The sequence below is a fragment of the Pan paniscus genome, chromosome 5 (genome assembly GCF_029289425.2).
Source record: "Pan paniscus chromosome 5, NHGRI_mPanPan1-v2.0_pri, whole genome shotgun sequence".
Lineage (NCBI taxonomy): Eukaryota > Metazoa > Chordata > Mammalia > Primates > Hominidae > Pan > Pan paniscus.
In genome coordinates, this window is record NC_073254.2 from 167,472,712 (window position 1) to 167,616,890 (window position 144,179).

At 39.2% G+C, this 144,179-nt stretch overlaps 1 protein-coding gene across 1 annotated transcript; it reads left to right on the forward strand.

Moving 5' to 3' along the window:
- The first annotated feature begins 52,352 nt into the window (after nucleotides 1-52,352).
- SAMD5 (sterile alpha motif domain containing 5) lies at nucleotides 52,353-113,732 on the forward strand. Its single transcript, XM_034963056.3, has 2 exons — nucleotides 52,353-53,111; nucleotides 108,111-113,732. The coding sequence occupies exons 1-2, from the start codon at nucleotides 52,653-52,655 to the stop codon at nucleotides 108,171-108,173; spliced, it is 522 nt and encodes a 173-aa protein (XP_034818947.1). The 5' UTR covers nucleotides 52,353-52,652; the 3' UTR covers nucleotides 108,174-113,732.
- The last annotated feature ends 30,447 nt before the right edge of the window (nucleotides 113,733-144,179 follow it).

The following is a 144,179-nucleotide window of genomic DNA, read 5'->3' on the forward strand; positions in this document are numbered from 1 at the left end:
GTACCCTTCAATTGCACAGTGGCAACTTTTTTAAAGCAGGGAAACACTTTATTTCCAATATAAAACCCTACATACGATGCACCACAGATGAAACAAATATGAATGAGGTTTCTCTGGTAAAGTGGGGAGTGGAAGATCCCAGCATTCTTCTAACCCCCCTAATCCTGCACAGAGCTGGAGAAGTGGCTCCAATCTTAAACACAAGCAAGCAAACAAACAAATAAAATGCAGAGAATCCTAACCCAGATGAACAGATTATTTTATTAAGGTTTGGAGCTATATCTTGTGGATGGCAGCAAGTACTCTGTTGTGTCTTTGCTACACTGGCCCTGCTGATTCTTGCTGTGTGCTTGGAATCTGAATGCTACCAAGAGTTGGCTGTAGGTTCTTAGGAAGGTCTAAACCATTATCAGGTTGCTTAGGGGCAGTGTTGAAGGCTGATGTTTCAGGAACCAGAGATCTTCTTGAAAGAGTCATAAAGGGACAGAGACCAGGAGTAAAAAGACCACAGTTGGGATAAGGAAAATTCAGCACCTGAATTGATCACATCAGGCAGAGTAAACTCACAATTCCAATTTGGCCTATCACTAAAGTGAGCTATAATTTATTGCACAATTGAGGATGCTTTAGAGATTGAAAGGAGTTTAATTACTAATTATGCCAGGACACAGTGTAGCTTGTGGATTCCTGTCCGTTATCACCCCCTACTCCAAGCACACCCTCCTGCACGCCCACATATCCCATTCATGACTCTGCTGATTTTTTCCCTTGGTCTGAACAACTTTGTATCCTCTTACATCAATATTGAAATTGGGCCCTGTACTGCTAAAATGTTCATATCTTCTTATAGGTAACACTATGGTGAGTTGTCAAGACTTTCTAAATGAATCACAGACCAAAAGGCTTTCTCTTAGCAACGAAAATGCTGATCAGACAATGCATTCAATGATAGCTATAAAATGCTTCATAGAATGAAGACACTCTGAGGTCAAATGGAAATTTTGTTCTGCAGAATAAACCCTTGGAAATCTCTGCACTGAGATTCAGACTTTTTGAGAAAGGTGACTGGGATGTTGGCCCATCTATTAAACTCATACAATTATACCCAAGCTTCTTTGGCTCAGTGGTCTCTGAAATGCATGGCTTTGTTGATTGCTTTTCAGAAACTTTTGACACTTATTTAGTTATATAATAAGTGTGATTTCTTTTTAAACTTTTTGTATTGCTTCCAAGAAACACTTTCAATTCTTTTTCCCAATGAGCAACAAAAGCCCATCTCTTGAGAGCTCTCATTTTACCTTCTCTATTATTTGCTGCCTAAAATCTCAGATTTAGGTGGAGCAAAACCACCATCAGTTTGTAGGATTTATAATTTCAAGTTTCAGTGCTCTTTTTGCTATCATTATAAGAAAATATAATTATTTTATCTAAGGTAAATTGAAAATGATTTCATACAAGTAATTATTCCCTCATTTTAATAAACCTTACATTTCACAATGGATTTTTGCATGTGTCAATTTACTTAATTTTTATAACAAACCCATGATATGGGTTGCTATTATGCCATCTTAAGGCTGAAAAAAAACAAAGGTCAGATAGTTTGAGCAGCTTTCCCCAGATCACACAGTCTGGAAATGTCCGAGCTGAACTTGAACACAGTGGACTTGGATCCATTCCATTTCTCAAGACATCACCATTCACTCCTCACTCTTCCTCTCATGATAAATTACAACACCTGAATTCTGAATGAGCCCATCTACTTTGACTCACACGTGGAAATATCTTCTAATCTCTGAATTGTACTCAAACTACAACCCGTTATCTTCTCCCCAGTTCCTTCTGTCTCTTCTTTCCTTTGAATTATATAATTTTTTCTTGCACCCTCATGGCTATTTCTGCTTTCCATCCCATCTTCACAGTTATAAAAGGGAGTTGCCTCTGGATCTCATCAAATAGAGCATTGGACTTATTTTAAGAAGTTTCAGCCTAGAATGCACATTTCCTAGTTTTGGGAAGCACTTATGGAAAATTAAACAATCTCAGAAAATCTGTTTAAAGAGAAAACTCTTTGTTCTTTCTTCTGTCTAACCCCTTCCTCTAAAACTCCTTTTCTAAAGAAATCTAACAGACTCAAAATTCCTTGCATAAAGGTTTGTTTGATTATTTTTCTCCAAAATAAAGGACACAGTATAGTGATATAGTGATCTTCAGCCATCTACATTAATGCAGCCAATTTATAGTACTATTAACCTTGATGTCTTAGTGTTAGCAAAGCTTAACCTACATTAATGTAGCCAATTTGTATTATTAACCTACATTAATGAAACCAATTTATGGTATTGTTGACTTTGATATCTTAGCGATTTCAAACAGATGACCTGCATCAGAATTGCCTGGAGTGTTTGCTTAAAGTGCAATTCTTGGGCTCAATTCAAGATTTACCAAATCCAAGTATCAAGGAGAGGAGCTATAAAATCTGCAATTTAAAGAAAGGTGATTCTCAGGTCAAAGTCTGAGAAACGCTGTCTAGGAAGCCAAGGCCACCAGAGTACACAGTGCTACCACCACAGAGTTCTCCCAGAGCTTGGAATTCATGGTACTTTCATGAGTTTAATGGACGGTCCAACATCCCAGTCACCTTCCCAGTCCATTAAACTCATTATGACTCGAGGGACCTCAGTGGGATTATAGTTCAAATCCAATATGCAAATGAGAAAACTGAAGCCCAGGGAACATAAGAAATTAGGGAAAATTTCTTTCTAATATTATTCACAGTACCAAACAAAACAATTTCTGTGAGGCATAGGCACTCCTCCAAGGAGGACTGACCCCATGTCTCTTATTATTATTCATAACTTATATCTTTACAAGTGCTGAGTTTAGATGCAGTGATTAGTTGACATAATTTTATATCTCCTAGATACTTACTCAAACATTTGTTAACACTGATTAATTTGATTTAGCAATTGTCCTTCCAAATATGAAGTCTGTCTTATGTGTCCCATGGATTAAAGATTCCTGGCATCTAATGTGACCTTGGAGAACAGTGATTTAGTACAGAATAACTGGTTGTCAGGCAGTGTCTTACAGATCTCAAATCTCAATTTTCAGTTCTCAAATTTTCAGTTTCAGAAATGGCTTAATTCATTGACCCAAAAGTCATCGGGCAAGCACATTGACAAAGACAGTGGTAAAGTGGAAACATAGTAGATAATTTGCAATGAAAAAACAAAATAGTCAATAATTCCCAATATTTATGTCATCAGTATAGCACATAATCATCTCTGGAGAGAAAATGACTTCATTAAATTAAGTTGGGAAGTCAGCCTAGTGATTACACATCTGAAAATGAAAAAGATTTCTTCTTTGGATATTTCCTTGCCAGGGAGTGTCTGGCTGTTTTGAATGGATATTTGTGTTTGTAATCCAGGACAGGGTTTTCTAATATTTGATGGGATTGCTGGGTTGTATAATAGTATTTTCAATTTTGTAAAAACCTGTTGTTATGGGCTGAATGTTTTTTTGATGGTTAATTTATGTGTCAACTTGACTGTGGTCTGTGTCTCTGGAGAATTCTGACTAATAAAATTTGCATCTCCCCAAGAGTCATGTGTTGAAGTCTGATCCTTCATGTGTTGGTATTTGGAGGTGGGGCCTTTGGGAGGTGATTAGGTTATGAGGGCGAAGCTTTTGTAAATGGAATTAGTGCTGTTATAAGAAGAGATGCAAGAGAGCTTGCTTCCTTTCTCTCTCTGTTCTGCACAACATGAGGATACAAGAGAAGACAGCTATCTGCAAATCAGGAAGCAGGACCTAAGGAGACAGTGAATCTACCAGGACCTTCATCATGGACCTCTCTCACCACTCCCCTCTCACCACTCCTATTCAACATAGTATTGGAAGTTCTGGACAGGGCAATCAGGCAAGAGAAAGAAATAAAGGGTATTCACATAGGAAGCCAAATTGTCTCTGTTTGACATGATTGTATATTTAGGAAACCCTATCATCTCAGCCCAAAATCTCCTTAAGCTGATAAGCAACTTCAGCAAAGTCTCAGGATACAAAATCAATGTGCAAAAATCACAACCATTCCTATATACCAATAATAGACAAACAGAGAGCCACATCATGAGTGAACTCCCACTCAGAATTGCTACAAAGAGAATAAAATACCTAGAAATGCAACTTACACAGGATGTTAAGGACCTCTTCAAGGAGAACTACAAACTACTGCTCAAGGAAATCCGAGAGGACATAAACAAATGGAAAAACATTTCATGCTCATGGATAGGAAGACTCAATATCATGAAAGTGGCAATACTGCCCAAAGTAATTTATAGATTCAATGCTATCCCCATCAAGCTACCATTGACTTTCTTTTCAGAATTAGAAAAAACTATTTTACATTTCATATGGAACCCCCCCCCGCAAAAAAGAGCCTGTATAGCCAAGAAAATCCTAAGCAAAAACAACAAAGATGGAGGCATCACGCTACCTGACTTCAAACTATACTACAAGGCTACAGTAACCAAAACAGCATGGTACTGGTACAAAAACAGATATATAGACCAATGGAACAGAACAAAGGCCTCAGAAATAATGTCACACATCTACAACAATCTGATCTTTGACAAACCTGACAAAAACAAGCAAAGTGGGAAGGATTCCCTATTTAATAAATGGTGTTGGGAAAACTGGCTAGCCATATGCAAAAAACTGAAACTGGACCTCTTCCTTACACCTTATACAAAAATTAACGCAAGATGGATTAAAGACTTAAATGTAAAGCCTAAAACCATAAAAATCCTAGAAGAAAACCTAGGCAATACCATTCAGGTCATAGGCATGGGCAAAGACTTCATGACTAAACACCAAAACCAATGGTAACAAAAGCCAAAACTGACAAATGAGATCTAATTAAACTAAAGAGCTTCTGCATTGCAAAAGAAACTATCATAAGAGTGAACAGGCAACCTATAGAATAGGAGAAAATTTTTGCAACCTATCCATCTGACAGAGGGCTAATACCCAGAATCTACAAAGAACTTAAACATATTTACAAGAAAAAAACAGATAACCCCATCAAAAAGTGGGTGAAGAACATGAACAGACACTTCCAAAGGAAGAAATTTATGTGGCCAACAAACATATGAAAAAATGCTCATCATCACTGGTCATTAGAGAAATGCAAATCAAAACCACAATGAGATACCACCTCACACCAGTTAGAATGGCAATCTTTAAAAAGTCAGGAAACAACAGATGCTGACGAGGCTGTGGAGAAATAGGAACGCTTTTACATTGTTGGTGGGAGCGTAAATTAGTTCAACCATTGTGGAAGACAGTGTGGCGATTCCTCAAGGATCTACAACCAGAAATACCACTTGACCCAGCAATTCCATTACTGGGTATATACCCAAAGGATTATAAATCATTCAACTATAAAGACGCATGCACACCTATGTTTACTGTGGGACTATTCACAATAGCAAAGACTTGGAACCAACCCAAATGCCCATCAAAGATAGACTGGATAAAGAAAATGTGGCACATATAGAACATGGAATACTATGTAGCAAAAAAAAAAAAAAAAAAGGACGAGTTCATGTCCTTTGCAGGGATGTGGATGAAGCTGGAAACCATCATTCTTAACAAACTAACACAAGGACAGAAAACAAAACGCCACATGTTCTCACTCATAAGTGGGAGTTGAACAATGAGAACACATGGGCACAGGGAGGGGAACATCACACACTGTGCCTGTTGGGGGGTGGGGGCCTAGGGGAGGGAGAGCATTAGGAGAAATACCTAATGTAGGTGTGGGTTGATGGGTGCAGTAAACCACCACGGCACATGCATACTTATGTAACAAACCTGCATGTTCTGCACATTTATCCCAGAACTGAAAGCATAGTTAAAAAAAAAAAGAGAAGGGTTTCATGTACACTTCTTGGGATAATTTGTGTTGACAATCATATCTTCTGCAAACAGGGACACTGTTATTTCTCCCTTTCTATCAGTATTTTAGCTAGCTAGCTAGCTAGCTGTCTCTGTCTCTCATTTCCTGATTTCAAAAGTTACCACAAAGTTACAATGACAGTGTGGCATAAAGATAGACATGGAAATTCATGGTCTAGAATTGAGCATCTAAAAAAATCCTAACATTTATGGTCTATTGATTTTTCACAAGCATGTCAATTTTTGACAAGGATAGCCATCTATCCATCTATCTATCCATTCATCCATCCGTCTATCTATCTATCACTTTGCATTATTGCACTAGCTAAGACTTTCTGTACTACGGTCAATAGGAATGATAAGGGTGAATGAACATCCTTGCCTTGTTCCTGATCTTGGTTATTTTCTTTTTTAATTTTAAAATTTCAGCTTGGTTCTTTTTTTTATATCTTCTATTTTTTTAAATATGTTTCCAGAATGTTCACAATTACTAGTTGAAGAAAGTGGCAGGTGCTCATTCCATCTTTCCTAGAACAAAAATCCTCCATTGATTTTTTTAAACAGCTCTATTGATATATAATTTGCATACCATAAAATTCACCCATTTAAGGTATACAACTAAATGGCTTTTAATATATTCAAAAAGTTATGCAACCACCACCAACATGAATTGTAAGACATTTTCATCACCCCTAGAAGAAATTCCATAGTCATAAGCGGTCATCTCCCATTTCTCCTAACCTGTATATCCCAGCCCTAGTCAACTATTAATCTACTTTCTGTTTCTACAGATTTGCCTGTCTGCACATTTCATGTAAGTTGAAACTACAGTATAGTCTTTTGTAACTAGCTTCTTTCAGTTATCATAATATCTTCAAGGATCCTATGTTATTGCATATATCTGTACTTCATCCTTTTATTGCTGAATAATATTCTACTGTGTGGATATTCCACATTGCATTTTTTTTTTTTTTTTTTTTGAGATGGAGTCTTGCTCTGTCACCAGGCTGGAGTGCAGTGGTGCGATCTTGGCTCACTGCAACTTCTGCCTCCCGGGTTCAGGTGAGTCTCCTGACTCAGCCTCCTGAGAAGCTGGGACTACAGGGGTGTGCCACCACACCTAGCTAATTTTTGTATTTTTTAATACAGACGGGGTTTCACCATGTTGGCCAGGATGATCTCCATCTCTTGACCTCATGATCCGCCTGCCTCGGCCTCCCAAAGTGCTGAGATTACAAGTGTGAGCCACCGCACCTGGCCTCCACATTGCATTTATCCATTCATCACTTAATGGATGTTTAGATTGTTTTCACATTTTGATTATTATAAATAGTACTCCTATAAACATTCCTGTATCAGTTTTTGTTTGAATATATGTTTTGATATATATATACCTACAAGTGGAATTGCTGGTCATGTAATGTAGTAACTCTACATTAACATTTTAAGAAACTGCCAAACTTTTTTTTCAAAACAGTTGCATCATTTTGCAATGTCACCAGCACTGTATAAGTGTTCCAATTTCTCCACATTCCTGCCAACGGTTGTTATTATCTGTCTTTTCATTATAACCATCCTATCAGTTGTATATCATGATCATTTCTGTCATTTCAATTGTTCTGATGGTTAATGTTGTTTGTTGAGCATCTTTCCAGGTAATTATTGTGTATTCATATATCTTGTTTGGAGAATAGTCTATTCAAATATCATGCCTTTTAAAAAACTGGATTATTTGTCCTTTTATTGTTGAATTTTAAGTGTTCTTTATACATTCTAGATACTAGTCTTTTATCAGAAAATGATTCACAAATTTTTTTCCATTCTGTTGTCTTTTTTACTTTTGTGATGTGTCCTTTGAAGTACTTGTTTTTTTTTAATTTTGATGAAATCCAACTTATCTATTTTTAATTGGTTGTTTTTATGTTTAGTGTCATATTTAAGAAACTGTTAGCTAAACCAAGGTAAAGAAAAGTTTGTGTCTATGTTTTATGTTAAGACTTCTATAGTTTTCTATAGAAGTCTTCTATACCTCTTCTTCTCTGAGGTATTTGATTGATTTTGACTTAATTTTTGTGTACAGTGTAAAGCAGGGGTTCAATTTCATTCCTTTGCATGTGACTATGCAGTTGTTCCAGTACCATTTGTTGAAAAGATCATTCTTTCTCCCTGTTGAATGGTCTTGGCATCCTTGTCAAAAATCAATAGACCATAAATGTGAGGGTTTTTTTTTTTTTTTTGATGCTCAATTCTAGACCATGAATCGCCATGTCTATCTTTATGCCACACTTCACTGTAACTTTGTAGTAACTTTTGAAATCAGGAAATGAGAGTCTTCCAACATTGTTCCTTTTCTTTGCTTTCTGTCTCTTTTTTTCTTCTTTCTTTTCTCCCTTCCTTCCTCTCCCTATTCTTTGAATTTACATATGAATTTTATAATCGTCTTAACAATTTCTGCAAGAAGTCATCTGGAATTCTGATAAAGACTATGTTGAATCTGGATATTAATTTGGGGAATATTGTCATCTTAGCAACACTAAGTCTTCTGATTCACAGACATGTGATGTCTTTCCAGTTAATTAGGTCTTCCTTAATTTCCTTAAGCAATGTTTTACAATTTTCAGAATACAGATTTTTGTACTTTTATTACATTTATTTCTAAGCACTTTATTATTTTTATGCTATTGTAAATAGGAATTTTTTGTAATTTCATTTTTGCACTGTTCATTCCATCAATTAAATTTTAACTTCAATTATTGTATTTTTTTTATTACATAAAGTCCTGTTAGTATTTTTTTCCATACTGGCTTAGTTGTTCATGCTTTAATACTTTTTCTTAGTATGAAACATGGTCAGATCACAAACCTAAATGTGAAACACAAAACTATAAAACTCCTAGAAGATAGCATAAAGTATAAATGACCTTGGATTTGGCAGTGACTCTTTAGATACAGCACTGAAGGCACAATGTATGAAAGAGAGATTGATAAGCTGGACTTCATTGAAATTAAATTTTCTGCTCTGCAAAACACACTGTTAAGAGAAAAAAGACAAGCCACAGAAAGGGAGAAAATATTTTTAAAACACATATCTGATAAGACTATTATCCAAAATATACAAAGAACATTTAAAACTGAACAATAAGAAAGCAAACAATGCAACTAAAAAATTGGCCAAAGACTTTAACAGATACCTTACTGGAGAATATGTACAGCTGACAAATAAGCATATGAAAAGATGATCCACATCATATATCATCAGGGAAATGCAAATTAAAACAACAAAAGATACGGGTACACATCTATTGAAATGGCCAAAATCTAGAACACTGAAGGCACTAAATGCTTACAAGGACATGCAGCAACATTGCTGGTGAGAATGCAAAATGGTACAGCCACTTTAGAAAACAGTTTGGAAGTTTCTTACAAAACTAAAACATACTCTTACTGTAGAATCTAGCCATTGTACTCATCGGTATTTACCCAAAGGAGCTAAAAACTTATGCCCACACAAAGTTTATAGCAGTTTTACTCACAATTGCCAAAACTTGGAAGCCACCAAGATGTCCTTCAGTAGGTAAATGATAAGAAAACTGTAGAACATCTAGACAATGGAATATTATTCAGTGCTAAAAAGAAATGAGCTATCAAACTATGAAAAGACATTGAGGAAACCTAAATGCATATCACTAAGTGAAAGAAGCCAATAAGAAAAGGCTACATACTGTGTTATTCCAACCATATGGCCTTCTGGAAAAGGCAAAACAATGGAGACAGTAAAAAGATCAGTGGTTGCCAAGAGTTAGTGGGGAGGGAGAGATGAAGAGGAGGAGTAAAGAGGATCTTTGAGGGCAATGAAGATACTCTGTATGATATTATAATGGTGGACACATGTAGTTATACATTTGTTTAAACCCATAGAATGTACAACACCAAGGATGAATCCTAATGTAAACTATAGACTGGATGATAGTGATGCGTCGATGTAGGTTCATCAATTGTAACAAATGCACAATTCTGGTGGTAGTTGGGTGTTGATAGTGAGGGAGGCTGTGCATGTGTGGGTGCAGGAGTATACAGGAAATCTCTGTATCTTCTGTTCAATTTTGCTGTGAACCTAAAACTGCTCTAAAAATACATTCTATTATTTAAAAAAAAAGACAGCAGATTCAGACTCGTAGGCACAGAATTTATTCAGTATCTGATCATTTTAGTATCTGAAGTCTTCACAGGTATATTTTTCTTGTGTTTTCTTTTTACATATCATAGAGGCATAACCTCAAAAGGGTGAGGCTCAGCTTTTGTTTGGTTTCTTGGAACTTTAATTGCAGGTCTGACGTGAAGCTTATTTGAAGGTGTTCAGAGAGTATGTGGCTTTGCTTCTGCCAGATCCTTGGAAATGCTGCCAAGCCATGGTCACTTGGAGCTAAATTTGTAGGTGAAGATTTACCACAGTGGAAGTGCATGCATTCCTGTTCCAAAGCCCGCTGAGTGCCAGTTTCTTCAAAGGAATCTTCCAGGAAAACCTGTGTTTTTGGGAAAACCCAAGTGTGTTTCCTTCTGCTATTTGAAGCTGCAGGAGCAAATCTGAATGTTCGCCTGACACTCAGAGCCAAATTTGACTAAAGGTGAATTTATTAACTCTCTTTCTACTTCACCCTATCGCTGAGGTTATCATCTTTACAGTTGCTGCTTTATGTGGCGGTCAGTTGCCCCAAACCCCACCCAGCTCAGGCTCCAGATTTTGCATGTGGCTCCTTAAGTTCTAGGACTGGAGATCCCAGGGATTGGCAAATACCATGAACAAACACAACTCCAGCATTTATATGCAACTTTCCATTTGTACTTATCATTTGTGCCCTTCTTATTATTTGTATTTTTCTGCCAGCTCAACCATGCATTGTAAAATACTTTAACACTTTTTACAGCAATTTTCCTTTCTTCTGGACATTTAGTCTACAAGGTGGCCTGCAATGGAACCTAATTAATATCTCTTCAATTTCACTCCAATTGAAGTTAAAAAGTATTGAATTTGATCCTGGTTCTAGCAGTACGACCTTTGGTAAGTCTTTAATTCCCTCTGTGTCTTAGTAACTTCATCTGTGAAAAATGAGGAAGTTAGACCAAATGACCTCTATGGACGTTTCCGGCAATAAATATCCACGACTCTTAGGTGCAATAAGTTTTAATTGGATGGGATCTTTGATTGTTATTAATCGCATTCAGAGAGTTATATCAGTAAGGATGAGATAGTTCTACTCAAACGTATAGCTTTTCTCTGACCTGAGTGACTCATTCATTTTCTCTCAGCTAGTGGGAGTTCTTACACTGGGGCCTGTACATCTGATTAATGACTACTGTAACTCCATTTTCAAATATTATAAAAGTAAAACAAAATATACCAAAGTAAAAGGTTTTTTTTTCTTCTCATGGATTTTAATAGTACCCAGAAGAGGTAAAATAACAATATATGTCCTTGAAAATAATTCATAACTACTTTTTTCTTTTTAAGATATAGTTTAGGTTTCCTTAAAAGAGTTGTTAGTCATAGAAATTCTAAAATTTCTGATAACATTCCAGGATAACTATATTTTCAGCAGATTCAACACTTTCAAAGCCCTTCAGAAAACAACCCATAAATTGGTAGCAGGCATTGAAAAAGGAAAAACCCTCTGGCAGCAAATGCTCTGTTGACTGCTGAGAACCCATGAATCATAAAGAACAATATAACCCAAGTGTGTTTCCTTCTGCTATTTGAAGCTGCAGGAGCAAGTCTGTGGCCTTGAAGTAATGAAATGCACTGAGACGGTACAAAAATACATTATTCAGTTGCTTGCTATATAATGTGATTTAAATTGTTTTTCATTCCATTATCCTCGGCTCTTGGGCACTTAAGTTGAGGCAGATTTATGAGTATTTCATAATTAACAAGTGTTCCTCTCTGACAAAGGAAGTAGCCTAATTTGGGAGGAGGATGGGGGTCTTTCTGCTCTCTCTCCCTGCTGAGCTTCTCCTTCAACACCTTTACTTCCCACCAGTCCATGACTCCATTAACTTTAAAAGCAAATTAGAATCTAGCCTCTCTAACTGTTCTCACTTCACTCAAATCAAAAGGCACTTAATTAGTTTGCTTCTAGGATATATTACCGCAATAACAGGATCTAATATAAACAGTATGTAATGATAGGGTCTAAGACTATGTGGGTTCAACAAACGATTTTGAACCTGAATTATGGTCAATGTTCAAAGGACATTTGGGACAAAGTCTATGACTGTATCCAACGCTCGTAACATTTTCATCAGTCTGTAAAACCTTAAAGACCCATTTTGCCATATTTGGTTAATAAGGATTTGACAAAAGTAAAAGTTTGATAGTTTATTTTTCTAAGGTGGTTTTAGTAGAACCTATTTATTCTCAACAAATATGAGGAGCTCTGGGAGGAAAGTGGCTTATCTGCTTTTCTAACCTGCCTCCAACATGCCTGGCACTGCAGACTTGAGACACACAGGAGTAAGGCTGATGTTCTCTAGTCCTACACCTTGTGGTCACTTGGGGGAAAGCCCAGGGCTTAAACTCCTTAAATTCCATCCCTCTTCGCCTAGATTTAGAAAGCATGATATATGTGTGTTTTCCTGGATGGTTTAGTGATACAGAAACCAAGAAAAGAAGTATTTCCAGAGGAAGGAGTGGTTAATTCCGTTCTGCTGAGAGAACAGAGAGGAGCCCTTTGGATTGGACAACACAGAAATCATTGGTAACCTTTCAAGAGAGTGGAGAGAAAAGGTGTTTGACTGGGAGAAGTTAAGGAGAGAGGAAAAAATGGGGACTAGATTAAAAATTTCAAGAGTTCTACTAAAAGAATAACAGGAAATAGTTTTGTACCCAGAGCAGGCCATAGAGTCCAGGAAGTATTTAAGAAAGGAAATGTTAGAGAAGTTCGTATGCAGATGAGAATAATTCAGTTGAGACAGAGAAACTGATACAGGAAAGAGAAGGTAAAATTGCAGAAGCAGAGTCTTGTAGACAATGGAGGAATGGACTGCTGTCGCTCTGGTGGAGAGGTTGGTGGAGTTCCGGACATGAATGCTTCTCTCACTACAATGGAAGGGGAGGCAAGTGGCCGGGCACGGGGGCTCACACCTGTAATCCCAGCACTTTGGGAGGCCAAGAAGGGCAGATCACGAGGTCAGGAGTTCGAGACCAGCCTGACCAACATGGTGAAACCCTATCTCTACTAAAAATACAAAAATTCTCCAGGCATGGTGGCACACCTGTAATCCCAGCTACTCAGGAGTCTGAGGCAGGAGAATCGCTTGAACCTGGGAGGCAGAGGTTGCAGTGAGCCAAGATCAAGAAGGGGAGGCAGGTAGCTTGGCAAATTTTGGTAGATGGGGAGGGTCTTAGCTAATTGTATCTATTTTTGCAAGGAACTAAGGGAAGCAAGGTGGATACCTACATTATTTCTGAGCCTTAGTACTTGAGGCTTATAAGATAAAAAAGCAAATTCTACTAAAGATGAGTACAGTGAAACAACAGTATAAACTAGAAGGATTTTAATTATTAAATAATATCTTACTAAAATAGAAGGGAACCATTTGCATATGCAAATGATTGGGAGAATCAAAGAAATGAAGGAATTTGCATTACAAATAGTAAGATAAATAGGGTTTTGGGTTTAATACTTCAGCATGGTCAATCAAGGTTAACCCATTCCAGAAAGTTTGGGAAACCATTTGAAGAAAAATACAAAAATGCTACTGAAAGTGACCAAAAGAAAAAGTAAGATACACTCTATACTCTATTCCTGAAGTAGAAGACTGATTTTAGGCTATTGTATTCAAAAATATTACATTATAAAAGGAACTTAACAAAATGATTGTAAAATGTACTGGGAAGAATACATAGGCTTGGTTAAAATTTTTTATTTAAGACAGATTCTAAACAGATTAAAAGATAATAAAAATTAAGTTTGTATGGTATTGGCACAAGAACAGATAAGCTAATGAACAGAGCAGAAAACAGTGTAGCAGCAGACCCCAAATTAGAAAATGTTGGCATCACAAACTAGTGGAGAAAGAAGGATCGTCAAATAGATAAGCTAATAAAATAGCTAGTTATTATTTTTTAAACTCTATTCTCACCTAACAATATACTATAACCAAATTTAAGATGAATTAAAGGGTTAAGTAGAAAAAATCAAATGATATAAAAGCTAAAGAGGTTCTTTACCTAGTTAGCTCCTCTTTGACTGGGAAATGACTTCTTAAAGCAAAAATAGAGAATAAATGATTTGACTACATAAAATGTTAAATTTTTGTTTCAAAAAAACTATAGGTAAAATTAAAAGACAAACTGGGTACAATATCATAAATAACACACTCTGTAAAACAAATTTTAAAAGTACCAGTTGGTAAAAATAGACCAAGTATATGAACAAATAGTTTACCAAGAACTGGCCAGGTGCGGTGGCTCATGCCCGTAATCCCAGCACTTTGGGAGGCCAAGGTGGGTGGATCACGAGGTCAGGAGATCCAGACCATCCTGACTAACACGGTGAAACCCCATCTCTACTAAAAATACAAAAAACAAATTAGCCGGGCGTGGTGGCGGGCGCCTGTAGTCCCAGCTACTCGGGAGGCTGAGGCAGGAGAATGGCGTGAACCCAGGAGGTGGAGCTTGCAGTGAGCTGAGATAGTGCCACTGCACTCCAGCCTGGGGGACAGAGTGAGACTCGTCTCAAAAAAAAAAAAAAAAAAATAGTTTACCAAGAACAAATGCAAATTATTACTAAACATTTTGAAAAGTGTAACTTGTCTAGTAATCAAAGAGATAAAGGTATAAACAATATTGGTATGTTAATTTTGGTTGTTGAAAAAATTTTTAAATTACTTATATTGCCTAGAACTGAGTAAGACATATGCACCTTTGGTGGTGGGAAAACTGGTAGAATCTTTATGGAAAGTAATTTTAGCAATAGGTATCAGACACTCTAATGGTGTAATTCCTTTTTTAGGAACTGAACCTAAGAAAATAATCAGAAATGTGAACAAAGGAGAACGTATAAAGATATTAATTATATGTCTATACTAGTGGAAGAAAATTTACATGTTATATGTAGATATAAAAGTGGGAAGAAAATGTACCAAAATGTTAACAGTGTTTATCCATGGTTGATGAGATTATAAATAAGTCCTATTTTCTTCTTTGTCATTTAGTATCTAGATTTTCAACAAAAGTATGTATTTCTTTTAACATAAGTTTAAACTTTCTCTTAGCACCACTTTTGCTATATTTCAGAAGTTTTGATAAGTTGTGTCACTATTATTATTCATTTCAAATAATTTTTAAATTTCCACCTTGATTTCATTGTTGACCCCAAACTCATTCAAGAGCAGATCATTTAATTTCCATGTATTTGTATAGTTTTGAGTATTCCTTTTGGAATTGACTTCCAGTTTTATTTCACTGTGATCTGAGAAGACACTTGATATGACTTTGATTTTTTAAATTTATTGAGACTTGTTTTGTGGCCTATCACATCATTTATCTTGGAGAATGCTTTATGTGCCGATGAGAATAGTGTATATTCTGTGGTTGTTAGGAAGAATGTTCTGTAAATATCTGTTAAGTCCATTTGTTCTAGGGTATACTTTAAGTCCACTGTTTCTTTGTTGACGTTCTGTCTTGATGATCTGTCTAGCACTGTCAGCGGAATACTGAAGTCCCTCACTATTATTGTGTTGCCGCCTATCTTGTTTCTTAGGTCTAGTAGTAATTGCTTTATAAATTTGGGAGCTCCAGTGTTAGGTGCATATAAATTTAGGATTGTAATATCTTCCTGGTGGACTGATCCTTTTATCATTACATAATGTCCTTCTTTGTCTTTTTTAAACTGTTGTTGCTTTAAAATCTGTTTTGTCTGATATAAGGATAGCTACTCTTGCTTGCTTTTGGTTTCTATTTGCATGGAGTATCCTTTATTTTATTTACTTATTTATTTTTTTGAGATGGAGTTTCACTCTTGCCTCCCAGGCTGGAGTGCAATGGCACGGTCTCAGCTCCCTGCAGCCTTCGCCTCCTGGGTTCAAATGATTCTCCTGCCTCAGCCTCCCAAGTAGCTGGGATTACAGGCACCTGCCACCACAACCAGGTAACTTTTGTATTTTTAGTAGGAATGGGATTTCACCATGTTCTCCAGGCTGGTCTCGAACTCCTGACCTCAGGTGATCCACCCACCTCAGCCTCCCAAAGTGCTGGGATTATAGGTGTGAGCCATCATGCCCGGCCCTGCATGGAATGTATATTTTCACCCCTTTACCTTAAGTTTATGTGATTTCTTATGTGTTAGATGAGTCTCTTGAAGACAGATAATATTTGGTTGGTATTTTTGTTTGTTTGTTTGTTTGTTTTTGTCCATTCTGCCATTCTGTATCTTTTAAGTGGAGCATTTAGGCCATTTACAGTCAATGTTAATATTGAGATGTAAGGTACTGTTCTATTCATCATGTTAGTTGTTGTCTAGATACTTTGTTTTTTTCATTGTGTTATCGTTTTATAGGCCCTGTGAAATTTATGCTTTAAGGAGGTTCTATTTTGGTGTATATCAAGGTTTTGTTTCAAAATTTAGAATTCCTTTTAGCATTTCTTGTAGTGGCAATTTCTTCAGCATTTGTTTGTCTGGAAAAGACTCTTACCTCTCCTTCATTTATGAAGCTTAGTTTTGATTGATAAAAAATTCTTGGCTGACAATTATTATGTTTAAGGAGGCTAAAGATGGGGCCCCAGTCTCTTCTGGCTTGTAAGGTTTCTGCTGAGAAATATGCTGTACACCAACAAAGACTAAGCTGAGAATCAATAAAAGACTCAGTCCCTTTTACAAGAGCTTCAAAAAATAAAACAAAATAAAATACTTAGGAATATACTTAACCAAGGAGGTGAAAGATCTCTACAAGGAAAACTACCAAACACTGCTGAAAGAAATCATAGATTACACAAACAAATGGAAATACATCCCACGCTCATGGATGGGTAGAATCAATATTGCAAAAATGACCATACTGCCCAAGCAAATCTACAGATTCAATGCAATTCCCATCAAAATAACTTTATCATTCTCCACAGAACTAGAAAAAACAATCCTAAAACTTATATGGAACCAAAAAGCCACCTTCATAGCCAAAGCAATACTAAGCAAAAATTAACAAATCTGAAGGCATCACATTACCTGACTTCAAATTATACTACAAGGCTATCATTATCAAAACAGCATGGTACTGGTATAAAAATAGGCATGTAGACCAATGGATCAGAATAGACAACCCAGAAGTAAAGCCAAATACTTACAACCAAATGATCTTTGACAAGCATACAAAAACATAAAGTATAGAAAGGACCCCCTATTCAATAAATGATGCTGGGAAAACTGGCAAGCTACATGTAGAAGAATGAAACTGGATGCTTATCTCTCACCTTGTATAAAAATCAACTCAAGATGGATGAAAGACTTAAATCTAAAACCTGAAACCATAAAAATTCTAGAAGATAACATCAGAAAAACTCTTTTAGACATTGACTTAGGCAAAGAATTCATGATGAAGACCCTAAAAGCAAAGGCAACAAAACAAAAAGTAAATAAATGGGACCTAATTAAACTAAAAAGCTTCTGCACAGCAAAAGAGATAATCAGCAGAATAAACAGAAAAACCACAGATTGGGAGGAAATATTCACAAACTATGCAGCCCACAGAGGACTAATATACAGAATATACAAGGAACTCAAATCAGTGAGAAAAAAAGAAAACAAAACAAATAATCCTATTACAAAGTGGACAAAGGACATGAATAGACAATTCTCAAAAGAGAATATACAAACAGCTGGCAAACATATGAAAACATGTTCAACATCACTAATTATCAGGGAAATAAAAATTAAAACCACAATGAGATACCATCTTACTCCTGCAAAATGGTCATAATCAAAAAGTCAAAAAATAATAGACGCTGGTGTGAATGGGATGAAAAGGGAAAACTTTTACACTCCTGGTGGGAATGTAAACTAATACAACCACTATGGGAAACTATGTAGAGAGTCCTTGAAGAACAAAAAGTAGAACTACCGTGTGATTCAGTAATCCCACTACTGGGTATCTACTCAAAGGGAAAGAAGTCATATGAAAAAGACACATGCGCACACATGTTTATAGCAGGACAATTCACAATTGCAAAATTATTAAACCAACCTAAATGCTCATCAACCAATGAGCAGATGAAGAAAATATGGTATATATACACCATGGAATACTACTCAGCCATAGAAAGGAATGAAATAATGTCTTTTGCAGCAATTTGAATGGAGCTGGAGGCCATTATTCTAAGTGAAGTAATTCAGGAATGGAAAACCAAGTATCATATGTTCTCACTTATAAGTGAAAGCTAAGCTAAGAAAATCCAAAGGCATAAGAATGCTATAATGGACACTGGGGACTCAAGCAGGAAGGAGGGTGAGGGAGTGAGGGATAAAAGACTACCTATTGGGTACAGTGTACACTGCTTGGGTTATGAGTGCACCAAAATCTCAGAAATCACTGCTAAAAAGCTTATCAATGTAACCAAAAACCACCTGTACCCCCCAAACTATTGAAATTTTAAAAAAGCAAGTTTAAGAAAAGTATTTTCTTTTTAAGCAGGTGAATGTATCAAAAGCTTCATCAAACATGTGCAGATATTATTCCTCATGATAATTATCTCCTAAATATAGTTTGATAAGGAAAAAGAATTCTCATTCATGGATGAAAGTGCAGTATAGTCAGAAAAGACATATGTCTATAAGAGTTTTGACTTTCTATATTCACCATTTTAAGCAAGAATGTTTATTCCAAAACCTAGTTTATAATTTTGAAGATTAAAAAATAAAATTATAGGCCATTTTTTTTAAAAGAGAATAGCTTGCCTTGTTACTGAACCTGCAAGCATTGCATATGAATATACAACTCAATCAACTGATTTATGTATATTCACAAAAATTACATTAGGTGTATAAATTATGATAAAATGAAAAGCCTTGTGGTAAACTAAAAATGTGTGAACCAAATGTTTAAGAAATATTAAATGTAATAATTCTACCATCTTACAGGTTGTCCCTCTTAAAACTTATAACTAGAATCTATCAAGGTGGTGACAAAATAAATGCCTAGAATACAAAAGTGTAATTTATCCTTGGAGATAATTAATTTATTGTACACTGTGCTTTGAAAAATTTGAAATAAGCTCAGTCTTTCTTTCACATTTATCTCATAAACTCATTTATATTATAAATGGTCTTGCAAACAACACAGTGGTTTTATATTTAATTTAATTTTCATTATTATCTTCTAGAACAACTTTTTTCCCTGAAATACTAAAGAAGAAATATATTATATTGGCTATGTAACTTACTCCAACAGCAGGATCTGCTACTTTATTTTTATAAGATATTTATTTTCTTGTATTTTTAAAAATGCATGAGACATTCAATTCATTAATGAAATACTTTCCACATCATCAAATCACTGGCTTTGTTTCTGAAATTCTGATTATATCCAAATTCATAACATGGGTCTATTATTTTTTTGAGCATTGACCTCTAGTGTGATAACAGAAAACCAGGCCAAAATCTTTATAATGTAAAAAATACATTAGGCCATATTTTATGAGACTACTATAAGGAAATAACATACTAGATTGTGGCATTATTAAGACTGCTTAACAATCTACCACACAGAGGGGCTCATTTAACTTTAAGCTCCTTCCTGCCTTTAATAATAATGGCAATCATTTTTTGAGTGCTTAGGAAGTTCTTCAGCTCAAAAGAACTCTCTTTTCACAGTGGATCCACAGAAATGCAGACAGCACATGAGAAGCCATTTATCTCTGCTCTTACTATCATTGTTTCTGTTACATCTCTGGTTTTTACTTTATTTTGACACTTCTTTTCATTTTGACACTGACCATTGGTTTCCTTCCTGTATCTCGACTTCTTCCCTTTGCTTAAAATTATTATAGAAGCCCTCCTGTTTGCAAGGTTTTGTGCTATCTCTTTTACTGCTTTTGCACTGCTTTTTAAAAATCAGTTTATTTCAGACACTTTAATAATTTTTGATCAAGGATCAATTAGTATGTGAACCTAATGCAGTGAAAAGGGCATATAATTTAGAGCTGTCGGACGTGGAGTTGGTAATCCTTTGTCACTTAATATTTACATGGCTATTAAGGACTCACAGCCTCTGTGAGCTTTAATTCCCACATCTTTAAAGGGATAAAAATGCTTCTTTCAAAGAGTCAATGAGGCTCACAAAGATAAAGTTCTCAAAAGTGCTTTGTACAGTGAAATACTAACACTATTGTTATTTTAAGACGGAATGTTTCTTTGTCTTCCCTTCCTCCTACTGTCTCTGAGGCTTTCCACATCTATAATTGAATCTGCTATTTTGTCTTTGTTAATATTCTGAGTTTATGCTAAAACCCAGATCCAACCACGCTCTGGAGCCCACACATTAGTACCTCATTCTATTCCAGTTTATCTGTGGGGTACAGGTACAGTTCTAGGCAGAGAAGCATGCAACATGGCACACTGAATTCTGAACAATGAAGCGACGGAGATAAATTAGAAAAGTGTTACAAAGAGCTAGTAAGAAAAAGACCAATTCTCATTTTATTGCAAAGTTCTTTGAAGCTGCTATAATCACACTGTTGTAAATCCGTAAACACGTTAGACACCACATGTATCAAAATAAATTAATTTAGAGGAATAGACCAAGAGAGCCAGATAACTTAAATAGAGGCCTTTTAAAACCATAATAAATAAGTGTCTTTGACTTCTGCTTATGTTTGGGTTTCCAAATAATTGGAGTAATGTTGCTCATTATGTACTTAATGAAAGTATTTTCTTTAATAAGAATTTGCGGAAATTGTACAAACTCTTTCACACTAGTCTGTTAGGTCTAGACATGCCTTGTGGATTTCTCCACCAAACATGTCTCTCCTGATCTATTTAAGAACATCTACATGGCTAATCACCCCTCATTCACTCAAAAAATATTCATTGAACACTTACCACGTGCTAGTGTTCTAGGCCGTGAGTATATAGCAATACACAAAACAGTCACTTTCCTCCCACCCGGAAGAAATCTCTGCTGTCATTGAACCTAGATTAAATATTATGTTAGATGATAGTAAGTTCCAGTAAGAAAAATAGAAGCCAAGAAGGGGCAAAGTGTGTGAGGTGGTGGGGCTAGGGATTTTGTTTATTTATTTGTTTGTTTGGTAATTTAATTAGGGTGGCGAGGGAAAGCCCTTTTAAGAAAAGACTTGAAGAAGGACGTGAAGGAGTGGGCGCTGCAGATACCTGGGGGAAGAACATTCCAGGCAGTGGAAGCAGCAAGAGTAAAGGTTCTGAGGAGGCAGCATGTGTGCATTTGAGGAGTAGCAGTGAGACAAGTGTCCCTGTGTGGAATAAGGACGTGAGAAGGTTGGTGGAGCTAGATGTGGTAGCATCTTTTATGGCTTTGCAGAACTTTGTGAGACCATTGGCTTCTACTCTGAAAGAAAAGCAAAAATGGTGGGCATTGAGCAGAAGATAGACATGGCCTGACTTCCATCTTAAGAGGATCACCGTGGCTGCTGGATGGGAACATATGATACGGTAGGAAGGGCAGAAGCAAGGAGACCAATGAAGAGCTACTGTCACCATCTTGGCAGGAGATGATGAAAGGTCGGGCCAGAACAGTGATTCTGAGGTCACCTAAAAGTGTTAAAAACTATGCATAAGGTACTATAATGACAATCATCCAAAGGAGTGGTAGTTGAGCAAGCAGTTCAGAAAGTCTTTATGTAATAAGGTAGGAGGAGGAACAGGAATCCTCAGAGCAAACCAAACCTAGCTTCAAAGTTGTGGGAGACGTAGGCCTCTGCTGTACTTAGGAAGAGGAACCAAGAAGCTGTTCTCTTCTCTTGAGGCAGCAAGGCAAGGATGTGTGCTTTCACCCATTATGTTCAACCTTATACTAGATGGCCTACCCAGAGCAATAAAACCAGAAGAAATGAAATAATTTGCAAAACAAGTAAAGCTTCATTTATTCTCAGGTAACATGATTGTCTATGTAAACATTCTAGGAAACCTGCAAACAAACAAACAAAAATCCCTACTCAAACTAAGAAGTGAGTTTAGCAAGGTCACAGGATACCAGGTCAATGCGAAAAAATCAATTGTATTTCTTTGTAAGGCCAATAAATTATCAGAAGTTGGAATTTTTTAAAACAATGTTTACAATAGCTAAATATGAAATACTTAGGAATAAACTTTTACTAAAGTTTACAGAAACTGTACATTGAAGACTACATTTATTGAAAAGATTATTCTTTCTCCATTAAAATGTCATGATATTTTTGTTGAAAATCAATTGGTCATATACATGTGGGTTCATTTCTGAACTATCTATTCTGTCCCATTGAGCTATATGTCTATATCTAGGCCAATACTAAACTTTTTTTTATTACTGTTGCTATATGGAAAGTCTTGAAATCAGATATACTTCTGGTTTATTCTTCTTTTTCTAAGTTGTTATGGCTATTCTAAATTTTTTGCAATTTATGTACATGTTAGAATGAGCTTGTCAGTCTCTACATATAATAATAACAATCGTAATAAAGCCTGGATCTATAGATCAAATTGGTGAAAATTGAATTTTAACATATTGAGGTTTTCAATCTATGAGAACCAGGAGCTATACTGTTTAAAGGCAGGAAAATGATGTCCCAGCTCACGCGGAGTGTGTTCTATTTAGGCCCTCAACAGATTGGATCATGCCCACATTAGTGAGGTGTATATTCTTTACTCAGTTTATTGATGTAAATGCTAATTTCTCCCGGAAACACCCTCACAGACACACCAGAAATAATATTTTCCCAGCTATCTGGGCATCCCTTAGCCCAGTCCAGTTGATGTATAAAATTAACCATCACAGCTGGGCATGATGGCTCATGCCTATAATCTCAGCACTTTGGGAGGCCGAGGTGGGTGGATCACCTGAGGTCAAGAGTTCAAGACCAGCCTGGGCAACATGGTGAAACGCTGTCTCTATTAAAAATACAAAAATTAGCCAGGCATGGTGGTGCATGCCTGTAATCCCAGCTGCTTAGGAGGCTGAAGCATGGGAATCACTTGAACCCTGGAGGCGGAGGTCGCAGTGAGCTGAGATCGCGCCATTGCACTCCAGCCTGGGTGACAGAGCAAGACTCCATCTCAAAAAAAAAAAAAAAAAAAAAGTAACCATCACGAGACACAAAAAGTGTGAACCCCAAGGGAAAAACATTGATAAATTAAACAAAATTTAACAATTTTGTCCTAAAAAAAACTATGTAAAGAAAGTGAAAAGACAAGCCACATACAGAGAAAAATTATTTGTGAAGTATAAATATCTGATAAAAATCATGTATCCAGATTTTCTAAGAACTTTTGTTACCTCATATTAAAACAACTTGATAAAATAAAATGAGAAAAAATTTGACACTTCACCAAAAAAGATATAAGCACAGGAAAGTATGGTCAATATCATTAATCACGACAGAAATGCAACTACACATCCAGTTGAAATTAAATACATTCAATGAAAGTTAAAAGGGCTGACAATGGTGAGTGCTGTGGACGATGTGTAGCAAATCAAACTCTCCCACATCACTGGTCGGAATGCAAAGTCATTCAGTCACTTCGGAAAACATTTTGACAGTTTCTTATTCTTATCATATGACTCAGCAATTTCACTCCTAGGTTTTTGCCTGAGATAAATGAAAGCATAGCATCAATTCACAGAAAGATTAGTGCTCAAATGTTCATAGCAGCAGCATTCATAAAAGCCAAGAACTAGAAAGAACATCAATTTTTTCCTTTGGGGTTGACACAAATGTCCATCAGCTGTTACATGGATAAACAGTGGCCTATTCTTCTTTTTTTTTAAATTATACTTTAAGTTCTGGGGTACACGTGCAGGTTTTTTATATAGGTATACATGTGCCATGGTGGTTTGCTGCACCAATCAACCCGTCGTCTACATTAGGTATTTCTCCTAATGCTGTCCCTCCCCCAGCCCCCAACCCCATGACAGGCCCCGGTGTGTAATGTTCCCCTCCCTGTGTCCATGTGTTCTTATTGTTCAACTCCCACCTATGAGTGAGAACATGTGGTGTTTGGTTTTCTGTTCTTGTGTTAGTTTGCCGAGAATGATGGTTTCCAGCTTCATCCACGTCCCTGCAAAGGACATGAATTCATCCTTTTTTTATGGTTCCATAGTATTCCATGGTGTATATGTGCCACATTTTCTTTATCCAGTCCATCATTGATGGGCGTTTGGGTTGGCTCCAAGTCTTTGCTATTGTGAGTAGTGCCGCAATAAACATACGTGTGCATGTGTCTTTATAGTCAAGTGATTTATAATCCTTTGGGTATATACCTAGTAATGGGATTGCTGGGTCAAATGGTATTTCTAGTTCTAGATCCTTGAGGAATTGCCACACTGTCTTCCACAATGGTTGAACTAATTTACACTCCCACCAACAGTGTAAAAGCCTTGCTATTTCTCCACATCCTCTCCAGCATCTGTTGTCTCCTGACTTTTTAATGATCGCCATTCTAAGTGGCATGAGATGATATCTCATTGTGGTTTTGGTTTGCATTTCTCTAATGACCAGTGATGAGCATTTTTTCATGTTTGTTGGCTGCATAAATGTCTTCATTTGAGAAGGGTCTGTTCATATTTTTCACTCACTTTTTGATAGGGTTGTTTGATTTTTTCTTGTAAATTTGTTTAAGTTATTTGTAGATTCTGGATATTAGCCCTTTGTCAGATGGATAGATTGCAAAAATTTTCTCCCATTCTGTAGGTTGCTTGTTCACTCTGATGGTAGTTTCTTTTGCTGTGCAGAAGCTCTTTAGTTTAATTAGATCCCATGTGTCAATTTTGGCTTTTGTTGCCATTGCTTTTGGTGTTTTAGTCATGAAGTCCTTGCCCATGCCTATGTCCTGAATAGTATTGCCTAGGTTTTCTTCTAGGATTTTTATGGTTTTAGGTCTTACGTTTAAGTCTTTAATCCATCTTGAGTTAATTTTTGTGTAAGGTATAAGGAAAGGATCCAGTTTCAGCTTTCTGCATATGGTTATCCAGTTTTCCCAACACCATTTATTAAATAGGAAATCCTTTCCCCATTTCTTGGTTTTGTCAGAGTTGTTAAAGATCAGACTGTTGTAGGTGTGTGGCATTATTTCTGAGGCCTCTGTTCTGTTCCCTTGGTCTATATATCTGTTTTTGCACCAGTACCATGCTGTTTTGGTTACTGTAGCCTTGTAGTATAGTTTGAAGTCAGGTAGTGTGATGCCTCCAGCTTTGTTCTTTTTGCTTAGGATTGTCTTGGCTATGTGGGCTCTTTTTTGGTTCCACAGGAAATTTAAAGTAGTTTTTTTCAATTCTCTGAAGAAAGTCAATGGTGGTTTGATGGGGATGGCATTGAATCTATAAATTACTTTGGGCAGTGTGAACTGTGGCCTATTCTTACACTAGAATACCACTCAATCTAAGGGTACTAATTACAGATTCACACAACAAAAAGGATGAATCTTACATTCATTTTGCTACACAAAATGTAGCAAATCTTAAATACATTTTGCTACACAAAAAAAGCCAGACACTAAAGACCACATATTTTGTGATTCCATTTATATGAAATTCTAGAAATGGCAGAATCATGTTAGGGAAGCACAACAGTTGTTGCCTGGGGCTAGGGTATGAGTGGGAATTGACAACAAAGGGGAAAGATGAACTTTTTGGGGTGACGGGAATGTTATGTCTTAATCGTGGTACTAGTTACAGGATTATGTATGTATGACAAAATTCATAGAACTATACAATGCAAATGGGTGAGTTTCATTGGATGTAAATTATACCTAAATATACCTTTTTAATATTTAAACATAAAGGAAGTCCTATAAATGTATTTATTTATTTATTTATTTTATTATACTTTAAGTTCTAAGGTACATGTGCACAACATGCAGGGTTGTTACATGTATACACATGTACACATACAACATGTATACACATACAACATGTGCCATGTTGGTGTGCTGCACCCATTAACTCGTCATTTACATTAGGTGTATCTCCTAATGCTATCCCTTCCCCCTCCCCCACCCCACTACAGGCCCAGGTGTGTGATGTTCCCCATCCTGTGTCCAAGTGTTCTCACTGTTCAATTCCCACCTATGAGTGAGAATATGCAGTGTTTGGTTTTCTATCCTTTTGATAGTTTGCTCAGAATGATGGTTTCCAGCTTCATCCATGTCCCTACAAAGGACATGAACTCATCCTTTTTTATGGCTGCATAGTATTCCATGGTGTATATGTGCCACATTTTCTTAATCCAGTCTATCACTGATGGACATTTGGGTTGGTTCCAAGTCTTTGCTATTGTGAATAGTGCCGCAATAAACATACGTGTACACGTGTCTTTATAGCAGCATGATTTATAATCCTTTGGGTATATGCCCAGTAGTGGGATTGCTGGGTCAAATGGTATTTCTAGTTCTAGATCCTTGAGGAATCGCCACACTGTCTTCCACAATGGTTGAACTAGTTTACAGTCCCACCAACAGTGTAAAAGCATTCCTATTTCTCCACATCCTCTCCAGCACCTGTTGTTTCCTGACTTTTTAATGATTGCCATTCTAACTGGTGTGAGATGGTATCTCATTGTGGTTTTGATTTGCATTCTTCTGATGTCCAGTGATGATGAGCATTTTTTCATGTGTCTGTTGGCTGCATACATGTCTTCTTTTGAGAAGTGTCTGTTCATATCCTTCGCCTACTTTTTGATGGGGTTGTTTGATTTTTTCTTGTAAATTTGTTTAAGTTCTTTGTAGATTCTGGATATTAGCCCTTTGTCAGAAGGGTAGATTGGAAAAATTTTCTCCCATTCTGTAGGTTGCATGTTCACTCTGATGGTAGTTTCTTTTGCTGTGCAGAAGCTCTTTAGTTTAATTAGATCCCATTTGTCAAGTTTGGCTTTTGTTGCCATGGCTTTTGGTGTTTTAGACATGAAGTCCTTGCCCATGGCTATGGCCTGAATGGTATTGCCTAGGTTTTCTTCTAGGGTTTTTATGGTTTTAGGTCTGACATTTAAGTCTTTAATCCATCTTGAATTAATTTTTGTATAAGGTGTAAGGAAGGGATCCAGTTTCAGCTTTCTACATATGGCTAGCCAGTTTTCCCAGCACCATTTATTAAATAGGGAATCCTTTCCTCATTTCTTGTTTTTGTCAGGTTTGTCAAAGATCAGACTGTTGTAGGTGTGTGGTATTATTTCTAAGGGCTCTGTTCTGTTCCATTGGTCCATATATCTGTTTTTGTACCAGTACCATGCTGTTTTGGTTACTGTAGCCTTGTAGTATAGTTTGAAGTCAGGTAGTGTGATGCCTCCAGCTTTGTTGTTTTTGCTTAGGATTGTCTTGGCAATGCGGGCTCTTTTTTGGTTCCATATGAACTTTAAAGTAGTTTTTTCCAATTCTGTGAAGAAAGTCATTGGTAGCTTGATGGGGATGGCATTGAATCTATAAATTACCTTGGGCAGTATGGCCATTTTCACGATATTGATTCTTCCTATCCATGAGCATGGAATGTTCTTCCATTTGTTTGTGTCCTCTTTTATTTCATTGAGCAGTGGTTTGTAATTCTCCTTGAAGAGGTCCTTCACATCACTTGTAAGTTTGATTCCTAGGTAATCAATGTATTTTTAAAAGATGGCAACAACTGCATAAAAAGATACCACTTACCACAATAACTGAGCCTATCTTTCCTTTCCACCACACCAATACTAAAAGAAGAAACTTAGATTGGATTAAACGTTTAATTAATTTTTCTTTTATTCATTGAACAATTATTTGTAACAGACTTTATTGAAAATTAATTGCTAACCAAGAAGGCAAGCCAGGACTTTGAGTCTGGGGCTTTTTTCTCAAGCAACCATAACAAAATATCCCACACTGGCTGATTTACACAATAAAAATATATTTTTCACAGTTCTGAAAGATGGGAAGTCCAAGACCAAGAGACTGGTAAGTTAGAATTCATTGCAAGGCCTCCTCTCTTGGTTTGTGGATGGCTGCCATCTTGCTTTGTGCTCATGTGACCTTTCCTTTATGCATAATGGAAAGAGTAAGAGGGGTCTCTGGTGTCTCTTCTTATAAGGACACTAACCCTATTGGATCAGGGCCCTACCATCATGACTGCATTTAATCTTAACTATATACTTAAAGGCCTGATGTCAAATACAGCCACACTGGGGGTTTGGGCTTCAACATATAAATTTTGGGGAGGAAACAAACATTCAGTCCATAACAGATGGGATATGGCAAAGGAAATGGGGGTAGAGGAGGGATGGGAAGATGACTGTCTAATGGCAGATTCTACCAGTGGAGAAGACTTGCAACGCTTTGGAATGCAATGAAGAGGTGGAGAACCCCACTCAGAGGACTTTTTGTATTTAGCTGGGGCCTATGTACACTGAGACTGAGCTTGGCATTAGAGATGTCACCAGCAGAGACCCCACAAGGGACTGAACAAAGAAATGCAGCCAGGGAAGTCTAGGTGTGGTGGCTCATGCCTGTAATCCCAGCACATTGGGAGGCTGCGGTGGGCAGATAACCTGAGGTCAAGAGTTCAAGACCAGCCTGGCCAACATGGTGAAACCCCATCTCAACTAAAAATACAAAAATTAGCCGGGCATGATGGCAAGTGCCTGTAATCCCAGTGACGAGGGAGGCTGAGGTGGAAGAATCACTTGAACCTGGGAGGCAGAGGTTGCAGTGAGCCAAGATCGCGCCATTGCACTCCAGCAGCCTGGGTGACAAAGTGAGACTCTGTCTCAAAAAAAAAAAAAGTAAAGAAAAGAAAGAAAAAGAAATGCAGCCAGGGCAAACCGAAGCCTTTAGTCCTTCTTTTGTCTTTTTCCAATTTCCTGGTGTACAGAGCCTCTGGGTTCTTCTACTATGACCATGACAAAGTTGGAGGGGGTGGGCAATCTTGAAATAGATTTTATCCTTCCTGCCACCTCCAGATCATAAGGGTGGCCCAATTTTAGAAAAGCAAAGAAATAAATGTTTCACTCTTTTGAAATTTGTGGAGCAATTCCTAACTGTTGTATGTTTACAAATACCTACTATAACCCTGGGACTGCTAGATAAAGAATAAAAAAGAATGATACATACCCTTGTTCGCAAGTAGTAGGGCATACAGACACATAAATAGATAATATACAGTTTAATAAGTGCAATGATAGACAGGGGTACATGGCATTATGGGACTACAGGATAAAGGGGCCTTCCCTGTTGTGGCTAGTCTGAAAAAGCAGGAGGGACCCCCACCCAAATTTTGGATCAGATGTCAAGATTGATGATGCCACACACACCCCAAGAGGGAATGGGAAGCTTTATTACTTGCATGACACAGGTCTCTGGTGAGAGCAAGGCAGCCCCCTCTAGCAGGGCCAAAATGGCTTGACGAGGCAAGGAAGGAAGACTGGCTCTGGGTTTTTATTGTGGTTAGGCGCTGAGTGTGAATCTCCCACTAGATCCTAAGGAGGGGGAACTCGGGCTTTCATATGAGCTTGGCTAGTTGTGACACACAAGGGGAAAGGAATGGGTGAGGCATCAAACCGTCAGCAGTCAATCATCAAAACTGGAGCCAGACTCTCTGTTATGGTCTGTAATCCCTTTCAGAGGAGTAGGGTGTGATTAGGAAGCTTTCCTGGAGAAAATTATGCCAGAGTAACATGAATCTTAAGAAAAGAATATTTCTTGCTTTATTATTGTTTATATTTGCTTACAGACCCATGGTAATTGCAAAAAATTAAAAATACAGCTAAATATAACACAGAAATTAAAATTCACTCATGGCCTCACCATCCTAAGGCAATCACTGTTAATATTTTTCTTCCTTCCTGTCTGGATAATTAGGAAAAAAAAATGAATATGGCCAGGCACGGTGGCTCACGCATGTAATCCGAGCACTTTGGGAGGTCGAGGTGGGTGGATCACTTGAGGTCAGAAGTTTGAGACCACCCTGGCCAACATGGTGAAACCCCGTCTCTACTAAAAATACAAAAATTACCTAGGTGTGGTGGTGGGTGCCTGTAATCTCAGTTACTCAGGAGGCTGAGGCGGGAGAATCACTTGAACCTGGGAGACGGAGGTTGCAGTGAGCCGAGATCACGCCACTGAACTCCAGCCTGGGCAACAGAGTGAGGCTCTGTTTCAAATTTAAAAAAAGAAAAAAAGAAAAAAAAAAGGAAAGAAAAAAATTATTTTAAAAATGATAAATTTTTTTCTGGTGTACATTTTAGTAACTTTAGTTACTTTATCTCTTTGTCCATGAAATCTTGCTACAATCATTCTTTTTAAAGTTTTTATATAGAAAAGTTAACATTCCTATTCAATTTTCCCTTTCATCACTGGTGATGCTTTAAGCCTATTCTGTTTTTTTAAAAACAGAACTGAAACTACTATGCTTTGTAAAATCTTGCAAATCTGTATTTCTTTGTTAGAGAAGTGTTATTTTTACCACATCTATTTTCATTTTGCTGTCAAGAAACTGCTGGAATTCCAACTTGACCTGGTTCAGTGCGTCTGTAGAGCTAAGAATCACCAAGGGAGCAATGGTTCCTACCTCACTCTGCAAAGAATACAATGTACATTTGGAAATCCACATCCTTTTCCCACTTCTATGTTTCAGGTGCTTAAAGAACTTGTTAAATTCAGAAAGAATCACAAACTTTCCTGTCTAAAAATTTTCAAGGCGGTTTGACAATGATGCTTTAAAGACTGATAGAGTGGGATTTATTTATCCCTATAACTCTCACCTTCTCAAAACTCCTTACTGGTATATTTCAAATGACTTTTTATTACCACCAGTCAGGAGAAAAGAAGAAAAGGAATTATCTGTCCTGTCTTTCCTGTTTCCTAGTCTTCCTTGCTCATATCTGGTTCATTGTACTCTATATGGTAAATATCAACTCACATAGTTCCACTATAAAATGAATGAAGTTAGGTCTATCATAAGGGAAAGGTAGTCACTGCTGTGGGTGTTGCAAAGAAAGCCTCCAATGTCCAAGGACCTTGAAAGACCTTGGTTCTCAAGGTGGTCCCCAGTAAATCCCCTCCTGGCTCATCAAAACAGGGCCGACTTTGGATCATGGAATCATGTGAACATATTTCCACTGCATTTGCATCAGAGACACTTGAGTGAAATAATCAATACAAATGTATCCAGATGGACATTTATTTTTAAAGGGGGAAATGCATTTTGGACCCTTTACTTTGTGGAATCATCAGCTTGAGTATGTTCAGATCTTTGTGCAGAACACAAAGCCTGAACTATTTACTATCTGGTCTTTTGCAGAAAAAGGTTGACAATCCCTGCCCCAATTGCTCATGTTCACATAGAGAATTGTTTATTTATGCCACAATTTATTAAAAGTTGATAGTGGATATGGCACTGTAAGCACTTGAATTAATTAAAAAGTAAATCGTTGCTAGTTACTGATATAAAATAATGTGGTTATGCCCATTATCCATTACCAAAGTGTCTGGGAATTGGGGATATCCTGCAGGGACAGACATTGGAATCATGCACACACACACACACACATACACACACACACACAAATCAGAACAAATGACTTTGAAAGAAGTCACATGGGCTGGGCGCGGTGGCTCACACCTGTAATCCCAGCACTTTGGGAGGCTGAGGCGGGTGAATCACCTGAGGTCGGGAGTTCGAGACCAGCCTGGCCAACATGGTGAAACCCCGTCTCTACTAAAAGTATGAAAAATTAGCCGGGTGTGGTAGCTGGCACCTGTACTCTCAGCTGCTGGGGGGCTGAGGCAGGAGAATCACTTGAACCCAGGAGGCGGAGGTTGCAGTGAGCCGAGATCGCACCACTGCACCCCAGCCTGGGAAACAAGAGCAAAACTCCATCTCAAAAAAAAAGAAAGAAAGAAGGCCTGTGGCCTGTTGTATAATGTTTTCTTAAGACCTCATTTGTTTCTACAACTTAACTATATTGTGAAAAACATAGGTAGAAAACTTATATACCATTGGGTCAATACACAAGTAAGTTTCATCTTCACCAACAGATGTTAACTTGGGTTGCTGCTGTGTATACAAGCTATAAAAGTCTAGTTTGTGTCTTAAGAAGCTTAATAAGTATAATATTCATCAACATTTATGGAGCTTTTACCATGGGCCAGACTCCATTCTGAGTACTTTCCCTGGATTATCTAATTAGTTCTGTGGGCAGCCTGTGAACCGGGTACCATAAGCACCATTTCAAAGAGGAAATCCTGTAGCTCACGGAGGTCCAATAACTTGCCCAGGGCCACGTGACTATATGGATTTAGTCAGGATACTAAACCAGGCAGTGTCACTAAAAGTTCAGATACCTCACCATTCTCTTGGCCATCTCCCCAAAGATTCCAGCCCTGTGTAGTAGGTGCTCCGACAGGGGGATCCATTGTAAAACTCTCTAGGGAGAGTGGGGTTACCAGAGAGACCTTCCCAGAACAGGACTTGAGGGTTGTGGTGGGAGGATACATTTTACCCCTCCAAGTTCTCAGCCACAGCCTAAGACACAGGCTTAGCTTGATCTGATCTCTTAACAAATCCTCTTCAAGTTGGAGGATAAATTAAGACCATCGCAGCCTCCACCTCTCCATTTCTTCTGTCGTATGCCCATATTAGAGATGCTACGTTTAAGTTTCTCTTTCTCTACCCTCAGTTCCTTATCGGTGCCTTCTATTCTGAGTGACAAAAGAATGTGTTCTTCCCATCATGCAGTCTAACTACTGGATGCTACCCCATGCTGCACAAACCCCATGTCTTTACCTATCCACCCTCCCGTGAACAGCAGGTTGCCTCTGAGGCCCCATCATCACAAGTAACATTGCAATGAATATCCTTATAGACCTTTGCAAGAACATATTTGGGATATATATACATACACACACACATACACATACATATACACATGCTGGAGTGGAACTGTTGAATCTTTAAATGCGTCTTTACTTCACCTCCCAGCAATACATGAAGTCTATCTATCTGTCTGTCTGTCTGTCTAGCTAGCTAGCTAGCTAGCTGTCATCTATCTAACCTACCTACCTACCTATCATCTATCTATATAGTATACTTGGCATTATACTTGGCATTTTATTATACCTGGCAAGGTAATAGCTGGCATTTTCCAGCATATTCTTCACATAGTCATGGCAGCATCTAAAACCACAAGTCACATAGATCATCTCTACATACAAGATGAAGGCCAAGCTGCTTGGCATGCAACTGGCTAGGAAACCACAGCCCTTCATTCTCATAACCAGCCAAGCATGTGTTCATTGTGTTATCATTAGGGTTTAGTATTTGTGCTTCCCATTGTACAGCAAGTTACTCACTTTTTATAGCAAGAGGGCCTCTCACAGTGCACTCACTACATGGTTGTTGACTCTACTAAAGAGAGAACAGGCCCGATGTGGTGGCTTATACCTGTAATCTTAGCACTTTGGGAGGCCAAGACAGGAGGATCACTTGAGGCCAGGAGTTGGAGACCAGCTGGGGCAACATGCTGAAACCCCATCTCTACAAAAAATACAAAAATTAGCCAGGTGTGGTGGCACATGCCTGTGGTCCCAGCTACTTGGGAGGCTGAGGTGGGAGGATCACCTGAGCCTGGGGAGGTTGAGGCTACAGTGAGCCGAGATCAAGCCACTGCTCTCCAGCCTGGGCAACAGAGTGAGACCCTGCCTCAAAAAAAAAAAAAAAGAAAAGAAAATGAACAGAGGGTTGAAGAATCAGTTTGGGAAGTAAGATGATTATATTTTGGGCAAATGGAATTAAATTATCAATTTAATTGATAGTGAGAGAGTCATGTATATTTTATATTTTTTCTTACGGAAACCTAAAACCTTGGATTTAAAAGCGGAAGAGATAGTGTAGGGACTAAGTTTCAGCTGCAGCTTTTGAGTTGTTACTAGCAAATCAGTGAATTGCATGGGGAGGAAGCAAATTGAGAGCACTACGGAAAAGAAGTTGATTTAGCAGTAAGTGAAGAAGGGTCCTCTTCTGAAGTGGGGCTGGAAGAGGAGGCTCAGAAAAGTCTAGCTGCAAGAGGGAAACCCGTGGATGGTCACCAAGGCCAAAGGGAGGGTGGATAACAGAAAGGATCAGTGTCCTAGACTGCAAGATGTTAGGGTCAGACAAAACCAAGCAGAGGCTGCCGGGTCTGAAAATTTATATTTTATCAGTGTCTTCAACAGAGGCTTTTAGTTTGCATTGCTAGTAGGAAATGCACAACCTCTGTTTTTCTTTTGTCTGTAGAAAATATTTCATTCATCCTTTTTGTCTTAATTGATTGTAGGAAATGTGACATGCCTATATGAAGAAGAAATTCTGAATGTAATATATTCAGAAAAAAATGGAATCTTACTGAAATATAGTCAGGTTAAAATATTTTGCTTATAGATTACTCTATACTGTGCAAGTCTTTTACAAAAAAAATTAGCTAATTCCCTTAGTTCATCATATCACATAAGAGTTCCTTTGAAAGTATAGGAGGTATGTGTATGTTTTTAAAGGAGCTGTGTGTATTTTAAAGAAAGGCACAATCCTGTATCTTTCTACCACACACTAACATTGACACCATTTGCTTCAAAGAAACCTGCCCTTACCTAGCAATTCCATAAGGAACTGCAAGATATGTGCACGTTAAGTTCTTTCAAGGTTATATAATGTATTGTTGTAGTCTTATTTATCATCTGGTATCTTCCTCAGCAAATTTCCATTTTCATGTGGACCTTAAGTTTTTTGTCAAAAAAAATTTAAACCTTTTCTCTATTAATCTCGTGGAACTTCTTGGAGAACATAGCTTTTTTCAAAGATCTTAAATTTCTACCTCTTCAGAAAAAGTCTACTTTATAGGTTTTATATTTTATAAATCTTTCATGGTGATTTTTATAAGTTATTCCCACTTTCCTTTTACCAATCAAAAGCACAATCTTTCAGAATTTTCTGGAAAGAAAAAAATTGCCTTAAGTCATTTCCCATTATTTCCAGGAGTAGAATTAAATTAATGCAATAAAACTTAAAGAGGAAAATCATCCTTTCATATAGCTTTTGTGCTCATTTCTTTTATTTCTTTTGTACCTGAAATTTATGTCTCTCTGTGCCTACAGTCAGTGACTTGTAAATCGTCTTTGCCCATCTACACCATTGATCTCAGACCCTGGAAAAAGATTTCTTGAGGCCTGTGATTTCCTTTCCTAAAGCATTTTCAGGGTGGTAGGTTATATCAAGGTGATTTTGATTAGAATGTAAGTTGGGTTCTCTGGAATTCCATTAAGTATAGTCAACTCTTCTTCATCTCTCTAATATCAGGACAGGTACTTCTTTCACTAGTGCAGTAACTGGTGCTCATAACTCCAAGGTGCCAGGGGTCTTCAGAATCATCAAGAAGGTTGCCAGTATGCTTTAAGTAGGTACTTTATCATACTAAACCTTTAAAACTTAAAGAAGTTTATGATCCTTAGCTGGGCACGGTGGCTCACCGCTGTAACCCCAGCACTTTAGGAAACTGAGGTGGGTGGATCACTTGAGGTCAGGAGTTCAAGACCAGCCTGGACAACATGGTGAAACCTCATCTCTACTAAAAATGCAAAAATTAGCTGGGCGTGGTGGCACGCACCTGTAGTCCCAGCTACTTGGGAGGCTGAGGCAGGAGAATCACTTGAACCTGGGAAGCAGTGGTTGCAGTGAGCTGAGATCACGCCACTGTACTCCAGCCTGGGTGACAGAGTGAGACTATGTCTCAAGGAAAAAAAAAAAGTTATGATCCTGTATTATGAAGTTTTTATTCATCATATTATTTGGTGAACTAGATAACTCTTCCTTTGCTCTCTGCTGAATAACAGAAAGACTGTTCTACTTCTAAGCTGGTTTGTGTGACTGTTCCAGTTTTTCATTTCCTATGTGAAAATCCTCTCTTGCATTTTACTGTGTGTTTTCTTCCAAATCCAGGTTTGGTTAGAGTAAACCCTCCACTAGCTCTGCACCTGCACCTGAGCATCTTAATGTAACTGAAGGAGAACACACAATCCTGCTGACTGGTCTCACTGGAGCTAATGACCATCAGCCTCAAGTGTGACCCTGGGATTCCTGGCACCCCTGCTCCATTTATCTAGCCCTTCACCCTCCTTGGGATGACTATTTCTGCACCATCTCCAGCTCCCTTGCCCTCCTGCTCTCTCAGCAGATGACCTTGCCTGTGGTCACCAATCAAAACAGAACTTCCACATCCTCCCGTCAACAAATCTACAAACTCACTTTGCATCTGTACTCACAGACTCTACCTTCCCAGCTGTTACAAATGCATGGACCATCTGGGCTCCTACCCAAGGCCAGGTCCTCCTCTCATGCCTTGGATTCCATCCCCTCCCGGCCACCTAAAGACTTTGTTCCTGCACCACCAGCTTCTTCCTCTCTCCTCTATTGTTCCTTTCTGCAGATCCACCTGGGATAATTTTGTTTGTTTGTTTTTGTTTTTTACACAGAACAAGAAATTGTATTATCTCCAATGCTGGTGCATAACAAATAAGCGTAATTAGAGGAGGAGACAGAGGAAACTTCAGATACCGAGGTAATTTCTGGGCAGGTTTAAAAACCTTGAAAAGTTGATAGAATAACTGTTCATAAGGTATTTTTAGATATAAGGCTTTTTACTTGATAACTTTTATTAACAGTTCTTACAATATGAAGTCAACTAAAGCCTTTCACCTGTCAAGTTAAAACAGCAAGCAAAACAAAATTTCTCTAGTATATAACAGCGTTAGAAATGGTTTGTTATCTTTGTACATTCACACACATTTAATGTCTAGATCTGAAACTTTTTAATCAAGGATGTCTTAGTTTTTGACTTTTACAAATGGTCATGACAATGGATTTTCTTGATTTATAGTTCACAGTGGCTTTATAAATGATCAAGATATATGTACAAATGAAATTTCAGGTGCTCTTGGAAACACATCTTAAGATATATAGCACACATGATACACATTTGAGTTTACTCATCCTTTTGGGATAATGAAGAATACTCCATTTATCTTACACTGAAAATTTAGCCTTTGATAACTATGGCTTGAATAGATCATCTCCCACCATTAGAAGAGACTCTTCCTTTGCTGCTAACCCTTCTCCAGCCCTTGCCCCATTTCTCATATCCCTCGCAGTATGACTCCTTAGAGCAATTGCTCATACTACCACTTCCACTTCCTCCTGATTCTCTCGAGCCTGCTCCAGCTGAAACTGCTCCCGACAAAGTCAGAAACTGACCTCTGTGGTGTCCAATTTAAAGTCAATTTCAGTTCTCGCCTCTCAGGAACCATCAGCAGCATTGGACACAGTGGCCCATTCCCTTTTTGAAACAGCTTTATTCACAGATTCTAGATCTCAACCTCACTGGCTGCTCTTTTTCCTTCCCTCCCCTCCTTCTGCTCCTCAGAGTCCCTTTTAGGTTCTGCATGTTGGAGTGCCCTAAGTTTTAGTCTTGTCCTTGTTCAATCTAGTCTGTCCTGTGACTTTCAATACCAACTATATGCTGAAATGGCCCAAGTTTACATCTCTGCGACCTGTCTCCCCTAGCTACAGACTCATCTGGACAGCTCCATTTGAGGGTTTGTGTTGGAAAGAAATGGCTTGTTCCTCCCCACCCCTACTCCCAAAATCACTCATCTTCTATCTTCTCTATCTTAGGATGTGGCAATCCATTCACTCACTTGCTCATGCCAAGAATTTAGAAGTCAACTTTGGTTTCTCTCTTTTTCTCAGTCTGCTTTCAGCGCATATCACAGTGTATCATAAATTCTGTTTGCTTCTTACTAACTGTACCACTATCATCATGCCTGAGTCCAAGTCACTCTCATCTCTTGCCTGGCCTATGAAGCAGCTTCCTAAGTGGCCTCGCTGATTCTGCTCTCTGTCCCTGTGGTCTCTATTCCATGGGGCAGCCAGAGTAGTCCTGTTAAATCATGAATCAGCTCATATTGTTCCCCTGCTCAAAACCCTCCGGTGGCTCCCAACACATGTGGAACAAGCTCCAGCACCCTTACAGTGATTTGGCCCTGTCTCCCCAGTACTGATTGCTGCCACTCTCACTTTGCTCCAGCACATAGGCCTTCTTGCTGCTCCCGAAACACACCCTCCTGGGTGCGGCCTCAGTACCCTTGTGTTTGCGGTTCCTTCTATCCAGAACACTCCTTCCTCCAGGTACTTCATGACATGTTTTATTCCTTTCTCCACTTTATTTTTTTTTTCATCTTTTTTATCTTCACCTGAAATGATATATTTATTTAAGCTCCATGAGGAGAGAAACGTTGTCTCTCTTGGGTACTGCTGCATCTCTATGCTGAGAGAAGTGCTTGAAATAATAATAGATGCTCAGTAGATATTAAGTAACAAGACAATCAATGGTATAAGGTATTTTCCAAATTTTAAATTCTGATTCTACCCCTTTGGTACACTGGATATTGGCCATATTCTTTTATATAGAGCTCTTGTATTTGTTTGCTTGGGCTGCGTATCAGACCATTCTCACGCTGCTAATAAAGACATACCTGAGACCATGTAATTTATGAAGGAAAGAGGTTTATTTGACTCACAGTTTCGCAAGGCTGGGGAGGCCTCAGAAAACTTGCAATCATTGTAGAAGGGGAAGCAAGCACATCCTTATTTCCATGGTGGCAGGAGAGAGAAGAGTAAAAACTGAGTGAAGGGGGAAACCCCTTATAAAACCATTAGATCTTGTGAGAACTCACTCTCTTTCTTGAGAACAGCATAGGCGAAACTGCCCCCATGATTCAATCACCTCCCGCTGGGTCCCTCCCATGACACATGGGGATTATGGGAACTACAATTCAAGATGAGATTTGGGTGGAGACACAGCCAAACCATATCAGGCTGATATTACAAAAAACTATGTTTTGTTTTGTTTTGTTTTGTTTTTGTGGCAGCGACTTGTTGGCTTAAACAACAGAAATGTATTTTTCACAGTTCTGGAGACTGGGAAGTCAAAGATCAAGGTGCCAACAAGAGCCTAGGGAGAGTCTTCCTCCTGGCTTGCAGATGGCTGACTTCTTGCTGTGTCCTCACATGGTGGAGGTCAGGGGGATAGACAGGGAGAGAGAGAGAACTCGAACAAGTGCACTCTCTGGTCTCCTTATAGTAGTAGTAATCCCACTACACACCTAAACCTAATGACCTCCCAAAGGCCCTGCCTCATAGTATATCACACAGGGGGTTAGGGCTTCAACATACGAATTTTGGGGGGCACACACACATTCAGTCCATAACAGCTCCTTTTGTAGTTCTAGTTCCAGGCCTCCTCAATGCTGACCTACACATGACATCTCTGATCTTTGTTATCATCAATTTCACTCCCTGAGAGAGGGTACATTTTCTGTTTTAACTACAATAGACTATCTTGTGCCTATCTACAGGATTACAGATCATCCCATAGGGCAATGTGGAGTTTTCATAACCTGTATATTTGTTTAACATATTATGGAAATTTGCCAACACATAAACTAGTAAAGAGAGTAGGATAATGAACCCAATGCAATATCACTCAGCTTCAACAATGAACCCACGGCTAATCTGACTTTATGTATTATGTTATCACTTACTCCCTTCTGGGATGATTTTGCATCAAACCCCAAGCATTATATGACTTCATCTGTAAAAGTTTCATCTTTAATGTATAAGGAATCTCTACATTTATCAAAAAAGGAAAATGTACATAACTACAAAACCATGATCACAGCTAAACATTCACAACTATTTTTTAAATATTAACAAATTTCTGGTCAGTATACACATTATTTGCTTTTTTTATAATAATTTTTAACAATGTTTGTTTGAATCAGGTTCCAGAAAAGTTTCACATTTTAAAAATTGGCTGATCTGCCTTTTATGTCTCTTGTGGAATTCTCTCTCCCTCTCTCAGTTCCTCTCTTTCTCTTCTGTACCCATTTTTTTTTTTTTTTTAAGAAACCAGGTCATTCTTTTCTTCACAGTCTCCTTCACTCTGGATTTTGCTGATTTCATCTCCCATGTGTTCATCCGTTGTATTTCCTATAAATTGGTAGTTACATTCGCAGCTTTGATCAGATTCAGGCTCAGTATAACTTCTGGCAAGACTACTTCATAGGTGGTGTTGTCTACTTTCAGAAGAAAGTAATAATAATGCCTGAATTTCTCTATTTTTTGATGCTATCAGCCATTGATGATATTACTTAGATCAGCAGTTATCAAACTTTTTCTTATGAGCATATTACATTCTTAAAAATTACTGAGTGTCCTGCAGAGCTCTTTTTAAATGTGGGTTTTATCTATTCATATTTATTATATTAGGAATTAAAGATAAAGGAGCTTTAAAATATTTATTAATTTAAACTAAAAACAAGCCCTATTAAGGTGACAGAAATATTTTTATTGAAAATAATTATTTTCAAAAATAAAAAATGTTTAACAAGAGGGACACGGTTTTAGATTTTTTACATCTTTTTACTTTCTGTCTATTTAATAGTAGACATTTGTATTCTTTCTGCTTCTCCATTCAATCTGTTGCAATCTGTTGCTTTAGTTGAAGTATCTAAAGAACTTCAACCTCACAAAGATGTATATTTGAAAGTGTCAAAATTATTTTAGCACTTTTTCGGTTAATTGTACATATTTTTCTTTACCAAAACTTGAGAAATGGTAATTTATTAAAGGTTAGTTGCAGTGTATAATCTGAAACCATGTCAACAAACTTTCATTCTGTTACATTAAAATCCCTTGGTTTATCTTAGTCTTTTAATAGATATCTTACCCTTGCCTTATTTTGTGATATTAGTTGGAAAATATTGAGTCACTAATATATGTGATCTTACAAATGTGGAAAAATTTCATTATTCAATGTCAAAGAAACACCACATGCATTAGTAACTATCAATGTTATTAGATAGAAAAGCCTGTCAATATTGGGAAGCTGTCCAAATAATGCTGGCAAATGGAAGTTTTCCAAAATTCAAATTTTTAATTTAAAGCTTGAATCTTATCTTGAGCAGTAAGTACTGTCAGTTTACTTGAAGTGTCAGATTTATTCTACTCATTTTCAAAAACTTATCTGCCAGATCCAAATCTGTATAACCGTAATTTTTCTGTTGGTCACTTCTTAAAGTGAAAATCACGTACCATGAAAAATGTGGCTAGTTTAGCTGGCAACTCAAACAATCACATGAGTGGTTTTCAAGGAGATGACCAGCATGGGTCAGAATGCAGCACAAGTGCCGCATGTGTTTTTCACATTTTATTACATGGATTTTTTTTAAGTACTCAAATTTCAAGATTCAATACAAGTAATAATTTTTACTGCTCCATGAAGGAAATTCTTACATTAAACTGGCCTTTCCTCCTGCAGCATGTGGTGGTAGAGAATATAACTGCCAGTAGCACAGTTGATGCCACCGCCTTGATTTGTGATGAGGCACCAGCTTTTTTGTCCACCATTGCTTTTGTATCACCAGTATAAATGTGAACTAAGGGAAAAAGGCCAATAATGTTTTAGCATTGCCATGAAAATAATATTGAACTTGTGATTTCCCTAAAAGGGTCCTAGGGATGTTCAGCAGCCCATACCCAGAAATCTGCTGGTTCAGATACTTTATTTTATTAGAAGTTGCATTAGTGATACTGTAATTTACTTAGCTGGAATATGTGTATAAAGAAACCCCTCCTCCTGAATGATTTTGTTTCCTCAGGTACAGATCACATAGAAAAAACATAAAAAGTGTTTGATACACTCCCTATATGTGCCAGTTTTCAGAATAAGGAAGTGGTTCTCTAACATTCTTTAAAGGTTACCAATTAAGGTTTTATTACAATATTAGATGAGCTTATGAGTTTAAACATATATGATGGGTTTCAACTCAATTCAGTTATCATCCTTATTGGTGATGCTCAAATTATTCCATCTTTGCCTGATGAGAACTTATTCAGGTTGGCCACTGATTTTTTTTTTTTTGGCAAAGATCTTTTTTTTTTATCAAAGATCTTAATCATCTTTGATAAATTCCTTGCTTTCTGATATGAAAAAAACTTCCAGATCCATTTTGTTCATTTACTGCTGTTGCTGACAAACAGGATTTTAAACCTAGAATCAGGCATTTCTTCAAGGAGCCCTAGTTCCTTTTACTGGGAAACAGTATTCGATAATAAATTTGGATGCTAGAGATCTCATTACAATTGGGTCAACCATTGCTCTAAATCTTTTCATAGAGCTAAAAATTATGGGTTTTTTAAAAAGAGAAAAATACATTATGAGCTCATACTGATATTTCAAATTAAAATTTAGGATTATAGACTATTTAAACTCATTGATCTTACAACTGTATCTCCTTTCAATTATGCCAAAAATCTTGGATCTCTACAACACTAACAAGGATTCATTTTTTTATACTGTATTATACACATAACAATCTCAGTATAATTCTCATACTCCTGCCAACACATTACTGAAAATAGTTTATGATTTATTGCTGTTCTTTTTTCCACAGGGTAACTGTATTAGTCCATTTTCACACTGCTATGAATATACTACCTGAGACTGGATAATTTACAAACAAAGGAGGTTTAATTGATTCACAGTTCTGCATGGCTCAGGAGGCCTCAGGAAACTTACAGTCATGGCAGAAGGGGAAGCAGGCACCTTCTTCACATGGCCACAGGAGAGCAAATGAGAGGGGGGAAGCACTAGACACTTATCAAACAACCAAATCTTGTGAGAACTCACTCACCATCAGGAGAACAGCATGGGGGAAACCGTCCATATAATCCAATCACCTCCCACCACATCCCTCCCTCAACACCTGCAAATTACAATTTGGATTACAATTCAAGATGAGATTTGGATGGGGACAAAGAGCCAATCCATATCAGTAACTCAATCAGGCGTGTACAATCAAATTATTATTTTTAAAAGTCTCTTGGAATAGCTCCTCTCAGTTTGGTCATGCTACTCTAAGACAGAGGTTCATTTGTTTTATTTTACTTCTAATTTTGCGAGGTTGCTTTTTAAAATTTCACTTTGTTTTATGATTATGTAAAGCGTTTCCATGGCTCCACAGTCAAATCCACAAAATATATATTCAAAGAAGTCTAGGTCCTGTCCCCAACCCTCTACTCTATTCCGCCCACCCCTTTTTAGGTAATCATTTCTTAAGTGTTTATTCTTCCATTGTTTTATTTTAATTATATAGTCCTACCTCCTCCTTAAATAAAGAGTAGCATGCTATATATACTTTTCTCCATCTTGCTTTTTCCCCCCAAACCTTGAAGAATGCAGAGGCTATAAGTGCCAACCTTCACGCGGTCAAAAATCCAAGTAAAACTTTTTAGTCTGCAGAAGTGTAACTACTAACAGCCTACTGTTGCCTGGAAGCCTTACTGACAACATAAATAGTAGATTAACACATATTTTATAGGTTATATGTATTATATACTATATTCTTACAATAGCAAGCTGGAGAAAAACTTATTAAGAAAATCATAAGGAAGAGAAAATGCACTTACTATTTCTTAAATGGAAGTGAATTGTCATAAAGGTCTTAACCTTTGTCATCTTCATGTTGATTAGTCTGAAAAAGAGGGTTGGTCTTGCTGTTTCAGGGGTGGCAGAGGTGGAAAAAAGTCCTTGTATAAGCAGACTGGCGCAGTACAAACTGGTGTTGTTCAAGAGTCAACTGTAGTGATATATCCTGGAAATCACCGCATTCTAGTGTATAGAAATAGTCTTCAATTCTTTCAACAGTTGCCAAGTACTTTATTATGTTGATGTACTGTGGTGTATTCCATCAGTCCTTTATTGATGGATATTTGGGTTGGTTCCAGTCTTTAGCTGTTACAGAGTGCTGTGATGAATAGTCTTGTGCATACGATTATCTTATTTTTAAAATTTTTGCTAGTGTATCTTTGGGATAGAGTCCCAAAAGTAGAATTGCTAAATCCAAGGGAAAATGCATATGAAATGTGCTGGATATTGACAAATCCCACTCCAAAGGCATTGTGCTGAGTATTCAGTTATTTTTTTCTCGTTTCTATACTTTCCATTTTCTCCTCTGTTCTGTGAAAGGACCGTATGTGCAAAATGACCTCCAAACACTACAGGAGTCAAGCAAGCAAAGAGCAAGGCAAATATAATAAATCCAGTTTATCAGTCTGGGGTGTTTTACTGGGGGAGCTTACAGATAGAAGCATGGTCTTGGGCAGCTGCAAGATAGGTAGATCTCTACAATGTTACTCCCCAGACCCAAGGCTTCTATACCGTAGGGGAAGGGCATATGTACACCAGCAAGATAATTAAAGGCACCTTCCAGAACAGACAAGAATGCTATGTGCATAAGAGCTATAATTTGTGCAATAACATCAAGGTTGGCTTGTTCTTTCACTAGGGACAGTACATAAAGTGGAAACCAGGAGGAATTCACGGGACTGGGATTAATCAGACGTTAACATGGCAGATCAGCATCAAAGATGGAGTTACTTTTGTCTCCACACCCTCCACTTTGAGAAGTGCAGGGCCAGGACTCTGCACATATTTCTGCTTTACTAGCTGGCTCCCTATAGAGTTTTTCCAAAAGCACGCAAAATGTAGACTGAACAGCAGGAAAAAGAATGACCAGGAGACTGGCTGCTTTCTGCTTTGTTTCCTCTTCCTGCCAGCATCACCCAAGCCACAGTTTTTCACCCAGTAGGGGTAGGTTACAGTTTCCAATTTTCTACATTCCTAGAACCTTCTCAGTATCCACACCAGCCAGTCAGCAGCCCAGCTCAGAAGTCTGAGCCTCTGCTCTGTGGGGGCCCCCGGGGCTCCTGTATGTCCAGATGGTTTCCCTTCCTTGGAGGTCTGGGCCCAGCCTCATGGGGTTCTTTCTCCTAACCAAGCAGAAAGCACTCCCTTTTCAGAATTCTGGGTCCCAGCTCAGAAGGGCTCCTCTTCCAAGTTTCTGTATTCTAATAATCCCAACCTTCTTCCTTTGTTTCCCCAACCTTTAAGGATAATTAATAATCCATTGCTTTCGATGGCAAAAACTTCAATGACTTTTGCACCAACATAACACTTCCTAAAGTTACCACATCTGGGATACTTCAGAGTTTACTTTGTCTTTCAGACTCTTCAATACCTGATTAACAATTCTGTTTCTATTAAATTAAATCATATGAGTGCTATTTGGCTAACAGAGGGATTGTACCATTTTATCTTTATTTTTACCCATAATTTATGAGAATGCTTGTTCTCTCAACCTTGCCTGCTAAACCTTATGCTTTGTGCTAATCTAATAGGTAGGAATAGTCTTTCAGTGTAGTTTGAGTGTGCATTTTTCTTTTCTTCCTTTTATTTTTTGAGATAGGGTCTTGCTCTGTCACCCAGGCTGGAGTGCAGCGGAGTGATCATAGCTCACTGCAAGCTCAAATTCCTGGGCTCAAGCGATCTCCTGCCTCAGCCTCCCCAGTAGTTGGGACTACAGGCATGCACCACCACGCTTGCCATTTTTTTTTTCCAATATAAATGAGGTCTTGCTATGTTGCTCAGGTTGGTCTTGAACTCCTGGCCTCAAGTGATCCTCCCACCTTGGCGTCCTAAACTGCATTTTTCTTACTTTGAGTCTACTTGAGAATCATTTCAAATGAGGGTCTATTTGTTTGCTTGTCTATTTTTTTCTGAGAACTCTCTGACCCATCTTTCCATAGCCCTGCTGGCCTGTTATTTTCTCTATTTTTAATGCTTTTTCTGTATTAGCTATACCAATCTATGGTTACCATATAAATTCTAAATATTTTCCCACAAGGACAAGCTGTTGTCTATTTACTTTGCTAACAGAGGTTTTTGTTCCCATGCAAAGGTTTATCATATTTATATGATCAAAAGTATCAAGGTTTTTCCCCATTGCTTCAAGAAGTTGAATCAAAATTAGGAAAGTTCTCTCCACTCGGATTATAGAGGAATAAACCCATGTTACCTTTTAATTAAGTATATTGTTTCATCTTAATCTTTACATTTCTGAAACGTGGAATTTATCCTATTGTAAAGCATAAAGAAAATGTCATCTATGTTACTTTTCTGGGCAGGTCCCTGAAGACCCTCTCTGCTTGCTTATGACCCCAGCAAGTCCTCTAAGGCCACAGCATGCTGGCTGAGAGCATACTGCCCCAAGCCACGGCCCTGGCCCAAGCTGTGGGCATCTGGGCTCACTAAGACAAGACAGTTGAACAGCTCCAAGAAAGGGTCTGAAATTTGGCTTTTGTGAAACTGTTAAGCACAAAAGTTTTGAAGGAATATTCAAAACATCTCCTACTTTCAGGTTGTCAGGATTATTTCTAGGAACTGAGCTTTTCTGATGTAGGCATCTGATGCCTCACCTACGTCTTATATTTGCACATTTATAAATAGGGTCTAAGAGACGATGTATATATATATAGCCTCCAAGGTCAGAGATAGTTTCAAAACTGGGATGCACTCCACACTGCCTTGCTCCAAAGCTGCAAAAAGGCAAGATTTCGGGCGTTACTAAGAGCTCTAATTATGCTGGGTTCTTATAATTTAAGAATTCAAGAGTTATAAAGCATAAATTCCAATAGCAAGTTTAAACCAGACAAGAAGCACTGAAAACTTTAAAACAAATACATAAAATTACATTGCCTAAAGAGAGAAAACCAACCACCTCTCAGTCATCAGTAGCCATGCAGGTCTCAGGAAGCAGGCTCTATGGGATCGCTTGTCCTAACTCCAGAATGGGAAGAAACTGTCAGATGGGAAAAATGTTGTTTAGTCAATTTGCATTGGTCATAAATTGAATGATTTCATTGTTGTGATTATATACATGACTTGCACTTGTCTGAAATAGCATTGACCAATATAATTTCACTTGTATGGGGTTACATAACCTAACATTTAGGTGCTAAATTATAATAGCTTTGCTGATTTAGAATGATAAAATAAAGGTACTCCTAAGAGCTGCCCATTGTTATCTAACAAAATACTGCACCTATCATTTTTACCTCAGAAGACGCTAGATTAACCTTTTCCTTCTCTTCTGGAGTACATTTTAAAACATAGAACTTTTGGGGATTACCAAAGATGAGAGAATAAAATTTTTGAAAAATGGTTCATATTTTATTTTCTGTCACAAACATAGTCTGTAGCTTGGCTCTCTTTTTGTTAGTGACCTCTAAGTGAATGACTTCTTGAACATGCATTTCCTCCCCTTTGTTCCTTCTTTAAAGAAAGAAAGGCCTGTTATAACAGCAATGAATAATCTAATGGGACCCTGCTGGCACTCCCCACTGCTCCTTGTCTTTCCTTCTTTCATATGTGTGTTGTCACACACAAGTCTAATGTATACAGCTCAGACATATTAAGAGACACCCCCACCCTGCCTGCCCCCAATTAAGTTGCCAACCCAGCACCTCACTCCCAGCCACCGAAGAAGAGATTGCCTGTTACATCACTCAAGCCCATTATTCTCTTTTCTCCCTATGGCATCCACTCCTTCTAGATGCTTTTTAGCTCATGGTTTAAGCAGAGGCAAGACATATTTTGCATTTTAAGATTAATATTATATATCTTTGACTTTTACAAGGCTAGACACCCTGGGGACTGACATTTAATAGATGTTAATGGAATTTAATTTTTACATGCACTAGGTGTGAGCATTTATCTTCTAAAATAGTCTGAAACCTTAGACGGCACCAAGAAAATTCCATAACAAATTATTTTTCACTCTATATCCTTAAATCAAGTTACTGAGCAAAGTAGAAAAGCTGTTTTCTGATATTTAGAATTTAAAACCTGAATATAATTATCATTAATTAATTACATGGAAAGGATCAACAGGCATTTTGCCATAGTGATTACCATTGCAAAACAGTTCTAAAATGGTGCCTAAAAAGAAACTTTCTCCATAACCTATTTTCCCATTGATTTTCATTAGGCAAGACATCCCCTCTGCAAAAGTAAGTGTGGCCCCAAACATATTAAATAATAATCAGCATGATCAATATTTTGAAAATTTTTATATAAAAAAACTCTAACAAAGCAATAATAAAAGTAACACAAAATTAGAGGTAGTTGACCATGTTTTCTGAGTAAATTGTGTGTTCTAAGGCTGTGACTAGGAGCAGAGTAGCCACTTGCATTTTCAAAGTACACTTTTGTCTGGATTTCAAATACAGCTTAATTTTGAATTTTGGCTAATATGATCACAGAATTTGGATAATATTACAGATAGAAGAAAACACTGCTTTGTATCTTTGTAATCTTTACAATTCATGAACTAACATATTTGAAAAAGCTGTCAATTTATTCTCTACATATTTAAAATGCTGAAGTCCCTCCCATTCCAATTAATGAAGGAAAACCCTTCTTTTTTTGCTTCAGTGCCTGGCACTGAAGTACCTACTTAATAAACATTTGATGAGTAAATGAATGATTTTGACAGTAGCCAAGGGCTTGCAGCAAAAATGAGGTAATGCAGTACATTGCAAAGAGCAATGTGAGGGAGCAGATCTGGGTTCTTGTCCCAGTTCTGTCATGAACTAGCTGTGTAACTTTAGGTAAGGAACTTGACCTCTCTGGGCCTTGGCTTCCTCCATGCAAATCTGGATGCTGGGTATGATCGCCAATGACCTCTAGTTCTAAAAGACTACAGTTCTAAATCTTAAAATTAGCCAATCATTCTTGCCAGTGTCACTTTGAACTTTAGCCATTAGTCTCCACAGAGATAGACACATTTTAGCGTAGTAGCCTCTAGAATGAAATCTATTAAAAGGTTCAATATGCTAATGCAAGCAGTGGAAAGATACAAGCCTCAATGGTTCACCCAAAGAGGACTCGAGTAAGTGTAGAAGTGTACAAGAGAAATAGAAGGGAAACCTGGAAAAAAAAGTCTCTATAGCTCAGACTAGTGAAGTCTCCAGATAGCAGGTTTCCTGAGAGGTCAAAAGTGAGTAGGTTTTATTTATGACTGATTAACAAGTGATGAATTTATAAAGGGCTTCCCTTCCAAAGAGAGCACCAGGATGCTTTATTTCCTAATTGGAGAGTGCTTTGCACATAAATAAAGGAGGATCGCTGCTGCCTGTCAGGGAAGCACTTTGATAGGGCAAGCATGTTCTCGTCTGTGTCCTGATTTACTGTGTGACCTTGGGCAAGTCATTCATCTTCCCCCAACCAGTATCCCTAATCGTAAAACGGAAATAAAAATACTCACTGCCTTCACTGAGGATTTATAAGACAAGATGAATATGTTTAAGCCCCCAGAGGGGAAAAGGCCACATATAAGAAGGCAAAGAACTACAGAATCGTGCTGTTGGACTTTTCATACAACTTGGGAAAGAAAACAACACAATAAAACTCTTGAGCTTTAGGCCGGGCGCGGTGGCTCATGCCTGTTATCCCAGCACTTTGGGAGGCAGAGGCGGGCGGATCACCTGAGCTCAGGAGTTCCAGACCAGCCTGGATAACATGACGAAACCCCGTTTCTACTAAAAATACAAAAATTAGCCGGGCGTGGTGGCAGGCGCCTGTAGTCCCAGTTACTCAGGAGGCTGAGGCAGGAGAATCGCTTGAACCCAGGAGGCGAAGGTGATAGTGAGCCGAGATCATGCCACTGCACTCCAGCCTGGGCGACAAAGTGAGACTCTGTTAAAAAAAAAAAAAAAAAAGAAAGAAAAGAAAAGAAAAAAAGAAAGAAAGAAAGAAAGAAAAAAGACAAAAAAACTCCTGAGCTTCAAGTTTTCCAGTCCAAAAACAAACAAACAAAAAACCCCCAAACAAACAAAAATCCTCACCCCATACAACCTGCCCATTTTTTCCCTCTACATGTTGCACAGCACAGCACAGCACAGGCTGGGGACTGTGATTCGAAGGTGAGTAGCTGGACGGCTGAAGGCTGATGTTAAATTTATCCCCCCAGAATTCGAACCCCTTGCTCCATCCGTAACAGTGAGATCGTTGGCAAATTAGTTTTGATGTCTCAATTTCTTCTTCTGTAAGATGTGGGATAATATTACTATTTACCATATGTGTACAGATCTGTGAATAGATGCCTGGCATACAGTAATTTCCCAATAAATATTTGCTGATAATTTCTGTTTCTTAGCAGCATCAAACTGCTGAAATATTTTCTTTAAAAAAAAATTAAAGGTCCCTGTGAGATAGTATTGGGATATAAAGATAAACGTGACAAAAACATTTGTACTTCAAAGGGGAACCAGTATAAAGCCATAAAGCCCACTTTCTTCTGCTGAATAGAATGAGTTTGGGGACAGGGACAACGCCTTAAAATGGGGCAACGCGCGGACGCGAGGGGGCACTGTGAGTCCGCTTTGGCGAGAGAGAGGCGGCGGCCCGCGCGGGGCGGGGAGGGCTGCGCCCTTCCAGCATCCCAGCGCCCAGGAGCTTCGCCACCTACCAGGGTCCGAGACCTTAACTCGGCTCCGGAAAGGGCATCCTGGGTGACCCAAGTTTGGGGCCACAAGCAGCTCCACGGCTCTCCGCTTTGGTCTCTCCCCTCCCCCTAAGCAGACAGTCCTTTCTGCCAGCTGTCCTTAATTTGAGATTCGTGAGTCCCGGGGTTTGGGAAACCAGAAGCCCCCTGCAACTGTAGGGAACGTTTTGGGTGCGCCTATGTCGGGTATTTTCCTGGGCAAAAGGACAGAAGCTGTCATCTGATTCTTAAAGGGGTTCGTGTCCCAAGAGGGGGTTAAGCCCTCTTGGTTTAGGGTAAGAAGGCCCACCTAACCACCCACCCAAATGCCAAACACACAGCAGGTCGAGAAACGACTCTGAAATCACTCCTTGTCCACTTCCCAAGGTCGGGCGAGAGACTGGCACGCCCCACGGGCAATCTTCAGAAAAAAAGGTCAGATCTGGTCCTTAAACAGCTCAGGTGCGAAGCTGAATCGCCCTTCTGCGGAAAGAGAGGAGACAGTACCTGCCCCCGCCGTCCCTCACTTCCCTTAGTCCCAAGAAGAGGTCAGACACCGGGAAATGGGGCCCAGGCGCTTGGTCTGTTCCACCTGCCACTCGAGTCCCCAGTCCCAAGAGGCTGCTCAGACATTGGCATGATGGGGAAACTCGATTGATTTTGTTACCTCCTAGAGGGAAAATGCCGTGGGCGGAGATGTCTGAGCGTCCCTTCCAACACGAGCTGGGTGGTGCTCTATTGATTTCCACGCGATCCCCGGGCGGGAGCGAGAGGATAGACTCGGATTCCCGGGCCCCAGGACGGAACGCCTGGCAGTGTCCCTGGGGGAAAAGCCACCCAGGGAGCCCGTGCAGTATACTAGGTGGGGGGCCCGGAGAGAAAGCATAGCGCCGACGAAGGGGAGGGGCCGGGCAGAAAGGAGGGTGGGGTACCGGGTGGGACACACTGACCTAGGAGAAAGTACAACCCACCCCAAACTTTCGCAGACCCGGGAGTTTAGGAAGGGAGAGCCAGGAAGACAGCAGCCTCTCCTGCCGCCCAACGTGCCCAGCTGCAGCGAGGAGGGCGGCGCGCACGCCGGCTGGACGCGGGCGGTCCCCACGTTGCGCCCACCCTCCGGGCCAAAACGCCGCCGCTCGGGTCACTGAGTGGCCGCCCAAGGAAGAAGCCAGATCGCCGGGCTCTGGGCTGCGTACGGGATCCGAGGAAGGGGGATTCAAACGCGGATCCGGAAGGAAGGGACACTGAACCCCGCAGCGTCCCCAGCGCCGTGGGGTGGCGGGACGTGTCCTTGGGCTGCCAGCGGGCGCGGAAGCTGGAGTCCGGCAGGGTCGGGAAGAAGTGAGCACAGAGACTTCCACGGGTAGAAGAGTCAGATTAAACAGAAATGTGAAAAGCAACCCAGGGCAGCCAGCGGAGCCCAGCAGCGTAGAAGCCACCGGCTCCCGCCGGGAGGACTACAGTGACTGACACTCGCGAAGACTAGGCGCTCCCAGCGGCCGCGGGTCTGCGTGGAGGAGTCGCCTAGCGGCGCGGAGCGCGCCAGCGGCGGCGGCGGCTGCCAGAGCGCGAGATGCGGCGCGCAGCCGCCGGACCGTCCCGGCTGGGAAAACTCGCGGGCGGCACTGCGCAGCGCTGACCCGGCGCGGGTCCGAGGGGTGTGCCCCGGCGCGGGTCCGAGGGGTGTGCCCCGGCCCCTCCCGCCTCCGCCCCCTCCCGCGCCAGTCGCGCGCCCCTCCCCGCGGCGGCAGCGGCGGCGGCGCATCCAGGGGCGGCGCGGAGCCGAGCGGCGCGCCTTGCTCAGCCCAGCAGCCAGTGCCTGCGAGCTCCGCGGCTGCTTGGGGAATTCACTTTGCTGCTTGTTCGCTTCTCCCTTCCTCAGGCTTCTTCTGATGGTTTTCCGTCTCCGGCCCGAGCCTTTCCTTTAAAAGGAAAACTTTACTGCGATACCCTTTTCCCCTTGGAGGAGAGGATTAAAAGTTCCAGGAACTGGTGCCGCCCGTGCCATTTGGGCGCTGGGAAGGTGCTCGGCGGCGGGGTTCCCGGTCCCACCATGTGCACCAACATAGTTTACGAGTGGCTCAAAGCGCTGCAGCTTCCGCAGTACGCGGAGTCCTTCGTGGATAACGGCTACGATGACCTGGAGGTGTGCAAGCAGATCGGGGACCCGGACCTGGATGCCATCGGGGTGCTGGCGCCCGCGCACCGCCGCCGTATCCTGGAGGCCGTGCGCCGGCTGCGGGAGCAGGACGCCAACGCCGCCGGCCTCTACTTCACGCTCGAGCCGCAGCCGGCGCCCCCCGGGCCGCCCGCCGACGCCGTCCCCACCGGCCGCCGGGGGGAGTCGTGCGGCGGCCCGGCCCAGGGCACCCGCGGGGACTCTCGCGGCCACACGACCGCCCCCCGCAGCAGGGAGCTGGTGAGCTACCCCAAACTGAAGCTGAAGATCATGATCAGGGATAAGCTCGTCCGTGACGGCATCCACCTGAGCAAGCCCCCGTACTCCCGCAAGGTAAGGAGGTGCCGTCCGGGCGGCCCGGGGCGCGCGGCGGGAGGGGACACGGCCCAGCTGCCTGTGCCAAGGCTTTGCAAGCCATTCCAGGTGACGACGGAGAGGCCAGGAGGCTTTGGGTATCTGGGACCCTTTTCTGTGTTCTTTCTGTATTAGCCCATTATTTCGTCCTTCCTGGTGTCTCCAGTGGTTGGTAAGACAAGCCCCCGCATCCAGGTGTTATCTCTAAACTAACGACCAAAACTCCGCATCGTCTCTGGTGCTCGCCTGTCAGGAATCGGACTCGCGCTGCTTCACCTGGTAGCCAGGGGGAATTCCTAACGCCCTCTATAATAGTTTTGGGTTTGAAGAGTACCAGAAAAAATGGTTGATACCTATATTGCTTTCTACCTTCCTTTTTCTCTTTCTTTTCCTTTTTTGAGTCTTGAGAAACTCCCAAGGGAAATTGGTGAACTCTTTAAAGAGTGGAAAGTCAGGCCCTGCCTCTCTCAACTCCATAAAAAATCCCAGCGCTGCTGCAAATTTGAGAAGCGTACCATTCACATGAGCATTTTAAGAGGAAAAGTGAAGGAAGCACGTGTCAGTCCACATGAGATGATTTCCTAAACTTGTGTATACTGGAGGCAATAAGGTGCTAAGGACATCAGAGATAATCGGGCCACAGGATGTGCTTCAGAGGTCTGGGCTGTCACCAATTTGGTTTATTATTAAGCCAGATAAGATGAAGTAGGTACAACTGTGACTTCCAGGAAGTGTGAGTGGACCTGCATTTGGGAGAGGAGGACCGAGCACAAGTGAACTAAAGGGGAATCCTCTGCACCGGGGGCCTCAGGGAAGGAACCTGGAAGTTCCGAAATGTGGAGTGGGAGCTGGGTAATTAACAGAAAACGGTACTTCACACCAGAGCTCTGCTGCTAGCTGCGAGTCTGTTCCGTTTAGGTTTCTAGTTTAGGTGGCTGTCGGAGTAGAGGGTCCTGACTTGATAGAGAAGTAGACAGCACAGGTAACGCTCAGGATTGCAGAAGGTGCACAGGCATATGAGCACCTCAGCTTAAAAATCAAGACTTAGAAGAGCCCAGGGAGAAAATGATGGCAAACATACTCAGCTGGTGGGCCACAGAAACCCAACTCCCTAATAGGAAATGTGGATAATCTCAGTGTTGTGTGGGTATCTTGGGCCCTGGTAGTATTGCTGTAGAATCTTAAGTAAAGGCTGTAATGCCTGGACTTAAGGAAGTTAAAGGGAAAGCTTTGTTAAGAGTAGATAACAATACCTAAGGTAGATGGGAATAAGGGGTTTAATATTATCTACTACCTTGCACGTACCATAGGCAATTCAGATCACCTGCTTGACCATGTTAATTGGTTTTTTAAGGAGGATGCAAAGAAGGCAGGTTGGGAGGACAGAGTGCTTCAAATTAAACACGTGTTCCAGTTACCCACTCTGTGCCACTGATGTGTGCGCAAAACAGGAAAGGAGAGAACACTTTTCCCAGGCAGTTGCCTGTATGTAGGAGTTCCATGTATGTCTGGTGTGGATAGAGAGATCTGGTCATCAGTATAAAGGCTTGGTCCTGGACACAGCAGGTCAAAGGAGATCAAAGCCAGTTAGATGTTTGTTATTAGCATCCCAGGAAGTAAGGTGGGCTTAGTCTGAGAGAATGTGAGTACCTGGGCACTTGATGAGGGCACAGTTCAAGTCCTGGCAAGAAAGGAATGCAGAGAGCAAAGTGTGTCACTAGAGCTTACTTATTCTTCAGGAAAAGTGCTGTGTAATGGGGCGGGGAGAGCAGGGACACTGTGGGCTGGAGGTGAGAAGGGTAAGCTTGAAGTGACACATTTTAGTTTCTTAAAGAGCAAAAGGCAGACCTACATATCAAACTTAGAGGCTGGAAAGGATGTTAAGGGGATGAAACGTCATCAGAAACGTCAGCACATAGGCTTTGAACTCTGGTCTCCTGCCTAGATCAGTGGGTGCTATGGTAGTACATTTGCATAAGTGCAGTTTACATAAGAAAATGCCAAGTTGCACTGCAATACTATTTACTTTCCATATAAATAATTACTTCAGTCAACTTTCCTTAAAATAAATCCCATAGCAATAATGCTTGATAACAAAGATATGCTCCTATTCACTTTCTATACATATTTAATTCTCCTCAAACTGATGGAAGAATAAAATAGAAACAGAAGTGTCTTCATTATCTCCCTCATTGATCCTTGAGTTGGGGACCAAAAAAAACTGGCGCTGACAAACTTTATTGTAAGAGTAACACACACTGAAATACGAATTAAAATATAATTAATGTACACATATAATTAATATACATATATAGCAAACTGAGCATACAAATGTTTAGTACCAGATCACGTTGATCATTCTGGATTTGTTGCTTATATGCGCATTGCCTCTTAAGTTTTGGATTTTAAATTATTGAAGAATTTGTTTTCTGAGGTAGCTAGTTTCTTCATGAGCAGTGCTAGAACTTTTTCTTTTCTTATGTGATCCACATTCTAATTTATCCACTTTCCTTGGCTTTGTCATGATCAGAATACATAGTATTTTTTGTTTGTTTGTTTGAGATGGAGTCTCATTCTGTTGCCCAGGCTGGAGTGCAGTGCCAGATCTCGGCTCACTGCAGCTTCTGCCTCCTGGGTTCAAGCAATTCTGCCTCAGCCTCCCAAGTAGTACCTGGGATTACAGGCACCTGCCACCACACCCGGCTAAGTTTTGTAGTTTTAGTAGAGACGGGGTTTCGCCATGTTGGCCAGGCTCGTCTCGAACTCCTGGCCTCAGGTGATCCAGCCACCTTGGCCTCCCAGAGTGCTGGGATTACAAGTGAGCCACCGCACCCCGCCAGAATGTGTAGTATTTTTGATGTGCATTTGGAATTCTGCTTGGTGGAGTGGGCTTTTCAGTCTCCTTTGCAGTCATTTGCATCAATGATGCCTGTGATTTTGTTTTGCTGAGAATTTTAGACGGCTTGAAGGTGAATTATGCCAAAGATTATCAAGATAGGGAGAGTGAGTCTCTTACAGAGGAAAGTAAGTTGAGGGGTCTTCCCAAGAATCACCTGAAAGGATTGTAGGATTTGATCCAGTAATGGTCAAAGTTATGTGGTTTAGGGATCAGTGAGTTAAAACGTAAATAAAAAGTAATTTTTCTTCTGTTTTCCAAAGGGAACTCAATAGCTTTGAAAAAACAGGAGCTTAGAGAGAGCACCAGGCTTTAAATCAAACATCCTTGGAAGAGTTCCTCTTCTGCCCTGTATGTAGCTTCTCTGACTGCTGTGATTTCTACCTTTGTGAAATGGGGATAAAATAATTTTTTACCAAGCTTCTCTATGCCAGGCCTTCTGTTGGACTCTGGGTTACTGTGGTTGGCAGGATGTGAAAGCTCTGCCCTCTGGGAACTTAGCATCTAGTAGGGAAGACTTAAAATGGAATGAACAATAATGATAATGTGTGACGATTGATTTGATGAGAAGTACATGATACCATGAACAGGTGCATCCAACCCAGGTTGCAGGGATTGGGCACCATCGCAGTTTTTCCAGAACTGGCCTATGACCTGAGTACTGACGGTTGAGCATATTTAGCCTGAAGAGGAGCAGGGTCTTAAGGGGAAGAGTGTTCTCAGCAGAGAACAGTGTGTGCAAAGGCCAGGAAGGGGAGGAAGTTTGGCATCAACAGGAATGGCAAGGAATTCTGTCTGGTTAAAGCACTGAGTGCCTGGAGAAAGTGGCAGGAGATGGAGAGGCAGGTGGCAGCTGGTCTTGGGTGGCCTAGAAGCCATGTTAAAGAATTTGGAGTATATCTTGTGAGCAGAAGAGGGCTATTGACACATCCTGACCAGAGGCAAGCCAAACACTTAGGAGACTGTTGCAGTGTCAGGAGAGAGACGCTAGTGGCGTGGGCCACTTATGACAGTAGGACAGCAGCAATGGAAGTAGACTTGACAGAACTTAAATGATTGTTTGGATGACAGGGTGGCAGGGGAGAGAGGTTGGAATGACATGCAGATTCCTGGTTTAGGATTGTGATGTGATGTAGGAGACCCAGGAGAACAGCGAGTTTGGGCGAGAAAGATATTGCCTTCAGGTTGAAACATATGGAGTGTGAGATGCCTGTGGAATGTCCCTACATCACACACAGCACACTGCAGCTGTGACTACAGATGAGCAGTAGAGGGAGGAGCCCTGGGGAACAGCAGGATTTCAGAGGCGGGCAGAGGAAGAGGAAGCTCTAAGGGAGGCTGTAAGTATGTTTTATTTTCTAGCAGACTTGTCAAAGCAAAAGGTAAGCTCTAGGGTCAATAGTGTGGAGAGATTGACAAGGGTAAGCAGAGGGTAGGTGGTAAGCAAAAGGAAGGGGTGTTCTGGAAGCCACTGGGAGCAGTGATGTTTCAAGGAGGAGGGACAGGTCAGGAAGTCAGATAATGGCCAGGTAGGACAAGAACAGAATCACTTCATGGGAAGTGGTAACCATGCCGTCGAGGACCTTTGCCACAGCAGATTTGGATGATGGGACCAGTGAGAGTGCAGACAGGGATCACCCACAACTTTGAAACCAAGTTTGATGAGAAGACAGAACTAAGGTTACAGCCGGAGGAAGAAGGGAGACTTTGTTGTCAAGGGAAGGGTTTTGTGGATTTGTTTGTGTTTAGGATGAGAGAATCTGGAGTATATCTGAGTGTTAATGGTAAGTAGCCAGAGAAAAGGAGATGTTGGGGGACAACCCAGGAGACCAGGGTCCTGGAGGAGGTGCGAGGGAATTGTGCCCAGAGCGCATAAGTGAAGGGAGCATTCGCTTCTGCTTCTGGTGGGCGGGTAGCTTCTCCTCCAGGTCAAGGGGAGGGAAGAAGAAGGGGTCCGGAGACTGGGACCTTTAGAGGTGTTACACCAAAGAGCTCTCATTTCTCTTTCTGACTGAGTGGTACCAGTGAGGGAGGAGATGGAAGGATTAGAGGTTTAAGGAGAACATTGTATTAATATAGAAATGTTAGATGTTGTGATCTAGTGGAATCCTATACATTCCATCATGCAATGTTTAGACATGGTCATAAACATTACATGATGGAATGTATAGGATTCTAAGTATGCACATTAAGAAGGTACGCTCACCATTCACATATTCGTGCTGTATGTTACAGGTTGTGCATGACGTTTTGTTGAATCTCATCATGTCTAGCAGTGCTTATAGGGTTGTGGCAGATGTGAAGGGTATGGGGCTGTAAATGTATTTTATTTTCTAACAGACTTGTCAAAGCAAAAGGCAGGCTCTAGGGTAAATAGTGTGGGGGAGGCGTCTAGATTTTTTCACTGAAAAGTTGCTCCTTGCCACATGTACCAATTAAAATTGTTTGAGTTAGTATAACATTATTTAATACTTTCGTAGGAGTGTTCATCTTCATTCATACCCTTAGTGTGACTTTTATGAGGTAACAAGAATCTCATACTAATAAGGCTATTTATGGATATTCTGGAGAGATGGCCTATAATGAAGGAATCTGAAGAGACAGAGGTAGTAGGAAGGTTTCTGTCACTGGGGCCAGGGTGAAATATTTAGAAAGGAAAGAGAGAGATTGGCAAAGATGTGCTTGTGTCCTTTGGAGTTTTGCCTTGTGTGTTGGCAGAAGCTGAAATGGCAATAAATATTCCTCCTCCCAAGAATTCCTTCTGCGTTCGTGACATTACTAGGGACAGATTGGAAGCTGGAAAACTTCAGCTTTCTCCAACTCAATCAGTGTCCTCAAATACCCTCAACCTATATCCTTCCAGGTTTTTGTTTTTTTTTTTTTTTTTTGCTTTCAGTGCCTGATTGGAACACTGTGGAACAAAGTGGGGGCAGGAAGGAGACAAGAGCTTTGATGGTGTGGGGACTTCTGCCTTTGTGTACTCCTCACAGTTTACTGCCTGTGGAGTTTCCACATAAGTGGACCATCGGCCAACTGCCTGTCCACCCATCCATCCGTCGATTTATTAATCTGTCCATCCATTCTTCCATTTATCCATCCGTCTTCCATCCAACCATCCATTCATCCATCCATCCATCCATTCATTTATTCATTCATCCATTCATCCTTCCATTTAACCATCCATCTACCCATTCATCCATCCATCCTTCCCTTTACCCATCCATCTCTCCATTCATCTATCCTTCCATTTATCCATCCATCCATTCATCCATTTATCCATCTATCCATCCATCCTTCCACTTAACAAATACTAAGCACATGCCATGTGCTAGGCTTTAAGATCAGAATTGCAAGGAACTAGACAGACATGGTCTCTGCTTGTATGTGGAGGCCTAACCTAATGCCTGATGTATAATAGTTGCACTATATCAAAGTTGAATGTTATTTCTGCAAACGTGAAGGATTGGAGGATGTTGCACTTGAGTTTATTTCAAATGTTTAAAAAAATCAACTCTGATTAAAACCCAAGTAAAGATAATGAATGATGAAATTTTGAATCAAAATATTTATTCCTCAAGGGTTAATGAAGAAGAACTGGGAATGAAAATGCTACTCCTGTAGGACATTTTAAAAGAAGACCGCTCTCTGCAGCGTGGCCAGGACTAGGGTAAAGCAAGTGAGATGACACCAAGGACACAAAATTGAAGGAGGTGCTGATTCTCAGGCTCATGCAAGTCCAGGCCGGGCTAGATGGCTGACCACCATTAACAAAATAAATTAGTTACTGTGAAATATTAGGTATTAAGAGGTATTGTGGGCATTCCTCAAATCATACACCAAGTCACCTACTCTTCTATGCTTAATACCTGTCCTCAAGAGCAATGTGCTGAGAGCCATATCAGTGCACATCTATCAGTGCCCATCTCCCAGACTAAGAAAACATGGCTTCTGGGAGCTATGGCAGCCCATGGAATTCATTTAAGTAAGAATGGTACTGCTTTCTGCTGATACTGTAGTGTAGTGGTTCAGCGCAACAGGCTCAGAACCAGACATCAGAGTTCAAGTCCCAGCTCTGCTCCATACTAGGTCACTGTTGGCTCTTCTGTGAAATATGGGCAAAACTAGTGATTGCCGCATAGGGTTGTTATGGAGATGAGATGAGCTAAGACTCATGAACTTAATAGATCGACGTCTCTATGTATCCTAGAACTGCCATAAAATGTGCCACAAACTAGGTGTTTAAAACAATAGAAATTTATTCTTTACAGTTCTGGAGGCTTTAAGTCCAAGATTAAGGTGCTGTCAGGGTCTTTCACAAAAACGCTAGAGGCCTGCACTGTGAGTCAGCTCTAAGGCCCAGCAAAGGCTTTAAACAGCATCCATGTCTGCCACTGTTACTTCAAGTACCATTGGATCTGCTGGATCATATGGCCCAAGTGGCAGAGCAGCTTGCACGGCAGCCTGGACCTGCTGCAGAACCTTCTTTTTTTCTGGCTCCAGTCAAAATTAGCAGCTTTGGGGTCACTCAGTAAATAGGTTTTTGTAGCATACCCAAATGAAGAATATGTTGCTTTCAAAATTCAAAGAGGCTCACTGGATATTATGTGTCCTTCTTGGTTGTAGGAAAAGCCATATGCAACAACTTATTCTTCATCTTAGAAGGGATATCTTGATTTGCCCCATGTCACTGGACCCCTGCAGTTTTCACTGAGCTAGAAAGTCCCTGATTTTTTGTCAGGTTTATTTTCCACCTTCTGCCATGCAAAGTAAGTCTAAAGTAATTGCTTCATTTCAATCACTAGATCCAAACAGCATAATGTCATCAATGTAATGGACAACAATGATGTCTTGTGGAAGAGAAGGGCAATCAAGGCCCCTGCTGGCTAAATCATGACATAGTGCTAGAGAGGTAGGACAGTGAAGCTGTATTGCTGGCCTTCCAATTGAAAGTAACCTGCTTCTGGTGTTCTTTACTAACAGGTGTTGAGGGAAAAAGAAATATTTGCCAGATGAACAGCCTGGCTTATGTAAGCACTCTCCTGTGGTAGCTCTTCTGTACCTGGGTTTGCTTGGACATCTCAGCTTCCATCATAGTGGCCATGTGTCAGCTGTGTACAGAAGGGTCTGCTGACCCAGATCTTATTCCTAATGATAGGGGTGTTTGATGATAAATCAGTGGTAGATTTTTAGTGGAAATGATACCCAGTCATTTCTGCGTACCGGAGGATGCAATAACAAAAATGATTTTTTAAAAAAATAACATTTCAAAATTTAGATATTCAAAATTAGGTAGTAATCTTGAAAATAGTCACTTGGAAGATCACAGTGTTGCTGTTTCTGTGTTGCTGTTTCTTAGAACATTTCTAGAACTCTGATGTCACAAAACATTCTTTGGAGTATCTTCAGTGGTGGCAAGCCTTCATTCTTATCAGATAGATCTGGTTTGGGGTAAACACCTAAAGTAATCTGGAGTCAAATCAGGCAGTTAAGAGTAATGACATTCAGTAAAGTGTGAAATGGAAAATGTAATCTTGGCAACAAAATAATGAGGTGGGTTTTTTTTGGTATGACTTATGGAATGGTTTTCAAATTTTATGATACTTATACTCATTTTCCCTAGTTTTAAACACTTTAAAAATGCTCTTAGTGGGTATCCATGTTTATAAATATGCAAATTCCTCCAAAATGCTTTTCAAAACACAAAAGTCAATTCCCCGTGTATTTGCAAAGAGCAAGGCACCTGTCATGGTCTGTCCAGATAGAATTTTAGTGTAAAGGTGTCTGTGGCCCAAAAGGAGAGGAATTAGGTAAATCGTGCCCGGATATCAGTAAACTGTGCAGCACTCGATGGATTAATCAGGATTAGGATAGTGTAACGGTGTTTTTAGGGCTCTTCATTTGCTGGTCCTTCTGTTCTTAGAAAGCCCTCTACGAAACTACCACCTTATCAAGTCTTAACGTGATCATAGCTGTACTCATTCTTTCCTCCCCACTCTTGAGTGAATAAAAAGGTGCTAAAGGCAGGGGTAGCAATATTAAAGCTGCCCTCATGAACTTTGTCTGTTCTTCAGTAGTTATCTTAGGCATACCCATGAAAAATAAGGTAGAAATAAGAACTATATATATGGATAAACATGCAATTCTTTTCAGATTCTGTTCAAGTGCTCAGATTCTAGTTCACCAGAAATATGTTCTGAAACCAATTTTCCTGAAGTAAGGCGAGTCAGATGACATGGACTTGATGAGGGCTGGTCCCAGAAATAAAGAAGGGCCATCCTGAGGTGAAGACACCCTGAAGATGAAAGAACACTGTCCAGGGTGGAATAAAGTACACTGGGAACCATAATTGATGACACACAGCTTCTCAAGGTTATAGCATGTGCAGAGCTAGAAACAACATTGCATTTCTGGCTATGGGAAAGGCTTGTTATTACTATTAATACTACTAGTATTGAGTTGAAAGGTTTTTATCAGTGATTTTCTAAGTTTTACGAAAAAATGCTGTTTCAGATCAGCCACTGATTTGGACTTGGGGAGGCCTGAGAGTAGTGAGGGAGTCCCCATTTTCAGTCAATATAAAAACTATTAAGGGCCAATGACTGTGGATCATGCCAAAAGGCATTAAACATACAATCTGTCTTACATAAAGACTAAGTGACATCTAATAGTTTAAAGATATCTCATTACTGCTTCTAATTGAAATAAATGGTCTGATGCTCTCTAAAATCTTACTGTTACATTTCCATAAAGTTAAAAATGCAAACAAAATAAGACCTCCTTGATTTGGAACATGTCAGAAAGATAAGGAAAACAGTTGGTATGTATTCTTTATTTAGCAAAGTTGTAATGCACAGATTTGACAAATTTAAAGATTTTTTCCCCTAGAATATAATGTAACTTTATAATAAGAGTAGAGATGTACCTACTGCATTTGATACTCAAAATGTATCATTTTTTAATACCTTCACTTTTATATGAAAATTTACTTTAAGTAATAGTCATGTAATAATACACAGTAATTATTATTGTCCTCATTCCTTCTTTAGTTTTAAAGCATTTAATAATTAAACACAGGAATACCTTTTAAAGTATTAAAATTTAGTAAAAATATTTCATCTGCAAAACAGAATTTGCATTTACCAAACTCAAGCATTATACCTTGCAGTTTGTATTGTTTCACTGTTTTAATTTTTCAACACAAATAAAAACTTCAAGTGGTCACATAAGAATAAAAGAACTAAAGTATCTCAAATTTTGTTTGCTCATTTTTATATATCATGGTGTTATTGTTTATTTCAAATTGACTGTTTAACTCAAGAATATGTAGTCTCATGGGGGAGATGGGGCAGCTTTACAAACTTACTCTTGAAAAGGACTCTTTATTCAAGTATGTGGGTTGGGGGCCTCTGAATTAACTTCCATGTAGAATACAATGCTTATTAAAGGACAAGTAAGATGCTAATTTGAAGCTTATACAAACCATGAAAACTTAACATGCAGCAATTAGCATCGAGGCCAACAAAAGACTTTTTCAAGGTGAAGTGTTTAACACTGACATTGTTTAAAATTGTCAGCAGGACATTTTCATAATAAAAAGTTTTGTTTTTAAGGACTCCCTTATTCTTATAACTGAGGTGACCCTTCCCTCTGCCTGGTCCTTGAAACGTGATCACTTTAAGAGAAGTTTATTTCTTCTGTACAGTGGTGCCAATGACTGTCTCACAGAGCTGTAATATCAATTAAATGAGATAATACTTATGAAGTTGCTTTGTAAAATTCTAAGAGAACTTTATAGTTTTTTTTTTTTTTTTTTTTTTGGAGATAGAGTCTCGCTCTGTTGCCCAGGCTGGAGTGCAGAGGCACCATCTTGGCTCACTGCAACCTTCACCTCCAAGGTTCAAGCGATTCTCCTGCCTTAGCCTCCCAAGTAGCTGGGACTACAGGCACTGCCACCATTGCCTGGCTAATTTTTGTATTTTTAGTAGAGATTACTAAATTTCACCATGTTGGCCAGGCTGGTCTCAAACTCCTGACCTCAGGTGATCCACCTGCCTGGCCTCCCAAAGTGCTGGGATTACAGCCGCCGTGCCCCGTTGAGAACTTTATAGATTTTAAGTGCCCTTACTGACAGTGAGTAAACCATTATGTTTATAACAAAATTTGAAAACTATTTCTGTTAAAAAGCAAACACATTGTATTGAGAAAATTTGGAGAACAGTGAAACAGATTGATAATTTTAAATCGTCTATATTACAATTTATGACATCCTGTATTTCTTTAAAAATTATTTATGTGTCAGAATATCTGTTTTATACTGATACACAAAACTAGTATCAGTCTAAATGGATAAGAGTCAGGCTATTTTTTTGTCAGCAGCTGTTATTTGAAAAATGATTTTCTCCTAGCTTTATTAAGATATAATTGACAAATAAAAAGTGTATATATTTTTGGTGTGCAGTGTGATGTTTTGATATATGTATACATTGTGAAATGATTAAATCAAGCTAGCTTATCCATTACCTCACATACTTACGTTTTAATGATGAGAACATTTGAGATATAATCTCTTGGCAATTTTCAAGTATACAACACGTTATTATTAACTGTAGTTCCCATGCTGTATAATAGATCCCAGAACTTGTTCATCCTGTCTAATTGAAATTTTATACCCTTTAACCAACATTTTCCCATTCTCCTTCCCTCCCGAAAAATGATTCTAATACTAATACATATTCAATCTCAAGTCAATACCATAATTAATTTAAACATATCCTTATTGGCATGAAATCTTACCCATGTTACTACTAATTATTTTTTTTATTATTTGAAAATGTCATGTTTGAGAAGTGGTATTTCATCATTCTTTGAATTACATTTCTTAGATTACCAGTTCATATAGTTTTATATTTGTGGCTTTTTATGTATAATTATATATTGCCTGTTCATGGTACTTGCTTCTTTTTTCTACTGGTCTTAGACCACTTCTTGTTGCTTTGGAAGAGCTTTTATGCATTAAAGAAAACAATTGTTATTTCATGTAGATTGCACATATTTTTCCCAAACATAAGAATGTAACTTACCACATAATTTTATGAGGTTTTTAGATGTCCAGAAGTTTAAAATTCTTATATTTTCTACCTTTTCAGTAATTTTTTAGCTATTTCTTTCAAATTGGAGAAATAGAGAGGGTGCAGTCTCAAACAAAATTGTCAATTCTTTCTTTACTGTTTACTTGAATAAGTTATTTAGTCTTTGTAAACCTGAATTGCCTCATCTATAAAATGGATGTAATATTACTTATTAAGGCTATTGTGAGGAATCAATGAAGCAGTATGTAAAGGGCCTCATATAATGCCTGCCACACAGTAATCACACAGAACATCTGACTAATATTTATAATGTTATACATAACTTTATGATTGTGAAGTGGTTCTCAGTGTGAAGACCTTATCTTAAATTATTAGTTCATTTCCTTGCCATTCTGTGGAGAGTGGGTGTTCTTGTCATAATTTTAAAACCTTCTTTAAATAACAAGAACGACAACTTTTTTTACTGTCACAACCATTAAAAAATAATTTGCTCAATTTGTCATTTGCCTTTTAGTTTTCTTTAATTAGAGAAAACAAACCTTCTTTTGTGGTTGCTTTTATCTTTACAAATCTTTTTCTTGTCCAAAATCCATTAATTTTCACCCATATCTCCCATTAATATTTTGGTTTCATTTTTACATGTAACTGTCTAATCTGTCTAAGTTTATTTTAGTATGTGATATAAGGTAAAGCTCTATTGTTATAAAATTACACACACATGATAATCTTATCTCCTACTTTACAGGAATTACAGCTCTTATTTCTTCTAGTGTTATTGCATTGGCTAGAATTTATATAGCCATGTTAAATAATAATGACAACTAGGTATTCTTATAATTTTCCCAATTTAAATGGAAATACTGAAAGTATTTTGCTATTATCCTGCTGCTGGCTGTCAGTTTAACGTAGTTTTCATGACTATATTAAGGAAAAGCATGAAGGAAAATATCCTTCTTTTCCTAATTTTGTAGGAGTTTTTATTGGGATTGAATATTTAATCCTATGAAACATCTTTTAGGCAACTTAAAAATAATCGAGAGCTTTTTAAACTGGGCCCAATATTGTGGTGTATTAATATTACATTAACAGATTTCCTAGTCTTAAACTATTTTTACGTAACTGAGAAGAAGTAAAAAAATGAAACTATAGCTTTTAAAGAAAGCAGAGTGTGAGATGAGGAATTTATAATAATCTTACTCCAAGACCATTATACATTCTTTTACACTATATATCTTTTCTTTCATGAAAAATGTTTGACATTTACCTTCAGTTGTGTAATCACTTCAATGGTTGTTGTCATGATATCATTACAGTTGATTTCCTGCCAGTAACTTTTTGGAAGTTTTGGTCTCTGTCTAGACAGGTACATGAGGCAGCGATAGCAGTGGGGCATGGGGACCAGCACCCCCGTTGCTCAAAAGGCAGCAGCCACATAGTTGTGGGTAAAGGTTTCCTTTTCTGGCTTTTGCAGACATTCTGTTTTTGAACTGGGGACAGAGACTGTGAGGGGGCAAGGAGTTAATCTGAATCTCTACTGATTTTACTGTTTTTCACAGTAAAGAGGGGCTTTTTTTTCTCAGTATAGTTGAGGAAATCCCTCCCAGGTTCTGGAATTCTATTCTTCTTCATCCTCCACTCTTCTACTCACCTCCCCCTCAATCCCCCATAGTCAGCTCCCTTCCTGCTCCTACCCCACCCCAGACCTTTCAGTGAAATATACACTGAGGAGCTGCTTGCCAGATGCCATGTCAAATTGAAAACCCTTATAAAATAAATTGAAATGGCATTCATTCTAATTTGAATCATGGGCTTTGCATAGAAACAACAACTCAATGTGTAACAAAGGTAAAATTGAAAATTCTACAAGAAACATTACTATAACAAATCCTTGATTTACATTTAAACGTTTATTGAAACATCAAATAGGTGGATTTTTTTAAAAGGTCATTGAAGCAAGGATTAAGAACAGGGTACAGGAATAGTATTTTCTGGAGAAAATACCTCAATTGAGTGCTAAACTCAGCTCAGTTTGCAGAAATGGATGCACCCAACACTTTCCAAGGTAACCATCAATCATGCAATAAAGATATAGCCACTTGAAACAATGATGTATCAATACGGAATGGAACACTGCTATATTAAGACGCACTCCTCTGGGAAGTTCTTGATTGACAAAAATAGTACTGTGTTGAGTAGCAGCAGTATTTTCATGGCCAGAAAGTAATAAAACTAAAGATGAGCTTTATGAAGAGAAAATGTTTTACATGAAAATCCATGGAGCAATTCTTAGGACTTGCTTCCTTCAGGATCAGGTTAAGGGGCAAAATGTGAAATGTGAAAGTGGAAACTGATAATTTGCTAATCTGTTAATTACCTGCACAGCTGGTCCTGTAGTCACTGTCATTTATAGGCATCTGAAGAAAGGATGGGATAGTTGCTGCCCGGGATCGCACAAACTCAGTGTATCTCTGGCTTCCTTAGCTTGTACGGTAGGAAAACAAAATCAGGATATTCATATTGAACCCATTATAGATTAGAGTTGAGCCAGGGGTATGCAAGGAATTTACTCTTTGAGACCTACTTCATTACAGAGAGTTGGTAGAGAGTCAGAGTTAGGTTGGTGACATTAACTTTTCAGTTTTATTGCAGTGTCATTTTAAGTCAGGGATTTTACTGCCACTTTTTGGCATAGCAGTTTGGGCTAGTGTATTTCTCTCTCTTAATATGATCCTTCATGTTGATATACTTACCTTGAAAATGGTGGTGAATTGACTCTTCTGCTCTTCTTCTGATCACTTCTCCAAACACTGTGGCATGACCCACTTTATCTGTTCTCTATGGCATGACCCACTTGACCTGCTCTCCGACAGCAAGTGTGATATTCTTGATCATCCCCAACATAGCTGGTTTTGGATGAGCATGATAAATTATAGTAACAGTGGTTTGGGGGGAAAGGGGAAGAGTAATGGGTTTTTTTTTGTTTTTGTTTTTGTTGTTTTTTTTTTTTTGAAAGCAGGCAAATTGTAAAAGCAAGAGCGCCTATAATAGTGAACCGAAGCTTTATTCTGAAAACCTTTTCATCGTGCTTTGATTTCATTGATTGTAATAGTTTGACTTCTTCTTCATTCAGCTATATGTTAATTAGTCACAGTTATGTCTGCCATTCCTTTTCACATCTGGAGCGGACTTCTCTGCTTGCTTGAACCACCTCCCTCCTTCTCCCTGTGGAGTTTAGAAAAGTAAAATATTGTTTTCCATTCACACCTAGATTCACTTTTTAAAATAAGACTCACACAAGTTGGGAGAAGCTTCATGCTGTTGGTGGTCTCGTCAGATATATTAATAACATAAGGAAAAAGCCTTGAAATATGTCAAATCACAAAAACAGTAGTGAGTTTATATTTATTATCATTTGTGAAGAATGCTTTACGACATTATTTCCTTCAATCCTCACAGCAAGCCCTTAAGGTAGAGACTGTTTTTTCCATTCCTGTTTTATACACAGGGAAAATGAGGCTTAAAGAGCTTAAGTAACTTACACAAAGTCACATAATTAGAAAATTTCATTTGAAAGCCACATGTACTGACCTCAGAGCCCATGGTTCTCATCACTGTTGCAATTTCTCCAAGAAACATTGCTTTATAAGATTTGGCAACTGTCTGTTTCTCTGTTGGTGAAAAATAGGTATGGTATAGGGAGTGGGTATGTCTTAGAGATTTTTATTTTAAAAAAAAAGAGGAAGACTTAGCAGCCTGTGCCCTCAAGAACTTATTGTGGCAATAACTGCTCAATCAGTAGGGTTTACATTGACTGTGGTAAGTAGGAGGACCTGTGGGGACCTGTCTATGTGGTTCATGGAATGGGCATCTAGTATGGCAGGGAAGAAGATTTTCATGGAGGTGGTGATGGTATGGCTGACCCCTGAAGACGTGTGTTGGAGGCAAGTGTGTCATCAATTTGGCCAGCCTGGAGTGGGAATACATTTTTAAAAGTCCATAGAACACTAATACGTGGAGAAATAAGAATAGATTGGAATCTATGGAAATGGTGTTTAATCTTTCAGTAAACTCTGTTAATTGATATCCAAAGTGTTAGTAGCTGGAGGTTACAAGGGTAATGACTGTAACTTTTCCCGCTTGTGACTTGGCATTGTTGTTACTGGCAATGGAAAGGCCGAATTTAAATCACAGTCATCAGCCTTCTAAAGTGAGTGGTTCAGAATTTAATCAAGGTGTGAGCTATGGGGGTTGGTTACTATGTGAGCGAAATCAACACCTATGTCACAAAGTCTGATGAAGAGAGAAGCCTTTGCCAGTCAGCATTAGGGAGGCACTGGTTACTGCCAATGTCCCTGAATGTTCTTGACCAGTTCTGCTTCTTTAGCAGGATCAGTCTGTTGATGTGTTCACGTACAAGAAGAAAAGCACAACCAAGAAAGCCAGCATGCCTCCTGGAAAGCTAGATGGTTTCATGGTGGTGACATCAATCTCCAAACTAATCTTCAATTTCAACAAGCAGCAGGTATAGGCCCAGCCTGTTGGCCATTATCTTTGGATATACCACAGAGACCACACCTGGCTGCCTTTTGACACTTCATCAGTGTCACCTACAACCACACTCTTCAAATAGCCTGCTAGAAATGAATTCCTAGGGCAGAGCTAGGACATGATGAACTGGGCTTGTTGCAATTCAACTAAAAAGCATGAATATGTGCAGAGGGAATGGGAGCAGTGTTTTGCAGGGAAAACACTTTAAAACTGGAGTTTTATAGGCTTAGGTTTTGTGTGTTTCATATTTGTGTTTAATTGTGCATTTTAGCCTATTACGTGATTATTAATTAATATTATTACTTACATTCAGCAAATATTAATTGAGCACCAAGAATGTGCAAAGCACTGTTGGGGTGATGCGGGGAATTCAAAGGTGACAATACTATGAATGTGCCCTAATGGAAATTATAGTCTGGAGAAAGATAAACACACACACATCCACAGATCCATCCATTCATAGATATATATGTAAGTAAACATAACATTTCAGCATCATATGAATGCCAAAATGAAATACAAACCTGTGGGAGCACCAAGGAGAGAACTATTCATTTTGACTGAGGTATTGGAGTATCTTTCAGCCATAACTGAATGTGAAGGATAGGTAGGATTTTACTAGGCAGAGCCACAGTGTGGACTGTATACTGGAAGCTAAGGGAACTGGACTGTGAACTCCACAGGGATACTGTCCATTTATAAGCTTTTTGTATATTCAGCACCTTGCTATAAATATTTATTGAATGAATGCATGCATGAAACAGCATTAGCAAAATCTCAGAGTGACAAAAGTGCAAGGTTTGGATTGGTGAGTGGTCCACTTTGGGCGGCAATGGGATGGGAGACAGTAGTTACCTGGTATAAATGAAGCATAAGGTTGGGCTGAGCTGTTGAGGAACTTCCCTGTGGTACTAATGAGTTTAGAATTTATTCCAGAAACTGGGACCTGTCAGATATATTTGACCTGGAGAATTACCTAACCCTGTTTATTTAATGAAGCTCCTTCACATTTTTACCATTTTTGGATTTCTTTCCCATTCTCTCTTCAGGAGTTCCTAATCTCTTTATCCATAGTCACCCCTTTTACTGTATCCCACCTTATCCTCCAGCTTTGAAGCTTTGGATTGAAAAGCTTTGCTACATTGCTTCAGTGATAATCAGTTCATTTTCCTCTTTTCATTGATCAAAGGCACATAAGTCAGTGTACTAGTCCATTCTCACATTGTTATAAAGAAATACCAGAGACTAGGTAATTTATAAAGAAAATAGGTTTAACAGGCTCTTGGTTCTACAGGCTGTACAGGAAGCATGGCAACGTCTGCTTCCAGGGAGGCCTCAGAGAGCTTTTACTCTTGGTGGAAGGCAAAGTGGTGATCCAGCACTGAATATGGCCAGAGCAGGAGGAACAGAGAGCAAGGGCGGAGGTGCCACACACTTTTAAACAAGCAGATGTTTTGAGAACTCACTATACATTTCCAAGGGGGCATGGAGCCAAACCATTCATGAGAAGTCCACTGCCGTGATTCAGTCACCTCCCACCAGGCCCCACCTCCAGCACTGGGGATTACAATTCAACATGAGATTTGGGTGGGTACGCATATCCAAACCATATCATTTGGCCCCTGACCCCTCCCCAAATCTCATGTCCTTCTCACATTTCAAAATACAATCATGCCTTCCCAACAGTTCCCCAAAGTCTTAACTCATTCCAGCATTAACTAAAAGGTCCAAAGTCTCATCTCAGACAAGGCTAGTCCCTTTCACCTATGAGCCTGTAAAATCAAAAACTAGTTAGTTACTTCCAAGAACTAATTTATAAAGAAAATAGGTGTTTTTAATAAAGAAACTTTTTTTTTATAAAGCGGTAATTTATGAAGAAAAGAGGTTTAATTGGCTCACACTTCTGCAGGCTATGCAAGAAGCATAGCAGCATCTGCTTCTAGGGAGGCCTGAGGGAGCTTTTACTCATGGTGGAAGGCAAAGCAGGAGCAGGCATCTTACATGGCAGGAACAGGAGCAAGAGAGCACGTACGGGGAGGTGCCATACACTTTTAAACAACCAGATCTTGTGAGAACTCACTCACTGTACAAGGGGGGATGCTGCTAAACCATTCATGATGACTCCAACCCCATGACCCAATCATCTCCCACCGGGCTCCACCTCCAACACTGGGGATTACAATTTGACATGAGATTCACTGGGGACACAGATCCAAACCGTATCACTCAGGAACCGGATAAACCAGCAAGGGTTAAGCATGGATTTAACTGCTGACTGTATTAGTTTGCTATGCCTGCCATAATAAAATACCACAGACTGAGTGGCTTCAACAACAGAATTTTATTTTCTCACAGTTCTGAAGGCTTGAAGTCCAAGATCAAGTTGTGGACTTCTGAGGCCACGTGCCCCAGCTTGCAAATGGCCACCTTCTTACTGTGTCCTCACGTGGTCACCCCTCTGTCTGTATCTTGCCTGTGTCCTAATCTCCTCTTCTTATAAGGACACCAGTCATATTGTATTGGGACCCATCCTGTGACCTTATTTTACTGTAATCACCTCTTTAAAGGCCCTGTCTCCAAGTACAGTCACATTCTCAGGTACTGGGGGTCAGGACTTCAACATATTAACTTTAGGGGGATGCAGTTCACCCCATAAGACTGACCTGAGGAGTTAATCCAGGCTGTACCACCTGACTTAGAAAGTTATGTTGTCAGTGGTTAAGTTAATCCCAGTCACATGTGGTAGGAATTGGAGCTTGAATCTAACAGCTGATGAAACTAGGTGGTTGCCTAGTAAAGTGGTCTCCTCTAAATAGTTCAGTTTCTACCACATGCAGGAGCAGTCACTATTGCAATAACTTTAAGTAGGCTTGGAAAAGATGAACATAAATCCACTGCACATTTGCATGGCATTTATTAGAGAATAACCCCCTAAACAAGGGCCAAACAGTACCATTGATGAAATAAATCTCAGACTCCCAATTCACATGGTCCTGACTCCATCACTTTTGACCTGTGTGACCTCAGCCAGATTGCTTCAGCTTTCCCTGCCACTGTTTCCTTATAGATAAATCTAACATAACAGTGTTTCCTCCTGCCTAGAACTGTTCTGAGGATTAAGTCAGAAAATGTATGTAGAGCACTTAGCTTAGTGGTTGGTACATAGCAAGCACTCAGTAAACTATTATGTATTCAGTGTTAGCTTTTATTAAAGATGAAAATGGCAGATCTATTCACAGGCATGTTAGCAATAAAACTACTAGGGAAATATTAGTATTTGCAGTTATATTTATGTAAATCAAATAAGTTTTCATAGGTTGGCAATCATGTTTTTAAAATATTATAAATATTGTTCTTCTAACCTTATCAATTAAGACATAGACTTTATTCTTATCTATACCCCAATATTATTCAAGAATAACTTTAATTGGTCTTAATCCAAGAGTTCGATGAATACCAATTTAAATGTAATTTAGGTGTATTTATCTTCTAGAATTGAACATTCTCTTCCGCTAATAGTATAAACTTTAATTGTCTTATAATGTATACACGCAGATGAGCTATTCCTTTGTGTTGCTAAGATATATAGTATGATTGGACACTGTTATTGTTTCATTATAGACAACCTCATAGGAAGCCTTCCAGAAGGTTTGCATAAAGGAATATAGCACACATAGAAAATGCTGAATAAACTCATCAGTAATGATTTCCTTGGATCATTTTTACTTTCTGCCTACTTCATCTCCACCTCTAAGTAAAGCATTTCATTTTATTAATGTTTTTCATACCACTTATTTTGCTAGCATTATACTCATTTTAGAACATTTTTAAATATCCAATAAAAATGAATTGGGCACTTACAAATATTTTGTACTATAAGACTGTTTTTGAATATTGTCATTAAAACAGTTATTTCAGGATTTCCCAGTTTATACAATGCATATGGCAACTGAGATACTTATGATCTGTATTATGTGTTTATAAGAATAAAGTTAGTAAAAAAGATTTATTCTAGAAATCAGTTGAGAAGACATTTAAAAATGTCATGTGCAGTTGGGATTCTTCAGCACATTTTCTTATGGTGTTTCTTTTTTTATTTTCTTAAAGTATGTTTTTACCATATATGGGGACGATTTTTTCCCCCTGGTATTTAGGCTTTGCGTAAACTCCAAACAGAACTATCAAACAAACATATTAGAGGTTTCGCTGCAGAAAGGACAATATTTATTTTTTGTGTTTGAGATTTCTGTGCAGTAATAATTAACCTTAGATTTTGAACTATCATTGGAGGTGTTGTGGACAGGAAACACATTGATACTGGAGGAGAAATTATTTTTGGCAATACGGTAACTTACCACCTTGTGCACACAAGCACTGCCCATGTGCAGGGACGTTTTACTTGTCAAGATTTACCTCGGAAGAGCATGGTGTGTGCGCAGCACAAAGGCGGCAGGTGCGGATGGCTTTTTTCTCAGTGATAGGGCATGTCAATTCTCATTTCCTATATGCTGAGGAGCACAAAGGGAAGCAGCCGGCATTGCCCTCTGGGGCCAACCAGCTCCTTCCTTCCCCTCGCATCTTGGAGATATGCCATCCTGCCCAAGTCCCTGCCTCCTGAGCCACAACTGGCTTGTGGTTTTGCTTTTTGTCTTTGTGGTCCTTGTTGAGGTTTGTGCACTTAATAAGCAGAACCACCAGTGAGAGGCAAACCTTGCAGACAGGGGAATTCCTGCAAAAGCTAAGAATCACCGACTGAAAAGAAGAGAGCAAAGGTGCAATGGCTTGGGGTGGAGTTGAGGAATTGCGGGACCAGGCCATGGTTCCCAAACACAGAGAGAAAAAGCACATTCAGGGTTCTGAGCCCCAGGCATTTTGCGTAATCAGCCTTCTTTGCTGTTTCTACTGTTTGATGTCTTAATCTGTTATTCTGGGACCTATAAAATTGTGGAACACAAATCCAAGTTAATCCAAGTTAACCTCTGAACTTGACCTACTTTCATTTAGAATTAGCCTTATTTAAAGTTGTAAACTACAATCATGACTGAAGCACACTAAATAGTGTTCTGTTTATAAAACATAAACCTTTTTCTCTTTACTGTAAATCCTTTCTGGCTGAAGAGGTCTATATAAGAAAACCAGGATATATTTTTCAGTTATCCCAGGACATTTAAACTTTTGAGGATTTAAAAATGATAGTCTTAAAAGTTTTTTTGTGTGTGTGTCAATTTTAGAGATGATAGAGATTCTTTAGGCTCTAAAAAATTACTTGATTAATTTTGGTTCTGATGTTTTAGAAAAATATTTTAATCCTGTTTATGTGAATAAAGTCCAGTCCACATGTGAAATTACACTGAAGCCATAATAATCAGTTATGATTATGTAAATTGTAGAACTGATTTTGGCTAAGCATTTCAAAATCCTGCCCAAAATTGCAGTATTTAATTGTAATCTTAGATTATTACCAGGATAATGGCTGTTTTAAATCTTCTTATTTCCATATAATGTGAAGGCAGGCCCATGCCTTATTCATCTCATCTGCCCCAGGCCCGGCATAATGCCTGGTACCTGGCGGGCACCCAGTGAGTGTTGCTCTGAATGGAATGCTCACTAGGACACATTCCTCCATTTTCATTTTGCCCATCAGTGCAAACAAACCTATCAACCAACATTCATGTCAGAACTTGTTACTCATTATTGCAACTGTAGGATGGCTTCCCATATAAGAGCTTGGCCAAAATCAACAAAAAACATTCTGTGAGGATCAATTGGATATATGAAGTTGATAATGAGGGATATTATAGAGTTTATTTATTTTGTAAATTGTGTGCTACATAGGCTTATATTTTCGGTCTAGAAAAAATTAATTTTATTTAAAGATGAGTAATAAAACGACCCATAATAGAAATTTGTACGAGATTATATCATCAAAAAGTTTTAAAAAGGAGGAAATAGGAGAATTATACTCAATATAATAATTTCTCATGGAGAAGATAAACATACTGAAAAATTTTGTAGAAATTCATTGGAGTAATCATTTCTATAGAATAGGATCACAAAAGAGATACTAAAACCAACTATAATGTAGACATTACCAGAAAACAAATGTTTGTCTCTTTTTTCATTGCTCTATTACTATCCCCTAGAACAGTGACTGGCACATAGAGTTTCATATATATATTTAAAATAATTAATTTTTATTTCAGTTTTGGAGGTACTAGTGTTTTTTGGTTACATAGATAAATTCTTAAATGGTGATTTCTGAGATTTTGGTGCACCTGTCACCTGAGCAGTGCACACTGTACCCATTAGGTAGTCTTTTATCCCTCAATCACTCCCTCCCACCTTCCCCCACCTCCCTGAGTCCCCAAAGTCCATTATATCATTCTTATGCCTTTGCATCCTCATAGCTTAGCCCCCACTTATAAGTGAGAACATATGATATTTGGGTTTCCATTCCTGAGTTACTTCACTTGGAATAATGACCTCCAGCTCCATCCAAGTTGCTGCAAAAAACATTATTTCATTCATTTTTATGGCTGAGTAGTATTCCACATCCCACATTATCTTTATTCACTCATTGGTTATGAGCACTTAGGTTGGTTGCATATCTTTGCAATTGCAAATTGTGCTGCTATAAACAAGTTTGTGCATGTGTCTTTTTCATATAAAGACTTCTTTTCCTTTGGGTAGATACTCAGCAGTGAGATTACTGGATCAAATGGTAGTTCTACTTTTAGTTCTTTAAGGAATCTCCATGCTGTTTTTCATAGTTGTTGTACTAGTTTACATTCCCACCCACAGTATCAGAGTGTTCCCGTTTCACCACATCCACACCAACATCTACACAGCCTTTCTATCAGTGCGGTTTATAACATAGTTATAATGAGGTTATGAATGGGTCCACGTGCATACATTTTTCCTCCCGGAGAGCCAGTTGTTAAACATTTAGCCCTGCACTACCGAGAGGGCATTTTTATTATGGTTACTTCTAGTTCAGATTTTGGCTAGTAAATGTTAACTAAAGTTCTTTTGAACTGAGATTTGGGGGAGTGGTGGTGTTTTACCTCCTGGGTTGTCCTCCCTGTACAGCAGAATGAAAGCAGTGCAGCCATGGTCAGGCCTTGGGTTGGGAAGTGGGCTGGCGGTGCCAGCAGAGGCCAGCACACCCAGAGCCCAGACCCAACATAGGGGCCCAGACCAATCCACCAAGCCCCAGGCAGGTCCAGGGCTTGCAGGGCATGATGTTTATGAAATGTAAAGGTCTTCTTTAAAGCAAAAGAATGCAAAATTAGGTAAAGGGCCTGAGGCCTCAACTTCATGGTAGACCTACTGATCAAGCAGACAGAGCATTTAAGAAACCAAGGCTGGGCGCAGTGGCTCCTGTCTGTAATTTCAGCTACTCCGGAGGCTGAGGCAGGAGAATGGCTTGAACCCAGGAAGTGGAGGTTGCTGTGAGCCGAGATCTTGCCATTGCACTGCAGCCTGGGCAACAAGAGCGAAACTCTGCCTCAAAAAAAAAAAAAAAAGTAAAGAAGCTTCTAGTCTGACATCAGGAAGGTAGAGGACAGGATTTGCAAGAGCATCAGTGGTGGCAGAAGACAGCGAGAAGAGAGTCACCAGGAGTCCAGCAGAATGAGGAGCCCTGTATGAGAGAAATAAAACCTAGAGGATGTGTGTCTCCCCTCTCCCCCTTCCTCCCTCTCCCCGCCTCCTCTCTTATTTTAACTGGTGACACCATTGTGGGGCAGACTGGCAGCTGCAGACCCAGGGATCCAAGAAAGCTGATGTTGCAGTCTTGAGATTGAGGGCAGTCTAGAAGCAGAATTCCTTTTTTCTTGGGGGACTTTAGTCTTTTTCTCTTAAGGCCACCAACTGACTGGATGATGCCTACCCACATTATGCAGGCTAATCTGCTTTATTCAGAATCTACTGATTTAAATGTTAATCAACATCTAAAAACTATTCACAACAATGTCTAGACTGATGTCTTACAAAAATAAACCGGGCACCACAGTCAAGCCAAGTCGACACTTAAAATTAACCATCAGAAGCCCCAGTGTAGATTCTCAGCCTAGCCCATAAGGAGGGCCAGGAGGGCAGGTCATCTCCTCCCACAGTGTGGACATGACCCGGGGTACCTAGAATAGAGGTGAGGGACTGCAAGAGGAATGTGGAGTTCAGAACCCTGTGATGCCATTAGCTAGTTTTGTTTTGGGCCCGAGGGCGGTGAGCCCTTGTACCTTTCCAGCCTGAGTTTTCTGCTGGGTGAAGTGAGAGCACTTGTAGAGACATGATGAGTCACGGGTGAAAGGACTGAGTTCTTTTTTCTCGTGGCACCCTTTTTGAAGCAAAATCTCATGTGAAATCCAAACCTCCCCAAACAGAGTTCAAAGTAGCTTGTCTAAATGAATGGTTGGGGCAAGGATTGTAACCGCCCAAGGGGTTTACCTTGCCCGCTGCCTAGACAGAGCCGATTCATCAAGACAGGGGAATTGCAGTGGAGAAAGAGTAATTCATGCAGAGCCGGCTGTGTGGGAGACCAGAGTTTTATTATTACTCAAGTCAGTCTCCCTGAGCATTCAGGGAGCAGAGTTTTTAAGGATAACTTGGTGGGAGGGGGGACGCCAGTGAGCCAGGAGTTAGGGTTAAAATCATAGGAAGTTGAAGCTGTCTTTTTGCACTGAATCAGTTCCTGGGTGGGGGCCACAAGATCAGATGAGTCAGTTTATTGATCTGGTTGGTGCCAGCCCATCCATCAAGGGCAGGGTCTGCAAAATATCTCAAGCACTGATCTTAGGAGCAGTTCAGGGAAGGTTAAAATCTTGGTCACCTCTATCTGCATGACTCCTAAACCATAATTTTTAATTTTGTGGCGGATGTTAGTCCTACAAAAGCAATCTAGTCCCCAGGCAAGAAGGAGAGGTCTGCTTTGGGACAGGGCTGTTACTGTCTTTGTTTAAACCATAAACTATAAACTAAGTTTCTCCCAAAGTTAGTTCAGCCTATGCCCAGGAGTGAACAAGGACAGCTTGGAGGTTAGAAGCAAGATAAAGTCAGTTAAGTTAGATCTCTTTCACTGTCTTAGTTATAATTTTGCAAAAGCGGTTTCAATCCCTTCCTTTGGGTTTTATAACATCTTAATTTTAAGGTATAGGCTATGAAGACGGGAAATGACCATTGATCGCTTTGACTTCTTCCTGCTTACAGGGGACGTAGTGGGAATGGGAGTGAACCCCAAGGTGAGAAGCGTGGAACCGCTTTGTAATTGTCTGAGCGTGCTCATGCAGCCCTGGTTGAGCTTCCAAGGCTTGCAGGGCAAACATTACTATTTGTATTTATAGTGTTACTACAGTGTTTAAGTGAACAGCCTACTATAAGGTAAATAACAAGTCCTAGGATGAGGAGTACAATTTTCGATTTTAAAAGCAAAGATTTGAAAACATTAGTTTGGGGACTTTTAACCTGCACATAATTTAGAATTTAGTTTAAACTGTAGAAAAAACCTTAAGAACAGCTAACAACAGTGTACTATAGTTTTTCTTTTGAAGGATAATTTTTTTCTTTAGTCCCCATTTTTATTAAAAACAAATCATGATAGAACTGATTTGTTTACAAAATAAACTTTAGTCTTTCTGTACTTGGCCTGATTATTTGCATAAAGTGTAGCAAGAATGATTATTTTTTACTTAGGCTCTTTAAATTGGCTTTGATAGAACTTTATTCTATGAAGAATTTTAGATAAGACTTTTTGAAAGTCGAGCCTAGCCGTGGTTTGTATCCTTAAATATCTATGAGTTGGGCAAATTCCTTTTCTCTGGAGGTCCTAAGATAATCTGGGGTTCCTAGGCCTGTTAGAAAGTGATATTTTTTATTTACCACAGGTCAGGAACCTTGTACAGGGACTCTGTGTGGACAAGGTATGAGGCCAGATGCCGTAACGGGCTTTAATTGGCTCTGTAAGTCAACTTTGATTCTTTAAAGGAACCATGCCATTTCAGTCAAAGCCTTAATAAAATAACCAAGTTTTTTTTTTTTTTTTTTGAGACAGACTCTCGCTCTGTTGCCCAGGCTGGAGTGCAGTGGCGCGATCTCGACTCACTGCAAGCTCCACCTCCTGGGTTCACGCCATTCTCCTGCCTCAGCCTCCCAAGTAGCTGGGACTACAGGCGCCTGCCACCACGCCCAGCTAATTTTTTGTATTTTTAGTGCAGACGGGATTTCATTATGTTAGCTAGGATGGTCTCGATCTCCTGACCTTGTGATCTGCCCTGCACAGCCTTCCAAAGTGCTGGGATTACAGGCATGAGCCACTGCGCCCAGCCAAGAAAACAGATTTTTATTGTAATATGCAATTAACTATATTGCCATAAATTGGGAATACTTACAAATAGTTTTTAAATTCTGGAGAAATAAGGTAGAGAGGAACAAAATATGCTTTAAGTTTTGTTTACAGGAGCATATTTTACTCGTTAAAAGTTGCAAATAGCTTTAAAGAAATAAGTTTTTTTGACTTTGAAAACAAAAGGTTTAGCAATGTTTAATGCATTAGCTTTTTATGAGAGTCCAAGAAGTTTTTTTTTAATTCCAGTAGCACAATTTTTAAAGTTATTTGAGAGCTGCACATAGAGCCTTATATTTGATTATAAACTGCCTTTTGAAAAGGACCAAAGCAAGACAAAATATCTGTGGATGACAAGTCTGTAGCTATTATTAAAGCTATAATGGACTAGGAATTTTGGTTACTTCTGTGGCATGCAACAATTTTACATAATTATAATTATTGATAATGTACACTAAATTATATTAACATTATAGAATTTTTCTATAATTTTGGAATATATATTAATATTTATACAAATACAGTCCAAAGAAAACCAAATACCATTCACTCTTTTATTTGAACAGGTTTTTTATTCTAATGTTATAATTTTCCAAAGTTATTTATCAGAAACCCACATTTAAGAGCACCTGTTAAATTTTATAGCTGATTATACAATTATTTTTTAAAGAGGACCAAAGTGAGACAATAACTGTCTGTGGATGACAGAAACATTTTAGAGCAGCCACAGTTAAAGTCACAATTGATGAGGAAATTTACCTCTGTGGCACATAGTCATTTAACATAATAATTGTAATTATTACTGATAACATATAGTAAGTCATATTAGAATTATAGCAGTTTTACATAATTTTGGAATATATACCAATAACATATTTACACAAGTATAGACCAAAGAACGCTAAACGCCATTTTATATTTGACAATGCTTTCTGTTTGATTTTTGTACCAAATAAGCCAAATGCCATTTTTAGACTTTAGAGGACCTAATATCTAAAATATTAGGTTTGAAAGAGACATGATTTATAATTTGATTTTGGAAAGTTTGTTAAATATTAAAGGTTTAAAACACTGGATATCACGAAATAGAATTCCAGGTCACCTTAATCAAAGTTATTCATTTGGCCAAAATGGTAACTCCAAAAAAATTTTTAAAACAGAAAACCGGCCGGGCGCGGTGGCTCAAGCCTGTAATCCCAGCACTTTGGGAGGCCGAGGCGGGCGGAACACGAGGTCAGGAGATCGAGACTATCCTGGCTAACACGGTGAAACCCCGTTTCTACTAAAAATACAAAAAAAAAATTAGCGGGCGTGGTGGCGGGCACCTGCAGTCCCAGCTACTCGGGAGGCTGAGGCAGGAGAATGGTGGGTGAACCCGGGAGGCGGAGCTTGCAGTGAGCCGGGATCGCGGCACTGCACTCCAGCCTGGGCGACAGAGAGAGACTCCATCTCAAAAAAAAAAAAGAGAAAATCTTTTCTCTGAAAGAGGAGACTCAGCTTTCCAAACAAGACCCAATAGAGATAGCATGAGGCCAACTAAATTTGTCTCTTTTCTTTTCTCCCTTTTTTCCTTGCCATTTACCCAAAGGAGAAAATAAAACCCTTTTTATTATTTTTTAACATTACATAAAAATCGTCTTTGAAAGAGAAAAGTAAATTTCATGTTTGTATTAGTGAATTTTTAATGTTAAGGCTAGTTTTTTAAATAAAATGTTATATCTGTTCAGTTTTAATTAATTTGACCATAAGGTAAGATTTTTATAAACTTTTTAGAACCCTTTACAATTTTCCATCAAATAGTAGATTAATTTTTTAAGAAAACCCTGTTATTTGGACACATGGGCCCAGATTCTGGCCCCACAACAGTATCATTTTAGTGTTTTAACCTATGGAAAAAAGCTAAATAATTTTTTTTAAATCTTAGCCAACTTGTTTAGACCCACAGAATTTTTTAATAAGATAAACTCATTACAAACCCTTTCACTTTGCTTAAACTTCTAGTTTTGTTTCATTACTCTTTTAGGTTAAGACAATCTTTAAGACCCTCTGAACTAGTCAAAATTATATTCCCTTTAACAAAAGCCATATTCCTGTGCCTTTTTATAATCTTTTAACAAAAACACGTTTTACACAACTTGCATGTAAAACTGTTTCTCCAGTTGTCTTAATTGTATGTTATAATGTTAACTTTTAGCAACTTTTATTTTTGGTGAAAAACTTGATAAGTAAGTGATTTTTAACTATATACCGGGGTGGATCCTAGGACGTCAGACAGAAATGAAGATAAGGTTTGACTGTTTTCAGCATAGCTGGCAGGCATAGCTCTTCGTATGTCCCCAGGCCTTATTTATAATTTAATGCTCCAAAGTAGGTAAATCAAACAGTTTTCAAAAGTTAAAGAAACACTTTGACCTTAAAGCATTTAGCAAATCGGATATCTGACCTTCATTTAGACCAAATGTTTACATTTTCAAGACATTTTATTTTACTAATAATTTTTAAAACTGTCCTTATTTCCAAAAGATTATTGAGGTCATGTGAACAAAACGGCATTAAAGTTTTTATTTTTCTGACAAAATATTTGACTTAAGTGCTTTTTTTAAGCCAATTAATCAGAGCTTTTTTATATATAAACATCACCCACACACACAACACATATACATACAGGCAGACAGAAGATTCGGCACTTAGAAGATTTTTCATTTGCCAGTTTTGTAATTGGATTACTGGCTTAAGGGTGGAGCGCTTGGAGCAACAGGGCTAGGAAAGCATGCATTTCTAGGGCCAAAGAAGCAGCAAGTAAGCAGCTGAAGGCAAAGACAGATCCCCAAAATTAGGGGTGCCATTTTATACTGGATCCTGGATCCCCAAAAGGAGGGAAATAACTCCAGGAGAAGACAGTGCGGTGCATCTACTCTGCATTTCATTGCAAGGCAACCCAAAGCCCATCAGCCCGTTGTGTAATCAGCCTATCCTTCACTGGAGTCTCATCTCCCAGTCGCGGACGAGGACGTTTCCTTGTCTTCCAGGTGGCTGAGAGCATGCTTCTCTGATCCAGGTGTGCAAAGAGTCAAGTATCCCTCCATAACTATTATTAGCAATCCCTTAAAGTGTATTTCCTACCTAGTTATTACACACCAAAGTTCTTTCATAATGCGAAGTAATTTCTGATACCCCCAAAACTCAAAACCGTCAGATATCACAATGCAAAACAGAACAGAGCCTTTGATTTTGAGAGGGATTTATCTGCTTTTAATTCCTGGGGTTTCATGAGGAAAACAGAGGTGGTTTTTTTTTTCCCCAAAATGGGGCCTGCGGTGCCTTCTGTTTTTCCCAATGAGTTCCAGGCTACCAGAAGTTATCTTAAGACCTCTTACGTGTGTGTTAAGAGTGGCAAGATGAAAAAAAAAAAAAATGGAGAAAAATAATTTGATTGACTGAGAAGAAAAAACTTTTTTCTAGAAAAACAAGTTCCAAGAAGAGAAAAACATAAAGGCCTTTTAAATATATCTATAGTTTGTTTATCCACTTTTAATTAAGCTGGCTTTTAATCATAGTGTTTAAAAAAAATCCTTAAAAAATTTTTTATTACCCAACTTTAGCCACGCCAAGCAGCCAATATTTTTGGCTTTTGAATTTTACCACAGGTAACGTCCCACATGAAATTAATCAGTTTTACTTTACTAATTTGCATAATTACTTTAATAATTTACATAATTAAGGTTATAACTTAACCATGGACACATAGGTGTCTTAAAGAGATGGTGAGCAGTTTCTTTTTTTTCTCTTTTTTTTTTCTTTTACAAGATTTAGAATGTCCCCCAGGGTAGTTTAGAGAAAGGAAAATTTAAGACTGCAAATCAGAAGCTAATAGGGGGGAAAACCTCAATAAATGGCAAAGTTACATAAATAAAAAACCAGAAAGGAATCATTCCGGAAGCCAAGAATAGAACCCAGGCTGCTACTGTCAAAAAACAAAGCCTTAGCTACTGAGTCGGAGAGCAGTGAGCAGTTTCTATTGCTCTTCCCAGAAGGAGCCTAGAGAAGCCAGTTTCAAGCTTGCAATGGCTTTTAACTGCTTAAGATAATTTTTAGGGCTATGACATGGACCTCAAAATTCCTGTCCTCTGAATGGCGGAAACCAAGAGAAAGTATCCCCACATAGTCACAAGGTTAAGCTCTTAAGGACACAGAACAAGACAGAGGAATTTCATATAGTATTTATTGGTTTCAGAGACCTGTAGCAAAGTTTGTAACTGACCAGCCTGCTGCAAGCTTATAGGGGTCTTAAACCCACATTCTATCCTGTGATACTCCTTTCTCCATCATAGAACACAGAAAAGCAAATTCTTAGCACTAAGTACACCAGATTTGCTACCGCCTAAGACGAGTCTCACAAATCCTTTTTCTGTTCATCAAACCCTTGCAGAGAGACAAGTAGTGACATTTACTGTTTACACAGACGGGGGGGGCGGGGTCCAGAAACTTGGCTGGTAGGAATTTCTTACCCTTTTTTGCCAGCATACCAGGTTTCCGGGCTCCCTTTCTCTGCAACTTCCTGAAGAATGGAGTGGCTTCTGATGACCCTGCTGACCGCACCATAGCTGTGGGGTTCAAGCCACGTTTTGGTTTTTTTTTTTTTTTTTGAGAAGGAGTCTTCTCAAAACTTCTGTCACCCAGGTTGGAGTGTGGTGGCACAATCTCAGCGCACTGCAACCTCCGCCTCCCGGGTTCAAGCAATTCTCCTGCCTCAGCCTCCTGAGTAGCTGGGATTACAGGTGTCCACCACCACGCCTGGATAATATTTGTATTTTTAGTAGAGACGGGGTTTCACCATGTTGGCCAGGCTGGTTCTGAACTACTGACCTCAAGTGATCCGCCAGCCTCAGTCTCCCAAAGAGCTGGGATTACAGGCGTGAGCCACGACACCAGGCCCTTCAAGCCACTTCACAAGAGACAATCACCCTTTCCTGTTTTATGGAACCATATGCAAGATTCTTAATTTGCAAGATGCTGCCTAATGGGCTGCAGGGGGGATCAAATTAACATTTTCCATTCCAGCAAAACACACATAACAAAACAAACATTAGTCACCTTGTTCGGCGCCAAGTATTAACCTGGCAAAGCTCAAACTTTTTCCCGTTGGTCCCTGTTGTCTTTGATTCATTCCAGGTGGGAAGGAATGACCTCCAAATGGTAATTCACAATGGGGTCTCTGGGCAAGGCAAAGAGCAGATAGTTACCTGGAGAGACAGGCCTGTTGAGCCTTCTTTAGGACTCATTGAATGTGACTAGACAAATAAGGAGGGTTCTCTGAGTTAGCCATGCTGGATTTCCATCAGCAAGCCCTTCTGAGATCCCTTCCACATATACAAACACACACAAAGATGAGACAGACAGAAGGCCTTCCAAATCAGATCCCTAACCAAGAACTCCAAGAGTATCCCTTCCAAACGATTGTCCTATTCTCCGTCTGAGAAACCTCCTCAAAATCTTCCTGATTGAGAAGTCTCCCAAACCAGGACTCTTCCTACTACTTAGAAAGAGCCAACCAAGATCCCCCAGGAGCTGAACAGACACCCCACAATGGGGCTGTAGACACAGACACCCCATAGTGGAGCTACAAAGAGACACCCTGCAGTGGGGCTACAAACACCCCACCATAGGGCTACAGAACCAGTTTGGAGAAGGAAGGAGGTGTTGGCAGTGCCTAGGATACTCACCAATGCAGACACCCTGCAATAGGGCTACAGACAGACACCCCACCATGGGGCTACAGACAGATACCCTGTCATAGGACTACAGTTAAGGGACGTCTTCCCAGGACTATTTCTCCATTGCAATTAAATCCATGCATGTTGGGTCGGCAGCACCCTGCCAGTAGAGGGAGAACCAGAGTCAGTCCCCAGTCCCCAGAACTAGGTGGCCGCTTGGGCTGGCTTCTGGATCCATTGCTGGAGGGGAGCCACTGAACCAGGGGCAGGTAGCCACAAGGACAATCCCGGACAAGCCCCCAAATTTGTAACCACCCAAGGGGTTCACCTTGCACACTACCTGGACAGAGCCGATTCAACAAGACAGGGGAATTGCAATGGAGAAAGAGTAATTCACACAGAGCCGTCTGTGTGGGAGACTGGAGTTTTATTGTTACTCCAATCAGTCTCCCTGAGCATTCGGGAATCAGAGTTTTTAAGGATAACTTGGTGGGTGGGGCGAAGCCAGTGAGCCAGGAGTGTTGATTGGTCAGGGATGAAATCATAGGAAGTTGAAGCTGTCTTTTTCCGCTGAGTCAGTTCCTGGGTGGGGGCCACAAGATCAGAAGAGCCAGTTTATTGATGTGGTTGGTGCCAGCTGATCCATCAAGGGCAGGGTCTGCAAAATATCTCAAGCACTGATCTTAGAAGCAGTTTAGAGAGGGTTAAAATTTTGTAGCCTCAAACTGCATAACTCCTAAACCATAATTTTTAATTTTGTCGCTAATATTAGTCCTACAGAAGCAATCTAGTCCCCAGGCATGAAGGAGGTCTGCTTGGGAAAGGGCTGTTACTGTCTTTGTTTAAACTATAAACTATAAACTAAGTTTCTCCAAAAGTTAGTTCAGCCCACACCCAGGAATAAACAAGGACAGCTTAAAGGTTAAAAGCAAGATAAAATCAGTTAAGTTAAATCTCTTTCACTATCTCAGTTATAATTTTGCAAAGACGGTTTCAGGATTGGTCACCAGCTCCCCTGGGCAGGCCTGGCAACTGTGAGGAATGTGACTTGAAAACCACTGATTGGCATCATTCTAACCCCGCTCCCCTATCCTAGTTTTTTTAAGCCACTGAACCTATATCTGTCCCAGGATCACAGAATGACAAACTTAAGAGTGGAAGTCATGTTCCTTCTAACTGCAAAATTCTTTTTCTTGATGGAAAGATGTTTATTTTATCCCTGTTTACATTAATTTGCCTAAACACACATGTTCTGATACCTAGAAACAACGTTGCAATTTAAAAATAGAGCGTTTTGTTAGATCTCTCATTTCTTCCATTGCTAGAGAAAGTTCTAATGAGAGTGAGGGCAGAATTATAGAACTAAGTTGAACCTACATGACAGTGAGAAAATTTTAATTAAAAACAATTTACTATCAGAGTCTTCATATTGGTGTTTGTGTGTTTGATTTATTTGCTTGACACCTACCCACATTATGCAGGATATACTGAATTGGTTATAATTACCATAATTTATAATATTTAGGTATGTATACTTGAGAAAGGATACCTTGTTCTGAAATTATGCAAGGGCTAGGTATTGAGAATTATGGACAATTTTCTTTACTACCGCAACTCTAAGATATGGTCTCTAAGGATGAACTTATAGTTGACAAAGACAAATCTGTGAAATATTAAATGCACAAGTTAAGTGACAGCTTGAGGCAGCAAATATGGGAAATCAGGATGGTTATTAAATGAATTAAGGGTTCAGAATAGGGAAAATGAATTCTTCAGGATGAGGTGATCTGGGCTTGCGGTCAGGTCTAGATATGAGTTGGGAGAAGCTTTGGAGGCATCGCAGGAGAGTGTAAAAGACAAACAGACGTGTAGCGTGGGAAAGGAATGTTTAAGGGAGAGTAAGCTCCTCTCTTTTAAAGGTAATGAGAAAGGTATGTTTAAAGTTAAGATACAAGAGATTATGGCCCTTAACAGTATACTGTGAATAGAAAATTATAATGCAGATAATTTATAAAATACTTCCTAAGGTGGCACAACATTTTTATAAGAAAATTGTTGGGTTTGCAGGGCTGTAACCCCCATTGTGGACAACAGACAAGTTAATGTCAAAATATAGAAGATTTGATTTTAGTGAGCTGACTTGCATTGCATGATCAGCTGTATGATGTTAATAGTAAATAGTATATTTAGATATGTCCATGTGAATTCCAGTATTTATGGAATATTTATCTGAAATTCTGAAAGATACACTATCTTAGATTTTCCCACATAACCAATCATTCTTCCCAGAGTAACATTTATATAAATGTATATGTGTAGCAAAACAACATGACTTATAGTTATCTAGAGTATCCCTCATCAGAGGAGTATTAAGGGTTTTTAAGAAGTGATTATTAAGTTATAAGCACTTAAACTTATATAGAAAGTTATATTCAGAGTATGGCCATCTCAGAATGGCTTGGTGGATTATCCTGTATTCATTTCTTATATTCACACAAATAAAACTGTTGTCATAGTGTCCTTGTTACCCTTTTGCAAATTTAGCGACATACCTTTGCCATTTTTAGTAAGGAGATTCATTTATGCTGACATTGCAGGGTCTGTTGTAGTCAGCTCTGATGGGTGGAGGTTTTGCAGTGGGATGGGAAGTGATGTACTACTTTATATCCTTTTGTTGATGGTATATTCTACATGATTTTTACTCTATTTTTTGCATATCATTATTTGCTGTAGAAATGTAAAATCCTGAGTGAATAAGAAACAATTCACATAATTTTGTTCCAGAATGGACCACCAAATTTGGCAGTGTAAAATGCTGTTACTTATTGCTATAGACAAAATGAACACTTTCAAAGTTAATTCTGCATAGCTGAAATTCTTTGACAACAAAATAAATTCTGGATACTAGTAGAAAATTTATGGATTTCAATTAGAGTTTGTAGTGTGTCATAATTCCAGTTTTATGTTCCATGCAGTTCAGTTTTGGGTTTTTAATGGGGCCAGTGCAGTAATAATAAAAATGATTCAAAATGCACCCAGTAATTACAGAGATTTGCTGTTGCGTTTGCATTAAAAATGATGATGATTTATGCTCGGTGAAATTGTGGTCTGTGGCTCTATTTAGGGCATTCTTGCTATTAAGCTGCTTATTAGTTATGGTCAGTGATTTAAAGCTTAAGACCTAACATTAGAGGACTGTAAAATTATTTATTCTTTAATAGATAATAGTAAATTTGAAGCAGACATTAGATTAATTATAATCTTGTACATTAACGAATACGGATTAGTCCTTTGTCTCTTTTTAGGTCTTTTGAAATTCAAGTAAATGGAAAATGAGTTGATTGAGTTAGAGAGTTCAGTGAATTTACTTTTGCCTCCTGGTTTGTAAATAGTTAACACCTTTTCCAAATTTCTCATTGTGGGTCCTTCTCCATACTAAACAAATGCAAGTTCTCGCAATAACTTGTCTTTGTTCCATGTTGACATTCCTTAAATTAGCTGAAAAGATCCGAGAGGGAGGCTTTTTGCCTGATTTGGGGGCTGTGGGGGATGGAAATGTAGTTAAGGATAAGCGGACTTTAATTTGGCATTGCAGAAGGGAGTTTGTCATTATTCCTATTACTAGTAATTATGTATAAATTTACATATATGTGTGTATATATTTATACTCAGGTGCACACAAGTACAAATGTGTGCATGTGTGTGTGTATATATATATATAAAACACAGACACACACATATATACATACATAAATCAGGTTATATACTTTTCTTTATATTTTATGTAAGACAAATCATCTAATATAAACATCAAAGTGTATTAGGATAGGAATTTCTTGTAACATTAATTAAATTTGATATTCAAATTCCTGTGTAATGCTTGGGTGTTATCCTAAAACAAGATAAATATCTAAGAGAAAGAGACTGCATATAAAGCTGTTAAATCAAATGAGAAAATATGTGGGTATTGTTCACGATAAGGTAGGGTACGGTTTAATAAGAAAATATCTGCCGCACCTCCAACCCCCAAATTCGAAACCTTAACATAATAAATGCTTATTTCTAGCTCCTGTGAAGTCCTTAGGGTCTGTGGAGGCTTTCTTCCATTCAGTGACTCAGGGGTCCAAGCTCCCTCCATATGGTGGCCTATCATCTTAAAACATGACCTCTTCAGGGACAAGTGAAGACTGGCGCAGGATGATTTTTAAGACTGAGGCCTGGGCTGGGCACGGTGGCTCACGCCTGTAATCCCAGCACTTTGGGAGGCCAAGGCGGGTGGATGACCTGAGGTTGGGAGTTCTGGACCAGCCTGACCAACGTGGAGAAATCCCATCTCTACTAAAAATACAAAAATTTACCTGGTGTGGTGGCGCATGCCTGTAATCTCAGCTACTTGGGAGGCTGAGGCAGGAGAATCGCTTGAACCCAGGAGGTGGAGGTTGCGGTGAGCCAGGGTCGCGCCATTGCACTCCAGCCTGGGCAACAAGAGCAAAACTCTGTCTCAAAAAAAAAAAAAAAAAAAAAAGAGTGAGGCCTGGAAGTGACTTCTGTTATTTCTGCTTACATGCCATTGACCAGAGCTCCATCAAGTGGCCCCAACCTATCTGTAAGAGAGCCTGGGAACTAAAGCCTTTTTTGTGTGTGTGCTAAGAAAGAGGAAAATAAAGTGGCATTAGATGAATACGGTGTTTTGTCTGCTGTAGTATGTAAAATGCTTCTGAACTCTCTGAATATAATCATGTGAATTTACAATCAGAAAAATGCCAAAAATGCATGGCATCTTTTAAAAAATTTCTTGATATCCCCATTCCCTTCTGCCCTATGTGCTAAGAATTAGAAAGAAAATTAGCTGGTTGTATCTAGATTCCTATCACTAGTGGCTTGGTACACTGTAGTTTATTCTAGTTACTCTGCCTCTTTCTTTCTTTAGAGTAGTTGATGGCCTCACCTGAGAATAACACCATACAGCTGGGCAGCGTTGGCGTTTCCCATTAGTCTGTCCCACTTTGGGTCCTGCCTTTCCATCACTGACCTCCTCCCTCTTTCCCCTGTTGAATGCTCTTTTCTTTTGTGAGAATTAATGGTGCACATTCTGAAGGTGGGAAGGAGTCATTATTTAGCTGTTTAACAGAACACCTCGGTTGATAAATTTAGTTACATGTTGCATTAGTTTTCTATTGCTGCATAATAAATAGCCACAAACTTAGCTGCTAAAAATAACATCCATTTATTATCTCATCGTTCTGTGGGTGAGAATTCTGGGCAAGCCCCAAGCTTGACTGGATTCTCTGCTCAGAGTTGCAGAAAGCCAAAATTAAGGTATCAGCCAGCCGGGTCTCCTATCTGGAGGTTCTAGGGGCAGAATCCACTTCCAAGCTCATTTAGTTTGTTGGGAGAATTCCTTGCAGCTACAGACAGGAGGTTCCCGTTTGCTTTGCTGGCTGTTAGCCATGGTCCACTCTCTGAGCTGGAGGCTGCCCTCACTTCTTTTCATGTGGCGCCTTCCATCTTCAAACCAGCAATGGTGGGTTGGATCTTCGCAGACTTTTAATTTCTCTGACTTATTATTTTCCAGCCAGAGAAACACTATGACTTTAAAGGGCTCAAGGTATTAGATTAGACCAACCCGAGAGAATAATCTCCCTTTTGTCATGTACTGTAAGCTCATCGTGGGAGCGCCATCTATCATATATTCACAGGCTCCACCCACACTCGAAACGGAGGGGATTACACAAGAAGAGGAATCACTGGGGTCATTCTTAGAAATCCGTTGACTGCGTTTATTTCTGCCCAAGAAATATAGCTTAGGAAGGAAGTTTTTTCATGGAACCTGTAGTTTTGCCCAAATGCAGAATTGAAAAGTAAGAAATCTTTCTTCAACAAGAATTAGATACTGATAGGGGAAGAGGAGGTGGCTGAAGCTGGTGGGGAGAGAAGATGAATTTTCTTTTAAAGGCTTCTTGATATACAGAAAATACTTAAAAAGCAACTTAATTTAGGTAATGGGCATATAAAATAGTTTACTTCCTTGATTTTCAAATTAAGAACAGCACTCATAAAATCTCATTTAATAAGTTCAGCAAGAAAAAATATAATAATAGCCAATTAAGAGAAAGAGATTTAGCGGGGAGTGGGAAGTAGAGAGACAGCACAGAGGGTAAAATCCATTCAGAGATCTTAATAGATGAACAGTATCCCTTAGAGGATAATGTTGCTAACTATTATTAAAAATCAAGTTGTGATTTTATATGAATGGTTTAATAGTTTTTTACATGTTGCCTCCTCAGAGAGACCATCATTTCGGTACCCCACCACTCATTATCATATCACTCTCTTACTGTCTTTCTAGAACGTGGCAGAATTTGAAGTTGTCTATGTTACATGTCTAATTGTTTATTCTCTGCTTCCCAATTTGAATACAGAATTATGTGTTCCCTGTTAACTTTACCCCAGAATGGGAAATGCAGAGAACCAAGTCCTAGTCCCAGGTCTGTCATTAACTTGCTTAGAAGTCAATTCATTTGTGATTCTGAGAACTGAACTCATCTCAACATCTATCAAATGAAGAATGTACAGTAGAGGAATTAGATGATTTCAAATGCTTCTCCCAAAGGTATCCTCTATGCCTTTTTTCCCTTTGTTTCCAAAATGATCTGCTTTCTTGATTAGGACTTAATATTTCTAAAAATATTGGGTGGTCATGTGCTGAAAGAAAAGATGGTGCTGTGAAGGAATTTGCACAGGGTTCCCTGAAGTGAATTGTTTCTCTTACCCTTGGCTTTCTCCCCATGAAAATGAAGGCAGAGTATGACAGATTGTATTTCTCCTCTTGAAATCACCTTTCTTGCATTGCCCCTCCCTGCGGGAGTATTATGTGTCTTAACCCTTTGAACTCTGACATGCTTTGGTTAATGAAAGGTGAGTAGAAGTGATGTGGCTCTCTTCCAAGCAGAAGCTTTACAAAACTGTGCATGGTTCACAAATTAAATCTTTTCCCTTAGTCACAATGACTGGCAGTGATCCTGGAGTGAAGAAAATGGCACAGAACCATAGCTGACCCACACTGGATTTGTAGCATGAGTGAAAAATAAACCTTCATTGTTGAAAGCCATTGAAACTGTGAGGTCATTTGTTACTGAAGCAGAACTGGCCCATCCTGACTGATAAACGCCTGATACTTGCATGCACCAGTTCAAATCATCTTGGCCTGAATTCCTATTGCAGCCACTGCTGAGCAAACAGCTCTGCAAGAGTTTCAACCAGCATCACATAGGTGCACCCTAGCAGCTCATTGGTTTAGGCCTGTGCTTCTTGCTTTCAGTCCAGAGGTTCCTCTAACTTTGTCATGTACTCCTGTGGGAACTGACTGGCACTCATACATGTATGAACAGGAAGTGCAAGGATATTAACATCCATGAGACAAACCTTGACAAATGAGTAATGGAAGGTGATGGATAAATGTTTCTCTCCTTGTTCTTTTTTCATGCACAGCTCTGAGATGTATTTCCTAAGGCTCCTGGAAAGGTTTTCCATAATAGAGCAACACATCACCAAGCAGCCAACCCCTTCACACATCGCGTCGGTTTTGGGCTTTCCTTCTTTGTTTCACTCACTCCTTCCTTTTACTCTCTGGGATCACATTCCCAAATAAACTATCTACATATGAGCCTTTGCCTCATGTTTTGTTTACTGGGAGAACATGACTCATCACCAGTTAGATTCTCTTTGAATTGAACCAACTTGAACATTATCCACCACCAGAGCAAATTATGTACTTCTATAGCATGGAGGATTATACTGTACATTTATAGTAACTTGCAGAACACAAACAGTTTGCTACTTAAACTGGAAGTTATTGTTAGATTTGCTGATTTAAAAATAAGTTCTCCCTTCCCCCATTAATCCTCTATCAACCGGCTATTATTAAAAAGTCAAAAATAGGCCATACGAGATGGCTCATGCCTGTAATCCCCACACTGGGGGAGGCTAAGGCAGGAGGATCACTTGAGCCCAGGATTTTGAGACTAGCCTGGGCAACATAGCAAGACCTTTGTCTCTAAAAAAATAAAAACATTAGATGGGCATGGTGGCCCACTTGTAGTTTGAGCTACTTGGGAGGCTGAAGAAAAAGGATTGCTTGAGCCCAGGAGTTTGAGGTTACAGTGAGCTATGATCACTGCACTAGAGCCGGGGCAACAGAATGAGACTCTGTCTCTCTTAAAACAAAAAGGTCAAAAAATAGCATGTTGAAGGGAAAGGGAACATTTATACTCTGTTGGTGGGAATGTAAATTAGTACAATCTCTATGGAAAACAGTACAGAGATTTCTTAAATAATTAAAAATAGAACTACCATTTGATCCAGCAATCCTGCTACTGGATATTTACCCAAAGGAAAAGAAATTATTATATTAAAAGATACCTGAACTCATATGTTTATCACAGCACTATTCACAATAGCAAAGATGTGGAATCAACCTAAGTATCCATCAACAGATGACTAGATTAAAAAAATGTGGTATATATACACAATGGAATACCATTCAGCCATATAAAAGAATGAAATTATGTCTTTTGCAGCAATATAGATGGAACTGGAGGCCATTATGTTAAGTTAAACTATTCAGAAACAGAAAGTCAAAACCAGCATGTTCTCACTTTTGAGGTGAGGGCTAAAGAATGTGTACAAATAGACATAGAATGTGGAATAACAGACATTGGAGACTCAGAAGGGTGTGAGGTGGGCAGAGGTGAGGGATGAGAAATTACTTAATGGGAACAATGTACATTATTGGGGTCACCGTTAGACTAAAAATGCCCAGACTTGACTGCTACTCAATATATCCGTGTAACAAAACTGCACTTATACCTCTTATATTTATATATATATATAAACCCTCCCATTATTAGTTCTCAGTCCATCCTGGTGCCATAACACACAGATTTTCGTTGTGAGGCATCCATGTTTTTTGACATTCAGTGATTGAATAGCATGTTGTTAGACACAAATTTCAAATGTGGAAGCACAGTAGAGGGGTTGGGATAGCTGTCATTCTGTAATACCTTGCTGCCCTTCCACTCGAAGTTCTCAGACCACTGACAGTGCCCTGGGGCACAGTTCAGTTGTTAGGTGCCAAGAGAAATACTGTTTTGTTTAGGAATTGAATTGGCCAAATTCTCATAGTGTCTAGGCTCTGTTCCCTTTTTGCCTCCTCATCAGTCTATTCCCTAAAAATCATAAAATTACAGCATGATAGAACCAGGTCTTAAAATAATCTAGCTAACTCCCTTATTTCATAGGTCAAAAAACAAGAGGTTAAGGAAAATGATCTACTTTGTGGGGTGAAGGAGAGAAATTAAGGGGGAATGTAATTTTGGCTGTTAAGGAAATACCATTTTCTTTTAACGTAATTAAGTTCTTGATTGTGATGCTTTTAAATGAACCATGAAATTCTAAGCACTTACCATGCGAGTGTGATTTTTAACTAAGCCTTTTTTTTCTACCCCCAATCTGAATGTTAAGGTGGCAGATGCATAACTAATCTTAGCTGAATCTATATTAAGAAATCAGCAAGGTGTCTTTATTTAACTTCCATGATGTGTGAATATAATGTAATGTTAAATAGCATGATTTTGCACATTATGTCCTAAAATAAAAACAACTCCCTTAAAGTGATAGTAAAATGCAGTAATGTGAAAGGTTATTTTTTATTCAATCTCAAACGAAGTGAGAAGCACAGAAGAAAAGAATTGGATACCTTATTCTTAAATGTGATTCTTATATATATGTTTTATATATATATATATGTATATATGTATTTTAACATTTTAATTTATATATATGTAATATTTTTAAACCTGAAAAACCAAAGTCAGTGTTTGGGTTTGTATTCTATGTCACACAGAGGAAGCTCCTATCAGCAGAAGAGAGGTTCTAAAATCCTTGTTATCCGAGTTTAAATTTTCTGAAAAATATCCCACCCGTTAAGCTTCTATGTTCTTGCTCTGGGATGTTTCCATGGGTCTGTATTAGTTCCAGGAAATTTGGGTCCTTTCTATTTTATCTCTGGAATTGAGGTTCCTGCAGAAACTACAAGGGATTATCTGTGTTCTTTGCTGTTTAATGTCTTTGCTGCAGTGAGTCAGATTCCTGAAGGAGTAAACAATGAAATGTTTTAAGGCTAACTGTGGGAGATTATGTGGAGAGGAAATACAGCTATTCTGAGAGAAGACATATAAAATGTTGGCCTTTTGCTTCTTGAAATAATACTGTAAAGACCTCTTGCCTGTTGTACATTAACCAATGCAAGCATGTTATATTTGAAGTTGGGATTCTGGGGTTCAACTTTTTCTCAGTTAATGAATTTTTATTTTAATGTAATTGAATTTTCTTTAAGAATCCAATTTCCACTTCAGAAGATACCATTCCCCTGGGAAAGTGGCTCCCAATCCAAAGAACATAGACCCTTGAGGAATTAATACAAGACTCTTGGAACCTATTTGGGCATCAACCATTGTCAGTGAACATCTGCATAAATAGTGTTTTATATAAACACACTTGAAGGTGTTCTTACATTTTTGGTCACTTTTAAAGCAGTACTTTTTCTCAATCAAAGGGTAGCAGGAAAATAAGAAAAGCCTAACAGTAAGGTGACTCTGTGTGTGTGTTTGTGCACATGCATACATATGCCTGTGTGGGGCGGGGGTGCGGAGGCGCAGTCTGTGTTTTTAAAAACAATTAAAGAGGTCTTTATGCTTTAACAAGCTGAGAACTACTATGGTAGTTATGTTCTGTAGGGCATGCTTCACAAAGCTAAATGAAAAATTTTAAAGTTAATGACTAAACAGTGCTTAAAGCATACACATTATTCATGATTTATTCTAATAACATTTGTGGATGACTAACTTAATAATGGTGCTGAACATCCATTATGTTTTTGTTCTAAAGATGTGTCTGAGTATCTATGCCCCCTTAGGGGTGGGTTTACATCACTCAGTGATTGAACTAAGATATATAATTCCATGTCTTTGTATAGAACAGGTACTGGAAAAATCAACCAGTTATATAGGCTTCCACTGTGCCAGATACTGTTCTAAACAGTCTTGTAGATATTAGCCCATTTAATCCTCATGATAACTCTCTGGGATGTAGGGACTGCTGTGGTTCCTATTTTGTAGAGGGGGAACTGAAGCGGAGAATGGTTAGGTTGGGTAATATGCCCAAGGCCATCCATCCAGGAAATGGCAGAGCTGGACTTTGAATCCAGAGTCTGAGCAGATCCCTTGCCCTGTCCTGCTTCCATCAGAGGACTTCATGTCTGTCCTGGCAGGAAGGGATAGGATGACCGCTGGGGAATACCTAGAGGCTGGCTGGTTTGGTTTGAGGTAGTATGCCTCATGTGTTCTCCACTCCCTAACCCCAACTACCAAATTGTTTTCTCTCTTTCTGTATCTTTCTCTTTCTCATATACAAACTCACATACCTGCAACCACTCTGGACCCACTCTGGACACTATGCCATAAGGTTACCTTGGACAATGGCTGAGAGGTCATTTGGTCTGGGCTTTGTTCCTAAACCTTCCCCTAGGAATTGTCACTGCATAACACCCAGCATGAATGGGTAAGGTCTCCAATGCATAATACAACTCAGTCCTATTTACGTGTTTTCCTGCTTTAGGTAACACATTTATGTTTCTTCCGAGTTCATTTGGACAAGGTCAGTGTCTTGAGGGTTATTCAAATGACTTTGTAAGCACTGTTCTTTTAAAGCAGTTAGCCATGGTCTAACTTGAAAGCCACATCACAGCATGTTTTTTTTTTTCTGAAAAGTCTGAAAGTGTTCTTTTTCAGCCCTGCCAAAATTGGAGACGAGGTAATGGGACGGAAAACAACACAGGTAACCTGGACTTCCTTCATTCTGGCTGCCACTAAACATGTGTGTTAGTCCATTCTCACACTGCTTTAAAGAACTGCTCAAGACTGGGTGATTCAAAAGGGAAAGAGCTTTAATTGACTCACAGAACTGCAGGGCTGGGGAGGCCTCAGGAAACTTACAATTATGGCAGAAGGCAAAGCAAACATGTCCTTTTTCACATGGTGGCAGGAAGGAGAAGTGCTGAGCAAAAGGGGGAAAAGCCCCTTATGAAACCTTCAGATCCTGCAGGAACTCACTATCATGAGAACAACAGTACGGGGGTAACCACCTCTGTGATTCAATTACCTTCCGCTGGGTCCCTCCCATGATACACGGGGAATTTTGGGAACTAGAATTTAAGATAAGTTTTGGGTGGGGACACAGCCAAACCATATCAACATGTAAATGAAATGTGCCTGGGAAAGAATTGCTAAAGAGGATGACGCTGTTGTCTTGCTTCCTTGCCCCTTCCGATTCATCAAGTGAGGTCATGGCCAGTGGAGGCCAGGCTTCAGTGTTTGGGGAACTGAGCTTGGTTGCCAGGAGGCCACAGGCTATTCTGATATGGCAGGCTGGCTGCACTCACAATTGCTGGGTCACTTCAAAAGCTCTTGTGATTGGCAAGGCTGGCAAGCACAGTCCTTCAGAGAAGCATGTTTTTTCCAGGCAGAGCAGCCATCTTTGCAACCCCCTCACCAGACAGGAGAGAAAAGTCACCTCACCTTAATGGCAGGAAGGTTCCAGACTTCCCAGTTCCTTGGACTGAGCCAGATGAGAGCCAGAAGGGTGAATGTGGAGCGATTGCTAGGATGGAGCTATCATTTGAATGGGCAGAATTCTATTTCAGACTGATGACTTGGTTGGACGCTTGATGCTGATTTTGTGATACCTACCTTAACTTCTTGTATCCAGAAGTGGTATAGAGCAGTAGTTCTCAAAGTGTCGTCCCCAAGGCCCTTTCAGGGGGTCTGCAAGGTAATAATTATTGCATAACAATACTATAATGTGATGTTATTTGCCTTTTTCACTGGGAGGGCATTTGTACTGGCAGCACAAAAGCAACAGTGGATAAAAATGTTAACGTCGACCTGTGTTAGTACTTACTGGATTCTTCACCCATATGCACACCCACATATACCTGCCAAAAGAAGCAATTTTTTCCTTAAAATAGCCTTGATGAAGCAGTAGAAATTAATGTTTATTAAATCTCCACCTTTGTGTACATGATTTTGAATATTCTGTGTAACAAAATCAGAACTACTCATAAAGCACTTCTGTTGCAAATGGACGTGTATGTAAATCTTGTCTCCTTGCAAACCACTTGTGCTCTTGTTTGAGTTGCTGGCTGAACTGGCTGCATTTTCCATGTAACACCATTTTCACTTGAAAGAACAACTGAGAACAAGCCATGCTTATTTAGACTTGGGTATTTGGCAGATTTCTTAAAAATAACTAAAGTGAACCTAATATTTCAAGAAGCATAATTGACAGTATCTGTTGCTAATGATGAAATTTGAATGTTCAAGTGAAAACAAGAATTTCAGAAAACTTATACTTGCCCCAGTGAGTTTGATAGTTTCATACTGCCTAAATATTTTTTTTGATTAGGCTACCTTGGGTGGTGATATTAACACATGGAATTTTAAAAATATATTGAATAATGATATGTGTCAACATTTGGAAGATCTGCGTAATTCAGAAACTGAATATTTTCCGAATGACCAATACATGATACCATAAAATCATGTATAGGGGAAAAAGTCAATCAAAAGTAGAAGATTGACCAATGATTTTAATGTAATAAACAGAAAAGTTCATTGATATGGTTTCAAATTTCACATGGCAAGTGACTTTTAAGAAACCGCCGCTTGTCAAGTTTTGCCATAGTATTAAAATGAATATCTACAATTATTTATCTGAAAAGTCTGTTCAGATACTCCCTACTTTTTCAATGACACTTCTGTGTGAGGTCAGATGTGCTTCATATACTTCAGTTAAAAACATATTGCCACAGATTGAATATAAAGAGATATAAAGAGACATACAGAGATATGCACAAATGTAAAAGAATGCCATTCTTCTTAATTTTGGGGAGAATATATGTTTATTTTTCATAAAAATATTTGTGTTAATATGTAATGCATTTACTCGTGTTATTATTATTATTTTTTTTTTGAGATGGAGTCTTGCTCTGTCACCCAGGCTGGAGTGCAGTGGTGTGATCTTGGCTCACTGAAAGCTCCGCCTCTTGGGCTCACGCCATTCTCCCGCCTCAGCCTCCCGAGTAGCTGGGACTACAGGCACCTGCCACCACACCCGGCTAATTTTTTGTATCTTTAGTAGAGACGGGGTTTCACCGTGTTAACCAGGATGGTCTCGATCTCCTGACCTCGTGATCCACCTGCCTCAGCCTCCCAAAGTGCTGGGATTACAGGCGTGAGCCACCGCGCCCGGCTACTAGTGTTATTTTTAAATGAATTAAATATGTATTTTAAATATTTCACAGTTACAATTTAAAACACAGTACATATCAATAGTTATAACCCATAAAACAAAGCTATTTGGAATCTTCAGTAATTTTTAAGAATTCAAATGGCTCTTAGAACCACAACCAGAGAATGGCTGGGATACAACATTGCAGTGTTCTCAAGTGGAGGTTTCTGAGCTGTCATGAAATTACAAAAAGTTTCCCAGGTTGGGAATAGTGACTTTTCATTATATAGTTTTAAATACATCAGAGACAATTACTTAAATAATTTTATCTTTAAAATGAAAACTTTGTAGAGCTCAAATATGCTTACATCACATATTAAACTCTCATTCTTCAATAACTGATATAAAAACAAAAATACTGGCAATTATTTTCAATTTTAATTTATCAGAAATAAATTATATCTACAACGATAGTATGTTATTTATAGAGCAATGCTTGAAAGTGGCCACTAAAACCTTCTCTCTTGTCTTGCAATTTAAAATAAATCATAAATATTCAAGTAAACAATAAATAAACCAGTGGATATTTTGAGCAAAAGAAAAACAGTAGTTCTGTATGTTGACTGTTTTCTATTTTTGATGCTGTAACCAATAGTTAAATCTCAGTCTGCATATTAATATACATGGAGTCAACATATAAACATATAGTTTTTAATGTATTTTAACAAATCATATTTTTCATACGTAATTTAAAGTTTGCATCATTTATTGAATAGGAAGAAGTCAAACTTTTTCATTATGACATTAAATATAACTAAATAAGCATCATGCATAACATTTTATATTCTGAATAAAAATAAAATACCTTTTGTCTAAAATCACCTTTGTATCAATGAAGGGATTAAAAAACATTTCTAATAACATTTAAAATTCTATCTTTCCTGCAAAGGAGCCTATGTTTTCTAGGGCTTGTAACAAAATAATAGCAACTGTGTGTTAAAACAACAGAAGTTTGTTTTCTCACAGTTCACAGCCAGAAGTCTGAAATCAACGTGTCAGCAAGGCCATGCTGCCTCCAGAGCCTCTAGGGGAGACTCTTTCCTTGTCTTTTCCAGCTTCCAGTGGCTTCTGGCATTCCTTGGCTTGTGGCTGCACCACTCCACTCTCTGCTTCCACTTTCACCTGGCCTTTTGTTGGTATGTCCCTGTGTCCTCTCCTCTCCTTTCCTTGTGAGAACACCAGGGATTAGATTCAGGGCCCACCCTAAATCCAGGATAATTTCATCTTGAGATCCTTAATTAAGAACATCTGCAGAGACTCTATTTCCAAATAAGGTCACATTCTGGTGGATGTGAATTTTGTGAGGGGGGACACTATTCAACCATTACAGTTTCCCAATATAAAATGATTGCAGAGCATAGAAGTAGTTTTGATAAAGTGGGCTTTGCTGTTGCACAGACCCACCCTGCCACTGATTAGCAGTTTGACCCTGGTAGGTTGTCTACACTTTAAAGCCTCAGATCCTTCATTTATAAAGTTGGGTCTAGGATCGCCATCACATTGGCTTGTGGTAAGAAGTAAAGGTGATTATGTAAAAGTGTACATTCACATCACAGTCCCTGGGAGGTAGGCACAGAGGGAGTTCACTCAGTAAATATTAGCAGCCGTTTGCTGCTGTTGCTGGAGCAGGCAGGTAATAATAATCATAGTATGTTCTATAAGCATACCGTCATGGCAGTTATATTGGTGATAATTGAAGTATGAGTTAGCAGATTAATGTTAATGGTGATTTCAAAGACAATTAGTATACAATAATAGATGATTTTCCTGTGGAATAGGTTGATGAGAGACAGAGACAGAAGGAGGGAGAGAATGAGAACTTCAAGTGAGCAGCCCAGGAGCCTGATGAGAGCCAGGCAACAGAAGTGTTGTATCCAAAGACCCACCATATTTTAATAAACTGCAGTAGAGGCCAGACACTGGCGTTCAGCACACTCCAGCATTTATGGCTATTTCTGTTCTGGGCTTGTGCTGCGTAATTATAAGGCCTGTGTCTTGATCACATTTTGGATGGTATTCGGAGAACCTGAATCACAAGACAGAGGAAAAATCTAAAGGCATCTATCACTGTGATTCCAGACAATCCAATCTAAACGTGCCCTCCTGCAGCTGTCAAATTGATTTCCTGTCACAGCTCTCTTGGTGGCTGTTTTCAAATCTCCCCCCCGTCCTCCTAGAAACTCTGCCCTTGCCCCTCTCATGGGCTCTTCTGCAGGTAGCCTTGGCCCATCAGAACTGAGAAGTGGTCCATGGCACACTCCCGCCCTCCCTCACTCACCTCCAAATGTGTGGGCCCACTGACCCATCTGTCTTCATTCCTTCTGATTTTGATGAGAAATTACCCCACTCCCCTTTAAGGCTAACTCCCACCTCATCTACTCCGACCCAGGTGATAATTATGGTTCATAATTATCCCTTTGTTTTTTGCATTTAGTCTGTCTCCATGGAATCCTTCCACTCCGTCTGTAAATATGCCCAAGCTCCCTCTTCGTTCTTAAAATCACTGTCCTTTCCAACTACCAAATACCTCCTTAATCGTTCTGTTAAACTTCTTGAAAGAGTGGTGACCTAGCCCCCACTTCTTGTTGTGATCAGCTGTTAATTATTAAATAATGGTTGAAAGTACAGTACAGAATTCCCAACAGTTAAATTCCCAGTCATTTCTTCCTGATTGAGATAAGGCACGGCCCTGACTCCAGGCGGTAAGGTGGCACTGGCCTCAGAAGCAGCTGTCTCTGGGTGCACTGGCGGCAGCCTGCAGACCACAGCCCTGTGGGTTGTTCTTTTGTGTAGGAAGTTGGCATTCTCAGAAGCGTCAGTGATGAGTACAGCAAAGTACTTTTAAGAAAGTAGGGAATTTGCATAGCTATGCAGTTGGAAAAATTATAAAATCGGTTAATGCCCCAGGATAGCGTAAACAAAGAGGCTTTTTTTTTTAACTCTGAATTTGTTTCTGATAGTTTTTTTCTGAAGAAAAAGCAGTAGGAAAATGTCCAGCCAGCCTCTCCACTATACTTTTCATTTGCTGAAAGCCGCAGAGAAGTCATGAATGAAGGTTAGAACCCGTGTAGAAGCTGCAGAAAAGTCCCGAATGAAGTTTAGAACTTGTGTGGCCCTGAAGAGGCAGCGAGAAGCCCTGAATTTTTCTCTGGGAAGTAGAGAAAATTATTTCACTTACTAAGGACACACCTCGGAGGAAGACAGGACAGTGAGAAGAGTTTATAATTAGGATGACATTTGGGTAGTTGCTTCTAAAGTAAAAAAAAGAAAATACATGTAGATCATAATGTGGATCATTCTAGAGTAGGCCAAACATTTTTCTCTTCTATAGAATCTTAGAAAATGTACCCTAGAAAACTCTTTAAATAGAAAAAGAGCATATCAGGACACGTGTGTATGCCAGCTATTTGTATAACCTAACATTGCATCCTTCAGCCTGTTGGGGTTCTGGAGCCAGCCTGAGCCTTCCCCATTGTAGAAGCCGAAGAGGAGATACCTAGAGGAAAGATGATTGTTAAGACACATATGGGCTCAGTGAACATATGTTATCATGTTTTCTTTACTGTGTAGGCAATAAAGACTATCTGACTTTCTAGACTAAACTTTTCCAATAGGAACTTAGTTTAGTGAAAAATTTTTGTGAAAATTATAGTAGGGATGATTCAATCGATCAGCAGTAGTAGTGGCTGACATTACATATAATGCTCCTATAGGAGATATGAACAAATGTAAAATGTGGGGGTTTTGCCCTTGGAGAAATTTACAGTTACGGTGAGGCTCTCCACGCAAATTCCCACCTTTCTTGGTCCTATAGTAATAGCCAGTGTGACGTAGCTGAATGTTGGAAAACTGAAGTTGAGTTATGTCATGAGGTCAAAAAATCTTGTGTCTTGTCGCCAACCACCCAAAGGCTCTGCTTTGTGCCCCTGTGTTACCCAGAAGGATGGAAAGCAACACTCCTACTGTCATCAATTTTTTTGTTACACAGTTGTCTCCCAAATTGTATGCAAATTTCACATACTATTAATATACAGTCACCGGTTATATTTCTTCAGCAACCAAATACGGAAAATGTGTGTCAACTGGTTCTACAGCTGCAATTGAGCTACATCCTTTAGAATAATGTCACAATAAAGAAATGACTTCTGAATGGTGTTTAGCCTGCATATCACTCTGATTGCCTTTAATTAGGAGGAAAATCACAAGCTAAAAAGAGTAACAGACTTGAAGTCAGTTAAAAATCAGAGTAATCAACTGAGAAAAAAATGCAATCTCATAAATCTTAATTTTTAACCATAGGATAATAGTTTCTTTATTCATTGAATAACTTTTACTGCCTCTCCCTGCTTCTCAGATTAGAATTCTAACACTGATAGGAGATTTGGCATAGGAGAACTGCCTAGCCTCTGAAGTGAAAGGCCCCTCAAACCCCATAAAAGCCTAGAACAAATGAAACTGAGAAAGTCACAACCCAAGAATTAGGTTTGGGTGGCTTGAATGTAAGAACTTCCTGATTGAGAGTGGTCTCAAAGTCAAAGGGGGAGAATAGACTAACTGTGATGTAAACCTTTTAACAATGTTTTCCTAGAAATAGGGAGATAATAATTTGGCACACTACAAAGAAACTTCTGGCAATCACTTTAAAAAACAACAATAACAAAACCTTGTCTTTAAAAATGCAAAATGTTAGGGGTGTTAAGACACCAAAATATAACTTGGTATTTATTCCTGCAGAGGTTGGCTTTTATGAATTTATTTATTTATTTATTTATTTATTTTGAGACGGAGTCTCTGTCACCAGGCTGGAGTGCAGTGCCTGATCTCGGCTCACTGCAACCTCCAGCTCCCAGATTCAAGCCATTCTCCTGCCTCAGCCTCCTGAGTAGCTGGGACTACAGGCACGTGCCACCACGCCCAGCTAATTTTTGTATTTTTAGTAGAGACAGGGTTTCACCATTTTGGCCAGGATGGTCTCGATCTCCTAACCTACCTTGTGATCTGCCTGCCTCGAACTCCCAAAGTGCTGGGATTACAGGCGTGACCCACCGTGCCTGGATGGCTTTCATGAATTTTAAGAAGGGATCAATGCCTTTCATGATTTTTAAGTCAACCTAGTATGATAACCAAGAAAGAAGACTGTGAACACATGTGAATAGATTATTTTTCTTGGTGGAGTGAAGAAAGAGCTTTTATTTTCTTCATAGGGGTGTGCCTAATAATTAAGGGGGAAAATGAAATATGAGAAATGTGTGATACGTATGGGAACAGCTCTGTGAAATGCATATTTGTCCATAAGAGTTTTCTTCAGCAGTTACCTCCTTCAAGCTTGTCAGAATTTTAAAACCGTTCATTTCTGTTCCACTTGAAGAGTGAGATCTATCAAGACCAGCCTCTGGAGTGCCACAATGTGATCAGCCAGAAAAGAACGACGGAGCATTCGGCACAGGGAAATCACTGACGTTTCCTATGGTCATGAAGCAACATATGCTCCACTAATTACTGTTTTCTGTGACTGCTCTCACATCTTGAAACTCTCCATGACCCATTGCAGAAATCCTGTTCATCTGCCCCCCACCTACTCCCTCAAAGAATGAAAAATAGCAGATTGCAAGGCTGGACTTGTTTAATGAATGTGATTTGTTTTTGTGGAATCAGAGGCATGAGAGGTTTTGGAGGCTGTTAGTTTGACACTAGATTTGTGAAATGACTTCATAGTCCACACCGTTAGATGGGTTTATAGGCAGGGTGTCTTTACTTGCTAGATGATAATCTGTCCAAAGGCATTTTCTTTATTTTTCTATGTTTCTAGAGCAAAGTGACCTTTGAAGGAAGGCAGGATCCTGTCTCTGACTTCAGGCAGAAGTCTGTTGAACGTGGGGCAGACATGGAATCTTGTATTATAATGAGAATGTCTTCAAGATACAGCGGACTCCCTCTGTGGCCTTTTCTTTTCTTGGAAGTAGTCTTGTTGCCATCTGAGTGACCCCTAACACTGTAACCTAAGGCTTTTCCTGGATTTTTTTCTGACACAAAAATAGCTTGTTTTCTTGTACTCTATAGTAAATACAATTTTTGGTGTTAACACCTTTTTATGTATTCATTTATTAGAGCATTAAAAACCAAAGTGTTGGCCGGGTGTGGTGGCTCATGCCTGTAATCCCAGCACTTTGGGAGGCTGAGGCGGGCGGATCACGAGGTCAGGAGATCAAGACCATCCTGGCCAACACGGTGAAACTCCGTCTCTACTAAAAATACAAAAAATTAGCCGGGCTTGGTGGCAGGCGCCTGTAGTCCCAGCTATTCGGGAGGCTGAAGCAGGAGAATGGCGTCAACCCGGGAGGCAGAGCTTGCAGTGAGCCGAGATGGCACCACTGCACTCCAGCCTGGGTGACAGAGTGAGACTCCGTCTCAGAAAACAACAACAACAACAACAACAAAAACCCAAAGTGTTACCTTGTTTATATTCAGGTAACTTCCCTTCTCCACGGAATTTTCCCTCACTCCTCCTTCCTCCCCGCAAAAGCCCAACAACTTGGTTTGTTCAGATAGGTTGAAGATTACTTTTTCGCAGTTTATAACAAGAGCTGATGTTTAATAGAGGTGTTGGGTTGGATATGGCTTTATTTTGGCGACTATTTGAATATATTAAATAGTAGTAGGATATCGTTACTTAGTATTACAGCAAAATAGGTTGATTCTCTGGAGAAAGAAACTTCGTAAGCCTGGATAGTAATACCTACCATCTATTTAGATGTGATTGCCTGATGGTGTCACCCAAACTAATTAATAATGACATATTAGCTAACATATTGCCGTCAGCAGGTGGCTGTTTGAGCAGGGGTGAAAATGGCAGGTGCTAAAACAAATTGCTGTACCTTAGAGAAATGTACAGAATTCTTCTTTTAAAGAGTCTTGATGATGTCTGCAGTATGATTTTTATTTTTTGGGCGCTTACAAGGCTTGGAGAGGTTGCAGAGATAGAGACTAGAAAAACAAAACAAAACAAAGGAGAACAAAATTGATTTAACCTTTTCCAAAAGTTTTCCAATTCAATAAGAAAGCGGTTGAATCTGAGCAGCACAAAATTTCCAGGAAAGACTCAGGCATCCTTCTTCCTTCCAACTTTCCTTTTCTTCCTCTTCTTTGTCCATCTAGATCTGTCAAGGGATTGTGGGCACACAGTAGAGCCATGACAGATGGGCAGTGCACTGTAATCTACTGCTGCCTTTCAATTTCAGAGGGATCATTGTGACAATGAAGGGGTTAAAACTGTCAACACCTATCAGAGCTTGGAGATAATTAGTGTAATATAAACCCAAGAACTTTGATGGCAAAGACCACACAGCAAATGAATTCGACTAGGTTGCTGCTTTGTAAGAAATACTTAATTAACCTCTTTCCAGCTCACGCACAACTATGGTTTTTACATGCCTATGTGAAAAAGTTACTGTTTATACATATAGATGATAATGATTAAATATGACTGTGAATCATTTTTACTTTGGAAGATGCATTTCAAACTAGCACTTGCAGCTACAAGTTGAAAAGATAAGTGCTCTTCCAGCATGAGATAGGTCGCCTTTGGAATGTCTCACAATGTATTGACTATTGCTCTAGTACTAACGTTGCTAACGTGTAGTGCTGAGTAATGTGACTTAGGAATGCAAACTATTACAAGGTATATTTTTATCTAACCATTTTTTTTTAAGTTTCCACCTCTTAGAAGGAACATAAAAGGAAAATAAAGTAGGCCTTTTTAAACAAAATATAGGCTTGACAAGGATAAAATACATTGTTTTTTAATTAGCTTGAAAGAGAAAATTGATAGATAACAAGCAAAAACTCTTAGGGCTGTTCTTCAAAAGTCCATGTGGTAAGCAGAAAGGGACAAGAATGACTTAAAAATAGGAGCAGAAATCCATGATGGACTAGGGGAAGAATGGGTAAAGGAGAACTTCAATAACCCAGATATGTTCAAATCCACAGGTCCCAATGGCTGGCATCCTAGAGTACTTAATGAATTGGCCGAAGTCATCACAGAACCGCTAGATATCATTTTTGAGACCTCGTGGAGGACTGATGAGGTGCCTGAAGACTGGAAAAGGGCATATTTAGAACCTTCTTTCAAAAAGGGAAATGGATGATGACCCTGGAAATACTCATCAGCTTAACTTTTTGCTTGGACAAATTCTGGAATAATCAACTTAGTAAACTGGGTAACTGGCTTATAATAGCTAGAAATAAGGCAGTGAACTATCACGCGTAAAGAAGTATTGAGTTCATTTTTTAAGAAGATATCATGATGAGATACAGTCTTATGCATTTCTTGGCATTCTCCCTTCCATTCTTAATGAAAACAGATGAGGTTGGCTAAGGCATTTGAGTCATAACTTATTTTAAGTACAATATAACAAAAAGGTAGATTTCTGACAGTAGTAATTATATTATTTCCAAATTTGCTTTTAGCTTGAGAACAGTAGCTTTAATTTTTATATTCAAGCATACATTCTACTTCATTTCATATAGGACCATGTTTTCATAAGATAAGATACATAATTCTATGTAGAATAGCTTGGTGAAGGAATTCTTATTTTAAGGTGCTTTTATATAGTTATTTTGTATATTGGTACAATGTTAAAGGTGATGAATTAAGGAACATCACCAAGAGTGGACAATTTCTTCTAACTTCTCTTTTTAAATTTAATCTGGCTGAGGTTTAGTATTAGGACTAATAAAAGTGTCTTGCTCTGACATGTATCAAGCAAGAGCTAGCTATTTTACTTCATAGCTAGTTTCTTGCATTCTGTGGAGACTGCCAGGGCCGCAGCCCACAGCCTGTTCTGAGCTGCAGTGTTTTATCCCACCTTGCTCTCCAGGCTTCTGACTTCAGGCCTGTGGGGGCCGGGAGGTGGGCAGCGGCAGTGGCCTGAGGAGCCCTGTAGAACTACGGCTGAAAAAGAAAGTAGATTGAGGTGGGGGGAGGAAATGAACATGAATCTAGAGTTTTTCTAATTCTTATTGTCTTATCGTTCTTGTGTTTGGATGCTTGTAGTTGTTTTTTTTTTTTTTTTAGACAGAGTCTCACTCTGTCACCCAGGCTGGAGTGTAGTGGCACAATCTTGGCTCACAGTGACCTTCGCCTCCCAGGTTCAAGGAATTCTCCTGCCTCAGCCTCCTGGTAGCTGGGATTACAGGCACGTATCACCACACCCAGCTAATTTTTTTGTATTTTTAGTAGAGATAGGGTTTTACCATGTTGGCCAGGCTGGTCTTGAGCTCCTGGCCTCAAATGATCCACTCACCTGGCCTCCAGTAGCGCTGGGATTACAGGCGTGAGCCGTCACACCTGGCCTGGATGCTGATAGTTTTATTTTCTGCTTAGAAAATGCAACCATGTTGATGGGACCAAAAACTTAGTTGAAAGAAGCCATGGCAAAAGATGTTGACATACAACAGGCTCCTGAGACTGTCAATTTTTTACAGCTCCCAAGTAGTACTGCATTACGGAATCTACTACTTAGAAGAATGTACAAGATGTAAGTTCCCATCGGCACTGTCATGGTAAGAAGAATAAGAAACTCTCAAAGGAAAAGAAACTTACATTCACTTTTTCCTGGTCCATTTTGGTTCCTAAGAATAGATAGGCAATTAAGAAGGATATTAGGTTTCTAAGGGCAATTTTAACACAATACTGCTTTAAAAATCTGAAGTTTAAATAGTTTAGCTATTTCTGTAGGTTAATTCAGGCACTGACTAAAATCAGTCTCATTATCATATACAAATGTAAGGAAGTTAAATTTTAAAAGCATGTATAGGTTGTCCTTAAACTATACAAAAGCTTTTAGTTTCATCAGGATTATATTCCAGTTAACCTTTCATCTTTTTTTTTTTTTTCAAATGAACTAGGGTCTTTAAAATTCCTAAGTAGATTCTTTTGAGTGGTAGGGGAGTCTGTATAGATTACAGATATAATTTATTGTGATAACAAATGGCTTCCTGTTTGACCTCATTTCCAGGTGTCGCATCTGTGGCCGATTTATTTCACAGATGTACATTTGCATGTACTTGTTGAACTTTGCTAGGAAGGACTCAATTTTTGAAAAATCTGTTATTTTCACTGTGGGCCTTATGAGGCAATCTACTGCAATGGAAAAAGGGTTCCTTGGTCATTTCAAGTTTTATTTTCTATTAGAGTAATATCTAACTTCAATTATTTTGCCCAGTTTAAACCTTCTCTCTGTGTCTGCTGTTAGAATTTGAAAATAACAATGCTCTACTTAAAGTAAGAGTCACAGTCAGCAAAAAAAGCCAATGGATTTTAAAAAGACATCTTAGTTAAAGCTAGAGGAAGAAAACTTCAAATAAGCAAAGAAGTATTGAAGGATGCCCATGAATTCCTTTGCATTAAAATCAAGATGAGGTAAGAGGTAGAATATAAGAGAAAGGGATTATTTTTACCATGAATTTTATCTGGGGACAATTAGTCTTAGAAGGAGTAATTTTTTCAGCGTTTTTCCTCTGTATCTAAACACCAATAATATACTTAATTTTTGAATATAAAAGAAGTAGCAATTGACTAAGAATAAATATGTTATAAAAACTAGAGGATTATCTTGATTTACATTTCCTAGAGTATTAAAAGAGATTAATTACAGACTTTCACTTGATAATATTGAGGAGTCTGGAGGGTCATAGCAAAATTTTCTTTAGTTCATCTTAAAATTTAGGGAGGTAAAAAAAGATTTTATTCACATAAAAGATTTCTTGGCATAGGGAAGGCATAATGTTAAGGGCTTCTTCCTTACCCAAGTGGGAGCTGAACCAGTAATTGTGGGGGAAACTGAATTTATAGCAACAAAGGATAGTAGTTTCTCAACCTGGAGCATTCAAGCAGTTTCTCAGTTCAGAGATATTTATAGCATCTTGGTGTTATGCAATAAACAATGACAACAACAAGCATTGAGCTTTCACTTTGGAGTTACTCAGATCTGAGTTTAAATTCTAAAATTATTCTAGTAGTATTTTCCTGCGGTGAATCTGTTAGGGATGTAAGCTATAGTGTAGCTTGGGGAATCATCCTGAACAGTTTTGAAACTCATTAAAGCTTCTTTTCCCTTGTCTGTAAAATGGGAAAAATAAATACCTCTATAGTTCTTAAGAGGCTTAAGAGTTCTATGGCTTACACCCACATACAGTCCTTGGCTCAGTGCTAGGCATGTAGCAGGTGCTGACTGCCTCTCTCCCTTCCCTTCTTTACTCTCAGTTGTCTTATTTCTTCTTATGCAGAAAAGATTACCTTAAAGCTGACTAGAAATCAGACATAAATTGACATTTCCTTATCATTGCCTGAAACCCACTGAATAAGTCCCCTTTGATTTCTCTTAGGAAGGATAAAAAAAGGCTACAGTACCTGCTCATCATAGGAGTTCAGTAAATGTGTATTGATTGAATGAAAAGAATTTGATTTAAGGAAACAATAACACTCCATCCTGGGCAACAGAGCAAGATCCCGTCTCGAAACAAAACAGAACAAAACAGCAAATTCATAAAGGCCAGCAGTTTTCAAGTCTGGGGAAATAGGCACATGGACAGATTATATGGAGGTATTTCATTAGCTTTCTTCTCTTTATGGCAGCTTCAGATTGATGAATTTGAGGTACAAATGAGTGAGTGACATATGTATATTTTCCTCTGATTTTATGACTGATTTACAAATTAGGAGTGCAAATGGGCTGTTCCCCGATAGCATCTTCTGGGAAGAATCCAACCAAGATATAAAGCAGATGATGGTGGATCGGCAAACTCTTTTCTATGAAAAGAAAAACCAGATATACCAGGGACTGGAAAGCACCTGCTTGAAAATTGATATGAGCATGTCTGAATTTTTCCCTTATAAGAGCCTGAGTATTGTAACAGGTCTCTTGCACAGGGGGTTGAAAAATAAAAAAAGAAGTTAACAGAATTAAAATGCTTGGACAAAACATTTGCTTTATATAGATTCTTACATGTAATATTTGATTAGGTATAAAATAGGTTTAGGCAGGTGGAAGTTCCGAATTTCAAGGCAAATAAGGCATAAAGGGTGGAACATTGCATCTAGGGAAAATAAGAGAAATAAGTGAAAGTCTGACCCTACATTGCCAATTCTCAGACCAAGTACAAAGTATTAGGAATTTTTTATATCAGCTGACATCTTGTGCTTAGAGTAAAGCCATATAGATGAACACATAGTTACTTTATTAAATCAAATGAGTTGTGCAGAGCGGAGCAAATCTATTAGGCTTTCTCTTTTAGAGTTTTCTAATGTTACTCTTATTAGCTCCCTCAGTTGTCATCAATTACATATTCCTACATCAGATATTTTACACTATCAGATTCTTTGATTAAAAAATCATCTTCAGCTTTACATTATTAATCTCTGAGGACATAAAATCAAATAACTTTCTAGTCCATGATCATTAATCACTACTATTTTAGATATTTCCATAAAAGGCTTAAAGGGAGAAAAAAATGGTAGGTAGTTCAGAAAAAAATGGCCGGGCACGGTGGCTCACGCCTGTAATCCCAGCACTTTGGGAGGCCGGGGTGGGCAGATCATTTGAGGTCAGGAGTTTGAGACCAGCCTGGCCAACATGGTGAAACCCTGTGTCTACTAAAAATACAAAAAATTTAGCTGAGTGTGGTGGTGTGCGCCTGTAATCCCAGCTACTAAGGCAGGAGAATGGCTTGAACCCAGGAGGTGGAGGTTGCAGTGAGCTGAGATCGCGCCAGTGCGCTCCAGCCTGGGCAACAGAGTGAGACTCTGTCTAAAAAAAAAAAAAAAAGAAAGAAAAAAGAAAAATTGAAGAACATAACTTTTCTACTTATGAAATAGATAATTTTTTAAAATTGTTTAAACTCCTGGAATTTAAGTGTTATTTTTTATTACTGCAGTTGAGAGATACATTTTCAGAGGAAAACAAGAGGCTAAATTCCATGTTAAGAGCTAAGTAGTATTTTTTTTTAACAATTTTGCCAAAATTTCTTCTACTGGACCAAAAGGAAATAAATCTACAATAAATCTACTTTCTAAATATTATTTAAGATGGGAAATGTCTTTTATAGGTATATTCTGTATAATACCCTTAATTAGATGAATTATCCCTTATCATTCCAAAAATGAAATGCTGTGTTAAATATCTCCAGGGCAAAGTGGTATGTTGACTGGGACAAACGTTAGAAATTGTGTTGTTCATTGCACTTGTTGCCCTGTTCCCCAAGCTTGTCAATGTTTAGAGATACTATTCGGGTTGCTAAAGCCATTATTCATAGAAAATTTCTGCCCCTACAGAAGTGTGTGCATGGGCCTTGGAAAATCTACATGTGTATATCTGAGTAGCGAAGCACAGATTCACTCTAATTGAAAGCAGCAGTTTGGTTTTGTAAATGTAATTGCAATTGACACTTTCTTTTCCCTTTCAGTTATTATTTTTTTTAAAGGACGTTATGAGAAGGCACTATGAAAAGCCTAACTGGAATAGCATTATGAACCATGTAATGCATGCCCATGCACACTGTGATTTGCAAACATATGTCCGCTCTTCAATAAATGTTACGGCTTTCACAGCGGTTCCGCCTTGGCCTCTTTTGTAATCTTCCACATCTTGATGAATGTGATGGAGTTTGTGCATTGTTTAAATTGACAATATGTGAATATTTATGGTATGCATTATGGTCAGCATGGGAAATCAGAGTTCTAACTGGAAAGAAAGGAAAAAGTGGGTCTTGCCACACTGTGCACCAAAGTGAAATAAATCCATCTTACGAGCTGGGATCCTTTGGTACGGTTGTTATATGTGAGTATGTTGTAGCCTTCTCTTGTGTGATTCTGTGCCAGTCATGGTGGCTCACCACGGTGGGAGATGGGATGGTGGGGGCTGTCGGGTGGTAAGAGGGGCTGTGTGTGGAGTTTCTGTACATGTGTTTCTGCTATGGTTCCTACAGCCCTGAATCTCTATCACCTGAAATGTGTTGTGATTCAACTACAGATAAGCAATATTTCCGTGTTCATTAGACGCAGAGTGCTGGATTTGAATCCCAGCCTTACTACTTTCTGGCCTCAGGACCTTTGGCAAATGGACTAACTACTGTGCATGCTTAACACAGTCACCAGTCCCCAGACATTAATTTGAAGAAGTTTTATCACAGTGTTTTGGGTTTTATATAAATGTCATCATGTGTAATGATTTGATTTTTAATCAAATCATTTAATTTTAATCAAATCATTTAAATCAAATCATGTGCATGTTTTTATTCCCACTGGATGCAAAATGAGAAGAAAGTAAATTTAAAGCAAAAAAAAATATGGTAAATATTAGGAGAAATATGTACAAATTTGAATTTTAGAAATGAAAAGGACCTTAAGGATAACCTAGTCTGATTCATAAATTGTGTAGTTAAGAGACTAAGGTGCCAGGAGTGAGTTTGTGGCATGCCCATGATAACACCCCAGGTTGGTGGCAGACAATTGGCGTTCTTCCACATCCTCTAATCCTGGCTTTTGTCTGATGTCAAATCCTGGGAAGTATACCTAAAGGGTTCTGTGGCTCCTTCAAAAAAGACTCATTTTTCTAGAATGGACTTAGTTTGAACTTAGATCCCTGGTTTTTAAGACATAGTCATAGCCCTTTTGTTCATAAACTAAAGCTCCAAGCTGCCCCAGGGCTCTGCAGGGGCCAGCATTGTGGCTTGAAAACCTGATCTTTCAGCCTTAAAACCTTATGCTTCAGGTCCTCCTTGATCTGATAAGCATATTTAGAAAAGTTCATGATACTGGTGGACAGCCCTAAAATGTACTTTTTAAAAATAGGGAAATGTATGCCTGCAGTAAAGTTCACAAATAAGTGTTTGTTAAAGAATAGGATGGTTTATATCGTTAATGAAATCACATCACGTAAGTCAGCTTTGAAAACATCTTTCATCTGAATCTAGATAATGAATATCTTCTAGTTTCATTCCAGGCCATTTGCTGTCCCACTGAGGATTTTTTTTTAATTTAAAAGAGGAATCTTGAATAATTTTAAATGCAAAACTTACTCTACCCGCACCCCGCCCCGCCGCCCACCTCCTAGAGTTACCCTGAGGACAGAGTACATTCATGTAATTATGGACACTTTTTTGACTAACTCGTCTATTTTAAAGTACATTCATGTACCAATAACAGGATGTCCGTGGAATCTCGTTTGTTTCTTGGCTGAATGATGAGCACCAATTGTGAACACTGTATATTCAGTGCACATTGTTTTAGCTCCCTTTAGCTCAATCAATTTAACTTCAACTTCATTTTGGAAGTTAATTAATCTGCATAATAGCATTTACAAAAATAGCCATTTTGAGTGAAGAATATACATTTAATTTAAAAAAATCCTTGCCTATAAATCAGAAGTCCTTAAATCCAGTCTCTTGGTTTTCCTGGTGAGCAGAGCTGTCTAAGTCACTTCCTTTTACACCTTCAGTCTCCCATCTGCAAAAGTGCTCAGTGGACAGCATGGCTAAACATACCCTGTGAAAGGTTTGAGACACAGATGGGATCTGTGAATAACTTCAAGTTTTTGTTTGTTTGTTTGTTTGTTTTTTTGATGACCTCCACCAGGCCATCAGTACATCTGGTTTGTCCCACTGGGTTTGTTCCCCACTTGGTGCTTCCCTCGTTCCTAGTGTATTATCTGGCATGGTGCAGGTGCTCAGTAGTATTGTAGAATGAATGAAGGACTAAGTGAACTTTCTCATATGCCTGAAGAAACTGAATGTTGAGGTTATGTGAGATGGTTAGACAGGGCATTTCCTATTTTCAGGGAACCTGAAGGAACACGGTGGCTTTGTGTTGGAAGCATAGTGGCTTTCTCCCCTATACATGGGAAACCAAGTTTCTCCTTTTTGGAAGTTCACTTTATGGTATGATTTTGTTATTATTCCGATTTTCTGACTTTCCTGTTTACTTTTGTATAAAACCATAAATGCAAATAAAATTCAAAAAATAAAAATTTATAAACTCAATTAGGTTTTCTGTTGCAGAAATGTAGTAAACATTGTAATTTGTGAAAGCACACGAAAAATACTGAAATGACACAGTGAGACAGGGTCTCACCCTGTCACCCTGGCTAGAGTGCAGTGGTATGATCGTGGCTCACTGCAACCTCCAACTTCCGGGCTCAAGAGATCCTCCCACCTCAGACTCCCAATGTTGCACTATTTGAATTAAGATTTTCTTTAGATCATATATTGCTACTGTGAATTATGAGAGGGATATATGCAATTAAAACTAATAATTGATTTCTGCAATTATAGCTAATCAAACTATAGTTAATGTACTTAATCACATACATGTTAGTATATGGTATACTGCCAGACAAAATACCAAGACATTTTGATGTGTTTTGCACAAACCCTAATTTCCCTCTTAGATTACATTTTGGACACATCCCCTTTTGGATATATTTGATATAAATTTGTGACCCATAATTTTGTCCCTGGAAATAATTATTTCTTCCCCAAAGGGTACATCTACCCTGTACCAAAGTAAAGGCAAAAAAGAGTGAAGTAGTTAAGAACAGTCCAGGGTCATTCAGACCTGACTTTGAATCCCACAAAGCTGCTGAGAATTACAATTGCTTGCCTTAAGAATGAGCTTGCAACTCTGCAGTCATTATGTGTCTTGTTTTCCTTTTCTTCCTCTGATATATACGGATTACATGGGAGCCAGAAATGGACATGAGAGCTTTGAAGTCACAAAAACCTGGATACAAAGCCCCGTTCTTCACACCTGGCTGTGTATATTAGTCCATTCTCACACTGCTATAAAGATACTACCTGAGACTGGGTAATTTATAAAGGAAAGTGGTTTAATTGACTCACAGTTCCACATGGCTGGGAGGCCTCAGGAAAATTACAATCATGGTGGAAGGTGAAGGGGAAGCAAGGACTCACATGGTGGCAGGAGAGAGAAGTGCAAGCCGAGGAAATGCCAGATGCTTATAAAACCATCAGATCTCGTGAGAACTAACTCACTATAATGAGAACAGCATCAGGGAAACTGCCTCCATGATCCAACCACCTCCCATGAGGTCCCTCCCTTGACACATGGGAATTATAGGGATTACAATTTGAGAAGAGATTTGGGTGGGGACACAGAGCCAAACTATGTCACCATGTGACCTTACATAAGTTACTAAATCCTTTCCAGTCTGTTCTGTTATCTGAAAAGTGAGGTTACCAATAGCCCCATCAGAGGGTTTCTGGGAAAACTTAGCAAAATGAAATGTAAGATAATGATAGAGGATTTTGTATTGGAGGAACACAAGTCCTTACTACATATCAGCTGGGCAGTAGAATGTGGAGGGTGGGAACAGAAAAGAAGTTTGTGACTCATTAATGAAAACTGTTTTCAAGATATGCTAGAATAAAAGCGTACATTCATTGCCGGGCACGGTGGCTCACGCCTGTAATTCCAGCATTTTGGGAGGCCGAGGAGGGCAGATCATGAGGTCAGGAGATCAAGACCATCCTGGCCAACATGGTGAAACCCCATCTCTACTAAAAAAACAAAAACAAAATTAGCCGGGTGTGGTGGCAGGCACCTGTAGTCCCAGCTACTAGGGAGGCTGAGGTGGGAGAATGGCATGAACCCAGGAGGCGGAGCTTGCAGTGAGCTGAGATCGCGCCACTGCACTCCAGCCTGGGCGATAGAGCGAGACTGTGTCTCAAAAAAAAAAAAAAAACTTACATTCATTACTCAATTACAAAACACAAACATCAAAAAATATGGTTGCCAACACTAAAAAAAAAAAAAAATTAATATGTCCCCAGGATAATTCAAAGCACTTTCCATGTATTATCCCATTTAATCTTAAGATTATTCTCATTCTACAGATGAGGAATCTGAGGAAAAGATGGGTTTTTCATAATTTACCCAATGTAACACAGCCAGTAACCAAGAAAGTTAGAATTGGAATCTCAGCAGTGTGACTTTAGGCCTGTCCTCTTAACCTTTATTTATCTTCTGTAGGGACTAACCTTAATGCAGAATCAAATGTAAGGACCACATATCAAGAAGCAGGACAGTAGAAGATTGACAAAGTTCTCAAAAAAGAGGGAGTGCTTGAGGGTTGAGGAGACCAGATGAAAATGGTGTCTTAGTCTGGTTTGTGCTGCTATAACAGAATGCCCGAGACTGGGTAAAGAATAGATATTTATTTTCTCACACTTCTGGAGGCTGGGAAGTCCTAGATCAAGATGCCAGCAGGTTGGGTTGTCTGGTGAGGGTTGCATTCTCCAGAGAATGTTGGCTGTGTCATCACATAGCAGAAGGCAGAAGGGCAAGAGACTGAATGTTTTGTGAAGCCTCTTTTATGAGGAACTTAATACCATTACTGAGGGAGCACCCCTCATGGCCTACTCATATTTTAAAGGCCCCACCTCTTAATACTATCACATTGGCAACACCTGAATTTTGAAGGAACATATTCAAACTGTAGCATTCTGTGTCAGATATACTGCATTCCATCAAATCTAAGATGAAAAGCACCACCAGTAAGTACCATTAAGAAAGGAGAATGCTGCCAGTTTAACTATATTAAAAGTTTACGATATGTTTTCCATTTAGATTTTTATTTTCAACTTACTGATAGAGATAGCTTAGGCTTGTTTCTACATAGATATTTATGATTTATCAGTTGAACATACATAACAATGAAAGCAAAGCTAAGTAAATGTAAGGTAATTCTATAGGACTTTTGTAGGCAGTTTCTTCTGAATCTTTTCAATTCATGTCCATCTATGGCCCTGTTGTCCTCACAGGTTCTCTGGCCCAGGGAGGCATTGCTAAAGTAGCACTTCAGAGAGCCCCTCTGTCATATCTGGATTTCATCCAAACCTTTCTATGCATTTATATGCTGGAACTTTCTTGATCTCCCCAGAAGTTGTCTGCAGAAAGTTTTCAGACAGTAACTCATTCTTTTCTCAAATGGCCATTAAATGGTTTCTTGGCTCAAATGTGGGTTGCAGCTCCGCATTTGTGCCACCACGAATGGCAGCCATATTTGTGTGTTTGCACATTGTGGCAACTGTATCAATAGCTGCCAGTCAAAATTGCCTATAATCCTCCATCTCCCGTTTTCAACTCTGGTTTCATGCGTGTTAAATGTGAAAATATGTGCATTCAAATCAATGAAATTACAAGGAAATTTGGACCATCCATTTCATTTTACCAACTGTCCCTTGACTTTGATAATGATATATTAGTCATTTTGCGTGTAACTGCCTGAGACTCAGAATAAGAATATCTTTTGATATATTTTGTAGTTGACTCTGCTAATATTATTCTCCAGTGGGTCTCTGACATGATTTACCCTGTGGATACACAATACATACTGGTTGTGTTTGGCTTACTGCCATTATTCTGTATTTCATGGAGCTCCCTGGTTCATGGAAAGTCTTTAAATCATTATTTAGATATATTTTATAGAATTTAGCACCTTTCCTCATGGAACAATATCAATTTTTATTTTATTATTTTAATTTTTAATAATAATGCCTGATTATAGCGTTACCCCTTGCATTACCAATACACACGCCCACTACTGGAAGCAGAGCAGGAGTTTGTTCTCACTGCTGGTTCAGGGCAAGAAATACTATGTTTTCGTTAGAATTCTAAGTGGCAGCTCAAAATTTACTATGTGGCCTTTAAATATTAGAATTCTGTTAAAATATTTTAAACTTTTTTTTTTTTTTTTTTTTTTTGAGATGGAGTCTTACTCCTGTTGCACAGGCTGGAGTGCAGTGGCACAATCTTGGCTCACTGCAACCTCCACCTCCCGGGTTCAAGCAATTCTCCTTCCTCAGCCTCTTGAGTAGCTGGGATTACAGGTGTGCACCACCATGCCGGGCTAATTTTTGTATTTTTAGTAGAGACGGGGTTTCACCATTTCGGCCAGGCTGGTCTCGAACTCCTGACCTCAGGTGATCCACCTGCCTCGACCTCAAAGTGCTAGGATTACAGGCGTGAGCCACTGTGCCTGACCAAATATTTTAAAGTTTTAAGATGTTTTCAGGAGCTTTTAGACTTCCATTCCTTTATGCTCAGAGTCTGTGTGGTATAGTGGAAAGGGGGTGGGGCTTTGGGACCAGGGAGAAAGTGGCTTCACACTCTTCACTACCAGGTGGCCTTCATTAAAAAATACCAAGTGCTTTCACTAGTCAAGGCAAGTTATGTACAAGTTTCATTCAATCCTTCTAGCAACCCAATGAACAATTGTTGTTACTGATCCATTTTACAGGTGAAGAAGCTAAGGCACAGAGAGTTTAAGTACCTTAGAAAATTAACTTCTGTTATCTGTGATGTCCTTAGATTTATAAAACAAAGACTTGCTATATTAGCTGTAACATGCATAAAGCACACTGCACATATTTGGTGACTGAAATGGAATCTAATTTTACTACACTGGTTTTTAATTGCTTTTCTCCTCCATTCCCCAAGGAGTATTAAATTGCCCTTTGAAATAGCCTTACAGATTCTAAGAGGAAAATACACTTTTTAGAATTTTAAAACTGGAATAAAAATAACTTTCTATTACACAATTTGATTCTACCTGTTTTGTCTTATGTGATTGATAATCCTCATTTTTTAAAATTAAGAAAACCAGTAGGCAGCTTCATACCAATGCCCAAGATTTCCTACTGCCTGCAAATCTTCTCCTTCATGCCTAAATTGAAGGAATTTGTACTTCACAGTGATGAAAGTCTTTTTTTCAGTGGATCTTTGGGTGAGGCAAGCTAACATCATCTATACTTTTGTGAATCAATAACTGTCCTGCTGAATGCATAACTTCTAGTAGTTCTTATCTTTATAAAACTTCCATGTCCACATTAGAAGTATTCCTTTTAGAAAACGTTTGTCATTGCCCCTACCAATACAAAGAAGAGTAATATTTATACACATGTTTAAAACAGAAGTTAATTCGATAATTTGATAGGTATAATTAATTAAGGCATAGTTTTGGAGAAACATTACAATAATTGCCTCAAATTTTTGAGCCTGTCTGCCCTCCTTTCTTCTTTCCCTCATTCCTTTCTTTCTTTCTTTTTTTCTCTCTTTCCTTTTTGGAACCGACAACTAAATGAATTGAATATATCTCTTTTAGCCTACAAATCCTATTCATCTGCTTTTATTTTTCTATGCTTTAATCTCCTTCCAAGTACATTTGAAGAATAAGTAAATATATTTTCTAAAAATCTTGGCACATTTCCTGGTTTTGAAGGCATGAGGAGAGAGTTGGCAAAAAAGTGATTTTTGAATGAAAATAAGTCTATACTTACACTTAAAATCCCCAGAGGCATCATTGATATAAACCAAAATAGCCATTTTCATAAGGAAAATAGCCAGGTTTTATGTGCTTTTGATGATAGAGTGTTTTTAAAAAGCCTGTAGCAACTGAATATATATGTAAATCTAGTGTATAGTATTTCCACATCACAAACCATAGCATAACCTAAACCAATAATTGGAAAAGAATAAACCAATGAAAGCTATATTCTAGAATCAGGTACACTATTACAAAAGTTCAGTCTACCAAAATAACAGATCTGTTAAATGCAATTTTAGGAACAAGGCAAAGCTTCTCACTCTGCCATGCAATGGAGAGAAGTCGAAATGCATTTACAAAGCCCACTTCCCAAAGTTATATATAGTAGAGAGAATCAAGAAGGATAAGAAAGAGCCATGCATTTAGTTTACTGTCCATCAGAAGAGGTTTCCCTCTACTTTATAAATTTTTTGAATCTTGCCTTTGAATTTTTTGACTCTAATTATTCGTTGCTTAAAATTTATTTTGATACCATGCTATTTAGTTGTGTTGTTAGTAGAATGTTCTGTTTCTCTCTCTCATATAGTTTACCTGACTTCATAAACAGGAAATAATGTTGAGCAACTAACGTGTCATACCCATTTCCATTCCCACCTCCTTGAAGAAGAGTGATCCTAAGTTACAATAAAAACATGCTCTGACTAATGCTTCTCTCTGTTCACTTTTGTAGATAGTGAGAGAGCTTTAAAATTCACATCAGTTATTAAAAATTCCATGAGAATATGTCTTTATAATAAGGGATGAATTTGTTCTTTTTGTTATTCATAAATAATCCTGAAGGATTATCTAATTGCAGAAAACAATTAATTTTCCCTTTAATGGTTAAACTGATTATAGTAGACATGGAGAATGATAAATGTCAGTAGGTTGTAGGTCATGTTAGGTACTAAAATGCCTCAAAAACAATTTGGTGTTCATAATCATAGGAAAATATATGGCAGGTGTTCAAAGTTGTTTGTGGGTAATAATCATTTATATTTTATACAGAACATCAAAAGTAATATCTGCGAAGTAAAAAAAAAAAAACCCAATCTATATTTGTTACAGATGATGAAACACACTGCTTCAAAGGAAAGAAGAGTTAGACATGGGTTTGAATTTCATTCTGCCACCTAAGTCCACGTGGTCTTGCGCAAGTTACCTTGCCTGCCTCAGGATAATATAAATAATTTACCTAGTTCTATGCATAGTAAATGTTCAGTAGGTGTTAGCTATCATCATCATAATTCATTTACATATTTGACAAATATTAAGACTGTATGATGAACCAAGCCCTGACAAATTCCTAAACAATCCAGTTTGAGAACAACTGATCGAGCAGTATGCCCTGCAGGTACTGCATTGGTCTCTGAGGGAACACAAGGAGGAATGAATAAAGGATTTACCATGAGTAGGAGGAGATAGCCATGCAGAGAACTTAATCTCTATCAAAACAGAGTGGCACCAGTGTCAGATAAATTCCTGATACATGCTTACATACTGGGAAAGTAAAGAGAAGATGTATATAACTGAGATGAACAGTCTTAAAAGATTGGTAGGATTTTGATGAGCATAAAGGGACAAGAGTGCAAGGTGTTTTGTGGAAGAAAAGTGATTGGCCAGTGGCTTTGCAGTCTAGGCTGAGGAGAAGAATAAAAGCGAAGATATGCCTGCGATAGTTTGGAAGCAGGCTTTGAATTTTTTTTTTTTTTTGAGACGGAGTCTCACTCTGCAGTGCAGGCTAAAGTGCAGCAGTGTGATCTCAGCTCACTGCAACCTCTCCCTCCCAAGTTCAAGCAATTCTCCTGCCTCAGTTTCTCGTGTAGCTGGGACTACAGGCATATGCCTGGTTAATTTTCATATTTATAGTAGAGACGGGTTCCACCATGTTGGCCAGGCTGGTCTTGAATTCCTGGCCTCAGGTGATCCACCTGCCTCGGCCTCCAAAAGTGCTGGGATTACAGGCATGAGCCACTGAATCAGGGCCCTGCCCTGAATTCTTAAATGTTATACTTGGAAGGCATATTTTATTTTATAGGCTGGGTATTTTCCAACTTTCTTTAGGCTTATGAATGATGCCCAACATATTTTCATGCAACAAATATGTGTGGAATCCTTACTCTGTGCCAGGCACTGTTGTAAATGTTAGAACAAACTAGATTTAACTCCTATCATCATGGAGATTTTCTTTCTAGAGAAATATAGTGTGGGCAATTGAATGCTGGCTACTACTTTCTCCTTCACGCAGGAGGGAGTATCAAAATGCAAGTCCCTCATAATTTGGTTATGATAGGAAGAGTCTAACTCATAACAATGCACACCATGCACAAAATGTTGCTTTAAATACAGTTGTTAGCAGATTGTTAGTGCACTCAAAATCAAGGCCAACTCTTCTGAGTGTCTGGACCCCAGCACTGACAACTGCTGCTCAGGTCTTCCAGGAGGGCAGTAGGGTAACCTGAGAAAGAACCAGAGAATGTTAATGTCAAGGCCAGTCTCAAGTTCCTCTGAACACTACCATTCCACCAGGTCAGGGACAACCTTTTCCTAAACATCCCCTGACACCTCCTACTTACTTGTCAGACCTCCTCTTACGTTATAAAGGCCAAAGACAGTTCTTTCCATTGTAAATTCACCACTGGGCTTTTCCTCTCTCATTATATCCTACCCCTCTTTGTTTTATTTGCCATTCTCATTTCTGTAGTTATATTTGTCTAAACTAGCACTGTCAAATAGGACTTTCTGTAATGATGGAAATGTTCTATTCTGCGCTGGTCACTGGGGTAGCCCCTAGCTAGTCATGTGTGGACACTGAGCATGTGCAATGTAGCTAGTGTGACTGAGGACTAGACTTTAAAATTGTATTTCATCTTAATTAAATAGTCATGTATGGCCAGTGGTAGCATATTAGCACAGGTCTAGATGTTCATGAAAATGTCCAATTCTGTATTCTATTTCCTTGACAATATATATCTGGTGAATTCTTACATTCAGTTTATCTAGCTTTTAAAGACATAAATTTCTTTTTTGCAGCTAAACTATGATTTTTTTTTTTAATTCTCACGTAGTTCTAGGAGCAGGAAAGTAGTAGAGAATGTCACTCTTTGTCTACACCTGACCTTGGAGTCATAGCAGCAGCCAGGAAAGAGACGCTATGTTGGGGGTAAAGCTCTGCGGTGGCTTTTTATTTTAATCTACCTCTTGACATTCTCTAGCCAAGGAAAAGAGCAGTTTTTTCTATTTTTGTCTCTTTTTCTCTTTTCTCCAGAGGCTGCCTAAGGTAAGAACTGCAAGAGGAAAGAGGTAGCTCTGCTTAGATAACAGTGTACTTTAAACTGTGATGTGATCCCTCCTCACTGCTTCCTGTTGCTAATGGATGTGGGACGAAGGAGAAGGAGCAGACATATATGGCTTGACAGGTGACTCCATGCATGGCACCATTCATTCCTAAATCATGTGCAAGAGAAAGAATACATTTGTAGGGCAAGGGGGATAATGGGCTCCCTTTTGGGCATGTTGAGTTTGAGGTCTTTATGTTGAGATATGTCCTTGGAAGTTACCTATATGTGTGCATCTCTGGAGAAAGATCTGTCCTGGAGATGAATGTTGGGCCAGGGTCATTGGTATATGCTAATTAAACCACAGGAAAGGATAAGATGGCCCAGGGACAGCGGGAAGAGTGAGGAGAGGATGAGTGATGAAACATAGCCAGAGCACCAACATTGAAGTGATGGATGGAGGAACAGGAAGGAGCTTTGAACCAGGTAGGAGGGCAAAAACCAAGAGAAGGCAGTCACCGAGGATGAAAGGGGAGACAAGTCCAAGATAAGGAATGTTCAACAATGCCACCTGCTGTGGGACTGTCAAGGTAATGGAAGGACTGTAAAGTATCCATTAGGTTGAGCCCTATGACGTAGAAATCAGAGACATCAGTGAGAACGGTGTCAGAACAGGTGACAAGGGTTCGAAGGATGGGTGGAAGGTGAGGAAACAAAGATAAAAAGTATAGAGAGCTTAAATATTTGGCTGTGAAGAGAGGGAGCTGGAATAGCTATACCTGGTGGGGCAGGAGGATGAGAGGTGGGTGGAGAGTTTGTTTTGAAAGTAGATTAGAGTATGTTTAAATACTGGTGGCAAAAAGAGGGGTTGGTAGACAGTGGATAAAGACACAGAAGGGAATGAGATCATTAAGGAGTCAGCCCTTGAAAAGGGAGGAGGTTGGGGTCTAGAGAACAGGTGGTGAGAGACACACTGACCTAGGCAGAGAGAGGGATGACTTTCAGTTTAAGATGGAAAGGATGGGCTGGACACGGTGGCTTACACCTGTAATCCCAGCACTTTGGGAGGCCAAGGTGGGTGGATCATCTGAGGTCAGAAGTTCGAGACCAGGCTGACCAACATGGTGAAACCCCGTCTCTACTAAAAATACAAAAATTAGCTGGGCATGGTGGTGCGCACCTGTAATCCCAGCTACTTGGCTACCTGGGAGGCTGAGGCAGGAGAATCACTTGAACCCAGGAGGTGGAGGTTGCAATGAGCTGAGATCCGCACCCCCCCGCACCAAAAAAAAAAAAAAAGGAAAGGATGGGTGTGGCTGCAGATAAGTTAATAGGCTCAGGAGATGGTGGTTGAGAGAGGTCCTGTCTCTGTGCCGGCTTTGCCAAAACTAATTTTATATCTAAGAGTCTATATATTCCTCAAGTGACTTTTATGTTTGAGTGGAGCTAATGTAAACGTTCTCATAAAAAGCATCCCAGTCCAAGTGAGTTGTGCATTTGAAGTTGGCATGGGGCTTTAGGAAAGCCAACTTGTCCAGTCTCATCTGCAGAAGGACTTCTTAGCAGCAGTCAGTTTTGAAGCTCTAAAGTGAAGCGGAGCTTTAGGTATTTCCCCTTGACTAAAGTGAAAGCCAGAATCAAGCACAATACTTGTTTTGGCTTTTTCTCTCTGCCGTTTCTATTGGAAGTGCATGATTCTAATTTTGAAAACTCTATAAAAACGGTCCTGGAATGCCTAAGGTGCAGAGCCCTAAGCAGAGAGTGAGGCTTGGGGTTGGGTCAGCACTGTGTTCATTGGTCAGCAGCACTTGTTTGTGAGGACAGTGGGGGCTGTAACATGTGCCTACCACAGTGTACAGCTCAGACGTGACCTTTGCAGGTCCTAGAAAACACATGTGTTTCAGGCACATGGAGTGTGTTGGGATCTGGGTGGCATCAGTGTCTGAGAAAACCTTTTTATGCAAAATGAAAATATAAATAAACATTAAAAGACTTAAAGATTTCTTAAAGCAACATACCCTTTCATTAAATAAAAACAGGACATATAAAATCCATATCTAGTTTTACACATAGACATTTCATTCTGCGAATATCTCTCTAACATGAAACTGAGCAGCTGTTTCTCCAGATGCCACATCAGGGCTCTGAAGGGAATTGTTGCTAAATCCAATACCATAGTTAGCTAGATATGGAAAGAAATGCTACAAGATGTATCTGATCTAATCAGTAAGCCTCAATGAACTAAAATTTAAACACACAGCATGGAATTAATGTGAGAATTTGGATTACATTCTAAACAAGTGGAATGTAATTGCTAGGCCTTTGAGCTTACCACATTCTAATTTTTATTATTTAAAACGTATTAAGGATCCATCACAAGAAACCCTCTTTGTTTTTTCTACAATCAGTTGTCACTGTGGCAGCCAATTGTTTTGAGAGAGAAAGTACAACATTATTATTTATGAGAAAGAGCTGACACACACAATCCATATATTTAGCTGACTCTAATATGCCTGGACCAGCATATTAAATTACATAGATAACTACTTGGAAGATAGATCTAGAAGGTTACAGGTAATTTTTAATGCAGGAACCATCAGCCCTGTACTGAAATGAGAAAATACTCATCAACTACTTTATAACCTGTTGCCATTCTGCCCCATAGAATGGTAAAATGAACAGCGGGAGAAATTTATGCTCTAGGTCTGTTGCTCTAGAATGAGTGACCTGATAAAAGGGAAAAAAGTGGAATTTTCAAACACACACACACACACACACACACAGACACACACAAAATGGCTATTTACCTTGAAGAAATTTATTAGTAAAAACAACTAGTCAATCCTCTTTGACAAATAAATGATAAAGTTCTTGAGTATCTTTCCATTTCTAAAACAAGTATAAATAAAAATGTTCATTTATATTGCCAAGTTTAAGAAAGACTTTAAAATACTCTGAAGTACTTCAGAGCATATGATTTTAGAAAAAAATATATATATAGTCTACACATCTAGGAAAAATACTGGAAAGTCAAATGGCAGTGTGTTAACAATTCCTATCTCTGATTGGTGTGACTATAGGCGTTTTTTATTATTTTTCCTTTATTAGTGAATATCAGCATTGAGCATGTATTACTTCCATACATTAATATATTATTAATATAACCCACTAAACAAGTAACACCCTAAGCATTTCGTAGACTGTGATGGGAGGTTCATAAACATCATTCAGATGATGTTAACCAAGCACTTGCTTTTGTTTGTCAAAGAACTATCTTTTGCCTTTATCTTGTATTATATTGATGAGGAAATTCTTTAATCTTTGTGATTTGATCTACTGCTTCTGTCACTCTTTGCCATGGATGCTTCTTATCCTCACGCCAAAGACCACAGCATCGGAGTACTGGACAGTGGCCACTTGGCCTGCAGCTGGCTCAGCCCATGTCCTCCCCCAGCTTCCCAAAGGCCTGGACTAGCCAGGGCTGCCCTGGCCTCACCACCATTGCCTTGGCCAGTTCCTAGCCCATAGTCCTTATTATCAGCTAATGAGGATCCGAGACAGTGCCAGCTGTAGGTGGCATTTGTTCATCTGATTCACACGGCGTTTTATCAATGATGAATTAATAGGTGCATTACAATTATATACATATTTTGTTAGTGTAATATGCCTTCTTAGAATAAATAAATGAGGGTATGTATTGTCCTTTAGAGAGTTTCAGACCACTAATTAGATTAGCTCTGAAAGTTAGCAAAATATAACATGTGTGTTATCCATGGCAAATATGTTACCAGCTATAAAACCTTTATTAGAAAATATGACAGAAAGGAAAGAAGGCACATGAGAGAAAAATCTGTTGATTTTGCAAAAGTAGCTGCTGGTAAAAATAGATGTTACAAACCAATGGTCCTTAATACTTCAGGATGTCTAAATGTATGAGTATACTGGAAGCATTTGGAGGATGGGAGAGAGCTCTTCTATAAATTGTACCCACTCATGTTGACTCTATGTGCTTTGTCCCCAACCTCCACTCAATGTCTCACCCACTTCCATGAGCCACTCTTACTTACGAGAGGTGTGTCGGGGCAGGCGAAAGATCGAGACCCATTAATAGTGACATAAGAATCTGGAGAATATCATGGCGCTTAGATGGAGGATCTGTTCTGGAGAGGAGTGGAAGCGAGTGGAGGATTTTTAAACACTGACAAGTTCAAGTGAAAAGTTATAGAGATAACTCCAAATGCCACTGTAACTATTATCAGAGGGAATGGAGACAGGAAAGGATGAGGCCGGTGACATTACAGCATGAACCCCTTCCAACAGGTTTAGTCAGAAAACATTTCCCCAAAGTCAATAACTGATCTCACCAAACAGAATAGGAGTTTGCTCTTAAGAGCTGTGATGGGCTCAGTACTGACTCTTACGAACTCTATGTAATGGGCAAGAACTTAGTAATGGGAAGGCACAAGAGGACTCCTGTTTAGAAGGTGCATTAACTCTCTTAGGCCACTAGGAATTTATTTAATAAATTGCTATTCTAGCATAGGAAATCACCCCTTCATGGCCTGAGAAAAAAGTGTTCCAAACAGTAGCAATTTACTCCCCTCTTGGCAGGAGGAACAAGCCCCATAGACAATATTAAAAACCAGCCATTTCTTCATCATTTAAAAAAGAATTCTGAGTTTTGGTCTTTAATTACTTGCATACAAATTCTATTTGATGGATTTCTAAAGAACTTTGATTTTCTTAAGACCTCATGCCATTTCACTTTTGAGAGAGAGAATATATACATACATTCACACCGTGAAGGCTAAAAACAGCTGGTGAAAAAGTAAAAATTCAGTGTTGACATAAATCCTGTTGAAAGCATCTCAAAAAAGATAAAGGTTGTAATTTAAATCAAAGTTTCTTCATGTCGCAGTTCAGAGCAACATTGTCATGACAGAAAAAAATGGGTCACATCAAAGAATAAGGGGGTGAGTTTTAGTTGGGAGCTGAGATAGCAGTCTTCCTCAAGGATGGCCATTGTAGGGCGCCATGATTAATTAAGGTATCTGCCAGTCATCTGGGCTTCAATCATCACTTTGGAAAGGGCAGAAAGCCCCAATATTTACATAGGGATCATACGCTCATATTCACAGTGCTGCTGCTGCTTCTCTTGGCAGCCTGTGACTTGCTGGCAAAATGTCTTCAATTATGGGCAAACTGCCTAGTCTCATATCATCACAAACCAATTTGTCAGGGTGTGTGTATTTGGAAAGCTCTGGAAACAGAAATATTTCACTTATTTTAAGAGACTGGGGAGAAACCCTAGTACACATACATTCAAAAAATACCAAGTCTTACGAAATTTTACCCTTAGATAAATATGCTTGTGCCCTCCACAAGGGAAAAAAAGTAGAAATATCTATATTGATGTTCATGTGAAACAGCTGTATGGATATTTACGGAGAAATTGTGGAATGGAGAGGCTAAAATCTCTCCACCTGGACTCCACATTTAAACTAATCAACGTTACCACGGCTTTTCTTTAAATAAGTCCATATTGTCTAGATATTTTTAATCACTATTTCTTTAATACTCTGTGATAATTGTGGGAGTTAAAGTATTAGTTACAATAATTTATATTTTAAATAACAAAAAGATATAAATAATATAAAGATAAATAAATGACACAAGGGATGTGGAAAAGTGCCTATGGTAGCCAAAATAAAATAAAGTAAAAGACAATTACTGAAATAAAACTCCAAATGAGGAAATATATTAGCATTCTTCCAGTTTTCTTTCTTCTCACTTTTCTCTTTCTCTGATATGTTATAGAATAAAATTTCAGAATTATGAGAACTAATAAACAATTATTGGTACATAAATTATATTAACACTAATTCCATTGTTCCTCATCTACAGTTTTATATATGATATTTTAAGCTTTGAAAAATATCTGCTTGCTTGCAGAGTTGATTGTACAGTGAATATCAACAAAATGAATGTTATTTTCCTGTTAGATTTAGTTTTGGGGTTTGAGTATTTATTTATTTGTGTGTTTACTTGTTTAATTCATATCTTTCCTGCTTGATTGTAAGTTTCCAGAGGGTAAGGACCATGTCTTTCTCATCACTATATTCTCAGCACCTAGGGCAATTGTAATTCCTGCTAAAAATATTTTTTCAATGACTATTTTCGTTTGTTTGTTTGTTTGTTTTTTGTTTTTTGAGATGGAGTTTCACGCTGTTGTCCAGGCTGGGGTACAGTGACGTGATGGCTGCTCACTGCAACCTCTGTCTCCCAGGTTCAAGTGGTTCTCCTATCTCAGCCTCCCCAGTAGCTGGGATTATAGGCACGTGCCACTATGCCAGCTAATTTTTGTATTTTTAGTAGAGATGACGGCCAGGCTGGTCTCAAACTCCTGACCTCAAGTGATCCGCCTGCCTTGATCTCCCAATGTGCTGGCATTACCGGCATGAGCCACTGCTCCCGGCCCTTTTCAATGACTATTGATGCTGTTCTAGAAAAATATCATCTGGTAAAAAAAATTGAAAATTTTGTAAAATAGATAATTTCAGTTGAGAGATCATCTACTCCCATGTTATAATGGTTATATTAATATGCCAACAGGGATATGCTTTTCTGGCTGGTGAATTTACTATAGAGTTACTTTTTCTCCTGCAGCAGTTTCAAGACTTGGTAGGACTTTTCCTCTTCTGGGCTCTCCCTTTGACTATTTGACGTAGTTTGTTCTTCCCAGTCTACCAGAGCAATCACTTATTTTGTTAAGTTCCTAGAACTTAACCTCCTTTCTCTATTTCATGTCTAAGTTTATAATAACAAATAGAGCTGAACTGTGGGGATTTATTTTTCTGAAGTATGTTCTACAACTTGGAAACTTTCAGTGTTTGAAGCTTTGCATTTTTCAAAATATGTCGTGGATCTACTGTTTCAACTTTTTAAATTTAGCTCTCTATACATAGATTTCTTCGAAGGAGATACATGTGTGCTTCTAGGGTTTATAAATGAAAGCAAATAAATTAAGGGGAAACAAGCAATAATGTCAGGCAGTTGAAGGCTAAGGAACAAAGTCCAGGGTACAGTCACTTAAATCTCCCTCATTCATTCTCAAAAGGAGTCATTATAAGCTAATTAACAAATCTCGGTGGGAACTTGAAACATAGATACATATCTTAATTTGTTTTCAAATAGTTTAATTAAATGCACAATATGAATAATATTGGCCATTTTTTTTTCCTTTACTTTGTTGTTGTTGTTTTTTTTTTTTTTTGAGACGGAGTCTCGCTCTGTCACCCAGGCTGGAGTGCAGTGGCATGATCTTAGCTCACTGCAACCTCCGCCTCCCAGGTTCAAGCGATTCTCCTGCCTCAGCCTCCCAAGTAGTAGTCCCAATTAGGGACTACAGATGCACACCACCGTGCCCAGCTAATTTTTTTGCATTTTTAGTAGAGACAGGGTCTCATGATGTTGGCCAGGCTGGTCTCAAACTCTTGGCCTCGGGTGATCTGCCTGCCTCAGCCTCCCAAAGTGCAGAGATTACAGGCATGAGCCACCGTGCTCAGCCTGTCCAGTTTCAATGAATCATTTCAGTTCCCCAAATAAAATGTGTTTTTTTTTTACTCTGTGATGCAATTTTGAAATAGCTTTTGGAAGATCACTACTATAACAGTTTGCTTATCAAGACGTTATACCAGGCTTACTTATTGTAAGGATCACTTAACTTATGGAAACTGGTATTGGGTTGTTTTCCCCATCCATCTTTTTACTAATTTTCGATTCATGTATTGAGTACTCAAGTACTCAGTACTTCAATTCGTGAAATACGGTTATGATTTCATGTTACAGACAGCCTTGCTGGGGGACTATACCTTCTGGTTTATGCCTGTGGTCCTGGCATTATTATTATTATTATGAGATGAGGTCTCGCCCTGTCGCCGAGGCTGGCGTGCAGTGGCACAATTGGAGTTCACTGCAGCCTTGACCTCCTGGGCTCAAGTGATCCTCCTGCCTCAGCCTCCCCAGTAGCTGGGACTACCACATACCACCATACCCAGCCAATTTTTAAAAATTGTTTTTGTAGAGACAGGATCTCACTATGTTGCCCAGGCTGGTCTCAAACTCCTAGGCTCAAGCAATCCTCCTGCCTTGGCCTCCCAAAGTGCTGGGATTACAGGTGTGAGCCACCATGTCCTACCTGGCATTATTATTTTAACAATGCCCGTTTTCACTTTCAAAAGTTTAGACAGTAATTTATATGTTAGTCCATCTATAGGGACTTTTAAAACACCTTCCACATATTTTCCCCACTTCTCTCCACCTCTGATTCTCACAGACCAATCCTGTCTTTCTCAAATGTGCCACAGAGACAAATCTAGCTTAGCCAGTATGAAACATAAAGGATTAGGAGTTGGAGTCAGACTACCTGGGTCCAAATCCCAGCTCAGCCATTTTCTGTCTTTGTGATCCTGAGCAGGCTAGCCAGCCTCTCCAAGCCTTGGCGTCCTCATCTGAGCACAGGGGAATGGTAGTAGCACTTCTTAGAAAGGCAGTAAAATATAGCAGGTACCAACCGAGACTTTCATATCCCACTGCATGGGTATGACTCCACCATAACTTAAGGCTGTGACAGCATTAAACACATTGATAAATATAGTCTTAAAATACAGCTTGGCACATAAAAAGTGCTTAGCATATGTTAGCAATGGTTATTAGTGCTCTGAGGATTAAATATAGTATAAATGTGATGCCTAACACATAGTCAGCACTTACTTCATGAAATCCAATAATGTCACTGGATACTTACCTGGAATGTCTCTGGTTTCTATCCCTGCCTAATCCCAGCAATGATGTATTCTTCACAGATATTCTAAATATGTGCATACATTTGTATGTGCATAGGCCCGGAATTAGAAACTCTGGGCAGATATTGCTTTATCTCTCCAAATAGACTGTTCAGGGCTGCCAAATTGCAGTTAAAAATCTAGCAAAATGCCATCACATTTCAAATAAGATGCAAATATGAAATTCACTTACTCTTAAAGGGTATATAAAGCCTTTGCTAAATTAGAAATGCAGAGAAGGGAGGTTTATTTATCCTGTTTATTTGAAGTGAGAGCCAGAATCATGATGGTTTAACAGTCCTAAATATTTCCTTGGGTTTTTGCAGGAGAGAGAGATTGTATTTATCTCTTAAAGGCCCATACCTATCTCCACAAAGGAACTTGGAGTAATTTTATTTATTTAATGTTTCTCAAAGAAACCCGTGATAGCTGGGTCTGTGTTTTTCTCATTTAAAAATCCACCTACATAGCATAGTGTTTAGCTCATTGTATGCCCTCAGTAACGGTTGTTTGTTTGTTTGTTTGTTTTTCTGAAACAGAGTCTTGCTCTATTGCCCAGGCTGGAGTGCAGTGGCATGATCTCAGCTCACTGCAACCTCCGTCTCCCGGGCTCAAGCAATCCTCCCACCTCGGCCTCCTGAGTAGCTGGGATTACAGGCACACACTACCATGCCTGGTTAATTTTTGTACTTTTTGTAGAGACAGGGTTTCATCATGTTACCTAGGTTGGTCTCGAACTCCTGAGTTCAAGTGATCTGCCCGCCTCAGCCTCCCAGTGCTGGGATTACAAGTGTGAGCCACTGCGCCTGGCCTCAGTAACTGTTTAATATACCAAGACTAGATGAATGATTGACTTCTTTATTGGAAATAATACTGCTTTGGTAAAGCGAATGCTTTCTCAGAAATGATTTTCACCTAGAAAAATCTAATGGTTACCTACTGGTATCTGTTTTCCTGTAAGAAGTAACTAAATGGTAATAAATTGTTTTATTTTTTAAATGTGGTCAAGGACTTAAGATTATTTTGACATTGGATGTTATTTATCTTTGTTTAAATGTATTCAAGGTTAAAATGAAATGAACCTTATAACTTTATGTGACTTTTTCTCCTGGGTGTATTAGTGCTATTCTTCGAGGTCTTTTAAAAAGCTGTTAAACAATGTAAAACCACGGAAACAATAGACGGAAAAAATTACTTATCTAAGACAGACTTTTACCTGTATTGTTTCCATAAGAGCATCAATTTATGGGGGAAAAAAAAAAACCCAAGATGGGGAAAAGGTCAACAGAGCAACTACCTCTCCTAAAATCGACCATTTCGCAGAATGCTCATATTGATAAGAAAAGCGCTTCACTCTTCAACCATGATGGTTTCAGTGTATAACTCAAAGGAGGTGTAACTCCAGTGGCATATAAAGCTGCTTCAGAGCGTGCACTACCTGATTGTCCTGTATCCCTCACGTGCCCAGCACGGGACCCTGCACCTGCTGGCGCTCAGGGAGTGTTCGCTGAATTAAAGAGGGTCGCCACACTCGGGAGGGGTCGGCCACTGTTGGATGTGTCAGTTTTCTTTCTTTCTTCCCACTTACATACTAAGAACAGAGTTCACTAATGTGAAATCTGCTTGACCTGCTGGAGTATGTGACACTTTATGCATAGTTTTAAACATTTCCTCATGACCAGCTTACATCTTATGGCTTGCACTATAAGGATGGGCATTCTAGCACAAAACCAATTCAGTCATACATCTGGATAAAAGGCTGTTCAGTTTTCCATGGAAATGGGGATTTTATTCATTTAGAAATAGGGGATTTTCACTAATTTGAAAAAACTAAGGATATAAAGATGTCTGTGGCATTTTTGGAGAATGACTGAAGCTGTGACAAGCATATAGCATCTACATTTACAGGTCGCCCTGACCCCCAGGGAAGGACCTCCTTCAGGTGCTTCCCTAGAGCCTTCTCAGAGTTCCTGTGCCACCTCTGAGAAGGGCTCAGGAGGCGGTTTCCCTCAGCAAGCAGCTCTTCTGTCTCTAGAAGTCTCCTCAGTTTTTCTAGCCTGGTGGGTAAGATAGCCACGGGAGCATTAGGAAAAACAGATCAGAGTTAGTGCTGGAAAGTAGTAGAGAATTTTGCTGTCTCCTGAGGCCCTGACATGCCTCATCCTTTATGTTCAAGGAGGTGGGCTCAAGTGATCCTCCAGCCTCAGCTTCCTGAGTAGATGGGACTACAGACATGTACCACCACACCCAGGCAATGTTTTTATTTTTTTCTGTAGACAGGATCTCACTATGTTGCCCAGGTTGGCCTCGAACTGCTAGGCTCCAGCGATCCTCCTGCCTAAACAGGTATTTTCCTAAACAAAGACCTACCTTTTCTCCTATGAATTGTTCCACTCCCCTAGTGGCTGCAGAAGGTTTCTCTCCCACCATAGAAATGAAGAGGCAGCTAGAATGAAGTAGGGTCAGTCCAGGGAAAGAGGTGGGCGTGGGCTGCCATGGGAGTGCGGGAGAGGCACTTCACATGGTCGCAGATATTCAGGGATGGCTCCCAGAGGAAGAGGGGCATCTTGGTTAAGCAGCCAGCACATCCCAACACAAGAAATTGGCTCCTGTGGATTTAAAGAGTGAACATAATTTAAAGAATGACATCCAAATACATAAAGCTCTACTCAATTCAGATAGACTCTATGCTCCTAAAAGCCTAGGTTCATGTGTTAATAACACCCAGCAACTAGATGATGGTGATGATGAGGAACATGTTCACTCTGAAGGATTGGGCAAGATGCTTAGCATTTCTATGCCTCAGTCTGCTCTTCTGTAAAACAGATAATAATACCCATATTGAAAGGATGCATGGAGAATGTGTGAGAGAACATATATTAAGTGTCCAGCTTGGGATCTGACATGGAGTAGGATTTATAGATGGTTAGCACAGCTATTACCAACATTCTTTTTTCTTACACTGTATTCAGGATCCATAACATTCATCCACCATTGAGATCTTGAACCTCCTTAAGCCAGAGATCGCTCCTAGACTTTTGGAGCTAGAAGAGACTTCAGGATCATGTAGTCTAGGTGTTTGATTTTTTTAACAGCTATGTGGTAGAGTCCTGAGATACTGCAGAGGTAATTAAGGTTGTGAGGGATTGGGTTTGGGTTCATGTGTTGGGGAAATGGTGTGGTAGAGGGAAGCGGCTTTATTCTATCTGGCCAGAAGTTAGTGGCTGGGACTGGAATCCAGCACTCATGCATTTGCTCATTTATTCACTCATTTATTCATTTTACTGAACATTAAGATCTTACTCTGTATCATGCACTAGGAAAATAAATGGCTTTATAGTCCCTAGCAAATTAGACCTGTCTCCCTATCCTAACAGAGCTGAGAGTCTAGTAGGGAGACAGAAAACATACAAATAAATATCCAAGTAAATGTATGATAAATGTATCATCAATACACTGAAGCAAAAGGAGAGGGAGGCTAAGGGGAAGGGGTGAGAAACCTACTTTAGATTAAGGAACCAAGAAAGGCCATCTGTTCAAAAAGTCACCGATTTAATAGAGCTTATAGAAGTGCCATAAAATGTTTGGTCAATAAATTTGTTATATTCTTTATAGCGAATGTGTTGGAAATAGTAACCAATGCCCCAGCTGTGTATTGAAGTGTTAGTATTAGTCACTTGCAATTGCCTGAATGCAGCGTTTTTCAAGCTGCCTTCATCTGAAGGTTTTTCAGAGAGTGACATAACTTGAACACAGATTTCTAAATGATTAAAACTGCAAAAGCATGCATCAAAGTTAGACTCTGCTGTGCTCGCTTCTCCACAGTCATGTCTTGAATTTGCTTTCCTTCTCCACATCTGAAGGCTCAGAGGACACATCCATTGTAGGAGCTCTAAGACTCTTTTGCAGACTCATCCCCATGAAAGTAAAATAAAAAAGCAACAGGCAGCCGGGCACGGTGGCCACACGTGTAATCCCAGCATTTTGGGAGGCCAAGGTGGGCACATCACCTGAGGTCAGGAGTTTGAGACCAGCCTGGCCAACATGGTGAAACCCCGTCTGTACTAAAAATACAAAAATTAGCCTGGCTTGGTGTGCAGGTGCCTGTAATCCCAGCTAAAGAGGCTGAGGCAGGAGAATCGCTTGAACCTGGGAGATGGAGGTTGCACTGAGCTGAGATCGCACCACTGCACTCCAGCCTGGGTGACAGAGTGAGACTTGGTCTCAAAAAAAAAAAAAAAAAAAAAGCAACGGGAGCAAAAGAATAAAGTGCAACAATGAGCACTTCCATTTCCTAGTCTGAAGTAGACCATTTGTGAATTGTCAATAGCTGAGCACTTTGATCCCTTTTTCCCTCTCCTTTGCTCATCTCTCGCTCATTTGCTTGCTAAGATGCGATCAGAGTTAGGTAAGAGCAGAATGTGGAGAATGCAATAGTCTCTATTCCTTTTTGTTAACAGCTGTTGTAAAAGGTTTTGGGAGCAGAGAAGATTGAAGGTAAAATGAGACTATAACTAAGTTCACGGATAATGTCACTGATTTTAATTATGCCAAGTTCTGAGTAGCAGACATAATTGAGACCGAGTTTGTTCTACAAGTTTTTATCTAATCCATTATATTACAAAGGCAGGTATTGGTAAATTGCTGTTTCCACTTTAAAGTCTATTATTAAACAGATATAATAGAGTTATGATGACAGAAGTTTCCTTTTAATAGTCAAAGGAGAAAGACAGACAGGAGGATGGAGCAGGGGGAAGTTCAGGGCCCATTCAAACTACAGCTTTACTTGGGGAAGATAACTGTAAACATGCTTCACTAACAGTCAATCAGAAATGCTCACCAACCAGGCATCTCTCAGAAATTTGGCCATATGAAGAAAATTGGGGTCCAACCTGATGGTCTTCAGGTAATTCAAGAGGTTGAAGTAGCCTCTGAAGCCTCATAGGAAGACTGAAGTAACTTCAGTATCATTTTATTAACTATTTGTATATTCTTTCTTCAGAAGTTGGTGATGCCTGCATCTTGAAATATGACAGTTCTGTTTACCAGAATTTTTATTCAACTAGTACATCCCTTTTCTAACCCCAGGTGGAAAATATAACTTATCCTACTTGACTAAAACTAAAGATGAAAAACTTGCTGAAGCTATTAATTTTATGTGTTAGAATAAGTTTCATATACTATCTTAGTACTTGCTGTACCTGTTAAGACCACACTACAAAATATAACGTCTTGAGAGTTGCTCTAGCTCAGAGATTCATGCTGCCTTGAGCAGCTCCTTAAAAAATGCCTGATACATTTGGAATGTTTGCACAAATTATGAGATCTATTTTTCAGAATAATGACAATAATAAGCATTGCTTTATTCACACCATGCAAAAAGCTTTATATGCAACATATAACTTTGTAGTCACATCAAGCTATGAGAGTACTCTTATTTACACCATTAGTTTGAAACTTAGAATAACTTTCCCAACAGTTAGCCAGTAGAGCCCAGATTTTAATTATAACCTGGCTCTTCAACCCAGTCTTTGGTGAACTGCTATTATTAAGCCACTAGAATAAATGTGCCCTGGACTATCCCCACCCCCTACTCTATTTTTAGTAGTGACTAAACTACCTTTTTTTTTTTTTTTTTTTTTTGAGACAGAGTCTTGCTCTGTCACCCAGGCTGGAGTGCAGTGGTGCCATCTTGGCTCACTGCAACCTCCACCTCCTAGGCTCAAAAGATTCTCCTGCCTCAGCCTCCTGAGTAGCTGGGACTACAGGTGCCCACCACCACACCCAGCTAATTTTTGTATTTTTAGTAGAGACAGTGTTTCACCATGTTGGCCAGGAGGGTCTCAATCTCCTGACCTCATGATCCACCTGCCTCTGCCTCCCAAAGTACTGGGATTACAGGTGTGAGCCACTGTGCCCAGTCTAAACTACTATTTTTTTAATTAGTAGGCAAGCCATCCATATTCCTCATGTTTCAGTTTTCTTACCTGGAAAATAGTGGTAACAGGGGCCCTATATACAGCTCCGTATTAGTATTACTCTTATTATTAGGATGTACATGAATGTGGGATAGACTTTTAGCAGCATAGATTGTGCTAGCCAGGGATATCAATGTAAAATATGTTTGGAATACATGCTGATTACATGATGAGTTTAGCTGTAATCCCTTCTATGTTTGTCAGTTTCCCTGTTAAGTAAGAAACTCAAGGCCATGGAAAAGTAACTGAAAATTGGCTGGAAAACCAGTTTATTTAACGATTTCTTTTGTCCTCATTTGCTTTCTCCTCTTTGCCAGGGTTCTGTGTTTGTTGATTCTTTCTCCATTTTTTTAAATGACTCCTGTAATTTTTCAAGCAATATATCATAGTGTAGATGGGTTATTGGCCGATGACTGTCTTTGCTTCAGTGCCTTCGATACAGTAAACTTTCTTATAAAATATTCTCAAGTATTAAACTTCGTATGATTTTTAAACATTGATTTAAAAGTAATTTTCAGTTGCATATTTATTAGACCTATTAGTCTGTGGTTATGGCCATAATTGCTACTCTGGCCAAATTTTGGTTTGTGTGTATATATGAATTATAATGGAGACTAATGTTCATTCTCTACAAATATATTTTTCAGAGAAAATGGGATTATCATTTGCTGTAAGATTGTCATGTTAATAATTCAATTTGAATAATGAGTTATTAGCACTCCAGTATTTCTCTTTCCCCAATTATTAATGAGCTGTTACCAAAAACTCTATAAAACTATGAGAATGATAAACATCACTTAGATTTACTCTAGCCACACTTCATAAACAATATTTCTTTTACAGTTATTTTTTTAAAATTTACTTAACAAACCTGCCCATTCACTAACATTTGTACACATCTGCTTCATTGGTTAGATAGGTGTTGTAGAAGAAGGGTCTATGTCTGGTTTGATTCTATTTGGAAAAATGCCATGTGGACAAGTTGCACCAGCTGATGGTGATGTTTCTTTACATTTATTCAGAACCTTCCCATTTCAGAGGAAATGGGTTACTTTTGGGGGCCATGTGCTTTAAGTTTCAGATAAATGTCATTTGAGGACTTTTCTCTCATGCCGTAAGTCCTTATGGTTCTGGGTTATGGTGGGAATGTGGGGAGCGGACACCCAGCTGAGGAATCACCTGGATTCATGATAGCCTGGGATGCCATGGTCTAGTTAGCCAGCGAATATTTTAGAAGGATATTTATCATACAGACGGATCTTTAGAAAAACCACCATTTTCTCAACTGTAAGGTTGATGATTTTTAGGATTAATTAGTAGGGTTATTAATCCAAACAATTAAATTCTCTCCTAAGAGTACAGCTGTCTGATTAATTAATCTATTAATTAATCAGTGGCTTCTCCAGATGTCTGTTGAGATACTGTCCCTTGAGCACTGCTGAGATGTGTTTTCAGACCATGAATTAATCCCTTTCACTTATTCAACTCTACAGTAAAAGGAGACTATTTATTAAAAGAGCCCAGTTGTGGGTTTGCTGCGAGCAAAAATCTATTTGTAATTACTTCAGGTTATCCTTCTCACTCACGTATGTGACATACTTCTCTGTCGTGAATTGATAACATTTGATAAAATCTTAATAGCTTTTTAGATGTATTTCCTCTCACCCTACCGGAAACTGTACTTACAAAATTAAACATTGCAGTTGAAAAGAGAAGAGTCATCACATTCTAAAACATGATTTATTTATTTCAATAAAGCAAGAAAATTATACCAGTAATTCTAGTCATATAAATTTCATGATCTCTTCAAGAGCCATTGTTTTCCAAGGCAAAACTTTATGTTGCAACCAGTTTTTTCCTGATTCTTGCTTCAAACTCACGTGAGCCCCAGTTTCCCTGAACAGTCCTTTTGTGGCTGTAGCTAGGAATCACCAGAGAGTCATGATCCAGTAGCTTACAGGGTGACTTCTTCCTCTGGGCATGACTGACCCATCCTGTCCTCTGGTCACCTAGATACTGCCCAGATAGAACCACCCTGCAGGCCAGGTCACTCAGAGCACCCCAGCCCTGCACAGCTGCTCCTTCGGATGGCTCCCTCCTTCCTGGTGCCATGTACTTTGGCTGGATTATGCAGGCCCTCCAGGCATTATCACCACACCATTGATGCAGTGGAGTCCTGGAGCTGACAAAGTTGCCAGGTATTCTTTTTTCTTTTCTTTTTTTTTTTTCCTTTACCAATTATTTTATTTTGTTTTATTTTTGAGGCAAGGTCTGGCTCTATTGCCCGAGCTAGATTTCAATGGTGTGATCATGGCTCACTGCAACCTCTGCCTCCCGGGTTCAAGCAATCTTCCCACCAGAGCCCCCCAAGTAGCTGGGACTACAAGTGTACACCACCACACCTGGCTAATTTTTGTATTTTTTGTAGAGACAGGGTTGCACCATGTTTCCCAGCTGGTCTCCAACTCCTGAGCTCAAGTGACATGCCCACTTCACCCTCTCAAAATGTTGGGATTACAGGCATGAGCCACCGCGGCTAGCATATTCTTTTTAAAATGAAAAAGCATGGTTCTCTTTCCCCTGCTTTTTTGGCAGCAATATAGTACAGCAGAAAACGATATAGATTTTTGAATCAGAAAGCCCTGGGTTCGAGGCATTCATCTACCCTGTGTCTACATAGGTTAAAAAGTGGATAATCATGATGATGCTGACTTCACAGGTAGCCGTGAGAAATTGCACTGGGAAGACCGAATAGAATCCAGACATCTTGTTCTCCTCTTTCTGGAATCCAGCCCTTGAATCCCCTGCAGAGTTAAGAACATCCTCTTCTGTACATCTGACATGTGCGTGCATTCATTCATTCATCAATCTGCACCTACTGTGTATCTATTATTAATATTTAGCACTGTGTTGATTTGTGTCCTGAAGGCGTGTCCCAAGTGCATAAAGTTGGGGAAGAGGACAGGAGAGAAGAAAAAACCTGGGTAGGAGTTGAGGTTATGGATTCATTGGAACTGAATATGCATAAATTAAAAAGACAAAGGCTGAGGATGTTCTTCTGGGGAACACAGACATTTCAAGGGAGGGCAGGAGAGTTGTTCAGTAATGAACGCTGACACTGTGTCATGGAACACTGAGGACATGTGGTCAGTGGAGCGGGAGGAGAACTGAGAACCACAGCGGTGGAAGTTGCAGATGAGGGAGAGTTCCAAGGGGCAAGTGGAAGCATACCAAATGGTTCCAAGTGTCCCTTTGATTGGGCAAGGCTAGGACTTCTGTGACCTTGATGGAGTGATGGTAAAGAATGCCAAATTGCTATGGGTTGAGAAGTGGATAAGAAGGAGAATGTATAGGTTTCTTGAAAGAAGCCTGACTCTAAAGGCAAGAAGGCAGTAAAAGAGACAAACAGGGCTAAGAGCTTTGTATTTTCAGACTGGACAATGTTGTGATAAGTTTCAGATAATTTTGCTTGCCACAACAATTTAAAATTTGCAGTGAGATAAGGTTTCTAAAACTGTAAAATGTCAATGAATCTGTGAGCACATTTTAATTATTAAAGTATAAATTCTAATCTAATCTAGCCATAGAAGTTGTCAGAAATGGAGGGAAAATATATTTTTAAAATTTTTTTAAATTCTTTTTTTCCAGATAAAATCTAAGATTTTGACTAGTGAAATCCTTTGGGGGGAAAAGGACATGTCCACATACTTTTCTGTGGTCTCCTTTGAGGCCTCAGCATTCGACTTGGATGTTTCTTTCCTGAGTTAGAATTAGAAGTGAAGAGAACCAGAACCATTGTCAGTTCATATTTCTGTTCCATTTCTTGTCACAAGAGGTTTGTGAAATGAACACAATTTTGCTTCACTGCTTGGAAAAGCCAAAGCCCTCACTACCAGACTGGTCATTGGCTGTTTCTCAGTTATTCATGTAAAAGTGTTATTTACATGTATTTTACTGGACCAGCCCAACCTCTGTGGCAATAAGGAAACAAATGCTGAACTTAGTGTACTGCTAGGGCTCCAAGAGGTCCCAGTAGGTGTGTATGGGACCAGGAGGTATATATAGGACCAAGAGGTGTGTATGGGACCAGGAGGCGTGTATGGGACCAGGAGGTGTGTGTGGGACCAGTCGTGGTCACCCCATCCCTCTCCTGCTGCCTGTTTCTCCTGGAGCATTCTGGTTTGGGAGTGAGGGCCACTCAGAGGAAAAGTGACCAGCGAACATGGATCCTCTTTGCAGTGTGGTCAGAACAGGTGCTAGATATTAAGCCTCTGGGCCCATGAGGAGCTCCTTCCCAATGGAAAGGGTCGTAGGAATGGTTCCTCATGGATATTCTATTTAGTCAGGAACTGTAATGACTTCTGCAGCAGTTCTCCCTGACCCCTTGTCTTCCAGGTATCTCTGCTGTCACTCCAGCCCTGCTCTAGGGAGTTCACCTGGGAGTCAGCCTGTGCCTGCATAGAAACTAAGGAGGAGTCCATATTTAGAGATGGCAAACTTTTCTTTGATGTTTCTTCTTGGCTTCAGATAGATTTTCTATTCCTTGATAGATAAAAGATGTAAAGAAACAACACTGAGC

Excerpts from the sequence above, each read along its gene's own strand:
- SAMD5 (XM_034963056.3), top strand. The coding sequence starts at position 52,653 with ATGTGCACCAACATAGTTTACGAGTGGCTCAAAGCGCTGCAGCTTCCG. Across the intron at positions 53,112-108,110 it reads AGCCCCCGTACTCCCGCAAG|GTCCCAATGGCTGGCATCCT; the intron begins GTAAGGAGGTGC and ends TCAAATCCACAG.